Genomic DNA, 144,179 nt, shown 5'->3' with positions numbered 1-144,179 from the left:
TAAAGCAATGTGTGACACTTAGTTGTTGTGTGCCTTCAGGTTATTTCTGACTTATCATGTGAGTCATTCATGGGATTGTAAATTAGGAGGAGTAGCTAATACCTAAGAGGAGAGGAACAAAATTCAAAATGACCTTAATAGATTAAAAAGCTGGGCCAAAACTCAGGGAGAAATGTAGGCAGAAAAAATGAAATGCACAGATATAGGATGGGGGACACCTGCCTTGACAAGACTACATGTGAAAGGGATTTTGGAGTTCTAGTAGACCACAGGTTGAACATGAGTCAACAGTGTCTTCCAATTCAATGATTCCATGTTATCAGAGGAAGTTTGCCATTGCCTTCCCTTGAGGCTGAGAGGATGTGACTTGCCCCAAGTCTCCTATTGAGGTTCATATCCAAGTGGGGGATTGAACCCTGTTCTCCAGGGTCATAGTCTAGTGCTCAAACCACAACTCACATGATATGCAGCCGTTAGGTTCTCCCCAAGAATGATAAAACAGAAAAACAGATTGAAACTATACAATTACATGGAAATAGATAAATTCAAATATACAGTATGTTAAAAGGTCAGTCATGGGAGAAATTCAAACTAGAATGGGATCCACTGATAAGCTACTTAACAAAGGAATGAAGCAAAAAAGCTGTAATTGGCCTGATGTAAGAAGGGAAAGCAGTGTAGTGTGATGAAGTAAAAATAAGTGTGAAGAAGTATTAGATATATAGATTTAACAGACTGAAAGAGTCTAGGAAGACATAATTTGTCTTTATTTGTTGTAGATGTTGGTTTTTATTATTATTATTATTATTATTATTATTCTTTGATTGTATAGTATTGTCTGATATTATGTTGGGATAGTCTTGTGTGGTGTATTTATAGTATATGTTTTCTGTATAAATGTTTAAAAGGAAGATTAATGAAATGTAATCTTCATCCTCATCCCGGTTATAAAACCAATCCCAGACCAATATTTCATGTTCTGGCTTCTTTTGAATTTAGTTGCCATTGTTCATGGTACAGAAAACCATGCTTAATTGGAGGCATCATGGTTCGTTTTTAGCTTATGCAAATGATTGGAGTAGGTTGCATGTGCACTCAAGAGTATTACTTGTCTCTCAGTTGAAATAGGTAAAATATAATTCATGTAATAAGAACTTTAAATTAAACTTTTTTCATTGCCTGATTAAGCAAAATAATGTAAATATTCCTTTTTCTAAAGGAGGAAATGGTTGGATTAAGGAAACAAGCCATTAAAAGAGATTTAGGGGAAGGAAACTGTTTCAGGAAATGATGCAGCCTCATCTCTGGTGCAGAAGCCCCTTTAAACCACATCAGAGGAAGAGACATTTGCTAGTTGAACGTTGTAGTCCTATTGTAACTCCCATTGAACAACATGGCATGAGTCTCTGAGTTAACATACCAAGTATGAGGCTGTGATTCCGCCTGTCCCTGCTTAGAAATATCCAGCCATACCTTGGCTGTGGGGATAGAACAGGAATGGAAATCAGCTTTGGATAGCATTTGTTGTTGTGTGCCTTCAAGTCATTTCTGACTTACGACGACCCTAAGGCAAACCTATCATGGGATTTTCCTGGCAAGATTTGTTCAGACAAGAGTTGCCATTGCCTTCCCTCACCTGGAATACTGTTTCCAGTTCAAAATGGTGAAGGGTCTGGAAACCATGCCTTATGAGCAGCAACTTAGGGAGATAGGTATGTTTTGCCTGGAGAAGAGAAGATTAAAAGGTGGTATGTTTCAATATTTGAAGGTGTGTCACATTGAGGATAAAGCAAGCATGTTTTCTGCTGTGCCAGAGAATAGGGCATGGAGCAATGGAAGCAAACTTCAGGAAAAGAGATTCCACCTCAACATTGGGAGGAATACACTCCCTCGGAAAGTGATGGAGTCTCCTTTGGTGGTCTTTCAATAGAGGCTAGATGGCCATCAGTCAGGCGTGCTTTGATTTTATACTTCAGCATGGCAGAGGGGTTGGGCTGGATAGTCCTTGAGGTCTCTTCCAACTCTGTGATTCTATGATTCTATAGTTGCCTTGTTGAAAAATCAACATGTGCCACAAGGGAGAGAATAATAGTCACAGTAGTGCCTGTTTACTGCTGCAGAGAATAACCCAGAGCAATGGATTCAAACTACAGGGTCCCCCCACCACCACCACCATCTTTTATTATTTATTTAATAAATAAAATCCACCTAAACATTAGGAGGAACATCTTGACAGCAAGAGTTGTTTGACAGTTTCCACTTTGGAGATCTGTCAGAAGTGCTTTGATCGTGTGTTCCTGCATGGCAGGGGATTGGACTGTATGGTCCTTATGGTCTCTTCCAACTCTATGATTCTACGGCTCTGTGATTTCCCTGAGGCTGAGAGCACGTGACTTGCCCAAGATCACCCAATGGGTTTCATGGTCAGGCTGGGAATTGATTGTCTCCAGAGTCGTTGTCCAACACTTAAACCACTCTGGCTTTCCTTTGGTAGCATTGCTGATCACAATGAATACTGGGAGCTTAGTCTGGAGCGGTGCATGATTCTCACCTTGCAACAGAGCAATGCAGTCTGATAGGGAGGATAAAGCAGATGTGTGTCTCCCATTTTACTTCTTGCTCTCTGCACTTGGAGCAAGACTGTGATAGCTGTAATCTGAAAGCAGACCAGGTATGCCTGACCTCAGCTACAGATACTGGTCCTTGACTTTGCCACTTTAGCCACTCTTGGTATGCGTGTTCCCTTTCAAAACTATCATCGACATACTTGTGTAAAGTGGCTTAAGTGTTTGTACAGGTTGGTATGCAAGTTTGAAATTAAAGCCCTTGAATTTAGTGCTGGGTTAATATATACATCTCTATCTATTTGAAAACCCTGTTCTTGCCAACAAAAATGAATCCACCCAAGCTGTTCTTTTTGCCTGTGCTATGTGATTTATTGCCTGTGAACTGCAGAGGTTTCTTTCTAGACTTTTATGTCCATTGCAAAGTAACACTTGAGTACCACCAGTTTAAACTTCAGAGAGTGTGAATACTCAGTAGTTTGGCACATTATACCCACCAGGTGTATTTTTTTAAACAATGCATCTATGAATACACCCATTTATAGTGAAGGCACCAGATCACATCTGATCATGGAAGCTAAGCAGAGTCAGGCCTGGTTAGTACTTGGATGGGAGGCCACCAAGGAATACTAGATGCTGTATAATATATTTCGGAAGACAGCTATGGCAAATCACCTCTGAGTATTCCTTACCTAAGAAAGTTCTGTGAAATTATTGGAGTTGCAATAAGTCAGCAGGTGACTTGAAAGCACATGCATACGCATACATGCATGTATGAACCACTAAGCTGAATATAGACATTCAATTATAGCAGCAGCTTCTCCTCCTCTTCCTTCAATTATATTCATTTATATCAGCTCTTTCCTGCAAAATTGGGACTCAAGGAAGCTAACACAAATTAAAACGAGAGATAAAAGCACATGCAAAGAATCATCATTAAAATGCATTTAAACTATCTATAGAATCAAAACCATTTAAAGCAAACCCATTAAAAAGATAAAAATAACTAAAGACAGCATCACACTCCACTGTTACAGCGCTGTTATTCCACTTTAACTGCTATGGCTGCCTCCTATAAAATCCTGGGACTTGCAGTTTAAGGAGGAACATTTAGATTCTCAGCCAGAGAGCTATTGTTGGTGTTAGCTGCCCTCGAGTTGCTACCCACTCATAGTGACCCTGTGGATGAGTTATCTCCAAAACTCCCTATCTTCCACTGTTCTGCTGAGGTCCTGCAAATCCATGCCTGTGACCTCCCTGATCTGGCATGGGGTCTTCCTCTCTTTCTATTTCCCTTTACCTTTCCTGGTATTATATGTCTTTTCTAGTGATTCGTACCTTTTCTAGCATTATTTGTCTTTCCTAGTGATCCGTGCCTTCTCATGATTGGCCAAAGTACGACAGCCTCAATTTGATCATCTTGGGCGCTTTATAGACCGCCCAAAAAGGCGGTCTGCCGGCGCCCGTGTTTGCTGCGCAAGGGAACCGCAGCGGGCAAACCGCATGGTTCCCCCGCACAGCAAGAAGAACCTGCAAAAAGAGGGTTCTTCTTACGGTGCTGTTGTGACGTTGCAAGGCACCAATGGCGCCCTTGCAGCATCACAAGTGCACCAAGACGTGCGGACGCTAGGCGTCCACCACGTCAAAATGGCAGTGCCCATCTGTATAGGGTGCCGCCATTTTGATGCTCTCGTTACGTGCAAGGGGCAAGGCGCATCAAGAAGTGCCGCCCCTCACGCGTAATGATGGCGCCCAATAGGGCCTGTCCGGAACGCGCCTTGGTTTCCAAAGAGAGTTCTGGTTTGATCTGTTCCAGGACCCATTTGTTTGCCTTTTTGGCTGTCCATGGTATCCTCAGCACTCTTCTCCAGTGTCACATCTCAAATGGATTGATTTTCTTTCTGTCTGCTTTCCTTACTGTCCAGCTATTGCATCCGTATATGGGAATGTGGGATACAATTCTAACTTTCATGCTTAGTTGTATATCTTTACTCTTTAGGATCTTGTCTAGTTCGTTCATAGCTGCCTTCCCCATTCCTAGTCTTCTTCCTATTTCTTGATTGCCGCTTGGCCATGTAAACGCACTGGGTGACCTTGGGCAAGTCATACTCTCTCAGACTCGGAGGATGGCAATGGCAACCTCCTGTGAAGAAACTTGCCGAGAAAACCCTGTGATTGGCAGATGCCTTAGAGTTGCCTTAATTTAGAAACAACTTGAAGGCACACAACAACAAACAATAAAATACCAGATTGAGATGGCAGGGAGATGGAAGGGGAGGACAAATTGTCCATACAGGAGGAACAGAAAGAAATTTGCTAGAATGGCTGCATGGAGGGAGTACAGATTAAATCTTACGGGGATGTAAGAATATAAAAATACATCTGGTGAGTAAGTGCCCTACTAGTTTACTAAACAGAATTTATCAGAGCTGGCTGCTGTGAACCAAAAGATAGGATGTACATGTAACAAACTATAAGAGGAATGTAAAGGCATGAGGTTTTTGTGGATTCCCAGGGTTGTTCCTTCACTATAAAAGCTGGGCCGAAAGCAGTCCACTCTTCACCACTCTTGTGCATATTTTATCCCTTCTGGTGGCTTTGTTGTTTCTTCTGGTTAATATGTGTTGATCTGGAAGTAATATTTCTGTTCACCACATTTTAAAAATAGCTATGTACATAGTCTTCTTAGTGATCAAAAGGAACAAGTTGAAAAGCAAAGATAAAAGAAGTGTTCATTGCAGCCCGGACCTCAGTATTCTCTGGCTACTGGAATTCTCTTCCTAATTCTTCTGCTTCAACTAAGCTTTGCGGAGTTTCTTTGCTATGCTTCTCTGCCCTTTTGAGTAAATATCCAATATCAGTGCTTTCTCAAATATGCTTTCTTCAAGGAACAGTGCAACTGTAGCAGTTTCTTTTTGGGTTCTAAGAGCGTATGACATTTTAAAGATGAGAATCTACTTGTAGCTTTTGTCGCTGTATTCTAGGTTTGAAAAGTCAGTGCAGGTTTAGTAAGTGTTCCTTATCCAGAATTCCAAAATATGAAGTACTCCAAAATTGTCTTACATGCGTGACTGAGATAGCAACACCTTTGCTTTCTGATAGTTCAGTGTACACAAACTTTGTTTCATACACACATCATTATTAAAAATATTATGTATACAATTACCTCCAGACTATGTTTTTAAGGTTCTCCCTAATCTAACACAATAAAAGTGTTTACCAAAGGAAATTTGGGATGGTGGTGGTGGAATCAGGTGGCAGATCTAAAGCCAGAAATAAAGCAGGCATCTTCGTTGAAGTCACCTGTCACCCTTTATATCTCAAAATCCGCATGGACCATCCTGAAAATAACCTCTGCTATATTTCCCAAAAGCTGACAAAGTGGGCAACAGTATTCTGAGTGTAAGCCCTTGAATTTATTCCCAATTTCCATTTACAATCTTCATCTTAGAATTTTTTTTTGTTCTTATTATACAGTGGGCCCTTGGTATATGCTGGGGTTTGGTTCCAGGACCCCCTGTGGATACCAAAATCCATGGATGCTCCAGTCCCATTAAATATAAGGGATAGTAGAATGTTCTTCTTATATAAAATGACAAAATCAAGGTTTGCTTTTTGGAATTTATATATTTTTGGAATATTTTCAAGTAATGATGCTTGAATGTGGATGAAAAGTCCAAGGATACAGAGGGCCGACGGTATAAAGCAGTGTTTCCCAAACTTTGGTCTTCCAAATGTTTGGACTTCAGCCCCCAGACGTCCAGACTATTGGACAAGCTGTCTGGGGCTTCTAGGAGTTGAAGTCCAAAACATCTGGAGGACTCTGTTTCTTTTTCTCAATGAGTGTCAAAGATACAGATTCTTTAATATTTCTTTTTGTCTGATGTCAAACTAGACCCTGGTTCCTCTTAGTTCTTCCTTTTCCCCTTGCAACTTTTCCTTTCCAGAGCTGTAACTTTTGGGATTTCTATGTGTTCATTAATGATCTTTCTCAAACGAAAGTGCATTTATAATGCTGTTTCATTCTTTCTACAAAACCATTTCCCATGGAGGAAACTGTATTGTATTGAAGTCCCATTCAGTACAATAGTACAGTGAAATGGGTGTCCCTTATATAAAAGGCAAAATCAAGATTTGCCTATGGGAATTTGTATATTTTTAAAAGTATTTTGAAACGGTGGATGCTTGAATCTGTGGATAAAAAATCAGCGGATAAGGAGGACTGAGTATATGCTGTTAAATTATAGTGACCCTATGGGAGACCTCCAAGGGACCCTGTTGTTATCAGCTGTGCTCAGGTCTTGCAAACTCAGGGCCATGGTTTCCTTGTTTGAGTTAATCCATCTGCAGTGCAATCTTCCTCTTTTCCTATATCCTTTGAATTTACCAAGCATTATCTTTTCCCCCCCAGCATATGATGTCTTGTGACATGTCCCAAGTATGAAAGCTCCAATTTAGTCATTTTGGCTTCTAGGAGAGGTTCAGGCTTAAATTGCTCTCTGACCTATTTATTTGTCTTTTTGAAATACATATGTTTCTAAACTTTCTTCAGTGTCTGTCTTTCATATCCATCCATAGCCATTATCAGTCCTGCTTACCTCTAATGTTGGGAACCAGCATGGTGTGGTGGTCTGAGCATTGGACAATGACTCTGGAAACCAGAGTTTGAATCCTTGCTTGGCCATGGATACTCACTTGGTAACCTTGGACAAATCACACACTCTCAGCCCCAGAAAACCCTGTGATAAGTTCACATTAAGAGTTGCTATAAGCTGGAAATGACTTGAAGGCAACCAACAACGAAGGACTACAGACCTCCAAAATTTCCTGAGTTGAGTCTCTAATAGCTATACTTATCTAAACCCAGCTCAACAGTTTATAACAGCGTTTACACGCGCAGGTGATAGCATTGTACAAAATTGATTGAGCTTTATTTTGTGTTACATATCTTGGGAATTCTGCCTGTGATGATAATGAGGATTTTAAATCAGATCCTTGGCTCTCCCTCAAACCCCCCAGCATTCCTAAATTCCTTTGGGGATAAAACATTTTAAAAAACATTTAAAACTGTGCTGTAGATATTACCTCAATGTGAATAAGTAAACTGCACATTAGAAATCAAGGGGCTCATGAGGAATAATTTTGTGTAGCTTGAAATTCAGGTGTTTCCTATGGTCTCTCATCCTGTAGCCTTTTGAATAAGATCAAAAGTAATCATTGGTGGAATTCACCAAACCACCTTGGGTCTTATGCAAGGAAAAAGTGGGCATATAAATAAAATAAAATAAAATAAAATAAAATACAGTCACCCCCCCCCCCCCCCCGGTCATTTTCACTGCATCTGAAGCCCTCTAAGGAAAAAAGTTTTCTGCTTCCTCCAGTTACTGAATTCTCCATGAAAACATGAAAGAATATTTGTTTATAGGAGACACAGGGCCAAAACACACTGCAGAAATAATCCAGTTCAAGACTGCTTTAACTGCCCTGGCTCAGTGCTAGGGAATTCTGGGAACTGTAGTTTGTTGTAGCACCAGACCTCTCTGAGAGAGAAGGCTAAATGTTCCCAGAATATACTAGCATTGAGCCAGGTCAGTTAAAGTGATCTCAAACTGGGTTGTTTCTGCAGTGTGTTTTGGCTCACAGTTTCCTATGTACCTCCACAATTTATTCTAGCCCAACAATTCTTTTTTAAAAGTGCTTTTTGAAAGAAGGGAGGAAGGAAAGAAAGAAAACACAGGTGCCCCTCTAGTCACTTTCAGCTTCGTTTCAGGGGTTGGAGTCACCCTTAGAGGATCCTGTGGTTAGAAAAATGACCCTTGGAGCTGGCTCATCCCTGGAGTAGTGGGTATTTTACTCTAGTGTAAATTGCTTCTTAAAAAGGGTTGGAATCATGCAGTCCTCCAGATGTTATTGTACTACAGCAACCAGCACTTGTCATCAGTTAGGCTTGCTAACTCTGGGAGTTGCAGTTCAATAACATCACTGCAATTCTCACCTCTGCTTAAAGGGATAGGAGTTGACCTTTATTGCCCTTGTATGCATCTGCCTGCACTACATGCTATAGCTTCTCTTTTACCTACCCAGCTCGCCTTTGTGGTATTTAGTTGCACATTAAACAAGTTTCCAGTACAGTAGAGCTCGTTGCTTAGTCAAATAAGCACTGGTCCCAGTGGGATTTTTCTTGAATATGTGACCAGTTTGCTGGCTTTCTGGAAGTAAACATGGAGAAAGAAAGTTTTCCCTCCACTTAGACAGAGTGGAGGTGGAAAGTCATTTAAGCTATTAAACCTTTTGCGTTGATTATATTGTCACCAAACAGTTCTGCAATATTTTTTGTCTTCCATCCCGTGCTCCCTCAGCAAATAAACAATGAGATGTTGGGTGCTAAATTATACGTGCTTTATTGTGCTTGTATGAAAATAAGGCTTGATTGTACTTGTATGAAAACTGTTTATCACTGTAACTGGGGTGAGTAGGAGGTGCACTTAGGTGTCATCTAAAATGTTTTTTAGTTTTGGAATGGCCTCGCTTGTATTTTCCGCTTCTCCAAACATCAAAGAGGGATTACATCATATTAAAAATACAGTACAATACAAATATAAACTATAAAATGCTAACACTGAATTAAACATTCCTATTAATTCCTTAAAATATATAAGCAACTGTAGTCCTATGAGCTACATTGCGAGTGGAACATTAATTATGGTTTTATATAGAATCAGGTGGATATGCCCGCCGGAAGAGGTCCGTCTTAAGTGCCTTCTTGAAGGCATCTATGGTGGTAATAAGATGGATCTCTTCCAGTAGGCTATTCCATAATGTGGGGGCTGCGGCTGTGAATGCTCTATGGGAATTACCATGTGCTCAAACATTTAAAACATGATCTGTAGTGGATTCCTCTTAGGATCCTGTTTGATATCTCTTTGGAGATGGCAATAATTGACGCAGCAAGGGGTCAGTGCAGTTACCTGTCTGTAGCATCTGAGAGCCTTTCTGCTGTCACTGAACATAGGCAGTCATTTTTAGGAGCGATTGCGAGAATCTGTGAAACTGTTTTAAAGCAACCTCTACGATTTTCACCCTTTAATCCTGCAGAAAAGTGAGAATTCCCTTTCTTTTTAACTGAGAAATTATTTTGCTATGAAGTATAATCTAGAGGTATCCTTCATATCTGCTAATAGTGCTAGACTACAATGGCATCACTAGGGTTGGTGCCAACCCAGTGCGAAAACTCATGCTGTCATCCTCAGGCTGCATGGCACCCCGCTGCCCACAGCAAGCCAGTGGTCCCACAGAAGTAGATCAGGCCAATGTGGAAGGAAAAGGATAGCTCCTAAGGCATGTATAAGCAGGCAGGTGTGAGCCCAAGCAGCAAGTAAAGGGGACCCGTGGTCTTCGATGTCTCTACACTAATGCACAGAGCATGGGAAATAAGCAAGATGAACTTGAACTCCTAGTACAACAAAGCAAATATGATATAATAGGCCTCACTGAAACCTGGTGGGATGAGTCTCATGATTGGAATGTGGAAATAGAGGGGTATAACCTTTTTAAGAGAAATAGGCCAAACAGGAAAGGAGGAGGAATAGCACTATATGTCAGAGATATTTACACCAGTGAAGAGATCCAGGACAGCAATCCTGGAAGCCAGGTGGAGAGCATCTGGATAAACATTAAAGGCGAGAGAAACAACAAGGATGTTATGGTGGGAGTCTACTACAGACGCCCAAGTCAGACTGAGGAATTGGATGATATCTTTCTAGAACAGATGACCACACAGTCAGAAAAGAGAGATGTAGTAGTGATGGGCGACTTCAACTATCCTGATATTTGCTGGAAGTCAAACTCAGCAAAATCCTCAAGGTCTAGCAAATTCCTCACTTGCCTGGAAGACTATTTCATGGTCCAAAAGGTGGAAGAGGCAACAAGGGGATCAGCTATTTTGGATCTGATCCTAACCAACAAGGATGACTTGGTTAATGGGGTGCAAGTGGTGGGATCATTAGGTGGAAGTGACCATGTTCTCCTGGAGTTTGTTATACAATGGAAAGGAGAAGCCAGGCATAGTCAGACACACATTCTAGACTTTAGGAGAGCGGATTTCAGTAAACTTAGAGAAGAATTGAGGGTGATTCCATGGTCAGAAATACTAAAAGGGAAGGGAGTTCAGGACGGATGGGAGTTTCTCAAAAGAGAGATACTGAAGGCACAATTTCAAACAGTTCCAGTGAGAAAGAAAAATGGGAGAAGTCTCAAGAAACCAGGATGGATGACTAAGAAACTTTCAACCGAGTTAAGTTTGAAACAGAACATGTATAAGAAATGGAAAAAGGGGGAAATTACAAAAAAGGAATTCAAAGAAATAGCAGGCAGTGTAGGGCCAAAGTCAGAAAAGCTAAAGCGCAGAATGAACAGCTTGCTAGAGAGGTTAAAAAGAATAAAAAGGGATTTTTTGGATATGTCCGCAGCAAAAGGAAGAAGAAGGAAATGGTAGGGCCACTGCGTGGAGAAGATGGCAAAATGCTAATAGGGGACAGAGAAAAGGCAGAATTACTCAACACCTTCTTTGCCTCAGTCTTCTCAGAAAAGGCAAAGGGTGCTCAACCTGAGGATAATGGAGCAGAGGACAGAATAGGGGAATTTCAGCACAGAATAAGTAAAGAGATAGTAGAGGAATACCTTGTTAATCTAAATCACTTTTAAGTCTCCAGGACCAGATGAACTGGATGGCTGCACAACTCTCAACGCTAAGTAGGATAAATCAGAAAAAACTAGTGGTAGGTGTAGTGATTTGAACAGACTACAACTCTGGAGACCAGGCTTCGAATCTCGGCCTGACCATGTAAACCCACTGCGGGACTTCCGGCACATCATACTCTCTCAGCCTCAGAGGAGGACAATGACAAACCCCCTTTGAAGAAACCTGCCAAGAAAACACCATGACCTTAGGGTCGCCATAATTCGGAAACAACTCAAAGACACACAGCATCAACAAGTGCTTGGAAAAGTCCACATTTTGGACTACAACTCCCAGAATGGCTGGCTGAGGGATTCTGGGAGCTGTAGTCCAAAACAGAGACATTTCCAAGCTCAGAGAAAAACAACAAAGATTAAATAAATAAAGCATTGTAGTTGTAAACTGACTTACTAAACTGTCATTCTCACTTGAGCTTATGGGTCTTATTGTTGAGTCATTGTTGCGTGCCTTCTGACTTATGGCAACCCATGATATTCTTGCAAACAAGCTTGTAAAATGTGGGCTAGACAAAGTAACTGTTAAATGGATCTGTAATTGGTTGACCGGCCGAACCCAAAGGGTGCTCAACAATGGCTCTTTTTCAGCCTGGAGAGAAGTGACCAGTGGGGTCCCACAGGGCTCTGTCCTAGGGCCAGTGTTATTCAACATCTTTATCAATGACCTGGATGACAGAATTGGGAGCATAGTTATCGAATTTGCAGATGACACCAAATTAGGAGGAATAGCTAATACTCCAGAGGACAGGATCAACATTCAAAATGATCTGAATAGACTAGAAAGCTGGGCCAAAGCTAACAAAATGAAATTCAACACTGAGAAATGTAAGGTACTGCACTTAGGGCAGAAAAATGAAATGCACAGATATAGGATGGGGGACACCTGGCTGAATGAAACTACATGTGAAAGGGATCGGGGAGTCCAGGTAGACCACAAGTTGAACATGAGTCAACAGTGCAATGCGGCAGCTAAAAAGGCCAATGCAATTTTAGGCTGCATCAATAAAAGTATAGTGTCTAGATCAAGAGAAGTAATAGTGCCACTGTATTCTGCTCTGGTCAGGCCCCACCTGGAATATTGTGTCCAGTTCTGGGCACCACAATTCAAAAAGGACATTGAGAAACTGGAGCGTGTCCAGAGGAGGGCGACTAAAATGGTGAAAGGTCTGGAAACCTTGCCCTATGAGGAACGACTCAGGGAGCTGGGGATGTTTAGCCTGGAGAAGAGAAGGCTAAGAGGTGATATGGTAGCCCTGTTTAAATATTTAAAAGGAAGTCATATTGAGGAGGGAGCAAGCTTGTTTTCTGCTGCTCCAGAGAACAGGACCCGTAACAATGGATGCAAGCTACAGGAAAAGAGATTCCACCTCAACATTAGGAAGAACTTCCTGAGAGTAAGGGCTGTTCGACAGTGGAACACACTCCCTCGGAGTGTAGTGGAGTCTCCTTCCTTGGAGGTCTTTAAGCAGAGCCTAGATGGCCATCTATTGGGAATGCTTTGATTTGGATTTCCTGCATGGCAGGGGGTTGGACTGGATGGCCTGTGCAGTCTCTTCCAACTCTATGATTCTATCTCCTTGCTGCCAACACCTGATAGATCAGGGCACCCGAAGGGACTCTCCATGTTGTCTTGGTCTGCCTTGCTCACAAGTCTCAAAGGGGTCCAGGTGCCATTCAGCAAAAGGAGAGGCCCCCAGGAGTTTACTCTGGCATGCCAACAATATTATTACTGTTATTGTTATTATTATTATTATTATTATTATTATTAACCTTTATTTATAAAGCACTGTAAATTTACACAGCGCTGTACATACAATCTTTTTAATTGGACAGTTCCCTGCCCTCAAGCTTACAATCTAAAAATCCTGGCCCTCATTCTTTCCACCGCTGGGTGGGTGGACCAGGTTCTTCCCAGGACCTTCAGTCTCCAAGGGTCCTGGTCTACCTACAGAGAGGCAAGACAGAACACTCTACACTGGAAGGCAGACATCCTTCCAATGACTGTCTCCTTCCTTGGAGAGCTATAAGCAGAGGCTGGATGGCCATCTGTTGGGTATGCTTTGATTGAGAGTTCCTGCATGGCAGGGGGTTGGACTGGATGACCCTTCTGGTCTCTTCCAACTCTATGATTCTATGATCCCCCTCTAAGGTACGCAACATCCCCATGCCCCCTAGAAACACCCTTGCTAGACTGCAGAAATTGAACAGTGTTTGATAGTTGTTTTGACTATTTAACTATTGTCCAACCGTATGAAAAGGGAAGGAGTTTTTTTCCTTGTTAAAGAGAGCAATGCAGCTAGGAATAACCTCACTTGTTTTCCTCCCAGAAAGGTCTCATTTTGTGAAGAAATTTTAAATCATCTAAAGGTTGCTTGGTCATTCCTAATCCCATTTTTCTTTGGCATCTTTCTTCCAGGGAACACTGTTAGTAACCTGATTTTCATTCTACCTCCAATCTATGGTGCAATTCAGAGCTATAGAGATGGCCTTGAAAAACGGTACATCATTGCTTATTTGTGTGTCACAGGTAAGTGATTTTCTGGGGAGCTCAGACAACTCTGCAATTGTCAACGGCTGGGATTTTTAATTCTGTGCTTATCATTCCAAACATCAAGGCCAAGTAGCAAAGGCAGACTAACATGAAATTCCTGTAATTCAGTGGGGTTTTTAATGGCTAAAACAATTTACCATTGCCTGCTTAAAACATTTTATATGTGTGTGTTGACATGTCTCAACAATGAATCCCTGTAATTGTGAGACATTGTTAATTACTCTCCCTGCAAGGCAATGGGTGCTGTTTATGATGCCCATTAGCTTTTCATTCAACATTTCCACGCAGTTTGTTAACAAATCCATACACATAGAAAACCTCACTTCAGAGTATTCCTATAAGTATTAGGAGTCTGTTAGAAATTCATTACATATATTCCTTTGATCATTGCTTTTGATGCTAGAGGGAGACCTAACAGCTGCTGTTCTCCCCAATTTATCTCTCCCCAAGGCCATGATCAAGGCTTTTAATAAGCATAGTCTAATGTGCTAGAGACACCTTTGAGGTAAGGTATGCTGCTTTTGAATTACTGCAGAGAAAGAAAAGCTTTTATAGTGGTGGTGGTGGTATTTTTGTGTGCCTTCAAGTCATTTCTGACTCATAGCAACCCTAAGGTGAACCTATCACAGGTTTTTCTGGGGCTGGGAGTGTGTCACATGCCCATGGTCCCCCCAGGAGGTTTCCATGGCAGAGCAGGGAACAGAACACTAATTTCCAGTTGTAGTGCTCAAACCAGTACACCACACTGGGGCTGTGCAGACAGCTATAATTATTCTCTGAATGAGAGCTTAGTAGATTCCCAAATGAATTATTCCCAGGCTAAAATAAAGCTAATTGTAGAATCATTGAATTGGAAGAAACCACAAAGATCATCATATCCAACCCCCTACCATGCAGGACCCAGAATCAAAGCAGGAGATTCCACCACACTCCAAGGGAGTGTGTTCCACTGTCGAACAGCTCTTACTGTCAGGAAGTTTCTCCTAATGTTTAGGTGAAATCTCTTTTCCTGTAGTTTGAATCCATTGCCCCAGGTCCTATTCTCTGGGGCAGCAGAAAACAAGCTTGTGCCATCCTCAGTATGACTTCCCTTCAGATAATTAAACAGGGCTGTCATATTACCTCTTACCCTTCTCCACGCTAAACATACCCAGCTCCCATTTCACCATTTTGGTTATGTCCTCTAGACAACTCCAGCTTCTCAACTTCCTTTTTTTTTTTGGGGGGGGGGGGTAGTTTTATTTTTCTAGAAAATGACAATTAGGGGCAGGAACATAAACAGGGGATGCTATTTAATGGCAAAAGTAATTAACTTAAGCCTTAAACACACCAGCACCTTGTGCCAGCCTGGGGCTGAAAGTAGGGCTAGATAGGGCTGGGCGTCCACACACCCAGCCCTACCTTCACCACACGTGCGCCATGGCCCAGCATGTCAAGTGTAATTGCTGGTGCCCAGTTACATCTCTCTTCTTGCTCACACCTGCCTGCTTATACACTTTTGCCCTACACTTTCTCCAAAGAACTGGGAGCCTCTGGGTTCCTAGGCACTTTGCTAGCCCAGCAGCTTCCAAGGCCAGACTTGCTTGGCCTTAATAGCAGAACTATGTCGAGTACCACTGTATCACTCTGAACACAGTTAATTTCATCTGATTTTTGGCAGCTAAGCTGTGTCAAGGATGGTGGTAGTACTTGGCATGCCTTAGGAGCCATTGAAAGGAAACATGGTAATGGTAGATCCCTGAGCACAGATTCAGAATGTAGTCTGGTCTTGTACAGAGTAATGATATTATTGTAACACAGTGTAGTGTACAGGAGGGACTAGTTTATTGTTGTCCCATAATGAGGCTTTCCCATCTAACGCTTTCTTCTTTGTTTTCAGCTGTGGGATTGGGCTCATGGTGCTTTCACATGACTCTAAAATATGAAATGCAGGTCAGTAATGTGGGTTCATGTGTGCAAAGAGCTTTTCTGTGTGCCCTTTCCTTGGGTGTCTTGTTCCTGGAATTCCTTTCGGTGGTAGTGTATATGTATTTACTGTATATAAATCTAAGCAAGTATCTGTGTTACAGTATAAAAAATAAAAAATAAAACTGATGGTAAAAGGTGTTTGGTATAAAGGACATTCAGGAGTCCTGGAAATAATACAGGAAGCCTGACAAGCCGGGGGGGGAATGCATTACTAAGGGCAAGCGGGTCTTCAGCTGGAACTAGGACTGCCTTAGCTACAGATACTTTCCAGGTCTTGCGTGCCACAGAGACCAGGAAAATGAGCTATGAGGAAAACTCCAGCTTGGATCTATCCTCTGGCTTGTTGGTAAGCTTACAGTTTCACCATGGGCATGTCCTTCCACAGTGTGGGAATAAAATTAATTCCTTTTGAAACACTGTTGTAACAAAGTCTCTTTTTTGCACCTGGCAAAGACGTTTTCATTTTTTTTCATTAGTTTTTTACCATCTGAAGGTTTTATTACTACAGCTTTTATCCTCACTATTTTATTGTATTTTTAGTCTTATTGCAACAGCTGTAAGCCACTCCAAGAACTATATATTAAACAACAGGATAAAAATCTGATTGACTAAATTGAAGTCAGGTCATGTATGTAATGCACTCTAATCAAGCTACTATTACATCATAGTAATCACAATTTAGCATTTATACTAGGATAATGCTAGGTGCTTAGTACAGTTAATCATGGGATGCACTGTTTGCTCCTCTGGGCTGTATATTATATAGCCAGGTTCTGTCATCCTGCATAGGGTGAGGCCCGTATATTCTTTTATTCCAGGAAGTGAGTGCTTACTACTTAATCAGTGAGTAACTGTTCATTATTTTCAGCTGCTGTAGGGTCCAGCCTTTTGTCAGACCTGGGAATGTCTTGACAAATGCTGAGAATTAATCCTTTCCTCTCTGTTTGCTTCACATGGCAACTCTTAACTAAGGGCTGCCACCCTGATTCCATTTCTTTACTGTTTTGTAGTCATGTGTGTAAGAACACACATGTGTAAGAACTTATTTTTTTCTTCTTTTTTGTAGCTATTGGATGAGCTGCCCATGATCTACAGTTGCTGCATGTTTGTCTACTGCCTGTAAGTAATCATTACTAGTCTGTCTGTACCATCTGATAATGTTTAATACATCTCCACAGACATTATTTTATCTTGCTTACATGGCAGAAATCATGCTGACATCACCACTGGGCTCATAAACACTGCGGCTGTGATGTTTGATAACAACAACACCTAGCTGCAGGCCATTTCCTGTTACTATACCTATTCTGAAAGACTTCTTTCTAGGAACCATTGGCCTTCCACCCTTATTTCTTCATAAGATGAATGCAGAGAGAACTGATGGACATTATGGTCACTTCACCCTTCCCTGCTTGTTGTCTTTCCTCTATAGTATAGTCTCACTTCAACACCACCACCATCCCAGAACAGTTTTGAAAGTACATCAAGCAGAGCACAAAATGGCTTGGAGGGACATTTGCAGAGGATATATGGGTATGCAGCATGGTTCAACCATCCAGAGACTACATCTGAAAGTGATCTAGGAGTCCTAGTAGAGTAAGGCCTGTTACAGACAGCCAAAATAAAGCTGCTTCGAGTCACAGTGGAGGCATGGTGTTTCAATGACGCATGCATCCTAAGAGTCCAGAAGTCGCACCAAAGCCATGCTCCAGCCCTAAGGACTGGAGCGTGACTTTGGTGCGGCTTCTGGACTCTTAAGATGATGCATCATTGAAACACCATACCTCCACTGTGACTCAAAGCAGCTTTATTTTGGCTGGTTGTAACAGGCCTTAGTTTTTTGTGGGTTTTTTGGGCTATGTGGCCATGTTCTAGCAGAGTTTCTTTCTGATGTTTCGCCAGCATCTGTGGTTGGCATCTTCAGAGAATCTTCTCTGAAGATGCCAGCCACAGATGCTGGCGAAACATCAGAAAGAAACTCTGCTAGAACATGGCCACATAGCCCAAAAAACCCACAAAAAACTATGGATGCCAGCCGTGAAAGCCTTCGACTCCTAGTAGATTGCAAGTTAAACATAAGTCAACAGTGTGATACGGCAGCTAAAAAGGCCAATACTATTTTAGGCTACATCAAAAGACGTATAGTGCCTAGATCAAGTGAAGTAAGAGTGCCACTCTCTTCTGCTTGATCAGGCTACACCTGGAATACTATGTCCAGTTCTGGGTACTACAGTTCAAAAAAGATGTTGACAAGTTGGAGCGTGTCCAAAGGAGGGCTACCTAAATGGTGAAGGGTCTGGAAACCATGCCTTATGAAGAAAGACTTAGAGAGCTGGGTGTCTTTAGCCTGGAAAAGGGACGGTTAAGAGGTGATGCGATAGCCCTGTTTAAGTATTTGAAGGGGTGTCACATTGAAGATAGAGCAAGCCTGTTTCCTGCTGCTCCATAGACTAGAGCACAGAACAATGGATGGAAGCTACAGGAAAAGAAATTCCAGCTCAACATTAGGAGGACCTTCCTGACAGTAAGAGCTGTTCAACAGTGGAACACATTCCCTCAGAGAGTAGTGGAGTCTCCTTCTTTCGAGGTCTTTAAGCAGAGGCTGGATGGCCATCTGTAGGGGATGCTTAGATTTTGAGTTCCTGCATGGCAGGGTGTTGGTTTGGATGGCCCTTGTGGTCTCTTCCAACTGTATAATTCTATGATTCTATCCCTGATTTCATGGATTTTCTTTCTTTATACATAAGTCTGTCACTCACAATTAGTCATGCTGGGCAAACTGAACCTCAGGAGGCAGTTACCTCTGAACACCATGTGCTAAGAAGACTCAGCAAGAGAGGCCTGTTGCCTTCATGTTGTATTCCTTCCTTTGTTGAGGCATTTGGGTTGGTCATTATGGGGAAACAGAGGCTGGGCCAGGTGGGTCAGTTAATGTTCCCTCCTCAATTGGTAAATGCAGATTGATGAGTGCTTCCTTTGGCTTGCTTTTAGTAAGCACAGCTTTGGCCTGACACTACTTGGCATCTTTTAAACCTCATAATATGGGATGGGGTTGCTTTCACATCTCCCCAGCATGAGTGAGAAACTGGGTGGGTGGGCAAGGGAGCTTTAATTTTCCAGGCTTTTTACTAGAAGCTCAGTTTGCTGAAATGAAGCCTGCCTATTATCAGAATTGTGCCTATTGTGCAATTTTGCCAGAGCACAGATTGGCATTGGCTCAGAATGGTTCTGTGGAGTTTGCTGCCAGTTCTCTGATTCATACAGTTAGGATCCAAGGAGCAGCTGCAAATTCGGGAAGCTCCTCCAGTCGTCACTTCTGTCCCCTGGATAAGCCTTTATATACACAAGCCTTAGAAGACTAAGCATTTAATGAATTTCTTTTGTCATTTCTGTGCCTCATCCCCATTCATGTTTGCCTCTCTTCCAGGTATGAATGCTTCAAGTACAAGAAAACTATCAATTACCCTCTCTTGTTTCTACTATTAGCCTACAGCATTGGCGTCACCATAGTAAGCAGTGTTCCACTGTGTTAATTTTTTTAAAAAAAAAAATAAGTAGTGGAGTAAACCCCCATTTGTAAATAGCATTCTTTCTTTAGTCTACCCATGGTCTCTCTTTCTCGTGTAAATCCAAACACTCCCACACAAGACTCAAGATGACTCAAGATCACTGTCACCATTAAAAGCAGAGAATGATACTCCTGACCTTCAAATAAATAGCTAGAAGAGAAAAGATGCTACTATAGAACCCACTTTAATGTAAACTGGCTCACTCACAAGCAGAATATAGATAGCAGAAGTTTCACCAGATAAATTGCAGTTGGCATTCCAGCCTAAGATGGTAGAATATTTTTTGCAGCTGCCACAGCTTGAGCTCCTCCAGTTAGTCCAAATCCAGAGAACACTCAGTTTGCATACTTGAAGTCTCAGGAGGAGTGCAACCCCCATCTAGGACTGATTGCAAACTTCCATCTAGATTTGTCAGTTTCCCCACTCATAGTACCTCTGTCATAGTGGAAAGAAATCAGATCAGTAAACTTTTCCCTAAGGTGTGTTAGTTGTCACTTCAAACATATTCAGTTTATTGCTAATGAATATGATAAACATTCACACCAGGGGTACAAGCCTTTTTCTACAAGCATGCCACAAATCTGGCTCAGAGTGTTATTCTACTGCCCTCTACTGCAAATACACAGCCATCCTTGTTTCCACTCTCTTAAGGTGATTTTGGGAAGCAAGAAGTAGTGCAAGGCTGGTGGAGAAAATTGGAAACTTGACTTTATGCCTATATCCAGGCTTATAGTTCTCATGCCACACCTTGGCCGCTCATGATAAAAGCCAGGATGAGCCAGGAGAAGTGCCAGTGCTCAATGTGAAAGCATCTACTTTGCATGTTGAGGATTGCAGTTTCCATCCCTAACATCTTCAAGTAAGGCTAGAAAAGAAACTGCAGAACCACTGCTGATCAGTGGAACTAGTACTGAGCTGGATGGACCAGTGACATGCCACTATATGGGGCAATTTCCATTTTTAATAGCTGTTTTACATGTGGCACTTTGTGTTTACTTTTTGCAGGTATATTTGAATTGGAAACAGCCTGTGTTTCATCAGGTAACTTGGTCATTTTTATTTTTAGTTGGTAAACATGTGGAATGTAATAACATGGGTCAAGGAACTGTTAAATGCATTCCTTAGGCATCATTGATGGAAATAGTATTTCTTGAGGACAGAAGCTAATTTGGCTATGCCACCAGGTCTCCTTGTAGGTGGTGTTTTGCTAAAATGGATTTTGCAGTTATAAAGCATATGCTCTAGGCACAGTTTATTTATTTATTTAAGTTTGATGCTACATTTCTCTCAGAAAGGGACCCAAGATGGCTCACTAATATAACCATCTAAAAACTTTACAATAAAATATGCAATATAATAAAGTGTGTAAAATAAAATAAATTGTATTACATACAACAAAGTATATAAAATAGTTTTAAATACAATTACAGATATTAATATTTTATGGTGTGCACAAAATCAAATACACTGAGCCTTTGATATCCACAGGGGTTTGGTTCAGGACCCCTGCCCCCATGCATACAAAAACATTTGCGGATGCTCAGGTCCTATTAAATACAATGGCACAGGGAAATTGTGTTCCTTATCTAAAATAGTAAATTCAGGGTTTGTATTTGGAATTTATTTTATTTTTGAATATTTTCAAGCCATGAATGGTTGAATCTGTGGATAAAAAATTCATGGATAAGGAGGGTTGACTGTATTAACATTCTCATGTGCAATACCTGTTCTAGTTTATTAGTTTATTTATAGCCTGCCTTTCCCTCAAGACTGGAACTTAAGATGGCTAGAATAACTTTATTTCAACATACTTCTTTTCTTGCAAACCTCTTTGTAATCTACAGCACTATATAAATGAATAATAATAATAATAATAATAATAATAAACGTTTTGTGTAAAAATTTAGTAAGGCTGCAAGGAATTAGCTAAAATACTTTTGGGGGGAACTGAGCTTGCAGGCCACCAATTAATTGATCATCCCTGTCTTGAAGTAGAGCAACCCAATTCCTATGCAGGTGTCAGGAAAAGTGGCTTAAAGTTTGTGTTTTTTAACATTGCTTTTTATTGCTAAAACGTTGTAAGCAAGCTTTCTCCCACCCAACTGTACATCTTCTCAGAACTCATTTGCTATTCATTCTCCCTTCCTTTAACAGTAGGATTGCCAAGAGTCCCTTATAAGCAATGCCCTTTATTTGAGGGCTGGAAAGCTTTTTGTTTTGTTTAGATTGAACAAGATGCCTAAAGAAATCCCATATTTTGGAGTGTGGGCCCTTTATAAAGACAAAAATGTAGTATTCTGTAATTTATATGTGGATGTGGTGATTTGTTCCCTTTTGAAGGTGTTAAATTGGATTTTGTTGAGTAAAACATTCTGTTAATGGCAGAAACTGCTCTTCTTGCATTCAGTTCTTAAGAAAATTAGAGGGTTTATGGCAGGGAGACATAATGTCTAATTAATGTCTAACATAATTAAGCACTAGTAAGCCTTAAGCTTGCAGCATTGTGTCTTTGTTCTAAATGCCAAGATAAATAACTTACCTTGATAGAGCAAGAGTAGAAAAACTCCTCTGTTTCCCCCGTGTAGAGCATATTCAGCCAAGACTGTGTTCAAGTGTGTTTGAGGCTCTGAATATTTAATACAGATTTCCCAACCTGGCACCCTCCAGATGTGTTGGACTAAAACTCCACTCACCTGCAAACAGAATGGCTAATGAAGGGAACCATTTTAAGGAAGGCTGGTGTAATGTAATCCACAAATCAGCCTGGACAGTTGTGGACTTCCAGATGTTATTCACTTAAATTCTCATCAGCTCTAGCCAGCATAGTCACTGGTGAAGGATACTGAAAGTTGCAGTTCAGGGAAACTGACTCCCCCCGCCACTGCCACTTCGTAGTAGGGAAAGGGTGCACACTAACTTTGTGAAATTTGAGGAAACTGAATGAGGGTGGTATGTATGGGAGGAGGAGGGCGTGTTAAGGAAAAAGTGTGCATTGGGTCAGAAGTGATTGTCCTTCAGATGTTTTGAAACATGAGCTCCTGTAGTATTTCACCACTGGCTAGGTGAATAGGATTGATAGGTAAAAAAACATGAGGTTTACAGATGTCCACTCTTGGTGCTGCGGGGGTGTTCTCATGTACATATGTGTGCACATGAGAGAAAGGGAGGCAATGGGATTGCCATACATCAAGGATGAGCAACTGTCAAACATCAGGAGGCCATATTGCTCCCCAGGGGACCTTGGAAGGCCACATACCCACCCAAAAATGTATTTATTCCTTTATTTGTTTATTTTATTTTACAGTATTTTTTATTTATTTCCCCCCCTCAGATGCCTCCTCATGTACCGTGGAGGGCATGGGGCAATTCTGGACATTTTTGGCCCAGGAAGTGCCCTTTTTCCAGCAGGAAGTGACATGCAAGTCAGTCTAGAACTAGGAAGGATTTGGTAGAATTTATTTGTTTACTTACTTAATTTAGTACAGCCTTTCCCAACCTGCCATTATCCAGATTTGATGTACTACTGTGACCATTACAGTCCTAGCTTGGGCTGTTTGGAGCTTTTGTCCCACTGAAAGAGCATCAAGTTAGGGAACAGTAAATATACCACTGAATATATCATCAAGGTATTAGCAAGATGCTTGCATTCTTTGTGGTAATCTATATGTCTGGACTAATTTACATGCATCAGTAGTTCTGGTTGTACAGGGTATGTTGCATTGTTGTGAAAGTGGAACTATAAGGATGTTATCAGCCTTCGATGATTCTTCAATCTTTTTTTATAGCACTGAGGAACAAAGAGGGAAGAAATACAGTGGGGGGATAAAAGCTGAAAGTGAGCTTGGCAAATCAAAGAGCATATAAACAGCTGCTTTTGTAGTGAATGTAATGTTGAAGGAAGAAGATAAAAGAGGTAGTAGTACAAACAAAAGAGTTATTGTGGAAAATATTTTATCTGGCCCTATGGCAGATATTGAAGCATTATCTTAGCAGCCTGCTCCAGGGACTCCATAGACTCTGTCTAGAAGAACTTGAAGACTTTGGGGTTTCTTGCATTAATGAATTTTTCTAAGCAAAATTCATCACATTAGATACACATGGTTTCAGAGGCCACAGAGAAGAATGTGCATCAATACATTTTATCTTTTTCTGTTCTTCTAAACTTGGTTTGTCCTTCAGTTTATTCCAGTGTGAAGTTTCAAAGCAACTTTAAACTAAATCGTAAATAGTCTTGTCTATGTTCAGTGGTGGCTTCCAATGTCCCTGGGGCAAGATATCCATTCTTTAGTCCAATCTTGTAAAGAGCTATCCAAAATAGGTCCCCAAAATAGATTGCCCCCAAAATAGGCACAGCATTTTGGGTAACTTGAAGTTTAGACTAAAACCCAGACTGGATTCACTACCTTACTGATAAGACAGCCATCAGCTGCTCATATATATGTTAAGCTGATGTGGAATACCTTTTACACAAGGAAACATACCATTGAACCAACTTGGAAGAAGAGAGCATGATGTTTTGCACAATGTGGTATAGATTAAAATTAACAGTTCTTTTTCTTTCATTTGCACCACAGGTTATGTATGGGACACTAGTGGCTGTTCTAGTGCTACGCTCAGTATATATAGTGTTATGGTAAGTAACAATGAACCAGCAACCTAGGCTTGCATCCCATCAGAAAACAGAATTGCTGAGTCTTTCCCAAAGACCTTGTAAACTAAGTATTTCCAGTCCTCATTAAACTGCTGGAGAGGAAATGCATCAGGGATCAGTAATTGTATGACCATGCACTGATTTCCTTGTTAACAATAGTTACTCCTGTGGTTTGCGCCAGAACTTTTTAAAAAGTATTTTACAACTCCCAGTGGTAAACTACTGTCAGGATGCAGTTACCACTGGAATTGCTCTCACTGTGCTGTTGATCTCTATTAAGAGCTCACTCTCATATGGTCAAGAAATGAATATATCTCTGCATGTTTCTAAATTCTATGAGGAATAGCATTGCTGCTTTAATGTTACGTATTTTGGCCATACCTATCTTGAATATGTTTGCTCAGATGTAATTTCCACTCTGAATTTGGATTCAGCTTGCTCATGCATGAGGGCACTTTAAAACAAAGATGAGTATCCTTTTGCCCCTCAAATGTTTTGGTCCACAAGTCCCAGAAATTTCCACATGGCACTGCCAGTGGTAAGAAATTGAGGGAATTGTAGTGCCAAATATTTTTCAGGGTCAAAACGTCCTCACCCCTGATTTAAAGTGGAGATGACATCTTTTTTGGTCTAGGAGATAGTCCCTGCTCTCCCAAAACCCTTCATGGGTTGCCTATATCCAGCTCTGCCATCACACACTTCTGCCATCACAATGCCATAATTTGACGACAAACTATAGAAACTTGCATGGGTTCAGAGACCACAAAAATGGCTGGAGATTTCCTGTTATCCACCCCTACTTTAGATTAAGCAGAGTACAGTGGTGTAAATTCAAATCACCAGAAATTGCATTATGATTGGAGAGGATGCATGATGACACAAGTTACTTAACCAATAACTACTGAACCAGCCACTAAAATGTAGGGTAAATAAGCTGGCCTCTAGTATGATCAGAAATTAAGCAAAATTACTTTTGTAAATTGTAGCTGCCAAACTTCCAAGCCAGCATGGCCAGTGGCATTATGGGAACTCTAGTCCAAACAAATAACTTTTCCATGTACTGTACAGAACCACCATTATACTCTCCCACCTCCCATAATGAACAAAGTCTATAAATATAGAACAACATGTGGCTGAAAGTCATTTAAGGTACTTAAGATTTTATCCTGCCTATCACCTTTCTCTCTAGGGTATACCCATGGCTCAGAGGACTGGGTTATACATCTCTGACTGTTTTTTTGCTGGGCTTTTTCCTTTGGAATGTAGACAATATTTTCTGCGATAAACTGAGGTAAGTAAGTAGATAGATAGATAGATAGATAGATAGATAGATAGATAGATAGATAGATAGATAGATCTTCTTCCCCTGCAACAATGACAGTTAAATCTTTTGATCATCTGGGTGAGTCAAGGAGCCACCAAACAGCCTTACTGCTCCCTTTTCTGAAAGGTGTGTTCACTTTCCCCCTAAGCATACTGCTAGCTGAAGGCTGCCTTTTGCTCACAGAGCTTGGCCTTCAGTGGTAGAATTCAAAGTCATAGCCATGTTAGTCAGGATCTATATATGAAGGTAACTAACTGAGAAAAAGAAGTCTGGAGCATAAGTTTTCATAGACTGAGACTACTTCATCAGATGCGTGGACTGAAGCAGAGTATGTGTGTGAAAAGTAATGGAAATGCAAAGCCTGCGTATATGGTAGTGTGAGCTAGTGTGGTGTAGTGGTTTTGAGCACTGGACTATGACTCTGGGGACCAGGGTTCAATTCCTACTCTGCCATAAAACCCACTTGGGCAAGTCACATGCTCTCAGCCTCAGGGGAAGGCAATGGCAAATCTCTGAACAAATCTTGCTAAGAAAATGCTGTGATAGTTTTCCGTTAGGATAGCTATAAGTCAGAAATTATATGAAGGTGCACGCACGCGCGCGCACACACATTTTAGTTTTAACAGCAGTTATTTCAGGACAGCTTTAGGAGGAAAGATATTGCCTAAAGCCAAGTTACCCATATGGCTGAGTCTTGGAATATAGTATGTTGCCGCCTAGGAACCAGTAAGGAGATGTGGTAAAATATACAGGTTAGCCCTCGTGAGACTGGAATATGAACTAGTCTTCTAATATGTGTAGTGTGCCAAGAAAACATGTCCCTCTTCAACTGCTGTTTGTGGACTGAAGTTTGTGGCTATATCCCAACTTTGCTGTTTCTCTTTCCAGTCTCCCTTTGATGTTTTTTAGTTTCAGGACTGCTTTTTTGAGGTCTGAGATGAATGCCCAGGAAGATTGAAGTATTCTGCCACTGGTGTTTGTGTATTCCCATTCCTAATATCTGATTAATGTCCATTTATCTTCTGGCACAGACTGGCCTGTTTGCCCAGTGCAGATTGCTGAAGACCATTGTTTACGAAGGGTGGTATATATCACATTAGTGGATGAGCAAATCAAAATACCTCTAATATTGTGGATGATGCGTGTAGGCCCTGTCATGACATTTCCTGAGTAGATGTGTGGGCAGAGTTGGCATCTGGGTTTGTGGCAAGGTCTTATACCCATCTCACTATCCATGTTGTGGGTCCTCCTGTAGATAAGTACTACTGCAGTTGGACAGCTGTCTGTGGGCAAGTAAAGGTCTTCCTTGCTTTTGAGAGGGCAGAATTATTGTCCAGAATAGGTTGCAATTCATTGATGATTTGTCTCAGGTGGAAGCTGTATGTAACCACAAGTGGAGTTCTGCAATTTCCTGTCTTTGATCTATTCTATAAAAAAGAGCCATTGTAGCTTAGTGGTTTGAATGTTGGGCTACAACTCTGGCGACCAGGGTTAGATTCCCAGCTTAGCCATGAAACCCATTGGATGACCTTGGGCAAGTTACATGCTCTCAGCCTCAGAGGAAGGCAATGGCAAACCGCTTCTGAACAAATCGTGCCAAGAAAATCCCATGATATGCTCGCCTTAGGGTCACTGTAAGTCAGAAGAAAACTTGAAGGCACACAACTACATAATAGATTAGTCCTGGGTATAAACTTTGCCTTCTTGATTTGTTTTTGTTTTTTTACATTACATAGGTACTGTATCTTGATTTAATTGTTATAATGTCATGTTCAGATGTGATACCCACATATGAAGGGGTAAAACAGGGTTGCGTTTTGGCTCCTACCCTATTCAATATCTACATTGATTCACTGGTCAGAGTATTGTCCGGAGAGAACTTTCATCCACCTAAACTGGCAGGGAGATCTATTTCCACACTCCTTTATGCAGATGATGCAGTTCTCTTGTCTTTAACCTGTGTAGGACTGAGAAGCCTCTTAAGAACCCTGGGAACATATTGTAACACAGAACAATTAACAATCAACTATGAAAAACCTAAAGTTCTAATTTTTACTCAGAAAAAATGTAAGCATCGTTGGCAAGTGAATGGCTACCAACTTGAAAAGATTAAATCATACAAATATTTGGGAGTAATTTTTCATTGTTCTGGATATTGGAGAGCCCAAATCTCCTATGTAATTGCAAATATGCAACGGAATTACAATTCACTTATCTCCTTCTTTTATAGCAAAGGCGGCCAATACATTCCCTCAGCTATTCAGGTGTTTAAAGCGAAGCTCCTCCCCCAAATGTTATTTGGTGCACAAATATGTGCGTTTAAAAATATTGCAGCCTTGGAAACTGTTCAGTCAAAATTTCTGAGAACTATTCTCAGCTTGCCAAGCTGTGTACCAAATGTTTTTCTCAGGTTGGAAGCAGGGTTAATTTCTATTGAATCACAAATATGGATATATAAGATTATTGGTTAAAGATGTTATTTACTCCCGAAGGCCTAGTCCCCTTGACTCTTAATGATATATTTCAGTCAAGATGGAAAATGCTGGCTGAGGAAAAAGTGCAATCCTTGGGCTTCTCACAAGCTGTTATTCTAGCCACGGGGCACACAAAAGCCAAAGAGAACATCCGCCAGTGTATACAGGACATTGAACTACAAAATCATATAAGTGCAGCCTCTTTACACTCAGCTTTTAAAGAGCTTTGTCCTTGCTGCATATTTGAAAAATCTAACAAATCCAAAGTATAGGAAAGCCTTTTTCCCTGGCCAAATTTAATGTACTTCCATAGGCCACACTTGCGGGAAGATATAATAACAAACCATTCTGTGAACATTTATGTCCCTGTGGGGTCTGGGGAGGTAGAAACAGTGGGACATGTTTTATTGTAGTGCACCTTTTACTGGGATCTGCAGCATTGTTTTATAGTACCAATTTTACAAAACATACCAGGTAAACCTGATACATTTTACATCGATTACATTCTGGCCGATCAGCAGCCAGGGATTACAACCATGGTGGCAAGTTTTTGCGTTGCTGCAATAGCTTGTAGATGAAAAATGGTGTCTTAATTTTTAATTTTTACTCTATTGATTTCATCTGTATTTGAAGGGATTTCACATATAGTTATTTGAATTTATAACCCCCAAGCTGTATTCCCATTGTATTTGTACTATACCGTTTGCATTGGGTTTTTTTTTTCTTTTCTACTGAGCATTGTATAAGATTGTTATATACAATGGGAAGGGAAGCCATGCCCTATGAGGAACGACTTAGGGAGCTGGGGATGTTTAGCCTGGAGAAGAGAAGGTTAAGAGGTGATATGATAGCCCTGTTTAAATATTTGAAGGGATGTCATATTGAGGAGGGAGCAAGCTTGTATTCTGCTACTCCAGAGACTAGGACCCGGAACAGTGGATGCAAACTGCAGGAAAAGAGATTCCAGCTCAACATTAGGAGGAACTTCCTGACAGTAAGGGCTGTCCAACAGTGAAACAAACTCCCTTGGAGTGTAGTGGAATCTCCCTCCTTGGAGGTCTTTAAACAGTGGGTGGATGGCCATCTGTCGGGAATGCTTTGATATGGATTTCCTGCATAGCAGGGGGTTGGACTGGATGGCCCTTGTGGTCTCTTCCAACTCTATGATTCTATGATTTTATATTGTTTTATGCTGGTCGTTGACCGTAATAAAATTTCGTTTCATGTTTAGCGGATCCAAACTTCAAGAACCAGGACAGCATGGTAGTGATAAAATACTATAGCTTTATTTTGGATTCTTTAGACAGAGATGTGCCAGTGACTTGTTAGCGTCAAATCTGAACTTTCCCTGAAAGTTTTTTAGGCTTTTCCCTCCAGCCCCCCCCCCCCCAATTCCCCGGATCGCAGTCAGCACCCTTTGAACTACATCAAAAGGTGCTTTAAAGTCTCTGCATTTCTCCAGCTACCCATCTCCCGTATCTATCCTAGGGAAAGGGGGGTCTTATCTTATTTGCCATCGAAGTCTTGTCTTAGGAAGTAAAGAGGATCTTAAAACAACCATTTGCCCCTGCTATCGCCCATCTGTCCCTCCCCCTTTTGCATTTTACTCAGATTGCAGCTCCCTTCCGAATTTCCTTTTCTTCTCTATACTGTTATTCCACCCTTTGTTTTTCCTCGTTCCCTTTATCCCTTTATCATGGCAGATCCATAACTTTTGGATATGACATATAATTCCATGTTGCAGTTCCATGAGTTTGGCATCTTGTTGTAATTCCATGAGTTTGACATCTCTGTTTTATGGATCTTGGCCTCCACTATTTTAGCACACAGTCTAGAACAGAAAAGGTGCCTTTCCTACTCAAGAATGTATATTTTAGGATAAAGAGATAGTCTGACAGTAAGGAAGTAACGACTGAGAATATAAACACGACAGATAGTAGTTATGTGTTATGATATATCATGGATGATCGTTAAATGTTGTTTTTCATTTTATATGTTTTTAAAACTTAATAAAAACCATTTATTAAAAAAAGAATGTATATTTTATTAACGCCAACTTCAAGAAGATTTTCAAAATATAGTCATCTTATATTAATATACATGCCTAGCCCATGTTCACATACTACTGTATATACTCGTCTATAAGTCTAGAAGTTTTAGTCAAAAAATTGAAGCCAAAAACCTAGGACGACTTATCCACTGGTCAATGTAAATACTATACTTTGACTCTTACTAAAAAGGGAACCATCCCCTGGTGAAAGGCAAGAGTGCAATCTGTCCTGAAAGCAGTGACCTCCCTCTACTCTCTCGCCCAGCCAGCCTTTTGTGTGAGCCAAAACGGTTATGTCTGCCTTAATATTGTAGGATCTTTGGCATTGTTTTCCTTTTCTTCATCATTTAGATCCTTTGTTGTATGTCCCTAAGTTTTACCCTCAACTTATCCAAGGGTCATATCAATATCCATAATTTTGTCCCCAAAACCTGCCCATAATTTATTCATGAGATCGACTTATAGTTGAGTATATACGGTATGTACTATCCTCACTTTATGCTTTTTTCCCCCCTTCTCTTTCTTAGTAGTGAAATTCATATTGCTTGTACTTCACAGCTGGAAAAAGTAATTTCAGCCTTATAATTGGCTGGCCTAGAGCATCCTTCCCTCAGCTTAGTATCTTCAAATTGTATTTAACTAAACCTTCCATAATCCCCATACTGTTGAGGAAAGATTATGGGCATTGTAGTCGGATAATCTGGAGGGCACTACATTGGGGGAAAATGGCATAAATGAAGCCTGTGCAACTGTGTTCTTGTTTTTTCCTCTTTCCACAGGGGGTTTCGTGCCAGGCTACCTCCACTTGTCAGTGTTGTGACACAGTTTCACGCTTGGTGGCACATCTTTACAGGCCTCGGCTCCTACCTTCATATCCTGTTCAGGTATGATCATCTCCCCTTCTTGTGTGTGTGTGGAGTGGTTCCTAGTCTATGCCATGCCAGTTGTCTAGATGTTGTTATTTTCCTTCTAGAAAGTTAAAAAATATTTGCTTGGTACAAAGTTTTGTTCAGCCAGTGTGGTGTAGTGATTTCGGTGTGGGACTAGGACTCCAGGGGACCGGGGTTCAAGTCCCTGCTCAGTCATAGCAACCCACTGGGTGACCTTGGGCAAGTCAAGCCCTGTCTGAAGAGATCTTGCTAAGAAACTCCAGAATAGGTTCCCCTTATGTTTGCCATTATATGGAAATGACTTGAAGGCACACAACAACATGATTTGAAGTTGCATTCTAGGGTGCCTCCCTGCCACACAACCCTCCAAAAGACAGCAGCAGTGAGCAAGGAAACCAAGGAGGTGGCAGTGAAGACTAGGTGGGGCTGTTTGGCTATTCACCCTCTCCACCAGGGGCCAGTACAGAATGTGGGCTAGTTGCAAACAGCACTTCCTGCTGAGCTGCCATCTCCATCTTAGCACTACTACCCATGAGGTCTGGTGTATGATATCATTATAATTATATATGTATGTATGTATGTATGTACAGTCGCCCCTCTGTTTTCGTGGGGGATCCGTTGTGGATTTTCAACTGAGCTATTGTGTATCCATCTTCCTGCTTTCTCAACTTTCTTTGGAAAGATGGTGAGATTAAGATTTCTTTTCTACCTGAACTATTCACTAGCTAGATTAGATGATAGCTTCTATGTGAATATAGAGTAAAGCCATTAGTAAGCTTTTGTTCTTAAACTACAAACTGCGTATTTTTTATTTTTGAGTCAGTTCTTAGGGAAGTATAGTTAGACAAAAGCACATTTCTGCTACTCTGCTGTTTTAAAGCTGGGCTCTAACAGGCTTGGTTTTGATATTTTGATATTTAAATATTTTTGTTTCCTTAAAAAAGGCTGAAGCCTTAGGAAACTTAAATTACCCACAAAACTAAAGGCAGCTTATAATATTTAAAACAAACATAGCTAACAATTCACAACATGAAAAAGTTAAAAATGAAATTAAACTGTCAAAAGGAAAAACCTTTTAACAAACAGCAAATATCTGGCGCATTATGCAAAAATTTAGCACATTATGCAAGGGGCTTTTCTCATGAGCAGTCAGGCTTCCAAAACCCGGCAAGGAAAAAGTCTACCTGCTTGTGGAAAGATAGCAAGGATGAATGCCAGTCTAAACTCCCAGTGAAGGGGGTTCCAGAGGCTAGACCAGCCGCCAACAAGCCCCTTTACTGTTTTCCCACCAAATGTATCTGTGGGGGTGATGGAAAAGAGACAAGGGGCTCCCTAGAAAATCGCAGAACACAGACATGACCTAGCTATACATGAGAATATTGCCTGTTTAGACTGGCCATTAAGGGGTGTATGGGGGTGGAGTCGGGGCGTTGCATCAACATGACGCACGACCTGACTCCACCCTCAGGGCGCCACGAAGCTGCCTACCACTCCACACAGCATGCGGCATCATGGCACTCCTCCGGCGCTGTGTTCTTATGCTTTTTGTGGCTCCTTTTTGCGCCATGGAAAGGCCAGACCATCAGCGTATTGATAACACCCCACCCCATGTCTCCAAATGATCTCACCCAGTGGCTTCATGTAAATGTGAAACAGCATGGGGGACAGAATGGCGCCCTGAGGGACGCCAGATGTCAGCTCTCTCATAGAGGAGCAGCTGTCCCCCAGCATCACCATCTGGAATCTGCCCAAGAGGTTGGAACTCGTGTATAAGTCTAGCAATTTTAATCAAAATATGAACCAAGAAAACCTGGATTGACTCATCCATGGATCAATGTAAGTAGTGTAACTGATAAAAAAAAAAAGGAACCATCCCCTTCTCTGAGCAGAGTGATGAAAGGCAGGAGCTTAATCCATCCTGGGACAACCTAAAAGAAGCACCAACCTCCTCTGCTGTCTCTGCCATGGCCTTCTGGCCTTTTTGAATGCCTGGTCAGGAAAATGGTGACAGTGGCAGTTCTTTGGCACTTCCCTTCAAAGGAGTGCCAAGAGAGTTGAGGGGTCCCCCAGGGCAGACTACACTCTTGCCTTTCATCACTCTGCTCAGAGAAGAGGATTCCAGCAGTGTTATTCCAGAGATGAGGAATCAGATTTTCAAGGATTTGACTATGACACCTTGTGTTTGTAAGATTTTCTTGGTTAGAATCAGACAAGATGATCACATTAAAACTAAAAGATGTAATCGCTGCTAATGCAGTCACTGTTTTCTTTACCTTTTTATCCTTTTTGACATGTTTTGACATTTTTCTTGGCCCCATCTGCACCTGGTTGTCTCACCCACACATCACACAGTCACCATTACCGTAGTTCCCTCCTCATTCATCCAGCTTTTAGAGTGAGCACAAACAAGTATGCCTGACAGATTTTTGTAAGTTCTTTGCTTTGTCCTTTACATTCTTTGTTACATGCTCCTAGGTTTTACTTTTGACCTATCCACAGGTTATATCAAAATCCATAATTTTGGTCCCAAAACCTGTCCTCAACTTATACATGAGATCAACTTATACTTTAGTATATGTAGTTAATAACTTCTTGTAACCCACCAGCAATGCAGTGTCCTGCCAAGTTCTTGTGATGGCTTAGCATCCAAGAGGCTTTGCTTCATTGTGTTGGGTGGTTCGCAAAGTACTTGACCCTAAGCCAAGATACCCAAAATGCTTCTTTTAACTGTGTTGCTTTTTTACTTCCCCTGCTTCTAGCTTATATTCAAGGACACTTTACCTGAAGTACAGACCGAAGGTCAAGGTAAGCACTCTGAACTTGTAGAATAATTTTGAGAATTATATGGCAGAGGAAGGCCTTTCTTATGTCTGGGGCTTGTTAAAACAAACCATGTAATAGTAGTGATACCTTTTTTTCTTTTTGATTTTTTTGTTATAGAAAAAAACAAAAGCTACAGCATACATAAAATCTGCACTGTCAATATAACACTGAAAAGAAGATATAAGGGTGCATTGGATCCTGAAATCTATTTATTTTATTCAAAGATTTATACATAACATACTATTTATGTTTACCATTCCAGAACATAATAAACAATGTCCATTTTACCCAATAAATTCATGATTCATTTGTGAAATGTATGTGAACCTGCTTGAGTTCTTTTAAATTTTGTCACAAGTACAACTGTCGAATTCTTTCAATCCAAACCTCCCAGAAACAGAGTGAACTATAAGCTTTTCCCCAGGTATTCATTGTATGCAGCTAGGTCAGAAAGTATATTAGAAGTTCTAAATCTTATTTAACAATGGATTAAGGTAGCACAGCTAAACAAATCCATTACCAGACACTGAACTGGTCAATGTTAAAGTACTTCTGCTGAAATGAACTGATTAGTGATGAATTGATATAACAACATTATATGAAAGAGAGCTGCATATTTCGATCCAAAACACCGAGATGGACTTTGCATTTGCTAACGTGGTATTTTGAATGGACTCACTATAGCAGTTTGTCCAAATACATGCATGGACAGTGATCTGCAGCAGGCATCTTTGAAGCATGGTAGTGTTAAGACTGTGTAGCTCTGCTGTTTGAAGATTCAGAAGGAGTACAGACAAGCATGGAACAGGACTTTACCCCTCCTCTCTTATCTTGTTGGGCTACCTCTCTCTTATCTGAAATGCTTGGGACCTGAAGTATTTTGAATTTGGAATTTTTTCACATCTTGGAATATTTGTATATCCATAATAAGGTACCTTGGAGGTGAGACCCAAGTCAAAACATGAAATTCAATTATGTTTCATACACACCTTATACACATAGCATGAAGGTAATTTTATGTGTAATATTTTTAATAATTTTGTGCATAGAATCATAGAGTTGGAAGAGACCCCAAGGGCCATCCAGTCCAACCCCCTACCATGCGGGAACTCTCAATCAAAGCATCCCCGACAAGATGGCCATCCAGCCTCTGTTAAAGACCAAGGAAGGTCTTTAATCAAAGTTAATGTATACTTAGCCATCAGAAAACAAAGATGTCACTATGTCAGCCATCCTTGTAGACAATTTTGGATTTTGGAGTATTTTGAATTTTAGAATTTTGGATAAAGGATACTCAACCTGTAGTTTCATTTCAAGCTAGATGGAATTGGTAATAAAATAGACTGTGCTCATTAGACAGTAAGAACATCATATATCCTAAGATGAACAGCTGTTAAGCCCATTCAGGGAAGCTAACTTACTATCTGCAGTTGAAATCACTGTTTACTCATGTTCTGCATATTTGGAGCAAAATCCCCTCCTTCCCAAATGCAGTTCTGAACTAACACATCAGATGTGTATGAAAGCAGGATTTTAAAGAGACAAAAACTTACTCAGTGCCATAATGATGAAAGGTACTACCAACCCCCCCCCCAAAAAAAAAAAAACATGGCTGGGGAGTAGTGGTGGTTTTGAGGTTACTTCTTGTAAATATTTTTTTCTTAATGTTATTTCTACTCCCACTCCTGTAAAAACCTCTTACTCCTTACTCCTGCTCCTCAGCTTTGGGGGAAATCCCCAGTTGCTTTGCAAGGCTGGTGTTTGTATGTGTGTAAGTGTCTCTCTTTGCCTCCCAGTCCCTTCCCCAGAGCAATATAATAAAATTGTTTTTGGTGTTTGCATGTGAAATATAAAAGCAGGAATAAGGAGTAACAAATATATTTTGTTACTCCTTATTCCTAATCCTACTCCTGTAAAAACCTCTCACTCCTTTATTCCTTACTTCTTATTCCTACTCCTACTCCCCAGCCCTGCAAAAAACAGACCAGCTGCCAAGAGCTTGCTACATTTCACAGCCTTTAGGGTCTACAAAGTAAAAGAACACTTCCCTTGTAGAATAGTTGTATAGATAGGTATGGCAATCCAAGAATACTGTTGAATGGAGCCGCAACAGGACATGGGGCTGTTTCTAGCATACATGATCAAAATTATTATTTGTGTGACACAGGATGAGATGGAAATACATTACAGTGGTCCCTCCAAATTTGTTGGGGTTAGGGATGAAGGACCCCCATGAATGGAAAAACTGCAAATAAAAAAACACCATTCTTTTTATCTGAGAGGACACTGCTCTAGGAATCTTCAGGTTCTCCGGTGCAACTCTGTGATCAGAATCTGCCAGAAGTTGATCGTCGAATCATGCTGGACAACCTACAAAGGCCTAGAGAAGTGTTTTGTCTAGGAACTCTATGGTCAATTTCTGGCAGAGTTGCACTGAAGGACATAGAGATTCCTAAAGAGAACATACTAAGGAAATCTGCAGATAATCAAATATGCAAAAGTCAAAACCGCAGATGTGGTGGGCCAACTGTATAGCCTTGTTTTATTTTAAAGATACCTACCATTTGCTAAAATAAGCTTTCAAGGTCAATTACATTACAAATATGTAAGGTTACAGCCTCCCTTTAACTCTGCAATGTGAGACAAGAAGCAGTTCATGCCAAGCATACTTTATAATAAGTAGCTGGCCTTCCCCTTGCCAATAATGGGTCTTCCTGAGAGGCAGCAATGCGTGTCTCATGCACTGATAGCAGCAGCTAGGCGTATGCTTCAGTTCTTAAGTCCTAGAATTTGAGATCTTGGGATCCAAGTACTTCTGTGGCCGTGAGAATGTGTGATGGTTCATGTGAACTCCTGTCATGTGAATGAAAACTAATGTCAGAATGAGCGTATAAGCAACATGTCAAAACTGGTAGCTGCTTATATCTCTTCCCTGTTTTCTGTTTTAAAATAAACCACCGGCGATCTTAGCCATACATTGTGAAACGGGGTGGGGTGTGTTAGGTCCTTTTGGCAGTTCAGCAGTTATTTGCTAATCTGTGTAGATTTACCAAATACAGAAGGAGAGATGCAAGAGTAATTCTTCTCTGAATACAGAACATCTCCATAGTATAAACACTCAATCATCTTAAGTTGTTTACTATTATTGCCAAGTGTTGTTTTGTTTTTTACTGGCTCCTGTGCCTTTAGCAGTAATTTGGTCTCTGGACATTGACACAGGGTGATAAAAACCTGCAGGCACTGAGATGTAGAGAACTCCAGTTCAAGCAGCTTTTAAAGGTACAGGAGCAGAGCAGCTCTGTATGTGATCACCTGGCAACTATACATCTTACTCTTTCTTGCCTTATATGCAAACCTACCAGCCTATTTGGGAAGCATTTAGAAATAAATAATTAGATAACAAGAGGAAGAATGAGATTGTTTATTTTCTCACCCAACAGTCTTAAGAAACATTTTCTTTTTTTCCCCCCATTCCTTTCAATAGTTTCTCTTTGGGATTTGGCCTGTTCTCCTAGTAGAATCAACTAAGAAGCAATGACAAGGAACATCTGGCCAAAACTGAAGAGCTGCCTACCATGGATGCATAAGGAGATTCCGCAACCATTTTGACAGATGTGTTGGAAGTTCTTGGGCGTGCAAACCCCTTCCCCTCACTACTCCTGGAGTCATGGAGAAATCATGTAGAACCAACGTTTCTCTAAAAACAATGATTACAGGTTTTTCCTGTGATTGAAGTGTCAAAACAAGAGTGCAATCTTCTTGTGTACCTGTTGAATAGCTTGAAAAAGTTGGGCCAGCATATTGGGCTGGTCATAGAAAACTGATCACATTTTCTCCTTGAAAGCAGGTTACTGAGGTTTGAGTTTGGCCGATCATCTGTGGTTGAACCTTAAAACACTTGTAACTGAATTGTGAGAAACATTGGAGCCAAATGATGAGGAATGATCCATTTGATTTATAAGGGACTCAGTGTTCTGTAGTGCATTTTACTGTGTCCACTGCTACATTGTAATGGTTTTGGGCGCTGTATTTTGTCATTGTCTTAGAACTGGTGTCTTTAATGACTAGTGCAGATTAAGGACAGCCAAGGTAGATGTGCTGTTCTCCTGACCATCTCTTTTTTTCTTCAGAATGTGGGATATTAATTGTGAGTTTTCTTGATGTGCAAAAGCACAGTGCCCCAAAGTTTTAAAAAACTGTACCATCACCTCTAAGATCCTTCTGCTTTTAGTGGATGACCAGATGTCCTGCCAACCAATTACTTTGTTCTTGATGGAAATAATTATCAGTTGGACATGGAAATAGTTATCAGCTGGAGAAACATAGCCCCAAATGCCTTGTAGGGTGGATGAGGAAACTGGAATAGTTTCTTTTTCCTTGCATCCATTTGAGACTGCAGTACGTTTTGGTTCAGCTTTCAGCAAAAAGTTGGCTATACTCACTCCCTAGGATATGAATCTTGATGGTGAACTTTCCCTCCATTCCAAAACCATGATGTAGATTCAACTCCAATAGCCAGTTCTTCTCTTTTAGAGAAAATAAAACCTTTAGGTCACATGTGCCTGCCAAAGTACAAAATGCACACCTGTCCTTTCAAGAGTGCAGAGTGCTCTCTTGTGGCCTTGAACAGTCACTGTCTCTATGAAACCTGCATCACATTCATGGAAGGCAAGGTTGTCCCTAGTTACTAGCCATAATACCTATGGGTTACCTTCCATAGCAGTGGCAGTATGTCCGTCCATACCAGTTACTGTGTAATATAAGCAGGAGATGTTTTTGTACTTATGAACTGCTTATAGAATTCCCAGGGATGTCTGTGTGGCCACTGTAGGTATAGAATGGTGGACCAGGTAGGCCCTTGATTTGAACCTAACAGGACTCATGTTGTGAGGAGAAGTGTGCATGCCACCATGCACTTCTTTGAGGGCTGGCAAGCAAAAGATGTAATAACATGTTGGGCCTGTGAAATTCTTTAAAAGATGAATAGAAGGAAAAGAGGAAAAGCTTGACCAGATGGCTTGATTTTGTTTTGTCATTTGCGGCTAAGTTATTGCTTTAAAAAGACTTGTCCTCCATTGGAGAGGTCATGTTGATGGGGCACACAGTCTTTGTCACTCAGATATGCTTCCCCAAATATTAAAAAAAAATTGAAGCAAGTGTTCATCCTTGCATATTAGTCTGATAATAAGTGATTTAGAATCATGCTGTTGGGGCTTGCTGCTGGTCTTTAGTCTCACCAAGATGAAAACTTGTTTGTGCACATTGCTTCTCTTTAATGTACTCTTGCTTCTGTGTTCTTCATCCTCAAGTTACTAAGCCCCTCTCTTGAGCTAGGTGGCAGTCTCATTCTTTTGAGGTGCCTGTGGCTTTAAATTCATGAATTGCACTCTTACCCAAAATGGCCACATCCTTTAAAGCACCCTTGCTCAGCCTGGTGCCTTTCATGATGCTGAACAATAATTCTCGTAGTCATGTTGGCTAGGAGCGGATGGGAGTTGTGTATTCATGCAACTAGCAGACACCAGGTTATGTAGAATTCCTTTAAGAAAAATCACTGAGCTATTTCTGATTATGGTACGTGATCCATAATTGACATCAAAATCATGCCATTATTCTTCCCACCACCCACCCCCATTATTTCCCCTTGGAAATGCTTATGTCCTCTATTTCTATATATCTCACTTCATACAACTGCTTAAAAAGAAAGAAACATAAAGATGTGTTCCTCTTCCTGTTCCTTTCTAACTAATGCTAAAAGTGGTCTCCCCCTACAATACTATCTACATGATAAAGGTTAGAAGTTACTTTCTACTTCACGTCTGTAAGGTTGTGACCCCTTGGTTCATTTTCTCCTTACAAAAATGTGAGTTAACCATTTTTTAAGCCATACTTTGTTATGGCAGAATATTTAATGCCTGCACTCAATTACAAATCAAAAGTCAAACCCCCCTGCCCCACTCCACTCCCCACTTTATTTGTAATATTAGAAACACAGAAAGGTGGCTGCTACTGAGTCAGATCATTGGTGGATCCCAGGTCCGTTGTGGCTACACGGCTGGGCAACAACTCTCCAAGATTTTGTGTAGATGTCATTCTTCATCATACCTAGGAGGTGCAGGAGAATGACCCTGGGCCCTTTCCCATGTCAGGAATGGACCCTACTGATTTCTTGCCACACTGAGTGGTTGAGAGAGATAATTCACACAGAGTATACACTGAACCAGCATAGCGTAGTAGTTTGAGCGTCGGATTATGACTCTGGAGACCAGAGTTTGAATCTCTGCTCAGCCATGGAAAGCCACTGAGTGATCTTGGGCAAGTTGCACATTTTCAGCCTCAGTAAACCCCACGATCAGGTTGTCTTTAGAGACATCATAAGTCGGAAATGACTTGAAAGCACACAACAACAACAAAGCCAGTGCTAAAGGCACAGGCTGCTTTATCCTGTGAGCATCTACTGTGTTCCATACTGGAGGCATAAAGCCATGCCCTGTCTATTCAGCACAGGAATGCAGTGTGGTGGTGGCAGAAGAGAGCTGGAGTGACCCATGCTCCACTTGGTTTTTCTGCTGGACATGAGGGACATGCTTTGGCCTCTATACCTAGCAGATAAGAAACACAACAGGCAGCTGCTTGAGAGATTTGTTCTTTGGCCACCCACAACAGAGCTGCTGTGTTGGAGATGCAGGAAAGGGAGGCTGTTCCTTCATGCTCAGAGAAGAGCCCCACATAGGCTAATGGGGATGGATGAAGTACTTCTCTCCAGCCTGTCCCTCAAAAGTACATTTTACTTGTTTATTTTCACCCATTTGAGGAACCAGTTTTCCATTCCTCACCAGGGTCTCTTACAGGTAAGCAGGCAAGTAAAATAATAATAATAATAATAATAATAATAATAATAATAATAATAATAATGCATGGTAAGAGTTTTGAAGGGTAATTTAGGACTAGGTAAAATAAAGATGCTAATCTCAAAACTATTTTTCAGAAATAGAAGAGGGAGTGTGTTCCACTTTCAAACAGCTCTTACTGTCAAGAATTTTCCCCTAATGTTGAGCTGGAATCTCTTTTCCTGTAGACTGCATCCATTGTTTCGGGTCCTGTTCTGTGGAGCAGCAGAAAACAAGCTTGCTCCACCCTCAATGTGACACCCCTTCAAATACTTAAAGAGGGCTATCATATCACCCCTTAACCGTCTCTTCTCCAGGCTCCCTAAGTCTTTCCTCATAAGGCATGGTTTCCAGACCCTTCACCATTTTGGTCACCCTCCTCTGGATGCTCTAACATTTGTAAACATCCTTTTTGAATTGTGCCCAGAACCTGGCAGGCAAATAAAAAGATGTGTTTTCCCCCTCCCTCTGCATGTCTCTCATTCCCTTCGGGTTGTAAAAGTGTGGGAGAATGTTATAAAAGCGTCATTTTTGCCAGACGGATTATTTGTGCTTGGCAAATGGGATACTTTTACAATTCTCCCCGACAGAGAACGAGAGATTGTGCAGAGGGAGAGAAAAAAACACACATATTTTTGTTTGCCTATTCTAATTGCAACTAGCAGTTGGATTTAGACCCATGATTTATGAAATCACTATGAGGGGATAGGAAAGAAGGAGTGGATGCTAAATCCCATTCTACAGGAGTAAGAAATTCAGCACAGGGGATACTCTAGATCTGGGACACTTTTACTTTGATATTATCAAATAAACAAAGACTGCTGTTCCCTTGAGAGACTCTCTGCCATGTCTCTGCTTTATTTACTGTTCTGACCCTATATCCTACCCGCCCTGTTTGCTCGGAGCAAGTAATTTTGCCCCACTTCTCCATTTGGGATACACTGGAGTATTCATTGGCTCCCAGTACAAAGATGGCCCACAATTTCCTGTTGTTTCAAGAAGGGTTTTTGGTTTCATGTAGAATTACAGTGTGTGCTCTGCTCTTAAGGGCAAGAAGTTCTTAAGTGAAAGTAAAACTCTGGAGAGAAGGGACTGTAAGTGTGAAGTTTGTTGGTGTGTAATTGTGAACTTCCACTAGGCAATGAGATTTTTGTGAAGCACCTCCAGCCATCTCTATTCTGAGTCAAAAATCAATGTTTGTTCCATTTTCCTCCCTGGAACCTGCTGTTGTATTGGGGGGGGGGGATGTACATTTCAGATTGTGTGCTTCTTGGCTGCCTTTTTAAAAAAATTGTTGAATTGTGCAATATTGCCGACAGTGTGTCTGTTTTGGAAATGTGCCTGTTCATGAAATCCAGGCTGCTTTGACCCAGAATAAATAAGGAGCAGAAATAAATGCTGGAACTGAGGGGTAAATGACGTGATGTAAAGTCTCATGACTTAAGGCTGCATGTATTTTTAGCTTTATTTTTACAAAAAACTATAAATAGTGGCAGTTTGGATAAGAGAGATTTTTAATCCTTTCTTAAGTGCCCTAAGTTTCCAACAAATTGTCAACCTCTCCTATTGCTATTTGCATTCCTCTAGAGTTTGGAAAAATGACATCTTGAACTTCAGCTCCCAGAATCTCCCACCCATCGTGGCTCCATGTTTGTATCAGTCCAGTACCTCTGATAGCTCCTTTAAATCTAGCAAAAAATGGAATGGATTAATCAACACACTGACACAGGAGCCACCTGCCATCAGTCCCACTGCCATACCAAGTGATAGTTTCTGGAAGATGTAGTCCAAAATAAATAACTTCTCTGGCCCACAGGATAGGGGAAAGGGTTTAAATCCTCCCACTTGACCACCATATTGCCAATCCCATTTTTCTTCTTGCGCTCACTCAGCAGCTACTATAATCTGTTTCTTTTTAAAAGATGCGCATTTAATCTGCTACCACCAAAGGCAGGCACCCCAACTTGCAGCTCCCATTGGATTCAACTGTGACAGCATCTTGACTTCTCAAAATAGCATATATGTGTGTATATGTATGGTTAAGAAAAGATCATAGGACTGCAATATAAATAAGATGCCATCTCCACTCCAGTCAGAACATTTCTAAAACTAGTTTGACCTTTACCTTGTCTATGCTTGTTGAGCTATAATGATGGCATTGAAGGAAAGCACTTAGCAAAGAAATAAATATGCAACTCCAGTGACTAGAATCCATCAGCTTTTCTCCTAAACTGGTCTTGGAACACCTTTTTCATTGCTGCTGTTCAGCATAAAGGTTGCACTTTGTTTTCTACCTATAATATGGCCACCTTTGGTGAGCATGAACCTCCTCCAGGAGACCAGGTGGTGAGATGTTATAAAACGTTGCTCATCTCATGCCACACACATTTTTGAAATTTGTGTCTGGGAAAATCTAGAGAGGAACTCTGGTGGATTTCCTTGAAATTTTGGATTATCAGTCTTGTCTAGTCAATTTTTAAATGTAAAGGAGGACTCTGCAGAGCTGATGGTTTCATTGTTCCATAGCACCAGTGGCCAGAAGGTAATAAGAATTTCTGTCAGTACATCTGTTTGGTGGTTAAAGTTCATCTACAAGAATCTCTTGGCTCCACATTGTTTTAACAGTTATCACTTTCAATCTATATTAGATCAGTAGAGCCCCTGATCTGTAGTAACTCATATGGATGTGTGTATATTCGTAATCCCAGTGAATGAGTAGAACTTGGAAATGTGTTTTGGATGACAATTCTTAGAATTCTTCAACCATCATTGCCACTTTTCCAGGCTCTCATGTGTCCCCAGCCTACCATTTTGTATTTTTCTACAACAGATGGATCTCAGGGTTTTAGTAGGAGACAAGAAATTCACAAACCCTGAAGTCTGTCCTATCCTGGTTTACAATGTCTTGGTCTCTTTCACGCTACACAGTTCAACACAAATGTAAGTGCCATGACTCTATCCTCTGCCATTTTGAGATTTGTGCTTTTATGAAGTGTTCTCTGCCAAAGAGTTCTAGTGCCTTCCCAGACTACAAATCTCAGGATTCTGCCATGGAAGTTAAAGTGGAATTTAAGTGCTATATTGTGCATTGTGAAAGAGACTTTAGTCCATTAGCAGCTTTTTTATGTTGTTTTCAGGTTGTATTTTCAATCCTTTACAAGCTTTTTTGCTTTCAAAAGTTTCCTGATGTGTCTCTAGCAACATCCCAGTGAACTCACAAATCCCACTTGTTTATTTAAAGAAAATTTTAGTTTCCTTAGTAGCAAGATGTGTCATCTTGCAGATTGCAACAACTATGTCATAACTGATGGATGAACATAGGGCACATGGCCAAAGCACACTTGGGCATCTGGCAATTTAAATACCAAACAGTATTTTTTTAAAAGGTCCTGCCTCTTTCTCATTTCTCCGTCTAGACTTCTGCAAGACAGTTGTGCTGCTCCTCATTTAAATATTTTTAATTTTGTTCCACGTTGGCTCCAAAATACCATTGGCATGTTTTCAAAAACCAAACATATGTACTGATGTTTACACAGGGTAAACGTCTGTGTAACATCCATTCTTTAGCAAACATTAAAGTTAGTTTGGCAAAAATCAAGAAGCTGGACTGGATGAAACCATTTGCTCAGAACCAGTTGAAGTCCAAAACATCTGGAGGACTAAAGTTGGGAATCACTGGAGGGAATCCTGTAGAAAAAGAAATTCTACAGGAGCTTTTGAGGACTCTGTTTTTCCCCTCAAATGAGTCTCAGGTCCCATACAGACAGGCCAAAATAAAGCTGCTTCGGGCCACTTTGGAGGTATTTTATTTAAATGATACATACATCCTAAGAGTCCAGAAGCCATGCCAAAGCCACACTCCAGTCCTAAGGCTTGGAGCGCAGCTTTGGTGCATCATTTAAACAGCATACCTTCAAAGTGGCCCAAAGCAGCTTTATTTTGGCCTTTCTGTATGGGGCCAAAGATACTAAGGATTCCTTTATATTTCTTTCTGTCTGATGTCAAACTAGACCCTGATTCCTCTTAGTTCTTCCTATTCCCCTTGCAACTTTTCTTTCCAGAACTGTAACTTTTGGGACTTCTGTGTGTTCATTAGTGATCTTTCTCAAGTGCAAAGTGCATTTATATTGCTGTTTTCCTTCTTTCTACAAAACCATTTCCCATGGAGGGAACTCCTCTCCCCAGAAATCTCTTCCGCATATGCGCCCTTTAGCCGTACTTCATTGGCATCAGATTTTATGACTAACGAAACTTGTAGCTTAAGTATTTTTTCAAACCATCCCTTTTCAAAATTCAAGTTAGTATTTTATTTTTATTTTATTCTGCCATATGAATGTCGATGATGGGGTATACTTCTGATGCACTGGTTTTAATGTTTTCAAGGGGAATGGATCCAGACTGCTGTAAGGGATGTGGAATATCTTTTGTGTAAAGTGACCAAACTTGGTTTTAACACTTTTTATTTGTTTTAGATCTGTGTATTTGGGTTTTGTTTGTTTTTACAAATCCCTTCCAGGTGAACTTAACTGTGGCTGCATCATGAAATAGCAACAAACTGTATATAAAACCATTGTAATAAATATTGTCTAAGCATTTTGATATACTATATTGAAATCTTTTTATGGGATTCTTGTCAACTAATAAGCTTATAATATATATATTATATATATACTATTATTTTGCAGTAAAGTGGCTTTGAGGGATTTAAGTAATGTATTAATCCATTTACCCTTGAAGCATTAATTATGACTTTATTGTTGATGATGATGATGATGATTAAAGAATTTTATTAAATAAGAGTCCATGGTGGATTTTGTTCCTATATGCTCTCAAATTCCATTCCATTGTCTAGTTACACGCTCAAGCCCTCAAACCAAAACGGACACAATGACTAAATGTTATAACTGCAAAGGAGGATAAGGCACCACAAAAGCAGGAGATTCCAGAAAAATGTACCACATTGCAAAATAAAATCTGAAATTATTAATGTAAATATAAATTCATGTCATGTGGTTGATTTACACATACATTACATATACAGTGCTCCCTCCACATTTGCTAAGGTTAGAAGTGAAGTAGCCCCATGATTGTGGAAAAACTGCAAATAAAAGAACACTATTCCTTTTACCTAAGAGAACACCACTTTAGGAGCCTGATCACACTAGACAAATCAGGCTCAAAAACGGGATTTTAAAAGTAGAAAAAACGTGCAAATGCGGGAAGTTTTTCAGACATGTTTGCACCAAACAGCAATAACATGAAAATAAAGTGAACATATAGTCAACAAAAACAACATCTTGTTACTTTTGAGAAGTTCCCAAAAGTAAAAGTGTCATTTTTGTCGATTTTCTGTTCACTTTATTTTCACATTATTGCTGTTTGGAAGAAACGGTATCTGAAAAACATCCCGCATTTGTGGAGGTTTTTTGTACTTTTAAATTCCATTTCTGAGTGGGATTCGTCTAGTGTAATAAAGTCCTAGGAATCCCCAGGTCCTCCAGTGCAACTATGATCAAGATCTACCAAAGGTTGAACATAGAATCATGCTGGAGGACCTACAAATGCCTAGAAAAGAGTTTTCTCTAAGAATGTCTATGTTCTCCAGCACAACTCTATGGTCAACTTCTGGCAGAGTTGCGCTGGAGGACCTAGAGATTCCTAGAGAGAAGATATTAATCAAAACCGCAAATAACCAAATCCGCACATTTGGAGGGCCAACTCTACTGTGCTTTATTATCCTATATTTTATTACCTGTCCTATCCATCCTATCCCCCTGTTTGCAGCAATGACAGGCTGTCAAATAAACACATTTCTCATATGGGAACAGCAAATGTGTTACTCAATGGGCTTCTTAGTCATGCTCCAAATGGAGGACATTTTGGAATTACTCCTAGACAGAAGGTTGAAATGTCGGACATGTTCAGGAAAAGGAGGACATCTGGTCACCCTCACTGCATACAAACTTTTAAAAGACCACCATGAGAGGTTTGCTTTAGAATCTGACTTATGGAAGTCAGAAATGACTTGAAGGCACACAACTATGAGGCATTTCAATATAATCATTCAACGTAGTTGAAAAGGAAAAGGGTCCCATAAAAAGCTCTGGAAAGGGATTCTGAAAGGCACATGAAATGTTTCTTGTAAAAGTGGGCTGGCCCTGTGATCTTGAGATAGGGTTATGATCCTTCCATAATGCAGCTACCATTCCCAGAGTGGTAGACAGTAAATATCAGGAACATTGCAAGATTTCGTTCATAAAAAGGATGCAATGTGAGTGTCTTTTAATGCTATGTGTGGTGCTCTTTTTAAGATGTGTATGTTGTGGCTTGAGTATTGGACTACAGCTCTGGAGACCAAGGTTTGAATGTCTGCTCAGCCATGAAACTCACACTCTCTCAGCCTCAGGGGAAGGCACAGGCATAGTTCCTCTGAACAAATTCTGCCACGAAAAACCTGCGACAGGTTTGCCTTACGTTCACCATGAGGAATGACTTGAAGCCACACAAGAGCAACAACCCAACCTCAGAGCTTGAAAAGTAGGTGGTGAGAGGAGAAAGGATCTCACTTAACATTGTCATAAAGCCCCATGGAACTATAAGCTTTTTAGCAGAGAAAACCACATAGGTAATGGAAGACAGCACAGAATGATAAGAGTTAGAAGAGATCTCAAGGATCTAGGTTTGGCATTGCCTTCCCCTGAGGCTGAGAGCATGTGCCCAGTAGGTTTCGTGGCCGAGCTGGGAATCGAACCCTGAACTCCAGAGTCGTAGTACAAACTCCAGGATTCCATAGGATGGAATCATAGCAGTTGGATGGAGTCCATGAGGCTGACTGGAAAGAAAGGGCAAACGCCTACATCTCTCAGTGGCATGGCACCCTCTGGATCCATCGTGTCTCTACCAGCCTTTTTCAAGCCAGATCCCAAAAGATGTTAGGGCACATAGCACCCATTCTTCATGTTTCACACTATGGGGATGATAGGATTTGTAGTCAAGTGCATGAGAGAGAGACATGGGTTGGGGAAAGACAGAAATTCAGGAGCAGGGATTGTTGGTGGTTTTATCAACTCTTAGGCCAATGATGCCATCTGCAGGTCTGAAAACTACAAAGTATATGCAAAAGGATCTTGTAGCACTATAAAACTTGTATATTATATATTTTATTTTTAATTTTAATTTATGCATTTTTATTTTTATTTCTATATTTATTCATTTTTAATAAAATAAATTGCAGATATACAGTCATAGGGATATGCACACATCCAAATGTGAACATACGAATGGGTTCATATGCAAATTTGATGCATTTAAACGATATTTAAAGAAATGAAATGAAAAAATGATGTCGCCATATGGTCATTCGAAGATTTAATGAATGTAGGAAAGATGGGATTCCTAGATCCCTTTCACAGATATTAGAACTCTCCTGAAGCCAGGGGTCCAACATCCTGGATCTATGCATTAACGTTTTTCGACCTAACTACACTGAAGTTCATTTTGGTCATTTTGCTCCAGGTTTCGAAGCTCTTCAGGTCATTTGGAATAGGACTCTATGTATTCCTGGAAGGCAGAAGAAGGGGCTGGACTGGATGCCCCTTGGGGATCCCTTCCATCTCTGGGACTGTATGTATTCCTGCATGTCAGTAGAAGGGGCTGGACTGGATGGCCCTTGGGGTCCCTTCCTTCTCTAGCACTCTATTCCTGCATGGCAGAAGAAGGGGCTGGACTGGATGCCCCCTGGGGGTCCCTTCCTTCTCTAGGACTCAATGTATTCCTGCATGGCAGAAGAAGGGGCTGGATTGGATGCCCCTTGGGGGTCACTTCCGTCTCCAGCACTCTATGTATTCCTGAATGACAGAAGAAGGGGCTGGATTGGATGCCCCTTGGGGGTCCCTTCCATCTCTAGGACTCTATGTATTCCTGAATGGCAGAAGAAGGGGCTGGATTGGATGCCCCTTGGGGGTCTCTTCCATCTCTAGGACTCTATGTATTCCTGAAAGGCAGAGGAAGGGGCTGGATTGGATGCCCCTTGGGGGTCCCTTCCGTCTCCAGCACTCTATGTATTCCTGAATGGCAGAAGAAGGGACTGGACTGGATGCCCCTTGGTGGTCCCTTCCATCTCTAGGACTCTATGTATTCCTGAATGGCAGAAGAAGGGGCTGGATTGGATGCCCCTTGGGGGGTCCCTTCCGTCTCTAAAACTTTATGTATTCCTGCATGGCAGAAGAAGGGGTTGGACTGGATGCCCCTTGGGGGTCCCTTCCATCTCTAGGACTCTATGTATTCCTGCATGGCAGAAGAAGGGGCTGGACTGGATGCCCCTTGGGGATCCCTTCCGTCTCTAGGACTTTAGCTACTCCTACATGGTAGAAAAAGGGCCTGGACTGGATGGCCCATGGGGCCCCTTCCATCTCTAGGACTCTATGTATTGCGGTATGGCAGAAGAAGAGGCTGGAATGGATGGCCCTTGGGCGTCCCTTCCGTCTCTAGGACTTCTTGTATTCCTGTATGGGAGAAGAAGGGGCTGGACTGGATGGCCCTTGGGTCCCCTTCCATCTGTAGGACATTAGCTATTCTCGAATGGCAGGAGAAGGGGCTGGACTGGATGGCCCTTGTGATTCCCTTCCGTCTCTAGGACTCTTTGTATTCCTGCATGGCAGAAGAAAGGGCTGGATTGGATGGCCCTTGGGCGTCCCGTCTCTAGGACTCTATGTATTCCTGCATGGCAGAAGAAGGGGCTGGACTGGATGGCCCATGGGGTCCCTTCCATCTCTGGGACTCTATTTATAACTGTATGGCAGAAGAAGAGGCTTGAGTGGATGGCCCTTGTGGGTCCCTTCAGTCTCTCGGACTCTATGTATTCCTGTATGGCAGAAGAAGGGGCTGGAGTGGATGGCCCTTGGGGTCCCTTCCATCTCTAGCCCTCTATGTATTCCTGCATGGAAGAAGAAGGGGCTGGACTGGATGGCCCTTGGGGTTCAATGCTGGTAAAGCAGCCACAAGGTTGTGAGTTCAATCCCACAGAGCTCCAAGGTTGCCTCAGCCTTCCATCCTTTCGTAGGTCAGTAAAATGAGGACCCAACTTGGTGGGGGCATTTGGCTTACAGACTGCAAACCGGGTAGGGAGTTCTGACTTCACTATTACACAGTATAGAAATGTAAATGCTATTGCTAATGCTTCTGCTGATGATAGAAATAGGCACCTGAAGATGTGATCAGCAAGGAGTCCTTTTTCTTAGCTGAATGCTTAGGCTGTAGATGCACCCTAATGGAGAGAAAGACTCAATAAAGGTATCCTTGTTTGGTGGGGTTTTAATGTTATTGGATTTACTATGTGGCCAACATGATGTAGCAGCTGAAAAAAGCCATTGCGACTCTGGCTGCATCAATAGGAATATAGTATCTAGATTGCGGGAAGTAATAGTACTAATCTATTCTGCTTTGGTCAGGCCTCACCTGGAATACTGTGTCCAGTTCTGGGCAGCACAATTCAAAAAGGATGTGGAGAAACTGGAATGTGTCCAGAAGAGGGCCACCAAAATGGGGAAGGGTCTGGAAAACATGCCTCATGAGGAGAAACTTAGGGAGCTGGGGATGTTTAGCCTGGAGAAGAGAAGGTTAAGAGGTGGTATGATAGCTCTGTTTAAGTATTTAAAGGGGTGCCATACTTAGGATGGAGTAAGCTTGTTTTCTTCTGCTCCAGAGACTGGGACCTGGAGCAATGGATACAAGCTACAGGAAAGGAGATTCCACCTCAACATTAGGAAGACCCTTCTGACAGTAAGAGCTGTTTGACAGTGGAAGACACTGTCTTGGAGTGTGATGAAGTCTCCTTCTTTGGAGGTCTTTAAACAGAGGCTGGATGGCCATCTTTCGGGGATGCTTTCATTATGAGTTCCTACATCGCAAGGGGTTGGATTTTATGACCCTTGAGGTCTCTTCCAACTCTATGGCTCTATGATTCTATGAGTGAGCAAGTGAGTGAATGCAACCATAGGTATGCCCAGCCACCCTGCCGGTTAGATTTCCTCCCAGCATCACCAGTGTTATGGAAGCCTCTGTTCAAAATGGCACAGGGCAGCAGCAGCAGGGAAGTGCAGTAATCTGCAAATAATCAAATCTGTGAATGCTTAACCTGCAAATGTAGCCATACCAATGTTGAGCATCAATCCAGGCCTCAGAGTTGGCAAACAAATCAGCTTGGTCTGCAACTCAGTAATGTCCCAGTTACTAAAGTTCCTCGGCATTCTTTCTTTAACAGAAAATGGAATCTTGGGATTTGTAGTTTCACAAGGTCTTTAGCTTTCTCTGCCAAAGCGTACTGGTGCCTCACAAAACTACACATCTCAAAATTCTGTAGGATGGAGCCATGGCAGTTAAAGTGGGATCAAACTGCATTATTTCTACAGTGTAGATACATCCAGAGTGAAGTATGAGCAGAAAGAAAACCAGCTCTCCATGCTTTCCAGTGGCCACCAGGAGGAGCTATATCTCCAGTTGCCTATATTGCTGTAAATGGCTTTGCAATCTACCCCTTTCCCCAAGTTGATATTTGATTTGCATGTGTTTGAAATACTCCCAAATTCTAAAAAATCGAAGTGGAAACTGCAGTAAGAGAGACTGGAAAAAATAAATGTCCAGGAGCATGATATTCCAACTAAGCTGATACAATTCTCACAGACAGAACTATGGTGCTATCTAACATATGTCAACAAATATAGAAGACTAAATGGCGTCCTACAGACTGGAAACGATCAATATACATCCCAATCCACAAAAAAGGAGACATAAAAGACTGCAGCAGCTATAGGGCTATAGCATTAATCTCCCACACAAACAAAATTATGTTCAGATTCTGCTAAAAAGACAAATAAAAGGATCCTAGAGCAAGTCAAGTCTGACCTTTTCCTAGAAGCCAAAATGATTAGATTGAAACTGTTATACTTTGGACACATCAGGAGAAGACAGGATTCCCTAGAAAAGACAATAATGTTAGGTAAAGAGGGAGACTTCATTCCAGATGGATTGACTCATTCAGGACAGCCTCAACTGAGAATCTTGGAGATCCCTAATTCAGTAGCAACAACAACAAAAATCCAAATGAAACAACATAGTTCCAATTGTAGTTGAAAACAGAAGTCTTTCAGTAACTGGAAAAGACATGTATAACCAAGTTAATATCCAAAATCCACCTAACAGTAATACCTTTATTGGGCCAACCAAAATGCAAAAAATGCAGGATGCATGATGCATTTTTCGTTAACCCAATAAAAAATATTGCTGTTTGGTGGATTTTGGATGTTGGCCTGATTCCCACTACCTTTTAAAGTGGATTGCAAATTGTTTTGAACCAGTTCAAATGACCCTGGTTCCCACTTGAACCAATTCGCTGAAGCGATTCGGAGAAGGAGGCACGCGCTAGACCCATTTAACCCATGTCTTTTTGATGCTGATGTTTTCCATATCTTTTTGGATAAACTGATTCTGCGCAAGTGTGAACCAGATATAGATCGAAATTGATTTAAATTTGCCCTTTGGCCAGCTGGAATTGGTCCATTTTGAACCAATTCATTTGTGAATGTGAACCACAAATGGGTTATTTTACAGGGAAAAAATGCTATTAGGGCAAATCTAGTGGGAACCACGCTCTGCTGTCGAATTGATCCATCGATTCAGATCGCAAACCGCTTTTTTAGTAAGTGGGAATAAGACCGTTATTGTATTTTGCTGTATGGACAACATAGCCAGCCCTGGATATGTTTACATGTGCAACAGTTGAAGTGTTTTTGTTGTCGTTTTTGTTGTGTGCCTTCAAGTTGTTTCTGACTAATAGTGAACAGGGTTTTCCTGGCTGAATTTGTTCAGAGGAGGTTTGCCATTGCCTTCCCCTAAGACTGAGAGCAATGTGACTTATCCAAGGTTGCAAAACTACAAATCCCAGAATTCCAAAGTACTGAGCCATGGCAGTCAAAAAAGTGTCAAATGGCATTATCTCTATAGTGCTGATGTAGCTTCACTTAACCCAGCAGGGAGGAGAGGAGAGGAAGGGGCAGTTTCTTTCCCTTCCCTGTATGTTTAGGCAAAAGCAAACTGTTACATCCTCTCCTAGCTTGTTTGCTCTTCCTCATTTATAACCTCTGCCATCTTGACCCCACTCTGATATCGCTTGGCCGCACATGTCCAGGCTTTCATTTTGGAAGGTTGGAGGGTGTGCGAGAATTGGAGCCCCAGGCCCCTCTGCATCTGGTGCCCCATGCTGGAAGGAAGGGCATGGACTGGTATGTCAGCAATGCCCCTGCCCACGGCTGCCCCTTACAATGAGGTGGCTTTAGTCCTGGCTCTGCTCAGCTAATGGGATCTTAATAGATCTTCTCAGCTGCAGCCAGGACTAAAGCTGGCCAGTAAACTGTGTGAGGGTGAGCTTAATTGCTTTTTCTGCTTTGCAAAGCGGAAAGCTCTCTGGTGTCACATTTATAATCAAAGTAGGACTGCTGAATGCAAAGGCAATTTATTTGGTTTACATTGCCTCCGGGCATCGCTCAGTGTCGCCTGCCTTGTAGTGTTGGGATTGACTGGAGCTGTGAGCAACTATTCCTCCTGGAGCCCTTGCTGAAATATGTTGCATCCATTGCTCCCTCCATATGCAAGCATCAAGCTTTGCCAGTTGAATTTCAGCCTGCTCTCCAGATAAAGAAAGGCTGATGTGCCCTGCCAAGGTTTGAGGGTGGGATCACAGCAGGCAACTTGACACAGTTATTTGTATTAGCCGCCCTCTGTTTTGAAAAGTTACTCTTTTGGACTGCAACTCCCAGAATCCCCCAGCCAGCTTGGCTGGCAGTCATCTTCCTTTAAATATGTATGGCCAGACTTTTAAACCAATTCACAATTGTGCAAGCACTCTCTCTTTGTAGGCCCGATCCAAGGGGTGTCCACGCCACCTTTTACGCAGAAGGAAATCCCATGACCTGATTCCTTGCTTGTCATCATTTTTGCATCTTTATAATGGGAGTAAAATAACTGGCATTTCACCAGGACATTGCTGAAATGAGGGAGCTTGCTTTGTAATCTGGCGCCTTCCAGATGGTGGGCTGCAGTTTCCATAATCCCTTATCACTGGATATGCTGACTAATGGGAGTTGCAGCCCAGCAACACCAGGACAGCCATACCTTCCCCAGCCATAGTTTTCCTTGCCTAAGAAAAATCTGTGGAATTCATGGAATTGCCATGTCAGTAGGCAAATCATCTCTCAACCTTCACTTCCCCAGGCTAAACATCCCAATCTCTCCCAGTCGCTCCTCACAGGTCTTGGTTTCCAGACCTTCACTCATCTTGGTCACCTTCCTCTGGACACGCTGTCAACATCCTTCTTGAATTGTGGTACCCAGAACTGGACACAAGATTCCAGCTAAGGTTTGACCAAAGCAGAACAGGGTGGTACTATGACTTCCATTGTGCTGAACATTTTTGTCTTGTTGATGCAGTTATATACTGGAGAATGTCCAAAGGAGCACAACCAAAATGGTGAAAGGTCTGGAAACCATGCCCTATGAGGAGTGGCTTTGAAAGCTGGGTATGTTTAGCTTGTGGGAGAGAAGGCTAAGAGGGGACATGATAGTTATGTTTCAGTATCTGATGTGATGTTATATTGAAGATGGAGCATTCAGCTCCTGAGCAATGGATTCAAGCTATAAGGAAAGGGATCCCACCTAAATATCAGGAAGAACCTATGCTGCCTCAGAGAGTGGTGAAGTCTCCTTCTTTGGAGGTTTTGGAGTCTGGATGGCCATCTCTCCAGAGTGATTTGATGGTGTCTTCCTGCACGGCAGAGGGTTGGACTGAATAGCCATTGGGGTCTCTTCCAACCATGTGATTCTGTGATTGTGCTACATGACCTTTGTCTTCAGTGGCAACTTTGCCCAACAAGATGGGAACCAAGCATGCCACAGAAGGAGAAGTAGGTACTTCCACTTTCAGCAGGGCAGATGGACACACAACAGCTGGGAATGTACAACACAATGGCATAGCCTAGAGCAGTGATTCTCAACCTGTGGGTTGTAACCACTTTGGGGGGGTCGAACGACCCTTTCACAGGGATCGCCAAAGACCATAGAAAAACACATATTTCCAATGGTCTTAGGAACCAAGACCATCGGTTGGGGGTCACCACAACATGATGAATTGTATTAAAGGGTCACAGCATTAGGAAGGTTGAGAACCAGTGGTCTAGAGGTGGCTGGGCCACATCTCCCAGCAGCATATCCAATGGTGAAGAACACTGGGAGTTGCATTCCAACAACATTGGGATGGCTGCAAGATCCTTGTCCCTGCGATCATACAGAATGTTGCATGAGAAGCCACCAGTTCTTCTAGTCATAGAATCATAGACTCATAGAGTTGGGAAAGACCCCAAGGGCCATCAAGTCCAACCCCATTCTGGCATGCAGGAACTCACAATCAAACCATCCCCAACAGATGGCCACCCAGCCTCTGCTTAAAGACCTCCAAAGGAGACTCCACCACTCTCCAAGGCAGTAGCATCTTCCAAGGGAGTGTGTCCCACTGTCAACAGCTCTTACTGTCATGAAGGTCTTCCTAATATTGAGGTGGAATCTCTTTTCCTCTAGTTTGAATCCACTGTTCCAGATCCTGTTGTCTGGAGCAGCAGAAAACAAGCTTGCTCCATCCTCAATGTGACACACCTTCAAATACTTACACAGGGCTATCATATCACCTCTTAACCATCTTTTCCCCAGCTCCATTGACTCTGGAATGTCAATACAGTGGGCACTCCACATTCACAGGGGTTACAAGCACAAGACCTCCGTGAAAGTGGAAAACCCACAAATAAAAAGCCATTAATTTTTTTTACCGGAGAGAACACTGCTCTAAGAATCTCTAGGTCCTCCAGTGCATCTCTGTCATCAACGTCTGCCAGACATCGACCATAGAATTCCACTGGAGGATCTACAAATGCCTAGAGAAGTGTTCTCACTTGTCTGGTGGATGTTGACATAAAGTCACACTAGAGAACCTAAAGATTCCTAGGGAGAACGTATTTGTCAAATCCATGAAAACTCAAAGACGCAGATGTCAAACCCACAAATTTGAAGGGTGACTGTACCTTGGTTAGATTTGAGGCAATCCCTTAATTCTGGGGCAGGAAGGATGTGAGGAACCTTTGTCACAAGGTGGAGAAAAGGTGTGGTCCCCCAAAAAAAGTCATCCTGGGTTGCATTTTGGAAATGATTTCCATGGGGGTTTAGAGTCCTTTCTGGTTGGAATATGCACAACTGTAGTTTGATAGTAAAATGTGGGCTAGACAATGCAACTGTTAGGTGGGTTTGTAATTGGTTGACCTGCCGAAGGGTGGTCAGCAACGGCTCCTCTTCATCCTGGAGAGAAGTGACCAGTGGGGTCCCACAGGGCTCTGTCCTGGGCCCAGGGCTATTCAACATCTTTATCAATGACTTGGAGGACAAAATTGGGGACATACTTATCAAATTTTCAGATGACACCAAATTAGGAGGAATAGCTAATATTCCAGAGGACAGGGTCAAAATTCAAAATGACCTGAATAGACTAGAAAGCTGGGCCAAAGGTAACAAAATGAAAGAGAACTGTAAGGTACTGCACTTAGGGCAGAAAAAAGAAATTCACAGATATAGGATTGGGGACACCTGGCTTAAGGAGACTATGGTGGGTTACATACCACCATTTGGGAGTCCCAGTTTAAAAAACGGGTGTCTCTTCTAGATGCCCCTACTCCTGTTACGGACTCTGTCCGTAACAAATGGTGGCATCCGCACGGCGCACGGCGCTTATGTCGCGAGGGCGCCATTGGCCTCGCGGCGTCATAACTGCGACGTGAGAAGAAGCTCAATTTTGGAGCTTCTTTTTTGCTCCGCGTGGGAGCCTCGCGGTTTGGCTGCTGCAGGAGTCCAAGTAGACCACAAGTTGAACATGAGTCAACAGTGTGATGCGGCAGCTAACAAGGCCAATGCAATTTTAGGGTTGCATCAATAACCGTGTCTAGATCAAGAGAAGTAATAGTCCCACTCTCTTCTGCTCTGGTCAGGCCCCACCTGGAATATTGTGTCCAGTTCTGGGCAACACAATTCACAAAGGATGTTGAGAAACTGGAGCATTTCCAAAGGAGGGCGACTAAAATGGTGAAAGGTCTGGAAGCCATGCCCTACGAGGAACAACTGAGGGAGCTGGGGATGTTCAGCCTGAAGAAGAGAAGGTTAAGAGGTGATATGATAGCCCTGTTTAAGTATTTGAAGGGGTGTCATAATGAGGAGGGAGCAAGCTTGTTTTCTGCTGCTCCAGGAAACAGGACCTGGAACAACAGATACAAACTACAGGAAAAGAGATTCCACCTCAACATTAGGAGGAACTTCCTGACAGTAAGGGCTGTTTGACAGTGGAACACACTCTTTCCTCGGAGTGTAGTGGAGCCTCCTTCCTTAGAGGTCTTCAAACAGAGGCTGGATGTCCACCTCTTGGGGATGCTTTGATTGAGAGTTCCTGCATGGCAGAATGGGGTTGGACTGGATGGCCCTTGGGGTATCTTCCAACTCTATGATTCAATGATTCTATGATATCCTGCCAAGAAAACCCCTTTTGCTTTGGGGTCACCATAAGTCGGTAATAACATGAAGACACACAACTCTGGGCACATCTGTTGTTATTGTTGTTGTGTGCCTTCAAGTCACTTTTGACTTATGGGAACCCTATGGCAAACTTATCATGGGGTTTTCTTGGCAAGATTGGTTCAGAGGTTTTCCATTGCGTTCCCTGAGGCTGAGAGTGTGTGACTTGCCCAAGGTCATCCAGTGGGTTTCATGGCTGATAGCGGAACTGAACTTGGATCTCCAGAATCATAGTCCAGCACTCAAACCACGCTGTCTGTCTGGGTGCATCTAGACCAGTGTTTCCCAAACTTTGGTCCTCCAGATGTTTTGGATGTCAGCTCCCAGAATTCCTGGCTGCTGGTCAAGCTGTTTGGGAATGACTGGTCTACACAGTAGAAATAATGTTGTTTGGCACCCCTTTAAACAACTTTGCACAATCCTACGCCATCCTGGGATTGTAGCTTTACAAGGTCTTTACTTGATGCCACTTAAAGTGCTGTAGCACCATCCTATGGCATTATGGGATTTGTAGTTTTACAAATTCTTTAAATTACACCACGGAAAGTGCTGTAGTACCATCCTATGTCATCCTGGGATTTGCAGTTATACAAGGTCTTTACTTGACACCACTTAAAGTGCTGGGGCACCATCCTATGCCATCCTGGGATTTGTAGTTGTACAAGGACTTTAGCTGACACCACTTAAAAGCGCTGTAACACCAGCCTATGCCATCCTGGGGTTTGTAGTTTGGCAAGGTCTTTGGCCAAAGAGGGCTGACGGCTCTCAAAACTGCAAATCCCAGGATCCTGTAGAGTAGAGCCATGGCAATTAAACTAGTATCAATCTGCATTATTCCTACAGTGCAGATGCACCCAAAGGCTCAGCCAGTCCAGTTGGACATCACTGCATCATCTGAACCTTCTGTTCCTCTAAATCAGAAGGAATGGATTTTTATTCAGGCTTATGTCCCTTCCTACCTCGTGCGCATGCGCGGGATCGGCCCGCCCCCTGAGCACAGGCCCCTCCCCTATGTCGTAGCCCCGCCCATTAAACACAAGCCCCTCCCATCCAAGTGCCCAGGAGAGGTTTGAAGACTAAGAGGCTGAGAAGGCAAGAGGAGCAGAAGGTGCCTTGCTGGGAAGGTGAGGAGGGGGTCTGTGTCAATCTGGATTTGGGGATTTCAGGAAATGCCAGAAGGAGGGGAGCAGAGGATTGGCTCCAGGGAAAAGGATCTTGCATGCCTTGCAGCTGGAAATCTAGCCCTGTCCTCCTTGGCAGACTTCCCTCTTGTGTGCCAAACCTGGTGCATGTGTGTGTGTGCAGGTTATTTAGAAATGCAGGTTTTGCATGGGGCTGTGCAAAAACAGGGGCTGGTTCTGGTGGATCGCCCTTTGCAAGGAGAGAAAGAGGGAACATGGAGAGGTTTCTCTGCCTCCAAAGACCCAGCAGGCAGGAAAAAACCCTCTTCTGATTTCTCTTCCTGGCATGTTTATGTTGTGCATGTCTCTGTTACATTTCTGTCCTTTTTTGTAGCAAACTGGGATCGCAAGGCAGGACTACAAGTCCCAGTCGGGCTTTACCCGGAAATAAATCATAATAATGACTATCAGTCCTCTCGCATTCAGTAGGGCTTCCTCTTGAGTAACTCGGTGCAATAGGATCTGCAGGCTGCCATGGCTTTTTGCTGAGTGAGAGAAGGAAACCAGAGGGGAGGATATTTGGACTGGGTTTTTGTCTCTCTGTGTGTGGTTTGCTTTTTGTGCCCAGATTGTCTCTTGGACGCTGGCGTTTCCCTTTATTAGCTTGCATGTTAAAAAGCCCTGCTGAATCCCTCCAGGATGCACTTCCAAGTGTAGTGCCTTCTCAGCAAGGAGAGTGTTGTCCCAATCTGGTGCTTTCCAGCTGGGTTGGACTACAACTACAACTCCCATCATTCCACGGACACCATGTGAGTTGTAATTCAACTACACCTGGGGTTGCTTCAGTTTAAGAAGGGGAGGATGTTTTTGTCCTAAGGCTTTATTATGAAAAAATGCAAAAAGATCTTAGGGTCAGCATAAGCCAGAAATTACTTGGTGGCACACAAACAGCAAAAACAACCGATTGGATTGGTTGCCTTCCGCATATGTGGAAAAAAGGGTGGGTGAGTTGTTAAATGTTTGGATAATATGGGTGCAAGGGAAAAGCAACCATGTTTAACCCAGTTTCCTGTTGTTGTTATCTTCAGCAGATGGCAACCTTATGAATGAGACCTCCAAGTCACCCCATCATCAACCACCCTGCTCCGGTTTTGCAAATTCAGGTCATTGGCTTTCTCCATTGAGTTTCCCCATCTGGAATGCATCTTCCTCTTTTCCCACTGCCTTCCACCTTACTGAGCATCATTGTCTTTTCTTGTGAGTCAAGTCTTCCCCTGATACTGTCCAGAGTATGACAGCCTCAGTTTGGTCAACTTGGAGGGAGAGGTCAGGCTTGATTTGCTCTGTTGTTGTTGTTGTTGTTGTTGTTGTTAGGGCCGACTCCGACTCATGGCGACATCTCCAAGCATCCTCATCCTCCGCTGCAGTCTTGCCCAGATCCTGCAAGCCTATGTCCATAACCTCCCCCCCCCCCCGACATCAAGTCTATCCATCTGATCTGTTACTCTTCCTCCCTTTCTTGTACCCTCTACCTTTCCTAGCATTATTGTTTTTCTAGTGATCCATGCCTTCTCATGATGTGGCCAAAGTACGACAGTCTCAACTTGATCATCTTTGTTTCCAAGCAGAGCCCTAGTCTGATCTGTTCAAGGACCCATTTATTTGTCTTCTTGGCTGTCCATGGGATCCTAAGTACTCTTCTCCAGCACCACATTAAGAAGGAATTGGCTTTCTTTCTGTCTGCTTCCTTCATTGTCTAGCTCTCGCATTCGTACCTGGTACAGTAATTGGGAATTACTGAATGATTCTGACTCTAGTGCTCACTTGTATGTCTTTGCTCTTCAGTATCTTTTCCAGCCCTTTCATAGCTGTCCTTCCCATTCCTAGTCTTCTTTTTATTTCTTGATTGCCATCTGCACTCGGTTTGATCGTAGATATGGGAATTCTTGAACTATTTCAATTTCCTCATTAAATTTGAATTTGTGTATTTCTTCTAGATTTGCTCTAGGACGCATTTATTTGTCATTTGAGCAGTAGACTGCATCTACAGAACTCTCCTCCAGCACCGTATGTCAAATCAGTTGACTTTTTTTCCTATCCGCTTTTTTAATATTATTTTTTTACCACACAAATGATTTTGAAGGACATTATCCTGTACAGTTTGTAGAGAGATCTTGTAGCACCTTTGAGACTCACGGGAAGAAAAAGTTGGCAGCATGAGCCTTCATAGACTGATCTACGAAAGCTCATGCTGCCAACTTCTTTCTTTCAGTCCGTCTCAGAGGTGCTACAAGATCTGTCTACGTACTGATTCTCCAGACTAGCACAGCTATATCTTTGAATATTACCTTATACATTTAAACATAAAAAGAAAAACCTAGTAGACAACTATCAGCTTTTTTCACTGTCTACCTTTCACAGCCATACATAGAAATCAGAAATACGATGGCATGGGCAATCCTAAATTTAGTTTTCAGTCATATATCCAGATCCTGTTGTTTCCTCTCAAGTTCTAATATGTACAGTAATCTGAATTAGAACATGTGGCTTTCCAGATGTGACTGGACTGCAAATCTCAGTGTTCCTCCACCTTGACTCTGCTGGCTAAAGTCACTGAGTTGTAATCATACAACATCTGGAGGCCTTCGTGGTTTTCACCCCTGATATAGGAGGAGTAGATCTCTTTTAGCACAATCGGAAGAGCTTGTTTTGATGAAAAGAGTGTCGGGAAGGGAACTGAAGGTGTTGACTTCATCTTCTGCAGCACTGAAATATGATCTGTGCTGCCTGCATGGTAGAGATTATATGGAATCTAGATTTTCCTTTTATGTCATGTCTTTTTAGATTGTAAACCCAAGGGCAGGGAACTGTCAAATTAGCAATTTGTAAGACGCTCTGAGAACCTTTGTGGCTGAAGAGCCAGGGTATAAATACTCTAAATAAATAAATAGATTAGCCCACAGAAGACTCTTTTTTTTAAGCTGTGGTTAAGCATGTCTGTTCTCAAATTTCTAGTTCTCATGATAAAAATGACCATTTACTACCCTGACAATTGTTTTCAGCTGGAGAGAATATTAATACTGAATTCTGGAACCTGTTCTTGAACTTGAATACTAGAATTCAGTTGCTGGATATGGAGAGAAATAAGGAAGAATACCTCTAAGCATTAATGGAGTAATCCTTACCCTTTTGTACATGAGCAATGAAGTCAAATGACCACATCAGGTGGAAGGATAGGAACACAAGAAATTGCCTTACACTGAGTCAATTCCTGGGTTTCTCTAGTCCACTACAGTCAACTCTTTGATTGGCAGCAACACTCCAGGGATTCAGGTAGGAGAGCTGAAAACCCATAGCAAAAGGTGAGATATTTAAATGTGAGTTAGAGGGGGGAAGCCCTGAATCGGATGTAGGTGTCGTGAAGACAGTCCCTACCAGATTTGGGGTTTTGCAGTGAACTCAGGGATAATTTGTCCATGTAGAAAAGGCCTTCATCTACTTCCAACCTGTTTGTTCAGGATTCAGCAGATTTTGCTTGTTTGTGTCGTCTTCTCTACTGAACTCGAGTTTTCCAATCGCTCGTTCTTCCTTCTTGGCTTGTATTGAATACAGGCTGTAAATCTTAGGGTAGAAACTCCCAATGCTTTTAAGGAGAGCTCAGAAGTGTTCCACTTTTGGACTACAACTCCCAGAATCCATGGCCACTGGGTTCTAGATGTTGTTTTCCAAAAGGAGAATTTTTTCCCCCAATCTCTTATTTTAAGAAATATGTGCTGCGACTTGATGGTTGCATCAAGCAAAGGGACACACACACATAGTCATGGAATCACAGAACTGTAAAGGTGGAAGGGGACACCCAAGGATGCTCTAGTCCAGTGGTTCTCAAACTTTGGGACTTTGACTCCCAGAACCCTCAGCCAGCTTGACCAATGCTCAGGGATTCTGGGAAACTGAAGTCTAAAGCACATGAAGGAGCAAAGTTTTGGAATCACTGTTGTGAACCAGACACATAAAGCAATACTAGCAGGTGGCCACTGAACCTTTATTTAACAGCTGGCAATGAACAAAAGTTGACCAGGTAGTCTACTCAATTAGCATCAGGAAGTGTTTTTATTGTTCAGCTGGAATTACCTTTCTTGTACCGTGGGCCCTTGGTATCAGCTGAGATTTGGTTCAAAGACACCTGGTGGATACCACAATCCATGCTCAAGTCCCATTATATATCCAATATTCAGTGTCCCTTATATAAAATACAAAGTCAAGGTTTGCTTTTTGGAATTCATTTTTTTGGGGAGTCAATATTTTCAAGACGTGGATCGTTGGATGCATGGATGCAGAATTTGTAGATACACAGGGCCAACTGTAGTGAGAAGCTGTTAGCTTGGGTCTTGCTCTCTAGAGTAGCAAAACAAAACAAAAAAAACCCCAACAATCCCAAAATAAAATTAAAAAAACAGGATTGCCCATATGATACCCCTTCAGATATTTGGAGATGGTTATCTCATTGCTTCTCTCCTGTGTCCAAACACTGCCCATCTCCAGTCCTCATAGGGCTTGGATTCCAGACCTTTTACCATCTCAGCCACTCTCCTATGGACACATTCCAGGTTGTTGCTGTCCTTCTGAAATTGCTTATTACCAGTTGAGTATCTCCCATAAATACTCCAATATTATCCTCAGGGGTGGCTGAGATAATGACACCTTTGCTTTTGGATACTTCAATGTACACAATGTACACAAACCTGCTTTTGTGCACAAAATTATTAAAAATATTGTGTATAAAATGACCTCCCAGCTATGTGTATAAGGTAGATATGAAACATAAATGATTTTTATCCTTAGACATGGGTCTGATCTCCAAGATATCTCATTATGTATATGCAGATATCCCAAAATCTGGGGGGGGGGGGGATCCAAAATACTTCTGGTCTCAAGCATTCTGGAAGAGCTGTAGTGTTATATTTCAGGGGAATAGACCAGAGCTCATGGAATACTAAATATGTCACTAAACTACAAACCCCAGGATTCCATAGGGTGAGACCTTAACAGTTAAAGTGGAAATTGGTGTGGATTTGTTATTGCTGTTTGTCTTCAAGTCATTTCTTGCTTAGCACACTGTCCTAGGGTTTTCTGGGCAAGGTTTAGTCAGAGGAGGCTTGCCATTTCTTTAATCTAAGACTGTGAGAATATGACTTGATCAAGGTCTCCCAGGCTGCATTTGCATTGCAGAAGTAATGCCATTTGACACCACTTCAACTTTGGAATGTTGGGATGTGTAGTTTTGTGAAATATTTAACCCTCTCTGTTAGAAAGCTCTGGTGCCATGACAAACTACAAATCCCAGGATTTTATAACATGGAGCCATGGCAGTTAAAGTGGTCTCAAACTGCATTAATTCTGCAATGCAAATGCAGCCGCTTTGAGTTTCTTTGTCTGAGTAGGGATTATTCAAATCCTGTTCTTCCAGATTCCTAGTCCAATGTTTGCACCACTACACCATGCTGGCTCACATTGTGCAGATGCATCCCTGATAAAAAGGCAGCTTTCTGCATTTGGAGGCTTGGTGTTTAGTGTATGTTCCCTTGGAAAGTAGACCAGGAAAGTGATGTCCTGATTGGTACCCATTGCAGAACATTTAATGTGAATTTATGTCTGTTCTGTTATTGTGAGTGTACTTGCTCTGTGATCTCCCCATCTTCTTTTTTTAGTTTTGGTGATGGATGGAAGCTGTTAGCAGGGATCTCCTCTTGAATAAACGTATATAGGGAAGTCAGTGTTTGGAGGGTTTTTGACATAGGCCTGGGCCTTCCTCAGTGCTTGCTTGCTTGCTTATTTATTTATAAAGCACAGCAAAATGGTGAAGGGTCTGGAAACCATGAATCCCTATGAGGAATGACTTAGGGAGCTGGGGATGTTTAGCCTAAAGAAGAGAAGGTTAAGAGGTGATATGATAGCCCTGTTTAAATATTTGAAGGGATGTCATATTGAAGATGGAGCAAGCTTGTTTTCTGCTGCTCCAGAAGCTAGAACACGGAGTAGGGATTATTCAAATCCTGTTCCAGGAAAGCTCCAGGAAAAAAGATTCCACCTCAACGTTAGGAGGAACTTCCTGACAGTAAGGGCTGTTCGACAGTGGAACACATTCATTCCTCGGAGAGTGGTGGAGTCTCCTTCCTTGGAGGCCTTTAAACAGAGGCTAGATGGCCATCTGTCAGTGATGCTTTGATTGAGAGTTCCTGCATGGCAGAATGGGGTTAGATTGAATGGCCTTTGGGGTCTCTTCCAACTCTATGATTATATGAAAATTAACAGGGTAAAATAGAAAAACAATTATAATCATCACTATTCTATTATTATTATTATTATTAGAATAATAGAATTGTAGAGTTGGAAGAGACCGCAAGGGCCATCCAGTCCAACATCATTCTGCCATGCAGGAAATATAAATCAAAGCATCCCTGACAGATGGCCATCCAGCCTCTGTTTGAAGACCTCCAAGGAGGGAGACTCCACTACACTCCGAGGGAGTTTGTTTATTTGCACCCCCTTTACTCAAAGTGACTTACAGTCTAAAAACACAGTACAATTAAAAACTTCCCAAAGTGTATAAGACATGTGAGTCAGTTTATAAAAATCATTTTTTATTTTTATTTTCCTGAATAAGCAAGAGATAAGTAACATTGAGTTTGCACTTGATACTGTAGAAGAATTGACTCTTGGGTCCTTAATTTTTTTTGTTTTCTTTTGCTTTTAAGATTATTTTATTTATTAGTTTTCGTATATTAGTTTGCATATGATATGGAATAAGATATGTTGTGGGTGGTTTGTTTAAATCATTTGGTTTAAACAGTTTGTTTGAATTCCTGTTATGAATATACTCTTGTGTATAGTTGTAAGACAAAAGAGATGAAAAGACTATGTGATGTATCACATAATGCATAGATTCTGTATTTGCATAGTGTAGAAATATCAATAAAACTGTTGAAAGGGGGAAAAACTTACAAAAGTGACAAATAAAATGGAATCAAACTATGATAATATTAAAGCAGATTAGAAGAGTTCTGCTTTTGGATTATGTCTCCCAGATTTTCCCAGTCATGTGGCTGAGGTACGTGGTTTGAACAAAAGAGATACAGTGACCCCTCCACATTTGCTGGGGCAAGGGGCACAGGACCCCCGTGAAAGTGGGAAAAGGGCAAAAAAAAACCCCAACAACAACCCCTACAATTTTTTTTAACCCAGAAGAACACCTCTCCAGGAATGTTTAGGTCCTCCAGGGGAACTCTGTGGTCAACATCTGCCAGACATTCACCATAGAATTGCAGCTGAGGACCTACAAATGCCTAGAGAATTGTTCTCTCTAGGAATCTCTAGGTCCCCCAGTATGACTTTTGGCCAAGGTTGGCCATAGAGTTGCGCAGGAGGACTTATAAATAATAAAAAAAATAAAAACTTTATTTATATACCACCTTTCCTATAGATCAAAGCGGTTTACAATATAGTGGGTATGTGACACATGTCACAATACAGAACAATAAAATACCTCACTAGTTAAAAATTCACAGTTTCATAAAATCTAAGCCATATCACAATCATTAAAGCCAACAGTTATGGGGGAAGTTTCTAATCTAAACAGAATTGGGAGGGTATGCTACTTGAAAAAGGTGAGTTTTTAATGCCTTCTTAAAGGCTACTAATGTGGGACAAAGTCGGATCTTTTCTGGGAGAGAGTTCCAGAGGGTAGGGGCTGTTGTCGTAAAGCCCTCTGGTGAGTGGTTACTAGTTTTACCCTGGGGCAATCAAGTAAAAATTTCCCTGTTGTTCTGAGGGTGCGGGGCGGATTATGTAGGGAGAGGCACTCCCTCAAGTAACTCGGGCCCAAGCCATATAGGGCTTTATAGGTAATGACCAACACTTTGTATTGCGCCCGGAAGCTAATAGGCAGCTAGATTCCTAGAGAGAGCATATTAATCAAAGCCACAAAATTCAAAGCAGCAAATGTGGAGGGCCAAATGTATTGCGACTGGGCATTTGTGGTGTGTACAGCTGATGCTAGAGCAAAGGATCTGGCTATTCTGGGAAGGCAGGGAATCAAGTAGGGAAGGAGCGGTTGCTGATCCATTCTTGTCTCTGCTAAATGGTGGCTCTTAGCTGCCTTCTGAAACCTGAACCACTCTTCCCCATGTATATTTGGATACTTTTATATTTAATAGCCCTTCTTTCTATTTTGGAATTCGAAGGGATTCCAGTTACTCAGCAGTGGTTGCATGGCCCAATAGCTGCACAATGTGTTGCCATTAGACTACATGCTGATGCATAGGAACATTTCTCTGGACTCATAAGAAATACAAATTCACTTCAGTGGTGGTTGTAGAGAAATCACAAAGATTATCAACATGCCAGATTGCATATCTTGCGATGTGAGAATTCTGTTTTTCTCTGGCTGTGTCAGTAAGAAAATGCACCATCTGTTGTCGGAGTAGATAAAAATTATACAATTACTTTTACAGGCATACATCAGTTAGCAAAGCCTCTGACAGTGAAGCTCCTTTTTGCAAAGCCCTTGTATTTCTGCACTGCCTCACTTTCCACCTCATCTCCTGTTTAGCTGGATGCTTTTCAGCAGCATCAGCTTTGGGAGGATGGTGAAAGAAGGCTGGAGAAACACAGGTTTTTGGTGTCAGGTTGCAGCAGTGTGTCTGCACTGCAATAAAGCGTTTGCTGGAAAGGATTGGGAGTCTCCTTCAGCTGATCCTGAACATGGGGGGGGGGGGCAAAATTTGCCTGAAAATCACCCTCAAAATTCTTTCAAAATTTTGGAGGTTGAGGAGCTTTGGGAGATTGTGGGTCATTAGGGCCCCACATAAAAGTGGGGGTCCAACAGCCACACTCATTCTATGGGCCACACTAGGTTATTGAGTGAAGAAGGTATTTTAAAATCATTTTTAAAATTTATTTTAGTGATTAATAATAATAATAATAATAATTTTATTGCTATCTCCAGCCTCTCCCATTGGATCAAAGTGGGATCACAACAAGGTTGAAATTACAATTACAGCATTAAAACCACAGTTAAAATAAAAGCATAGAAACATAAAAACATACATAAAAATATGAAAACCTTTTCTCCAGACATGAAAAGGAAGGCAGCTTACCATAAGCTTAAAACAAGTTCAGCACTGAGGATAGCTCCCTTAGAATTCAGACTAAAACTAAAACCTGGCACAGATTCATTGCTCCTCTGACATGGAAGCCATCAGATGATGATGGGCTTTGCAGGGAGGAAAGCTGTTGTGGATGGAGACGGTAGGTTAGACCTGAGCTATACTTTTCAAAGATGTAGCCATGTTAGCCTAGATCAGTATGCAAAGGGGTATTGTAGCACCTTTGAAACTATGACTGTGTCTGCACTGCAGAAATATTCCAGTTTGACACCACTTTAAGTTGCTGTTGCTAAGTCTGGGATTTGCAGTTTTGTGAGGCACCAGCATTCCTTGGCAGAGAGGGTTACTGTAAATGTCTCACATTGGAGCCGTGGCAGCTAAAGTGGTGTCAAACTGAATTATTTCTGCACTGCAAATGCAGCATAGAGAGAAAGAGACATGGGTGACACAAGCTTTAGTAGACTTCAGTCTGTTGCTCAGATGCATGGAGTCTGTCCAGGAACAGACCTTTATAAGCAGGGTATATTGCAATAGCAACTGGAGATCTTAGGGTTCTGTATATTGTTGTCATGGCAAATAAAGAGGAATCATAGTGCTGCGATTGTGCAATGTGAAAGGTTGCAGAGTCTCTTTAAAAAGGGGTAAGTAGTGTCCAAAGCACACTGCAGAAATAATCCAGTTTGAGACCGCTCTAACTGCTCTGGCTTAATGCTAGGGAATTCTGGGATCTGTAGTTTTATGAGACGTTCAGCCTTCTCTGTCAGAGAGCTCTAGTGCCATAGTAAACTACAATTTCCAAGATTCCCTAACATTGAGCCAGGGCAGTTAAAGTGGTCTCGAACTGGATTATTTCTGCAGTGTGTTTGGGACCTAGGATACAGAATTTCTTTCACCTTAGTCATTGCACTGCTGTTGCTAATATGCAAGAGCCACTGAACATAACAGGTTGGGATAACAAGTGCTTCTATCCCAGCTGGGATGGACTTTGACTCTTCTTTTGTTTGTAGTGTAATTATTTGATACTTGGAGACCAGCGGCCTACTTCATACCATCTGCCAAGGCAGTATATTTAACCTCCCTTGAGGCAAAGCTCTGAAACCAAGCCAGAAAATGCCAGGCTGGAAAAAAATGTAGCATTCTACATGTTGCCAGACCGTGCAAGCCCACTGAGTTACCCAACAAATCCTTTCCCCATGTCCTTCAGTACCTACATGAAGCTGCTGGGTCAGGTTATTGCAAGTTGGAGGATGAGATGCCATCAGTATGTTGGTGATGCTTTGCTTCTTGACATCAGTCATCTAGGGCTGTGCAAGTACCAGTCAAGTGTCTGGATGCTGTAATGGGGTGGATGAGGACCAATAAACAGAATCTGAATCCTGATAAGACAATAGGATTTTCGGTGGACTTTGTTATAACCAGACATGGAAGCATATGGAGAATCCATCATTCAAAGAATAAATAGTGAAGATGTTTGACTTATCCAAAATACTTGGAACCAAAAGTGATTTGATTTATTCATTCACATTTGGCCCTCCACATCTGCAGCTTTGACTTTTGCGGATTTAACTATTTGCAGTTTTGATTCATATGTTCTCTCTAGGAATCTCTAGGTCCTCCAGCACAACTCTGCCATACAGTTGTGCTGGAGAACCTAGAATTCCTAGAGAAAACACTTCTCTATGCATTTGTAAGTCTTTCAGGATGATTCTTGGATCAATTTCTGGCAAATGTTGACCATAGAATTGTATTGGAGGACCTGGAGATTCCTAGAGCGGTGTTCTGTTAGGTAAAAAGAATAGTGCTTTTTTATTTGTGGTTATTCCACATTCATGGGGGTCCTTCACTCCTAACCCCAGTGAATGTGGAGGGACCAATGTACACTGTACAATGGATTGTTGGTATCTTTTGGGATTTGGTTCCAGGACCCATGGATGCCCAAGTACCATTCAATGCTTCACTTGCTGCAAACTGAGTTCAGTGGGCAAAAGTAATTTGCACTCAATACAGGGAGGAAGAGGAGATGGAATTTGACCCTTCCCAGTAGACTCAGGCAAAAGCAAACTGCTTTAGTGTCTCATAGCTTGTGTGTTTTTTCTCATTAAAACAACTGACATCTTGACCACACTCTGATGACACATGTCCTAGTTTTCATCTGTGAACTGTAGGAGAAGGCTGTGGTATTGATGTGATGCTAAGCCAGGGGAAGGAACCATCATGTAGCCCTTCATATATTTTTGGACTGCAGTTCTCAAAAACCTTTACCAGAATGGTCCATAAATGAAGAACAAGATGTGGAGCAATGCATAATTTCTATTCCTGGGCTTACTTATCTTGGCAAGTTTCTTCAGAGGAGGGTTGCCACTGCCATCCTCTGAGGCTGAGAGTGTGACTTGCCCAAGGTCATCCAGCGGGTTTTCATGGCTGAGCCGGGATTCAAACTCTGCTCTCCAGAGTCATCCCAAGGGATCAGAGACCCCCAAGAGCCCCATGATCATCCACAGCTCTTGCAAACTCAGGGTAGCCGTGACTGAATGTATCACCTGTAATGCAGTCTACCTCTTCTCCTCCTGCCTTTTGTGTTACTGAGCATTATTGTCTTTTCCAAAGTTTAACAGCTTGCAAGTCAGATAATGTGTCCAAAGTATGACAGCTTCAATTTAGTCATCTTTCCTAGTCAAGATTTCAGGCTTGATTTTTCTTCAATTAATTTTTTTGTCTTTTTAGCCATCCGTAGTACCTGTAGTATTTGCCTCCAACATCACATTTCAAATGAGTTGATTCCCTTTCTTCACTGCCATGGTTAAGTGATTACATACTTGGAAAATAATAAAGTGATGTGGCAAAGGTGTTGGCCACCCTGGAGTTATTTCCTCTTCTGGACGATCAATAACACATTTATTTTGGCTGATTTCTTTGAAATCATGTACACTGATCTCTGGTCAAAGGTGAGCTTCTTCAGTGAAGAATTTACACTTAATTTTGCTCTGGTATTCTGAAGGAGAAGGCTAAATAGCTCACAAGACTACACATCCCAGAATTCCATAGCATTGAAGCATTTAAATCAGACTGCATTAATTCTGTAGTGTAGATGCAGCCATTGTCTCTTAATGAATTTTAAATAGTTGAATTGTATTTTAAATAACTTTTATATTTATACTGTTTATTGAAGATTTTGTATAGTTTTTATTCTGTATTTTTAAATATGTTGTAAGAATACCTCCAAGGGTTGCCATAATTGTCCACTATATGGGGTTTGCTTGGCAAGACATGTTCAGAAGAGGTTTGCCATTGCCTTCCTCTGAGGCTGAGAGAGTGTGACTTGCCCAAAGTCACCCAGTGAGTTTCTATGACTGAACAGGAATTCAAACCCTCCAGAGTCTTAGTCCAACACTCAAACCACTATGCCATGCTAGTTCTATAATAAAATAAAGTAATACTACTATAAAATAACGCAGTAGTGAAGAAATCATGCCAAAAACCCTGGTCAAAAACGCTATGATAATTTCACTTTACAATCACCGTAAGTTGGAAATGACTTGAAGACACACAACAACAAAGGAGTAGTAGCAGTAGTAGTTATAATGAAGATGATGATGATAAGATAAAGCAAGCTTGCTCTGTCTTCAGCCTAACATCCCTTCAGAAATGGGATACTTCTGACAAAGCACTCCTCCGCTATTGCTTTTTGCATAATGTTTTATCAACGACCAGAAAGCCTCTGCTGTTTGGTTTTTGAGCTCCCAAGGATTACTTTCCTTGAGTGTGCTTCATCCAGTTTGGAAACAAAGAGGTAATGAATGTGCAAAAGGATGTTGTAGCAACACCTTTGTGACACACTGGAAGAAAAAAGTTGGTAGCATGAGCTTTCATAGACTTGAGTCTACTTTCTCAGAGGCATTTGGTCAAGCCTACAAAAGCTCATGCTCCTGATTTCTTTAGTGAGTCTCAAAGGTGCTACAAGATCCCTTTGCAGACTGATTTTCCCAACTAGCGAGGCTGTACCTTGGAAAGTGGTAATGACTTTGTTTAATGGTGGTTTTACTGATCTGGAACCTCCCTGAATTTTTAAAACTTTCCCATGAACAGGTGGAAGAATGCAGTGAGTCATGGCTTTTTCATTATCTTGTGTTGTAAAGGAGGTGGAGAGAGGAGAGAAAACATGCCTAGAGAGAAAGATCTTCTCTGTGTACACAATACACCCCAGCCTTTGTTGGTTTGTGTTTGATTAGAAGGAGGGAACAGAGCCATGTGGTTTGGGCAATCCTGAGTAACAGATGAAAGGAAAGATATTGGAAGCCATGGCTAAGCATTTATTTATTTATTTTGCAGTTCTTTTAACAGTGTGTCTCAGGTTGCATGACATTTACATTTGTTGAACTATAGTTCTGGATCCAGAGTTAGGGGCTGTGCAGACTGGAGATAAAGGTTAGTGTCGAGGCATGGCATCACAATGCACACCCGGGCTCTGTCCCATGCTGGCGTGACACTGCATGCCCCACAGCATGGCAGACAGTGTCATGGCGCTCCTATGGCGTGTCATCCAGATGACACAGCACCAAGGGAGCACCAAAAAGCTGTGACATAGTAGCCATGCCACCTGCAAATCTGAGGTGCAGAAATCAAAGCTGAAGTGCCTTCCATCTTGAAGCACCCATAGTCCAAAGGAATAATTTTAAAAAGTATATTTGTGGCCTCCAGACAGCAAAGAGGACTTGGTAAGGAGTGGGCAAGCAGACAGAATCCAAAAAGCATATATTGGTCTAAGACAAACTTCATGCACTGGCTGTGAATATGTCATCTAAGAATTAGATCTCCTTTATAAAGCATTGATTGTATGGTGCATAATCCACCCTTTCCACCCGTTTTCATAGAAATAAGCTGCCGTTTTCATTAGCCTTCCATTTCCAGCCCCTAAAAAGCACTTACTGCATGGCTTGGCATTTTTACAAAGAGAAGAAAGAAATGTGAATTGCAGATTTGGAAAGAGGAGAAAGAGATGTCGGAGTCCCGCAGCTAATCCAAGAGAGCACAAAACATGAAAGGGAGAAAGGAGGGGAGCATGAGTGAACAAAAAGACTTAACAGCAGGTGGATGCAGTTACACAAGAGCTCTAGAAAAGTCTCTGGGAGATTTTTTGTTTTTTAAAGTTGTACTTTGCACAGGGTTTAAACGAACAGAGATTTTACCAGAGGAAATGGCCATCATCTTGATCAAATTTGCCTCTCACTCTATTAAAGTAATTAATCATAAGGAAACAAAATTGGCCAAGTAGGATATGTAGGAAAAAATCTCAATGTGTACAATGGTTCCTCAACATTTGCTGGGGTTAGGGGTGAAGGACCCCCATGAATGTGGAAAACCAGCAAATAAAAGAACACAATTATTTGTACCTAAGACAACACCTCTCTAGGAATTTCCAGGTTGTCCAGTGCAACTCTATGGTCAACGTTTGCCAGAGGTTGATCATAGAATCATGCTGTAGGACCTACAATGGCTAGAGCAGTGTTTTCTCTAGGAACCTCTAAGTTCTCCAGCACAACTATCTGGTCAACTTCTGGCAGAGTTGTGGTGGAGAACCTGGAAATTCCTAAAGAGAACATATGAATCAAAACCGCAAATAATCAAAGCTACAAAAGTCAAAGCTGCAAATGTGGAGGGGCAACTGTATTTCAACCTGAGGTGGACAAAGTGTGTTCTGGAGACCGCAGCACTGTATTGGTAGTCCTCAGAGCACCCGAGGGAGTCAAAAAGTTATTTCTTTCCCCCGCAACAAAACAGAGTGTCCTCTAAGGGAAGCAGGGAGGCATTTTCACCACATTTGGACTCAGAACATGGGCATCATTAGGGTTGGTGTCACTGGTGCAGGTGCCCAGGGGATAGCAGTGGACTGGTCCACCCACCTTCCCACTGCCTCAACCCCCTGCCCCATGGCTGGCCATCCTGTCAAATTGCAAATGGGGAATGGTGTTGTGGTCTCCCGAGGGCCCGTTCCGGATCTAGCATGGTGGCTGGGGAAGCGTAAAAGGGAGGCCAGCTCTGCCCATCCCACCAGGTATACTGCCTTACCAGGTGTAACCCCCTGGGTACAATTTGCACCCCACCAGCAATGCCCCCAGGAAGGAAGGTCCAGGAAATAGCCTTTTAAAAAGTGATCTTCCAGTCATTTCCTATTTTGAAAAAAAAACAAAACAGGACAGAAATGATCCCCAACTCTCCTAGAGTGCAATGGGTATCATTTCAGGGCAAAATATTTAGGGGTTTTGTAGCTCCCAAACAAATAATAATAATAGTAATATTCCTCCAAATTAGGAGGAATAGCTAATACTCCAGAGGACAGGATCAAAATTCAAAATGACCTGAATAGACTAGAAAGCTGGGCCACAGCTAACAGAATGAACTTCAACAGGGAGAAATGTAAGGTACTGCACTTAGGGAGAAAAAATGAAATGCACAGATATAGGATGGGGGACACCTGGCTTAAGGAGACAACATGTGAAAGGGATCTAGGAGTCCAAGTAGACCACAAGTTGAACATGAGTCAACAGTGCGATGCGGCAGCTAACAAGGCCAATGCGATTTTAGGCTGCATCAATAGAAGTATAGTGTCTAGATCAAGGGAAGTAATAGTGCCACTATATTCTGCTCTGGTCAGGCCCCACCTGGAATATTGTGTCCAGTTCTGGGCGCCACAATTCAAAAAGGACATTGAGAAATTGGAGCGTGTCCAAAGTAGGGCGACTAAAATGGTGAAGGGTCTGGAAACCATGTCCTATGAGGAATGCCTTAGGGAGCTGGGTATGTTTAGCCTGGAGAAAAGAAGGTTAAGAGGTGATATGATAGCCCTGTTTAAATATTTGAAGGGATGTCATATTGAGGAGGCAGCAAGCTTGTTTTCTGCTGCTCCAGAGACTAGAACACGGAACAATGGATGCAAGCTGCAGGAAAAGAGATTCCACCTCAACATTAGGAGGAATTTCCTGACAGTAAGGGCTGTTGGACAGTGGAACACACTTCCTAGGAGTGTAGTGGAGTCTCCCTCCTTGGAGGTCTTCAAACGGAGGCTGGATGGCCATCTGTCGGGGATGCTTTGATCTGGATTTCCTGCATGGCAGGGGGCTGGACTGGATGGCCCTTGCGGTCTCTTCCAACTCTATGATTCTATGATTCTACTACTACTACTAATACTAATAAAAATAATAATAATAAATGTTTACTTATTTATTTCCCACCTCTCTCCAAGGCTTGTGGTGGGATACAACATTTATGTACAGTTAGCCCTCTATATCCGTGGATTTTTTTAATTCACAGACTCATGCATCCACGGCTTGAAAATATTTTAAAAATATATAAATTCCAAAAGGAAAGCTTGATTTTGCCTTTTTATATAAGGGGTGTCATTTTACTGTTTTCAGTGCGAGTTGAGCATCCACATATTTTGGTATCCACAGAGGATCATGGAACCAAACCCCAGCAGATTCCAAGGGCCCCACTGTACAAAGTTAATACAAACAAGCAACTCCACTAGCATTAATTCTGAAGTATTCCCAAAGCACATGAGTAAATATATTTAAACCTATTCCAGGGGTGGGCAGCTATGGAAAGCTAGACGGTGGCACTAACATCCCAGATCATGGAAGGCTTCCAAATACCCACTAAAGGGTGCATCTAAACTATAAAAATGATGCAGATTGGTATCACTTTACGTGCAATGTGGATTCAGCCTGAGATATACCTGAAATGCACTGCCTACCTGTGTGCCGTCCCACATTTACACTTGAGGCAAAACTTCACTTTGTGTAAATATAGAAAAGTTGCAAAAAGAGCAGAAGAGGAGAGGAGGAATAAGCCATATACTGCAGTTCCCAGAATCCTCTAGCCAGTTTGGCTGGGGAGGGGATTTTGGGAATTGTTGTCCAAAAAGATCACATTTCCATGTTCTGAACAAACGGAGGCTATAAGAGACTTGGTACTGATGGGGAAATGGCAGTGCACAACCAAGCACCTTCCCTCTCTTCCACTCCCACGGTTTTCCCGGTTGTGTTGGTGGGGAATTATGATTTTCTCCAGGCAGGATCTAGTCCTGTCTGCACCTGCAAAGCCAGCTGCTATTCAAATAAAGTAATTAATCAGGAAGTCCTTGGCATGGGTCCAGGAAGTCTTTTTTAATTAATTATTTTTTTTTTAAAAAAAAAGCCAGCAACCTCAGCAATTGCTACTAAATCCCATCATCATCATCATCTGGACCATTATGAAAGGCAGAACGCTTGCATGTGGGCAGAGAGGCTGCAAAAGCTGCTCCTTTGAACTACAGCCCCCAGCGCCCCCCAAGCAGTGTGGCCAGTAGTTCTTCAGGAGGAGCCTTCCTCTGTGTCCCTGGTCAATCTATTGTGGGAGGAAAGGGTCTTCTTTGCTGTGGCACTGTAGTTGTAGAATACCCTCCACTTTGAGGGCCAATTGGCATTTTAGTGCCAAGTAAAAACATGGCTTTTGATGCCAGCCTTTGGGATCTAATTGATTTTGCCTGCATCTACCTATACATTACGGCTTTAAATTGTTCTGACTGGCTTCTTGTCAAATTGTTGAATATGATTTTAGTCTATTTAAATGCTTTTCTACCGTTTTGTATTGTTTGGATTGATTAAACTGATTCTGTTGATTGCTGCCTTCATATCCTGTTAGATAGTGTGGGACATAATATTTGGATTAATACATTTAAAAATATACATACAAGGGTTCCGGATTCTCCTCCAGGTTCTTCTGCTGTCATCCGTTGGACCAGATTTTATCTATAGGGGCTCTTGTCTGGGTTCTTCTGTCATGAGTGGGTCCCTTATTGGTTAGTCTGATGCCACCAGTGGGCCAGATATGGCCTACAGGGTTTCTTACTGGTTAATCTGATGCCATCAATGGGCCAGATTTGCTCTACAGAGGCTCCTGTCTGTTTTTTCCCACTGGTTCTTCTGTCATGAGTGGGGCAGATTTTTGACAGGTTTCCTTATTGGTTAGTCTCATGGTGCCAGTGGGCCAGATATGGCCTACAGTATTCCCTATGGGTTATTCTGATGTCACTAGTATGCCAGATTTGGCTTACCAGGCCTCCTGGTTTATAGGGCCTTCTTCTGGCACCAGTGGGCCAGATATGGCCTACAAAGTTCCATAAGGGTTAGTCTAATGCCATTAGTGGGTCAGATTTAGCCTATAGGGATTCCTGTCTGGCCCACAACATGCTTCTAATGTTATCTCTGATCTGGCACTGAAAGTAATGGTTAACAGGCTGTTCTGTAAGCCTGGGGAAGCTATTACAGAAGACTGTTTTGGTTCGTAGTCCTGGAAATCAGGATCTTAGTCCTGAGTCTTGTTTGTTGTTGCTGTGTGCCTTCAAGTCATTTCTGACTTATGGTGATCCTATCATGTTTTTTTCTTGTACACACATCTAAAAAGGCAGCTTTGCATTGTATGCTTGAGGGGGGAAATGGCCAAATTGACAGGAATTATGTCAGGCACCATCTGTTGCTAGTATATGACCCCTATCCTTCTCCAAGGCACTACCTGAATTAGCATTTGGCTCCTAGGCTAGAAAGAGTTCACACTCCCTCCTTTGGGCAGATGCATGGTTTTTTCTGACCTTGCTATTGCTTTTTAATTCCAGCTGCCAGGATTGCACCTTTGGTATGCAAAGCATGTCCTCTATCCTTGTTTCCTGGCAAGATGCCATGTGCTTCTGTCCCATAGTGATGGGTGGCCTCCCTTTTGCTTCTGTCTTTCTAGAGGTCAGCGGGAAGGATGTTCTCCTCGGCAAAGCCCTACGAAAACCAGCGGTACTCTGCCTTGAAGAAGGACTGCCAGCGGAGGAAAGTGCTCTTTGAGGACCCGCTGTTCCCAGCCAATGATGACTCCCTGTTCTACAAGTCGCGGATTCAAGGTGTCCAGTGGAAACGGCCCAAGGTGAGAGGAACATCTGGGGAAGGGTTGCAAACAGGGATGATCACTCTTTTCTTTTAAGATTGCTGGAGACAAATTTGGAAATTGGAAGCATGATGGCTATCAAACTGGCAGTGCCCTCTGAATGTATTGGACTAGAGCTTCCATGGAGAGCTAGCATGGTGTAGTGGTTGAACATTGGACTACAACTATGAAGATTCAGGGTTTGAATCTCAGCTCAGCCATTTAAATCCATTTGGGTGACCTTGGGAAAGTCACATTCTGTGAACCTCAGACGATGGCAATGGCAACTCCCCTCTGAAGAAACTGACCAAGAAAACCCTGTGATAGGTTTGCCTTAGGGTCTCCATAACTCAAAAATGATTTGCGGGCACATAACAACAATGACAGAGCTCCCACCATCACCAATTAGGAACGAGCTTTTAGGAAGGCCCATCAACCTTAAGATTGCCAGCGGTGAAGTGGTTTGAGTATTGAATTATGACTCTGGAGACTAGGGTTCGAACCTGCTTGTCCATAGAAACCCACTGGCTGATCTTGGGCAAGTCATCCTCTCTCAGCCTCAGAGGATGGCAAAGGCAGACCCCTTCTGAACAAATCTTAAATAGGAAACACAAAGAGCAACTTGAGCCATAGAATGAAATCTCTGGTGCGTGGTCATATATCAGAACTCGGAAAAAAGTACTTTTGGATTATAGCTCCCAGAATCCCTAGACAGCATGGCTGGGGATTCTGGGAGTTACGCTCCCCAAAAGTAGCTTTTCAAAATTCTGGTTTACATGAGTAGTAAAGAACTAGGTCTTATTTTATGGCCATGCAGTGTGTTCTGAATTCTATGGAAAGGTTGCTTGCTTTGCTTGGTAGGTGATCAGAAAGTATTGTGGGGGGGGGGGGGGATATGCCTACGAAAGTTGGTTTTTTTCCTGTCCAGTTGGCAAACCTGGGTGTTATTGTTTCTGCTTCAGTTGGAGTTTCATCAATTCCCTTCCTGATATGTGAGGTTGGGCATCCTGCTTTTTGTTGCATGCCACAGTGACAGGTTTTATGATTCTCTGCTCTGCACCTTCTGTTGTGTGAGTCTTGGTTGTGGAGTTGCACCTTGTTCTATCAAGACGTTCTGTGACTAGCAAAAATGGGATCGTTGTGATCCTTCAGCTCTTGTCTCCACTGGCATTCAGCTGTAATACAGTTGACCCTCCACATTCGCTGGGATTTAGGAGCACAGGACCCTCGTGAAAGTAGAAACACTGCAAATAAAAAACATTTAAAAAATACTTGGGAGAACACCTCTCTAGGTTTCTCTAGGCCCTCCAATGTCAGGGATGATGGGAGTTGTAGCTCTTCACCTCTGGCTCGAACTCACCACCTTGTTGCGCACCGACGCTGACCAGTTTTGGCCAGTGGATAAAGCTTTGCTCTAAAGCAGCAGAGTTACAGAGAATAGGCTGAAGACCCTGACAAACTCTCCAAGCCTTCTCACTCTTGCTTCCACAGAAGTCTTCCCACTTCTTCAGGATCCAGCTGGCTCTTGTATCTTCACCCAAGACACCAGACAACTCAGTAGTCTTATATCAAAGATCTACTTTATTCTACTATATACAGCTCCAATACAACAATACTCCTCACTATTACTACCCACTGCTACTACCCACAAAATACATTGGGATTCATAGCCATTATTATAGTCCTTGGATCATACCACCCACTCTTGTCAGTATCCACCCAGTGGGCGTGTACATCTATTCTCATTGGTTCTCTTGTTTCTACCCAGAATTAATGATTTCATCATCTCAGCCTTGACCACTTAACAATTCTCAGGTGTGTTCAATTATCCACTTTACATTTCTGTCCTTGGCATTCAGGACTTGTTAATTCCATTACCTTTTACACCTGTGTGGCTCTTAATTGCTTCTGCTGAGTCACCCTGACTCTCACATACATGTTTTATTTTTTTCACTGTATATCCCATGTTGCTTTTTCCTTAACAATCCCCTCCGAAATAAAATATTGTATGTGGCTTACAATGTCATTCCAACCATTTGTGTCAACCTTTCATGTTTTTCCACCGTTAAAGCTTTAGTAAACAAATCTGCTATGTTATTTTGTGTTTCTATGTACCTCAACTCTATTTCTCCTTTTTGAACCATGTCTCTTACATTTTGGTACCTTACACCCACATATTTGGTTCTGTTCTTCAAACTTTCTGTTTCAGCCATTGCTATGCATGATTGCGAATCTTCTAGAATTTCAACAGGTACTTTGAAATTTTCGTTTAAGTCAATTAACAATTGTTCAATCCATTGTACCTCGTTCACAATTTCGTTCAAAGCTGCAAATTCTGCTTCAGATGTGCTCAACGCTACGTTTGTTTGTTTTCTGCTTCTCCATACAATTGGACTTTCACTATATTTGATTATCATTCCTGTCACTGACTTCTTGTCTCCTGATTCTGACGCAAACGAACTGTCTACAAAACATTCTAAATCTGCATTACTGCTTCTGATGATTAACTTTTTGTCTATAGTCCCTTTCAAATATCTTAATAAGTGTTTCACAGCTGTCCAATCCTCAACTTTAGGATCAGAAAGTCTTCTTGATAAAACGTTAACGGAATACGAAATGTCTGGTCTAGTGTGGCAAGAAATGAACTGTAGAGATCCTATTATGCTCCTGAAAAAAGTCTTGTCCTCAAAATCTCTGGTTGTTGGTTCAGAAACGAAACCAGTTGTCATTGGAGCTTTAACTATCTTAGCATTCTGTAGTCCACACTTTTCAATCAAATTCTCTATCTTCTTTCTCTGGCTTAGCAAACAATGACCTTCTTGTGTCCATTCAACATTAATGCCTAAATAAGACTTCAACAAACCTAGATCTTTCAAAACAAACTTTTCTGACAACTCTCTCTTAACTGTTTCTATTTCCTGTTTAGACTTTGCTGCCACGCACAAGTCATCCACATAAATCACTAACACTATGTCTCCTTTTGTATAAACACAAGCATCTGCCACGCTTCTTTTGTATCCTAGCTTAACCAACTTATCATTAATGCACAAATTCCAAGCTCTGGCACTCTGTTTTAAACCATACAATGCCTTCTTCAATCTGTAAACTTTCTGACTTCCATTCTCTTCAAAACCTTGTGGCTGTTCCATAAAGATTTCTTCATCCAAATTTGCATTTAAATAAGCTGTTTCAAAATCAAAATGTTCCACAACTAGATTCCTTCTTGCTGCTACAGCTAACACCATTCTCAAACTTTCTGGCTTTGCTGTTGGAGAATAAGTCTTATCAAAATTCTCATACTGCTGTTGTGCAAAACCCTTAGCTACCAATCTTGCTTTGTACTTAATACTTCCGTCAGGCATTTCCTTTCTTTTATACACCCATTTACAACCAATCACTTTCTTATCTCTGGGTCTATCAACAACTTCAAAAACATTTTTGTTCACCAAGCAACTAAACTCACTATCCATTGCTTCACGCCATCTTTCTTGTTCTTCCCTAGAAAAGGTTTCTATCTCTTCAAAACTCTCAGGCTCTTCTATTACTGTACAAGCACTTGCCTGTGTCACAACAAACCTATCTGGTGACTTCCTAACTCTGTGACTACGCCTGGGTATGAATTCTGTCGATCTGCCTCTTTCCTCATCACTGTCTGCACTAGAAGATGTTGTCTTTCGGCTAAATCTCTTGTCTTCTGTCATTCTAGTGGTTACTGGTCTTGTTTGTGACTCCCCATCAGAGGTACTACCACTACTGCTAGTAGAGGCTTCTGGTTTGACTGAAACCCCTCCGTTTCCTGAAGTTGGTTCAGTCTGGGCTTCCTGCTCACTTGAGCTACCTAACCTCAAGAACACTTCTTTATTGGCATGCAGCTTGTCCCAGCCAGCATGTCTCTCAAAATTTGCAGACCTGGAGTACTGCACTTCTCTTCCTCCCAAAAGAAACTTATAGCTGTTCCCTGAATATCCTAAGAACATAAGCCTTTTGCTTTTTGGTTCTCCTTTTCTCCTAAAACAGGCAGGTATATATACATGTGCATATTGACCAAAAACTCTTAAGTACTTGAAATTTGGCACTCTCCCATACAAGACCCTGTAGGGAATGTCTTCAATCTCAGAATGAAACAATCTATTACTTATGTGTATAGCAGTCAGCGTAGCTTCACCACAGAAGCTATCCCCAACTCCGGCATCTGCCATCAAACAAGCAGAAATCCTTTTAATGTCTTGGATTTTTCTTTCTGCTAAACCATCCTCACTTGGACAAGCAGGATTGGTGGTTTCATGCCTTATCCCCACCTTCTGAAACCAATTATACAGTTGGTTGTTTAAAAATTCGCCCCCTCTATCTGTAACAATAGTCCCAACTTGGCTATCAAACTGTCTCTCTACCATTCTTACCCATGCTTTCAAACTTTGCCCAGCGTCAGACTTATTTTTCAATATTCTTACAAAAGCATACCTTGAAAATCTATCCACAATTACTAGGAAATATTTGCTTCCTCCTAAAGACAAACAATTTGCTTGGGCTACATCAGCATGTACAAATTGAAATGGTCTTTGAGCAATTCTCTTGGATTTCTTAGCTACTGGAAAAGCTCTGACCTTTACTTGATTACAAACTGTACAGTCTAAATGATTTTTGCATTCTGCTATTTTTAGATCTGGACACATGCTTATTAAATTCTTTAAACACTTAAAACTTGCATGGCCAAATTTTCTATGGAGCTCATGTATGCAGTCTTTGTGCATTGGCACATTATCAGTATTGTTAGCATTCTCTACCTTGTAACTATCAACATTTTCTTCCAAGAAATAAAGCTTATCCTTTTTCAAACCTATGCCACGCAGTTCCCCATTCAATGTTATTTTACACAAGTTCTTTTCAAATGTGACTATGTAGTCTCTGTCTGTTAATCTGCTCACTGATAACAAGTTGTTTTCTAATTCTTTCACATGCAAAACATCATTAAAGTTTTCTTTTAGCCCTGGAATGTAAACTGTCCCCATTTGATTCACAGTACTAAGCTCATTCCCATCAGCCAAAACTACAGCATTTACATTGGCTGGCTTTCTCTCACTAATTAAGTTAATATTGTTACACATGGAGGATGAAGCTCCAGAATCTACAAGCCACTTAGAGTTTGCATTTTGTTTTTCTTTTATCATGGTGGCAAACACCTTATTATTATTTCTATTGTCCTTCAAAAATGGCGGCTTGGACTGCTTCTGCCTCTGGCCGTGCCGTGGTTGCCATCTGCTCTCTTGCTTGCTTCTATCAGCAGCCAAAAGATTACAGTGCTTCTGCAGGTGTCCAGTCTTCTTACAGTAAAAACATCTCCGTTGCTCCCTCGAAGAAGCTGCCTGCTCCAGCCCACGCACATCAGGCTTGGCTTGCTCACTTGGCACAGTCTTAGAAGTTGCTGCGTCATTTCTCTCAGACTGTCTCCTGGTTTTCTTCCAGAATCCTGGCCACAATTAAGTCTCTAGTCAACTCTGCTTCCGGTAAGTTTTGAAGGCTGTTAGTAATGTTTCCCCAAGAAGGGTCTAGGGATTCAATTAATATGTAACACTGTTGTTCTCTACTTATTTTAACACCTCTTAGCTCAGCCTGCACAAATAGATCTTGCATCTTTTTCAAATGCTTCACTACACACTGGCCATTTTCCATCTTTTGCCTATATATTCTCTTGGACCATAGCATTTTTGCAAAGGCAGTTGAAGGAGTGTGTAGTCTCTGCAGAGTGTCCCACACATCTTTGGCGGTTTCCTTATCTCTAACATCATTAATCAAGTCTTCTTCCAGCATTAGGAAAAGACAAGCCTTGGCTTTATTATCTCTCTCTTTAATAGCTGCAGTAGGGTCTGCTGGCAGCCCGGTTTGAACAGTGTCCCACAAACTTTCTTTTACAAGCAGAGACTGGGCATAAATCTTCCAGGTGGAGTAGTTGCTTCTATTCAATTTGCTAAACTTCAAAGTCTCCATTTTAATTTGTGCAGTGACTCAATTGACACAGTCCTTCTGAGTATGCACAGCTGACCCCTTTCGGGCTTAAACAAAACACAGGAGGAGTTACTCACGGAGCTTATCAGTGCAGCGCAAACAGCTTGCTCTGATCTGTCTTCCACAAAACTGTCTTCCACTCTCTGGAACTTTCAGCTTCTGTGGATGCTGGGTGCTGCAGTAACTGGGCCCATAACCCTTGTCAGGGATGATGGGAGTTGTAGCTCTTCACCTCTGGCTCGAACTCACCACCTTGTTACGCACCGGCGCTGACCAGTTTTGGCCAGTGGATAAAGCTTTGCTCTAAAGCAGCAGAGTTACAGAGAATAGGCTGAAGACCCTGACAAACTCTCCAAGCCTTCTCACTCTTGCTTCCACAGAAGTCTTCCCACTTCTTCAGGATCCAGCTGGCTCTTGTATCTACACCAAAGACACCAGACAACTCAGTAGTCTTATATAAAAGATCTACTTTATTCTACTATATACAGCTCCAAAACTATCCAATACAACAATACTCCTCACTACTACTATCCACTGCTACTACCCACAAAATACATTAGGAATCATAACCATTAATATAGTCATTTGGATAATACCACCCACTCTTGTCAGTTTCCACCCAGTGGGCGTGTACATCCATTCTCATTGGCTCTCTTGTTTCTACCCAGAATTAATGATTTCATCATTTCAGCCTTGACCACTTAACAATTCTCAGGTGTGTTCAATTATCCACTTTACATTTCTGTCCTTGGCATTCAGGACTTTTTAATTCCATTACCTTCTACACCTGTGTGGCTCTTAATTGCTTCTGCTGAGTCACCCTGACTCTCACATACAAGTTTTATTTCAATCACTGTATATCCCATGTTGCTTTTTCCTTAACATCCAAGGGAACTCTGTGATCAACATCTGCCAGAAGTTGGCCATAGAATTGCACTGGAGGACCTACAAATGCCTAGAGAATGGTTCTCTCTAGGAATCTCTAGGTCCTCCAATGTGACTTTTGGCAGAGGTTGACCATAGAGATTCCTTGGGAGTTAATCAAATCCATGAATAATCAAATCTGCAAAAGGCGAAGGGACAATTGTACATTGTACGTAGGACATCAAGATAAGGCAAGAGTAAGAGTTCATGTCTTAATTTGCCATGCCTTATGGTAGCCTCTCACAACAGTCTGGGAATGATGGGAGTTGTAGCCCAGTGCATCTGGAGGGCTTCTGGTTGGTGGCAGAAGAGTTGTTCTTTTAATGGCAAAGCTGTCTGTTTTTTCAGATGAAACTTTTAAACCCTAAAGGGAGGAGAGAAAACTTCATGAGTCTGATTTCTAGCTGTTGGTCTAAGTTCTTTCTTAGTCTTAGCTTTGCAGTCTGCAATATAGATGTAAGTAACAATCTACCATGCAAGACTGTTGTAAGGATGATTAAGAAGGCCTGTAAACCTCTCCAATACTTCTATCATTAAGATTCCCAGGACAGGACTTTCTCGGGCCCTGAGATTTCAGGGTCAACATCTGGAATCTAGAGATGACTCCTAGGGAACTTGACAGGAGGTGGACCCTGGTGACATTACATATGACAGCCCCTGATACGTTAAGCAACTGATCTGTTACGCATTGAGCACTGTTGCAAAGAGAGAGACAACATGGTGTAGTGATTTGAGCACTGGACTATGACCCTGGAGACCATGGTGTGAATCCCTGCTCAGCCACAGAAACCCACTTGGGCAAGTCTTTTGGCCTCAGGGGAAGGCAAGAGTAAACCTCCTCTAAAGAAATCTTGCCAAGAAAACCCGATTTGTCTCAGGTGCACCATAGGTCTGAAACAATTTAAAAGCAACAAGAACAAGAACAGCAGTTGCAAAGAGGATGCTATTCAAATAAAAATATAAAATCTTTTCAGGATAGTGCTCTCACCCTGAGATTCTTCCTTTCCCCTCTGAGGTTGTTCTACTGGGGACTTTTTTCATGCTCATTCAATCTCTGGGTATCAACAATATCACAGTTCCCAGATTTGCCATTTCAGACCTAACTGCTAAACATACCTTGTTTCTGCATTCCATCCTCTTAGGAGCATCCCTCTGAGTGTCTCCAAAGAGTTTTAATGGCTTCAGTTTAATCCCTGAGTCATTGCTTTTTTGGAGAACTATACATGTGTGCATTTTGGAAGAACATCCTCTTCTTTGCACTTCTCCCTCCAACCCAGACAGAAGACAGTGGTTTTGCCTAGACAGAAAGCACTTGAATTTGAAAGAGGACAATAATGCAGTTGTCTGGCTTGGTCATGCGCGGGAGGAGGACGGAATGAGAAGCAGCCTGGACTGAATGAATTCTTTTTTGCATCTGTTATAACTGGAGGGTCTTAGTCTGTCTTCGCAGCTGTTGATGCCCTGTTCTCCCTCTTTTCTATTCTTCTGGAGAAGTTCAAATGAGCCTATGAGAATAAATCTTGCCAAGAAAACCTTGTGATTGGGTCACCATAAATCGGAAACAACTTGAAGGCACACAACAACAGCAACAACCTAAGCAGTTTATTTTTGGCCATTTACAGTTTCATTATACTGTGTCACCATCTCCTTTGTGGTTTGGTTTTGGTCACCAATAGTCGACAAGCAACTTCAAGGCACGTAACCACAACACACAGATGGCGCCACTTTTTAGAAGGCCAAAATTGGTTCCTGGACTCCCAAAGCTGGATGCATCCCTGCATGAAAATGGAGATAAATATGGACATAAAAAGAACTGTGTGTTTGCCAAAAGAAGAGAACATTGACCATTCTCAGAGACTTAACAAGGCCATCTGAAAGGATTGGGAGGCAAAATGAAGCCACATCGGTTAAGAGAAACCCTCCACCGAGTCTCCTGACTGCAACTCAGGGGAACAGTTCTCTCTGTCTTTCCGATTTAATCTTCAGTAATGGTTTTTGCAACTTGAGAATCTCTGAACAAAGGAAGTTAATGTGGGTGGAGGCAGTTGACCAGGGAACAGGGGATAGATTGGGATCTCCTAGCTAGATTATTGCAAAATGTCTGGACTTAAGAAATTGCTCACCTAAATTATAGTACTGAGTTGAAAAGACAGCAACTGCTAATGGAGAAGGAAATTCTTCTGCATTTCTTTTATTTCCTTTGTTTCAGTCCCTTGAAAACTGGGAAGGGTTGCATCCCCTTCCCCAAGTGTTTTGCCAGTGAAAACTGGAATCTTAGAATGTGGTTGAGATGGCAAAAGTTTTAAAGAGAAACAACAGACAAGCTAGGAGATGCTGCAACAGTTTGCTTTTGCCTGAGCTGACTGGGAAGGGCAAGCTTCCATCCCATCCTCTCCATCTTGCTATGTTAATTGAGTAAAAGCTGCATTTGCACTTTGAATTCAAATTGGATTCAACAGGATTGATCCAATTGGGAGGCAGGAGACTGGGACCAGTATGGTGGTGATTCTTTCTTAAGATCATTTTAAACCTTAAACAGACATCTCATCAAGCAAGATGCAGCTCTGTGACTCTGACATTATCACAGTTTGTCCTCCCAATATGACTTTTAACATCTTTGCCTGTTGAAAAAGCCTGTGAAGTTTCAAAAGTCAGCATGATGTACTTTGCAGAGTACAGTCATCACCATGATCTGCATTGTGAATTTTGCTGCGTTTTGTTGCATGGTGAATATGGCTATCCTTAAAACAGGAATGGTCCAAATATATCCTACACTAAGTGTTGTTTTTGTGGGCCCTGGGATCAATTTCCTTCCAAAATAATCTGAAATGCCCTCTATGGAGTGGGGTGGGATATTTTAAATACATTTTTGCCCTCTCCCAGGCCATTTCAGGCCCCAAAGAGGCCTTCTTTTAAAACACGAGGTAAACAGGTAATGCCTCTTGGTCACTTTTGGTTATTAAGAGTCTAAAATGGCCCTGGGGAGCCCAAATGTGGCAGAAATTAATCACATGCCCCATAGAGGCAGTTTGGAGATGAAAGTTTATATTTAGTTTTTCTCAAGGGGAATACAATGAGGAAGGTATGGCCCTCTAAAGTCACCTGTGGGGCTAATGAGGCAGTGGCATCATTAGGGTTGGCATCACCCGATGTGGTAACTCATAGTGTCACATACCCCCCATTGACTTCCTTCTATACCACACTCTACAGAATTCTTAGTAATGTTTTTGGTACTAACATTACTCATAAATCATAATTCCCAAATATCACAGAATGTAAGGCCAGAGTTGTGACATAAACAGCTAGCAAAATTAAAAGTATATCTTTAAATTACACAATTATACACACAGCCTGGATGTATTTACATGTGCTTAGTTTCACGTGGTTAAAGTGAAAACTTGGTAAGATATGATGTTTTTAAAGAAAATTTAATAATAATTTTTTAATATTTTAAAAATCTTACATTTTAAATTTTATTTAAAAAACAAAAGACCTGGGGTCTCTCCTTTCTCCTCCCCCTCAGCCTTGCCCTACTCATATCATCTCTTCAGCATTTTAAAGGGATGCAGGCAAATGCCAAAAGGCAGATGTTTGGGGAGCAGGGGTGTCACCCCCCCCTGAGAATGTCACCCGATGCTCTTCCTACTCCCTGCACACCCCTAGTGACACCCCTGCTCCTGCCCTGTAGCTTAACAGACTTGCCCATCCCTGCCTTAGAAGAACATTTTTTGCAGAACTGAAGAAAGCTTTCTATGAAGAGATACATGTTTGTGTGTGAGCAGAACAATGTGCTTAGTTTAGAATACAAACATATAGCTATGTTGGGGCCTTTACAGACCGGCCTGAAAGGCCAGCCTGGGGGCAGAGTTGGGGTGTTGCACCCTGATGATGCCTGCCCAGCCCCACCCCTTTGGCACTCTGATGCTGCGTGCTGCTCCAGACAGCGCATGGCATCATGGCACACCCCCGGTGCTGTGTCCAGATGATGCCAAAGGAGCACCATACAGCCGTGCCACAGCACCCATTTGAGGGCACAAAAAGGAGCCGCTTTTTGCAGCTCCTTTTTGGGCCCTAGAAAGGCCAGATTGGGGCTGCAGCGTGAGGTTGCCACGGCCCCAATCTGGCACAAAAAGAAGTGGTCTGTAGAGCCGCTCTCAGTCTGTAAAATCAGTATGTAAAGAGATGTTTTAGCACCTTAGAGATGAACTGAAAGAAAGAAATTTGGCAACATGAGCTTTCACAGTCTTCAGTCTGTGCATTTGCTCTGAGAAGTGTGCTTAGTTTAGTTCTATTATTCAAAATGGATTCCTGCACTGAGATATAAAAAGTAAAATCTAGATGTATGCCATGGATGAGGAAAGTGGCACTCCAAAAACGACTTTTGTATTATTGGTGCTGTTTGTTGTGTGCTTTCAAGTCGTGTTGCCACATCATGGGGTTTTCTGGGGCTGGGAGTGTGTGGCTTGCCCAAGGTCTGTTGGTGGGAGTGAATTTTTGTGCCAAGCAGGGAATCGAACCCAGCTCTCCAGGGTTGTAGTCTCAATGCTCAAACTACTACAGCATGCTGGTTCTCACTTTTGTATGGACCTGTGTGTAATCCCCTGAGTTCCTATTTTTTAAAAATCAGAAGACGTTTTGCACAATGTGCCTCTGATTTTCTATGTGAAACGTGCATCAAACCACTTGGAAAATTTCCTTTTTTGTACGGCCAAGTGCCTTCCTCCAAAGCCTTTATTTCAGTGATAAGTTGGATGAAAAAGCCTGTGAGGGATAACCGTTGGCCCCAACCTTGGCATGGTTGTCCAGCTGTGTTGTATGCTTTGTGCACCATATTGCACTTGGTAGATCTCAGAGTTCTAGTCAAAAGTCCTCAAGTCTGCCAGAACTGCTGCTCTTCCTCCCACCGCAGTAGAAACTGGAACTATTGCACTGTTTTTGTTCCTTGCCGCAGGCTGAAAGCCAGTAGGTCTTAAGGGGGTTTGTTCCTGTTGTGTTTTGTCAGCTGAATTTCCTAGGATTTGGGTATGTTGCAAATCCAGTTAGACCTGCAACAAAGTTACAGGACAAACAAAGCGTGGGTGAATGAAACTGACCATGCTATTTTACAGGTGACATAAATGTGGTTTCTTCTGGGGGTTGCGTTCTTCTGTGTTTGCATATGATAGTATCAACAAAGAACTGCTTGATACAAGCTCAGGAAATTTGTCCATCTAGTTCAGCCTTGCATACTTTGACTGGCAAAGTGGTTCTCCCCATTGTCTGTTGTTGCTGCGTGCCTTCAAATCGTTTCTGACTTATGGCAACCCTATCATGGGAATTTCTTGGCACGTTTCTTCAGAGGTGGTTTGCCCTATGGTTAGGGTTTTCCTATTAAAGATATAGGGCCATCTACAGTTTTCATTCTAGCAATCCTAGGGAACACCCAGGCCAAAGAAGGAAGAACTCAGTACATGAGCTGACAGTTAAAATAGTTAAAATAAGTGTCCTGTGGCATGCAAAGTTCTCATATACCTTTAACAGTTGTGTAGGAGAGGAAAGGCCCTAAAGAACTAAGCCACTTAATTCTACACATACTATCCTGGGCTGGCAATCCAGTTCTCCATGTCTCAGTGGGGATCCCCTAGGATGGGGTGTATACAACACACACACACACACACACACACACACACACACACACACACACACACCTTCATGAGGCCAATGGAAGATGGGCTCCCAAGGGTTGTGTAGTACAGAAACAAAAATCAAAGTGCACAAGCACACCTTATCTCCCCGCTCTTGTTGCTGTTGTGTGCCTTCAAGTCATTTCCGACTTATGGCGACCCTAAGACGATCCTATCATGGGGTCGTCTTGGCCAGATTTGTTCAGAGGAGGTTTGTCATTGCCTTCCTCTGAGGCTGAGAGCATGTGAGTTGAGGATGAAAGTGGAGGAGACACAAGCTGTGTGGCCCAAAATGCTGCAAAGTATAGGACACGTGATAATCGTAGGATTACCCTTTCCCACTGATGTGAGTTCGCCTAAGAGAAATGTGTGGTGGGTTACTCCGTTCTTACCAAAGTGAGTGTGACATTAACAGGGATGCTGCAGAACAGAAAAATGTGTTGCTACTGAGGAGATTATTAGACGGGAGATGAAATGTCCTTGTCCTGCCCTTGTCTCAGTCTTATAGCATGAGAAGATTTTCATATGACGTCGCACTTATCCCGTCCAGAAAGCACGAGAAAGTAGTCTCACAAAAGGCATTCAAACAACGTCACAAAGATCCCATCATTGTTCCATCATTGAAGTGGCATTGCCCGGCATTTTGCATTAATGGGAATTTGTGTTAATGCAATGCCGCTTCAATGATGGGAGAATAGTGCTGCAATCTGAAAATCTTTTGTGGGATTGCAGTCAAAGACGGGATAAGGACGGGGGTGCGATCCCGTCATCCTGTCTGTGTGTGATAACCTCCTATGAGGTTTGTACAAGATTTCCCATCAGTGTAGATGTGGTCGTTTGTATCCTGGCCTGTGACTCTTAACATCATCTCTTTTTTTTTTACTTCTCCTGTATCATTTTTAGCACCTTTGCCTGATGAAGAAGCCAGTGGCATTTCAGATGATTGCATGATGTGCTTGATGCTTTCTGATTTGTTGGGCAAAGGTGTTGCTATTTTGTGGATTTGGGGATTTGTTGCAGGTATCCTTTATATCAGTGCTACTCACAGTGATGGTTCCTGGACCATTGGCTGCTGGTCTCTGGTGAGTTTCCAGGAAAGAAACAGTTGTAGCCAGCCATCACAAATACAGTGCTGGTCCCTGGCACATTGGAAAATAATAATTGCCAGTCCCTCACATCAGGTAGCCTGAAAAGCACTGTTTTATATAATGACAGATGGCCCCCAATGTCTTCTGTTTGTTGTTCAGCTAAGCCAGGGGTAGGCAACCTTTTTGAGCCGGGGGCCGGGTTGGTGTCCCTCAGGCGACTGGGGGGCCGAAGCCGGGGGTGGAGCTTCCACCCTCCGGGGTGGGGCTGCGTGCCGGGGGTGGAGCTTCCACCCTCCGGGGCGGGGCTGCGTGCCGGGGGCGGAGCTTCCACCCTCCAGGGGCCACGCCTCCCCATCTTTGCTGGCCCCTGACGGGGCCCCAGGCCCCGTCAGAGACCGGCAAAAAAGCTGGTGGGGGCCACCAGCGCTGGAGGGCCCCCTGGAGGGCCCCAGCGATGGCACCGGGCCTCCCAGAGGCCCCCTGCCGCCGTCGGAGCCCTCCTGGAGGGCCCCAGCGATGGCAAAGGGCCCCCCAGAGGCCCCCTGCCACCCTCGGAGCCCTACTGGAGGGCCCCAGGGATGGCAAAGGGCCCCCCAGAGGCCCCCTGCCGCCCTCGGAGCCCTCCTGGAGGGCCCAGGGACGGCAGCAGGCCCCCCAGAGGCCCCCTGCCGCCCTCGGAGCCCTACTGGAGGGCCCCAGGGATGGCAGCGGGCCCCCCAGAGGCTCCCTGCCGCCCCCGGAGCCCTGATGAAGGGCCCCAGGGACGGCATCGGGCCCCCCAGAGGCCCCCTGCCGCCCCCGGAGCCCTCCTGGAGGGCCCCAGAGATGGCAGCGGGCCTCTTAAAGGCCCGCCGCCGCTGCCGCCGCGGCCACCCATCAGGGCTTTTCGCCGCTCTGGGCACCGCCATTTTGGGCGGCAAAATGGCGGCGCCCATAGCCCCAGAGGCCGCTCTGGGCGCTGCCATTTTTTCACGTAAAATGGCGGCGAAGTCTCGCGCGACCTCGCTGCCATTTTGCCGACCAAAATGGCGGCGCCCAGAGCGGCGAAAAGCCGCGACGGGCGGCTGCGGCGGTGGTGGCGGCGGCAACAGGAGGCAGGGGCCGGCCGCCAGGCCTCCGCGGGCCGCATCCGGCCTGCGGGCCGGAGGTTGCCGACCCCTGAGCTAAGCTATAAATGTTTGCCTCTCCTTGTCTTAACAAACCTAGATTTATTGCCCAATACATATATAATGCCACAAGCAATTAAAACCTGCTCATTACTTCTGCTGTTAAGCAGTCTGAAAAGCTTTGGATGACTGTGCAAGACATGACTCAACCTAGGCATGAGGTCAATCATATCTTCATATCTTATTTAGAGGATTTCCTCTTAAAAGGAGGAAAAAACCAGCCCAATTTCTAACAGTCACAAGTGTTTCCCAATCCCAATCTAAATTAGTTTGCTAGAATGGCAAAGGTTCTAATCTTCTCCTTGTACCGGTTTCCTGATACAATAATATGCAAAATCCACAAAACCGTGATACTTTTATGAGGTCAACAAAAATGCACAAAATACATGTTGCAAGCTTTCAAAGCTGCTAGCATGGATCCAGAAATATATTTTTGTGTTACTAATGGAGTTTAAATTTCCTGGGCTGTACAAGTGTAAAGATATTATGGAATGCCATCTGATAGTATTTCTGATTTCTGTGTATGGTTGTGAAAGCTGGACAGTGAAGAAAGAGAATCAACCCATTTGAAAAGAGGTGCTGGAGGAGAGTTCTACAGATACCAAGGACTGCCAAAAAGACAAACGAATGGGTCCAAGAGGACATCAAGCTTGAACTCTTCCTAGAAACTGAAATAATTAAACCTAGTCTGTCATACTGTGGACAAATCATGACACAATATACTTCTTTAGAAAAGACAGTAATGCTGAGCAAAACAGTAGGAAAAGAAGATGATTACAGGTGGATAGAATGGTGTGAGTGTTGGACTATGATTCTGGAGACCAGGGTTTGATTCCCAGCTCAGTCATGAAACCCACTGGATGACCTTGGGCAAATCACACTCTCTTGGCTTCAAGAAGACAAAGGCAACCTTGCCCCGAGCAAATGTTGCTAAGAAAACCCCATTATAGGACAGCCTTTTGCGAGCAAGTGTGGTGTAGTGATTTGTGTGTGTTCCATCTGGAGATGGAAAAGGGTTGATTCTCCACCCAAACGTAAAAACTCACTGGGTGACCTTAGACAAGTCACACTCTCTCAGCCTCAGAGGATGTCAATGGCAACCCCCTCTCTGAAGAAACTTGCCAAAAAAACCCCCTGTGATAGGTTCACCTTAGGGTCGCCAAAAGTCAAAAATGACTTGGCCTTCCCAGGGCACAAAAAGCGTCTCCTTTTTGCACTCTGGAAAGGGCACAAGAGCTGTGGCACCATGCCACAACAAACTACAAAGCCCATACTTTTGTAGAATTGAGCCATGGCTGTGGTGTCAGGTTGGATTTTTCTGCAGTTGAAGTGGTGTCTGATTGTATTATTTCTGCAGTGCAGATACAACCTAAATTTCTTTGGTTTCATTAGTTTGTGATTGGCTTTGTGCTCTGCCTGAGAGTACATGCATGCACATGGATCCCTGAGCAGGAGTCCTGCTTCCCTTCCCTTTCTGGCTTATCCCTGCAGTTCACACTATAAAAGTGCATTTTATAGTTGCAGCTGCTCTAGAGGTTCCATTGAGAGGTTTAATATGCTCTTTAAATACTTTTCTCCCCCCCCCCCCGATACAGGAAATGTTTAATGGTCAGTTTACTCTAAAAAGCCAGTACAGTACAAACTGTTGCCAAATAAATAGGTACAGCATACACAGTGAGGATAGAGCCTTTTGTGATGTTGTTCTAATAGCAATATTTGGAAGAAGTACAGAATGTGGTACAGAATATCTTGAAAAAGCTTTTAGTTGACTTTTTAAAGCTTCTCGTCCTTCTTGTTGTTGAACAGGTTCAAAATACACTGCAGAAATAATCCAGTTTGAGGCCACTTTAATTACCCTGAGTCAGTGCTAGGGAATCCTGGGAATTGGAGTTTATTGTGGCATTAGAGCTCTCTGACAGAGAAGGCTAAATATTGCACAAAACTACTGTTCCCAGAATTCCCTAGCAATGATCCAGGGCAGTTAAAGCAGTCTCAAACTGGATTATTTCTGCAGTGTGTTTTGGATCTCAGAGGTGCTCGAAAGTATGTGTTCAGTGTCTGTTGAAATCTCTGGGATACAGGCTGGACAACACTATGGAGTTTATCACACGAAAGAGATTGGGAGTTTATTCCGTGAATAGCCTGGAGAAATTATGTAATTATGCGTCAAGGAGAGATTAACACGCATTTAATGCATCCCCCAAACAAAGCGAAAATGGCGAGTAATTGCACAAATAAAGTGATATTGGAAATGCATTGTCACAGAAATATCAAAAGTAAAAAGATGTGCGTTACTGCTTCTTTGAACACTTTAATGATGGGTTTTGTGTGACGTCGTGTGAAATTGTTTTGCGTAATTACGTGATTTTTCCAGGAGATTCACGGGATAAACTCCTAATCTCTTTCATGTGATAAACTCCTATGTCTTTGACTACAACATCAGGATGAAAAGGAGGAAGGGAGGAGGGGAAAAAAGGAATGTAGCAGTACTTTTAAGGCCAACTGGTTTTTATTTTTGCATGAACTTTCATGGATATAAACCCACCAGATCTCATTTGATCTTGGCAGGGTCAGCTTTAATTGGATGAGAGATCACCAATGAATCCCAGGTGCTGTAGGCTAGATTTCATAGGAAGGAACTAGCAAAACCACTTCTGAGTATTCCTTGCCTAAGAAAACCCTAGGAAAGCCATGGGGTCTCCATAAATTGATAGGCAACTTGAAGGCACATGCTCTCTCTCACACATGCCATGATTTGCATCCATCTAAATCCTATTACATGCCATCCCACTCCCACAGCTGTGTATATATGCTTTATACTCAAGCATTTATTAACATTCTGTAAGCATCCAAAGAAGTGGGTTTATATCCATGAAAGCTCAAGCAGAAATAAAAACCAGTTAGTCTTAAATGTGCTGCTGTGTTCTTTTCCTTCCTCCCTTTCTCCTGTTTATTCTGCAAGAGATTAACACTTTTACTTCTCTGAAAATATGAGAACGAGTTAGGAAAAGTGCCACCACTCCGGACAACTTGATTCCAGGTCACAGTTTGATCTAATTCAACATTTTCCAGCACATGTTCTGAAGTGCATATATGCAAAATTCTTTGTCCATAAGGCTGGCCTCTACTTTTCCACTTTTAAGTATGCCAAGCATGTGTCAACCCGTCTGTTTGAACTTGCTCTGAACCAGGTCAACACCAGTTTAACTGCCACAGCTGGAGCTGCATTTCTGGTAAGATAAATTCCTTATCCTGAGCATTAAGGTCACTGTGACACCCCACCACCGCCACCAGTGCAGAGATGTTGTGGCTAATCTGCAGTGTGTATCTGTGTGGGTGTGTTGAACATCCTTCTGCTATTTGCCTGGCTGCGCTTTGCCTGCCAGGGAGAAGCCAAGGTTAGCTCTGTGGGCACGAAAGCAAAGCGGTGTTATCAGCAAAGCCTTATGGCTCAGCTGAGCAGTGGCGGAGCCTTGCAGGGTGTTAATTTGAGTGGTTTCATGCATGGATGAAAATGAATAAGAGGATCAGAGGCTGGAAAGAAAATTAAGTTTCTGCATTCACACCTGCAGTGGTGTTTGATTTGGTAGCAGGCAGAAAAGCAGAACTGGGAAGCTGCTTTATACTGAGTCATCGGACCTTGGGGCAATCTAGACAGTTTTGGCAACTCTGACAAGTATTGGAAAGCAAAAGACCTTTAAAAAAATAGTTATGAGTGTGTGTGTTGTGTGCCTTTATGTCACTTCTGACTTATGTTCGCTCTAAGGCTATGGTCAGACTTATGGTTACTCTGTCATGGGGTTTTCTTGGCAAGATTTGTTCAGAGGAGGTGTGCCATTGCCTTCCCCTGAGGCTGAGAGCATGTGACTTACCCAGTGGGTTTCGTGGCCAAGCTTAGAATCGAACACTAGTCTCCAAATTTGTAGTGTAACACTTAAACCACTATGCCACCTGGCTGGCCATTTTCCTATTCAAAAGGGTCACTTGTGGAAGCTTCTCCAATACATTACTGTCTTGACATATTCATGAGCTGCAGCCATAGGATCATACAGTCGGAGGGCCATCTAATCTAATCCTTTGCCATGCAGGAATACACAACAAAGGCGCTCCTGAAAGATACCCACCCAAACTCTGTTTAAGGACCTCCAAAGATGGAGAGTCCACCACCCTCCGAGGTGATCTAAAAATTGGGACATATTAAAAACAACTGAAAAAGTAGGATGGCAAGAGTTGAATATGGTAGGAACTGCCCCTGTTAAACTGGAACAGTTGGAGGATTGAAAATCGGATTGGTCTGGTTCTATGCAAAGCTTGAATATCAGGGCAAGATATAGGGAACTTTTGGGGAAGGCCTTATTCCATGCAGGGAGAGGTTCTGCAATTTACCAGTCTCTTGGCCCTGAGGGTCTGGAACACAGATTTTTGTAAGAATTATCCCCTCCCCCCACCCTTATTGCAACTCTCCCTTTGCTTTTGTATACATTCAAACTATGTGGTCACAGATGAGGTTTGTGCACCCTTCAAGCATTTTTCTGCATGCAGTTACTCGAAAGGATATTTCTGATTTACACACAGGAACATGACCTTTCTTTATGCTGATTACATTATGGAGCTTGAATGCTGGTTTTTATAGTCTCTGGAAAAACTCTTGCCTTGTTGCTGAATGCATTTGCATGCTCTCGCATACGGATGTTTGTGGGTGTATGAACTTTTTGCATCTTTTAGTTGTGAGAGCTTTGTATTTCAGGGAGGATAAAGCTATCTTGCTCATGATCAGAGCTTGAAAAGGTTTGGTTTGGAGATTATAGCTACCCAAGTCCCCCATCTTGCATAACTGGTGTTCACAATAGCTATTATACACTTCCTCCAGGATTCAAATAACATGCCTCTGAATCAGAGCCTTGGAATTTTTTTTTTTTTTGGTTAGCTATTAGTTAACCTGCTGTTTTTAGCCTACTGTTCTTGACGTGTGGTTCTTAGCCATTAGTAGTGTATGTAGAGGCTGGGGAAGTTACTTTTTTGGGTAATAAACCCTCAAATGGCTTTGCTGTCCACTTTGAATAACAAACAACGTTAGGAGAGATTTATCCATTTATTGAATAAATTTATTCATTTATCGTTTGGAAAGTGCCTTTGTTTTTTGGACAGTGACTCCCAAAATCCCCCAGTCACCATTGCTACAGGGAGTTCTACTCCAAAAAAATGAACTATCCCAGCTCTGGAAGGATGATGCTCTACTAGATTGGCCTTTGGTCTGATCCAGGAAGGTTCTTCTTAAACGCTTATGTTAAGCAAAACTGCTGATTTAATTTGTAAAAATATTCAGTGTTGTGTGCCTTGAAGTCATTTCCAATTAATGGCAACTCTAAGGTGAACTTATCACAATGTTTTCTTGGCAAGATTTTTTTCCAAGGAGGCTTGCCATTGCCTTCCTCAGAGGATGAGAGCCAGTAGGTTTCCATGGCAAAGTGGGGATGTGAACCCTACTCTCCCCAAGTCCTTTTTGCAAGTACCATATATTCTCAACTATAAGTTGAGAAATTTATGCCCCAAAATTGACCCTAAAATTCTGGGTAGACTCATATGCGAGTCAAGCCTGGTGCCCCAATCTCCATTTAACACCAATTCCTTCCCTCTCCAGTCTGTTTTGCAAGACATTGCTTCCTATGGAAAAAGCTCTCCAATTAAAACCATCTCTCCAGTCCATTTTGCAAGACCTTGCTTCCTATGGGAAAAAACTCCCCGTTTAAAAACACTTGCTTCTCTCTCTGGTCCATTTTGCAATACCTTGTTTCATATGGGGGGAGGGATTCTCCATTTACGTCTGCTTGCTTCCCTTCTCAATCCGATATTAAAACCTCTCCTCCAGCACCTGGGAATCAGTTGGGAGAGGTCCAGAGAAGGAGAAGGAGGGTTGAAAGTGGTATTTCCCCCTTTCTATCTTTCCTTATAGCCCCCTAGGTTTTACCCTTGACTTACCCATGGACCATATCAAAACCCAAGATTTTAACCCTGAAACTTTCCCTCAGCTTATACATGACATTGGCTTGTACACGAGTATATACGGTAGTAGTGGGGAGGTACCACTAGATCCCTAAAATGGATTTCTTACATACTAGTGGATGAAAAGGCAAAAAACAACCCTACATTTTTTTTCTCCAATGGCACTGAACTGCCTGGCTTAGGAAATTCAGCTGCTGTGAGACTGTAATATCTTCTACTTGGATCAACATCATCTAGAGACCTAGAAGTCTATCGCACGGTCCCTAAAACGGGCCTTTGCATTTCAAAATGGACGCGCACAGGCGTGCATGGAATGGGATGGGGGCTAAGAACTGGAGTTTACAGCACACTGGAAAGTCGCCACTGTGCCAGGCGTTCCAATCATGTCCTACATCTGTTCCAGAGGGTGCAATTTCTGAGAACGCTTTGGAACAGTTCTCAGAAATCGCTCCCTCTGGAATGGATGTAGGACGCAATTGGAATGCCTGCGGCAGCAGCGACTTTCCAGTATCCGGTAAACTCCATTTCTTAGCCCTATCCCAGTGGTAGAGAACCTTTTAGAGACCGAGTGCCCAAACTGCAACCCAAACCCCATTTATTTATTGCAAAGTGCCACATCTCTCTAGATTTCTAATGACAAACTCTAGTGAAGTCTGTGTTGGGATGATGGTGCGTGTGCCCACAGAGAGGGCTCTGAGTGCCACCTCTAGCACATGTGCCACAGGTTCGCCATCACTGCCCTATCCTGTTCCATGTGCGCCCCTGTTTTGAAATGCAGCGGGCCTGTTTAGGGCCCGTGCGATAAACCTCCTAATCTGTACTGTGGAATTAATGCAGTTTTACACCATTTTAGCTGCCATGGCTATTTTCTATGCAATCCTGGGATTTGTAGTTTGTGGTTGCACCAGAACTCTGTGATAGAGAAGGTTAAATATCTCACAAAATTACAAATCCCAGGATTCTGTAGCATTGAGCCATGGCAGTTAAAGCAGTGTCAAACTGCATCAATTCTGCAGTGCAGATTAGACCATTGTTTAGTTCCTGGAGCCTCAGGGGCTGGAAGTAGAAATGTCTCTCTGGGACCTTGTCCAATGCAGCCATCATGTCGATCAAGGTGAGAATGGTAGGTGGGGCAATGATAGAAGGCTCTCATTGACTGGCAGCCCAGGAAGGTGGTGTCCTACTAAATCAATGGCAGCAATACAATGGCAGTTCTAATGGTCTTATTGCTGCTCCAAAGTACAGTAAATCCAAGTTGGTGGCAGCACTAGTCAAGCCTGCTTACTGCAAATCATCCTTAATGAAAAACAGACCTGCCTTGCTGAGCGTCCCAAATGTAATATAATATCTATGCTTTCAGTCAGGGCTTTTCATAAACAAGGAAGTATCTGATTGACCAAAGAGGGGAGGTAGCTGGGTGCTTTTCTGCTTGACAGAAATCTTCCTGGGCCTACAGAGAGGTAATCTCTTTTCTGTGTTTTATTTTCCATTTGAACATTTTAAGATATCATAAATAGGTTTGATTAGTTTTCTGTGGGTTTTTCGGGCCATGTGGCCATGTTCTAGAAGAGTTTGTTCCTGATGTTTCACCAGCATTCTCTGAAGATGCCAGCCACAGATACTGGTGAAACATCAGGAACAAACTCTTCTAGAACATGGCCACATGGCCCGAAAAACCCACAGAAAAGTATGGATGCCGGCCTTGAAAGCCTTCGACTTCACAGTTTTGATTTCATAATACTTTCCTTGATCCATTTGGAGGCTATTGTGTTCTGTATTTCCCATTTGACCATTTAGGCCATCAAGTTTGGATCTCGGAAGCTGCTAACCAAGAATCAGAATGACACCCAACGCTTTTGAAGTTGGAGTCAGTATCATTTGGGCTAGGACTGAATTATTTGTTTTCTTGCTCTGGATTGCAGACAGTCCAATGTCTCTTTGTTTTCCTATTTGTGTGACGGATAAAGGCACAGCTTGGAAATAACCAACTTACACACACACACAGACACACATACTTGCCCAAGGACTGAGATCTGCTTTGTTTCCCATAAGAGAGGCCATGTGTGTGTGTGTTGTGTGTATTTCTGACTTAACGATATCCCTAAGGTTACACTATCATGGTTTTCTTGGCACGTTTCTTCAGAGCAGGTTTGCCATTGCCATCCTCTGAGGCTGAGAGAGTGTGACATGCCTAAGGTCACTCTGTGGATTTTCATGCCCACTCAGAGATTCAATCTATACATTGTGTAAAGAAAGGAAGGACCTTCCCTATTATGGCACCCCAGCTATAGAATGCCTTCCCCTTCGGAGCCACTTTTGCATCAATGTTGACTTCGGTTGGCACCAAGTTTAAACACACACACACACACACACACGCGCGAATGCTTTTACCATACCTCCCAAATTGTCCCAGTTTGTCAGGGGCAGTCCCAATTAATTCTCTGCCATCCCACTTTTCTCATGTCCTTTAAAATGTCTTGGTTTCTCTTTCTGCTTCCCTCTTTGTCCTCAGCTTCATTCAACTGCTGTAAACTAGTAGAAGAGGCAGAATCTTGCCATTCCCACACATGAACATGCAGACACTGAATCCGCACTACAGAAATAATCCAGTTTGACACCACTTTGATTGCCATGGCTCAGTGCTGTGGAATTCTGGGATATGTAATTGTGTGGGATATTTAGCTTTTTTCTCTCAGAGAGCTCTGGTGCTACAACAAACTACAGTTGCTAGCATTGAGCCATGGCAATTAAAGTAGTGTCAAACTGGATCATTTCTGCAGTGCGGATGCAGCCTAAGAGTGAACTTGAAGCTAAATAACAACAGCAGCAGCTGTCTTACATCGGGACAGTAAAGTAAAGAGAAAGGACCACATTCCTTTTCTAGTACAGAATCCTGCTTTTAATGTTCAAGAGCTAACACAGTTTTAGTTTTGAAACCGATCTCTTTATTGCCAAAGTGGCTATAAAATCTCCAGAGGAAGAAAGGTCAAACAGTGTTTTGCGGTTCTGTGCAGATGTTTTTCCTAAGCAGATGTTCCTTGCTGTGGGCCAAGATGATGTTTCCTTACTGGGCCAAAATCTGACTTTTGGCACAGGCCGTTTTGGGGTCTTCCAGAGATTTCTGGATTATCGCTTACATTGCAGCAGTGCTGAGACAATTTGTGTGTCAGAGGCAAGGAGGAGCTGCTTTCTCGTCCATCGCTCCCGGGAGGAGGTTGACGATCTGCAGACCATGCGATCTGAACACAGGCATCAGCACCATCCATTGTTTGTCTTGTTTTATTCGCGTTCCTCATTGTTTGCTTTTTTAAATACAGCAAAAGTATGTTGACTAAGAATGGTTCATACCTTGCCAGCATTATACTTCCTCACTCTCTTTGGTAACCTTATTTTTATACACACAACTATGATTAATTAATTTGACAGTGGACACAAATAAAGGAGGTATAGAGAAACTAAGACTATTTTACAGATGTAGCATTTAGTCTAACATGAGTTGATTGGGACCAACCAAAATGCCCAAAATACATGTTGCAAGTTTCCAAAGTTCCACTGGCTTCTTCATCAGGCAAAGATGTTAAACATCACACAGGAGAGAAAAAAAATGCAGGTTTGTGACGAACATCACCCCCCCCCCAACAAAACCAGTATGATTTTTAACATTTTTGTCTGATGAAGAAGCCAGTGAAGCTTTGAAAGCTTGCAACATGTATTTTGTGCATTTTGGTTGGCCAATAAAGCTATCGCTGTTTTGTGGATTTTGGATGCTTTAAACATTGCAACAACTAACAATAGTGCATTACTTTATAAGCCTTATAACAAGTAGAGGGAACAAATTGTTTTTTCAAAAGTGATTTTTCAAGTTTGCTCATCTTGACCAAGCGGTTTTCTTTTCTGTCTCCTCTTGCAGGAAATCTGTGAGGATCCCCATCTCTTTGTGGATGGAATCAGCTGCCATGATTTGCACCAGGGACAGGTGGGGAACTGCTGGTTCGTGGCTGCCTGCTCCTCACTGGCGTCCAGAGAGTCTTTGTGGCAAAAGGTAAGACCAAAAATTGGGAAATTCAGCTTCCCTTGCTCTCCATCATGGGACAGATACTTCATTGGGCAATTGGAGATACCTAGCTTCTTGCAAAACTGTGTTACAAACCCAAGCAGAACAAAGACTTACCTTTGCTTCCTGTAAATCACTGAATTTTGTTGGTTTCCTTTTAAAAGTAAGTCCCTAGCTCTCACGACTATGGGATTCCTGTAAATCTTTGAATGTTTTTTTCATTGTTTCCTTTTAAAAATAAGTCCCTTGCTCTCATGATCTTTGGCTTCCTGCCTCCAGTCTTAGCTCCGTTAATTTTCATTGCTCTTGTGTTTAGAGGAAATGTTTTAAAAAACTGTCTTCAGTTTATTTTTATTGAAAAATAAATGGCATTTCTGTCCATCCAGCATTCAGAGCTCCGTTAATTTCACCAAAAATATGGTTCCCCCCAGCTCCATGCATTCTAAAGACAGCATTTTTTGTGTGGGGGTGTGTGTAAAACCATTATTTTTGCGTTCAGTTTCTGCCTTTTGTCTTCACTTATCCCCCTGCCTGGACAACCCCATCAGAGTATTAATTTGTTGGCCGACTTCGGTTGGGTTTTTTGGGGGGGGGTTTGTCTGCTAAGTGTTAGATTCATTTATTCTGCATTGATGTATCCTAGACTGGGTTCTGAAGCCACATAAGGATGACGTAACTGGCCATAAAAAGTTCTCCTAAAAGCAGAGTTGAACAACTTGAGAACATAAAATGCTGTTTTATATTGAATCAGTATAAGGCAGCCACTGTGGGTGTAGTGGTCTGAGTAAGTGTAAATGCTTGGTGGACCAGGACTCTGGGAAACCAGGGTTCAAATCCCCAGTCAGCCACAGAAACTCATGGGGTGGCCTTGGACAAGTTACACTCTCTCAGCCTTATTGTTATTTGCTGTCAATTTGGCTTGGACTTGTGGTAACCCTGTGAATTAGAGATCTTCAGTCACCTCAGTCATATAATCACAGGGTCAGGAGAGACCCCAAAGGCCATCCAATCCGACCCCATTCTGCCATGGAAGAAGACACAATCAAAGCACTCCCAACAGATGGCCATCCAGCCTCTGTTTAGAAACCTCCGAAGAAGGGGACTCCACCACTCTCTCAAGTCAGCATCTTCCACTGTCGAACAGCTCTTACCATCAGGAAGTTTCTCCTAATGTTGAGGTGGAATCTCTTTTCCTGTAGCTTGCATCCATTGTTCTGGGTCCTGTTCCCTGGAGCAGCAGAAAACAAGCTTGATCCATGCTCAATATGACATCCCTTCAAATATTTAAACAGAGCAATCATATCAGCTCCAGACTGAACATACCCAGCTCCCTAAGTCGCTTCTCATAAGGCACTCTCCTCTGGGCATGCTCCAGTTTGTCATCAACTGTCATGCTCAGATCTTGCAAACTCAGAGCAGCCATGGCTTCCTTGTTTGATTGAATCCATCTGTAATGTGGCCTTCCACTTTTCTCACTGACTTCCTTTTTATCATGCATTATTGTCTTTTCCAGTGAGTCATGTCACATCACAGTATGTCCAAAGTAGAACAGCCTCAGTTTAGTCATCTTCAGAAGGCAATTGCAAACCATTTCTGAGTAAATTTTGCCAAGGAAACAGTGTGAGAAGTTTGTGGCATAGTGGTGTGAGTGTTGGACTACAACTCTGGAGAACAAGGTTCAATTCCCAGCTCAGTCATGAAAACCACTGGATGAATTCTCTTATGCTCAACGTCACACTCTCATGTTCAGGTGAAGGCAATGGCAAATCTCCTCTGAACAAAGCTTGCCAAGAAAACCCCCTGATAGCTTCACCATAATGTTGCCATATGTCAGAGGTGACTTGAAGGCACACAAAAACAAAGGGTCAGCTTAGGGTCTCCATATGTCAGAATTACTTGAAGGCACTGAATCAGGCCATTGGCTCATCTATATCAGTGTTTTCAATAATCAGCACCCATGTATTATGCTATTATTTCTTAGATTGTACGGCATGGGCAGGTTTACTTTATCTATTTTATAGTTTCTCTGTATGGTGCTGTGTAAATCTACAGCGCTATATAAATAAAGCATAATAATAATAATAATAATAATAATAATAACAACAACAACAACAACAATAACAATAATAATGGATTCTTTCTTAGCCCTACCTGAGGTCCCTCGGATTCCTTTCAGGGAGTCTTCCATGCACCTATTAACATTTGATTAGATCAAATGTGTTCAAGGTGGTGTGGTGGCACTCCAGATGATGTTGGACTATACCTCCCATCATCCTTCCCATCATTGCCTTGGGTGTGAAGGGGAAATCTAACATGACTTTGCTTGAAGTTTTGATGAAGGTGCTACAAGCTTCAACATAAGATTATTTGTTGTTTCTAACAGGGAATTCTACCAGAAATTGTAAAGATAGCAAGTGAAGGTTACATCCGGAATATCTAGTTCTTCCCTGGAACAGAAGGACACAGGCCCTTGCTGATAAAATAAATTGCTCACTCCAAAGTAAAGTGTAGTCGGCCAGTTTGATGTCTGGGCCGCTTGATAGATAACCAAAACATTATTCTGAAATGCATAGCTTTGTAGAAAATGACTTCAGCATATGTGCAATGTAGCAGGGTCTTTGCAGATTTTCTGGAAATAATATTATGAGTGTATGACCCACAGGTTCAGGGTTGTTGTTGTTGTTATATTTATTTTTCTCCCAAAGTGGCTTACAGTCTAAAAAACACAGTACAGTTAAAGACTTACAAAACTGACAGCTGGGATTCCCATTCTGTACAGCAGCCTGCATATCTGAGTAAAAAACAGAATCTATTTATTCTGTTCATTTATATTTATATCCCACCTTTCTCCCATTGATGGGACTCAAGGCAACTAATATTTAAAACATCATATTTAAAACAATACAAATTAAAAACAGTACAAAAGCATTAAATACAAGTATAAATATAAAATTAACCCCCCCCAATAAAAAACATTAAAAATACTAAGATTCATTAAAATACTCTATTATTGTTGTTGTTAATCTGCCTTCAAGTTGTTTCAGACTTTTGGCGATCCAAAAGCAAACTTAGCATGGAGTTTTCTGGGACTGAGAGTGTGTAACTCACCCAGATTCACCCAGTGGGTTTCCATGGCTAAGCAGAGATTCGAACCCTGATCTCCAGAGTCGTAGTCTGACACTATACTACAAAGACTATATGCCAATGGTTCCCAAACTTTGGTCCTCCAGGTATTTTGAACTTCAACTCCCAGAAGCCCCAGCCAGCTTGGCCAACAGTCAGGAATTCTGGGAGCTGAAGTCCAAAACTTCTGGAAGTTGGGAATCACTGCTATATGCAGACCTTAAAAACAGCACCACACAGTACTAAAAGCCCAACCTTGATCAATTTGTAAATGCTTGGTGGCACAAAAATGTTTTGACCAGCTGAGTGAAGGAGAGCAAGGATGGGTCATTCTGGCCTCTCTAAGGAGAGAGTTCCAAAGTCTGGGAGCAATCATCAGGAAGGCCCTTGAGAATGTACTTCTTCCAGTAAAGCAACATCCTTGATTCACTAACTTGATCTCTTCATTGGGCTAAAGGTGACACAGGGCATTGCAGTCCAACAATATCAGAAAGGCTTGTACTTTAAGCACCTCCTTTGTCTTAGTTTGATGCCACACTGCAAAATTAATGCTGTTTGACACCACTTTACCTGTTGCAGCTCCATCCTATGTAACCTTGTGAATTGCCATTTGTTGTGGCACTGGAGCTCTCTGACAGAGAAGGCTAAATATCTCACCAACTACAAATCCCAGAATCCCATAGCATTAAGCCACAGCTGTTAAAGCAGTGACAAACTGCATTAGTTCTACAGCGCAGATGCAGCCTTAGACTCTCTCCAGTCAACATGGGCAGTTTTTAACAGACTGTTCATTGTTGCAGAAGGTCTTTTAATGGGGGTGTGCTGTGTTTTTATCACCTTGTTATAACTGCTTTTTAAAACGGGTTTAAATTAATGTTTTCATTCTAATTTTTTAAAATGTATTGTCTGTTGTTCTAACTGTGTTTTAATTTAATCCTTATTGTGAACTGCTGGGTCCTATAGAAGGAGAAAGGCAGGAGAGAAAGGATATAATATGTTTTTAAAGGGAAACTTGCAGGCAGATTGGCATCTCCATTTGGCTGGGCAAAGTTCTTTAAACAAAAGTTGGATGGGCATCTTTCAGGAGTGCTTTAGTTGTGCATTCTAACACAGCAGAGGGTTGGATTAGATGGCCCTTGGGGTCCAGTTCAACTTTGAGATTCTGTGAAAGGTCAGCTGTCCAGCTGTTGTTGAATTGTAGCCGAGATAGACAACAGTATGGTATTGTGGGAAGCTGCAGTTCACCAGGCCACAGAAGTATTTCTCCTGATCTACATTTTAAATTAATTTTTAATTGGATTTAATATTGTAAATGAAAGCCAGCATGGCATAGCGGTTTGAGCATCGAACTATGACTCTGGAGACCAGGGTTCGATTCCTGGCTTGGGCATGAAACCCACTAGGTGACCTTGGGCAAGTCACATGCTCTCAGCCTGTATGCCACAATGACTTTCATTGTGGTCCCCAAACTATGTCCTTTAAGAGATTTTGGACTTCATCTCCCAGAAGCCTCAGCCATGATGGCCAGTAGTCTGATATTCTGGGAGCAGAAGTCCAAAATCCCTTAAAAAGCACAGTTTGGGCACTATTGACATATAGGCTGCTAGATTTTGACAAACAAATAAATATCCATGGCAGTTTAAGTGGCGTCAAACTGCTTTATATCTGCAGTGCAGATACACCCAAGGTTTACATGTGCAAAGAATACATGTATCCTAGTTTCCTAGTTCATCAACAGAAGCCCTCAAGGCAGTGAAAAATTAACAAGCTGACATTCATTAACAGGAGCAATTTTTCTGCCTTCCAGCTCTGCTCCCTGGCAGAGATGCTAGTCAGGAGCAGCAGGCCCTGCACTCTAGCGGAGGCCAGCTGAATTGCTACCTTCCCACTTTAAAAATTAAGGATATTTACCTGTTTGTCAAAATCTAGCAGCTTATATGTGCTTTGAAAGGCAGCGTGGTATAGTGGTTTGAGTGTTAACTAGGACTCTGGAGACCAGGGCTTAATTTCTCGCTCGGCCACGGAAACCTATTGGGTGACCCTAAGCAAGTCACACTCTCTCAGCCTCAAAGGACGGCAAGCGCAAACCCCCTCGGAACACATCTTGCTATGAAAACCCTATGATCGGTTCACCTTAGGATTGCCGTAAATTGGAAGCGACCCTAGAGACCAGGGTTCTCTTTCTAGTTTGGACTATAACTCTTAGCATCCCCCTAGCTAGAGGATTCCAGGAATACAGTATAGCCCAAACAGTTACTTTGCTTTGACTGAGGACAGTATACTTTTTCTACTGTTGGTAGCCATCTGTTTTCTAAGGAGAGCTTGCCATAAGTTGGAAACAACAGAACAACACCAACGTTATATATTCTGTCCAAGCTGGGAGGAATTAACAATCCCAGTCCCACCACTTACTTACTGTATATATTCATGTTAAAGTCTAGAAATTTGAGTCAAAAATTAACACACACACACACACATGGCGAAAAAAAAATCTGGGTCGATTTATCCTGTTGTACTCCTGTTGTAACCCGCTTTGATCTCTTTGGAAAAGCAGGCTATAAATAAACAGTATTATTATTATTAATTATTATCTACAGGTTAATGTAAGAAGTGTACTCTAACTCTCATTTTTTAAAAAATGAATGAGCCATCTCCTTTCTGTGAGCAGAGCAGCAAAAGGTGAGAGCTCCGTCCATCCTGAGAGCACCTAAAAAAAGCACTGGCCACTTCTACTCTCTTATCCATCCAGCCTTTAGGATGAGCACAAACATTTATGCCTGCCAGAATTTTATAAGATCTTTGACATTGTGTTCCTTTACTTCATTCTTTACATCCTTCATTGTACGTCCCTATGTTTTTCCCTTGAGGGGTCATCAAAATCCATAATTTGTTCCCAAAACCTGCCCTTAACTTATACATGAGTTCGACTTATAGTTGAGTATATACGGTACTTTCTTCCCCCCATGAACCTTCAAGAGTCCTAAGATCTACAGGGGAAAGCTTTCCCTTGGTCCCACCACCATCACAGCCTCACTTGATGTATGCTATGGGATGTATGCTTTATTTATTTTTTAACTTTTGTATGCTTTTTTATGAAAGCCAGGGTGGTGTAGTGGTTTGAGCATTGGACTGCGAGTGGAGGCAAGGTTTCGAATCCGTGCTGAGCCATAGAAACTCACTGAGTGACCTTGGGGAAGTCACTATCTCTCAGCTTTAGAGGAAGGCAAAGGCAACACACACACCCAACAATTCTTGCCAAGAAAACCTCCAACCATAAGTCAGAAACAACTTGAAGGCACAGAACAGCAAGAAGGTTATTTAAGGACAAAGGCAGTCCTATTCCCTTGTGCTAGTCAGTGCCAACCTGCTCCACCTTATCCCCTTAATGATTTAATAGTTACTTTAGAAGTTATATTTATACCCTTTATTCAGTTGCAAAAATTGGTGTACAATTGGTCCTTGGTATCCACTGGAGTTTGGTTCTAGGACTCCCTGTGGATACCAAAATCCATGGATGTTCAAGTCCCATTAAATATAATGGAAAGTAAAATGATGTCCCTTATTTAAAATGGCAGAATCAAGCTCTGCTATTTGCAACTTGTATATATTTATTTTAATATTTTCAAGCCGTGGATGCTTGAATCGGTGGATAATGGATAAGGAGGGCTTACTGTACTTGGCTCTTTTTCTTCATAACTATCTTGCAAACTGAGTGAGAATACCTGCCCCAGGGTCGTCCAGTGGGTTTCACAACTCCATGGATTAGAAGCTGGATCTCCTAAGTCCCCGATGAATGTTCTAACCACTACACTGCAATGTCCTCCCTGGAAACATTTAGTGCAGCTACAAAAACTGCCTCCCTCTTGGCTCCTGGTTTTTGGTCCTGGGAGGAACCATTCAAGCTCTCAAGAGCGTCATTATCTCAGCTCTTGGTCCTCTTCCCTTGGCAACCTGTACTTCTTTGGTGTGTTTGTTTGAGACAATTTTTCCAGGCTTTGCCTTCATGTTGGAAGTAAAGCAAGCAAGCATGTTTACAAGGATAGGATCAAAGCTGATGACTTTGTTAATTCCGGATGAAAGGATCAATTTTGCACAGAACCTGCTTTACCAGCAGAACTATAAGGTCTCGGTGGGTCGGTGAATCAAGGGATCTAACCACCTTTCATTGCTAGAGATGCACTGCAATTCAGGTAGTATCTGCACTGCAGAATTAATGCAGTTTCACACTGCTTGAACTGCCATGGCTCAATGCTATGGAATTCTGGGATTTGTAGTTTTGTGAGATATTTTGCCTTCTGTGTCAGAGCTCTGGTGACACAAAAACAACCTACAAATCCCAGGATTCCATAGGAAGGAGTCATGCCAGTTAAAGCAATGTCAAACTGGATTATTTCTGCTGTACAGATGCAGCTTCTGTGGTGGAGTGTATGTTTTACATGGAGTATATAATAAATTTAATCCCAGGCATTTCCAGTTAAGGGAATGAAGGAAGGTGATAGGAAGAGACTAAAGAGAGTTCTACAGATGCCATGGACTTTCCCCCTAGTCTGCTACCTTCCAAATATTTTGGATTACACCTCCCATCACCTCCTTGATGACTGGCCATGCTGCCTGAGATTGATGGGAGTTGTAATCTAAACTTCTGGAGAGCAGGAATTTGAGGGCGTTTTATAGATGACAGAATTATCCCTCTAAATCAGGAATGGGCACATGCCCACCAACATTTCACAGATAAAACCAGGGCCCATGCAGGCAAGCAATGTGGGAGTGCGCTCAAGATGACAAAAGTTGTTAATGAGGAAGAACACACAGGCTGTAAGAGAGGCTGCAGCTGTTTGCTATTGCCTGAGCCTACAGGGAAGGGCAGGACGCATGTCCTCCTGTCCAGTTCAAACTAGTTTTATATTTTGAACTGAGTTTGCAACAGTTGAAGTAAGCTCAGGACAAAAGGAGAGAGTAGGAGAGAGAAACTGGAACCTTTCAAAAACAGCTGAAAAAGTGGGATAGTGGATTAATCAGGGCTGTCCCTTCCAAAGTGAGGCTGTTGGTGGTTATGTAGATATAGTACAGCCTGATGGCCACATGCAACCTCTAGAGTCTGCTTTTGTGGCCTCTGAAGCCCTCCATTAGTCCTCACAAAACCCCAGCCCCAAAAGTTTTTCAAAATTGATATGATTTCCAGGCGGTTTTTGCCCCAAAACTACAGTGAAAGCCCCCCAAACATGTAAAAACACACAAAAATACTCCCAACTCCAGCTGCCCAGAAGTATCTTTGGTTTGCACAGCTGTCCCTGTCGAAAGGGATTGATTCAATCAAGGAATCCATGGCATTGAATTGCTAAGACCTAACTAAATTATCCATCTTGAATGTGGTCTTCCTCTTTCCCTTCTGCCTTCCACTTCTGCCAGTATTATCATCCTTTCCAGTAAATCATATAATCTCATGATGGGTCCAAAATACATTATTGTGTTGCCTTCCGTGGAGAGTTCAGGACTAATTTGCTCCAGACTCATTTATTTACTTTTCTGGCAGTTGACTGTAGCTGTAAAATGGCAGCAACAGTAGTTGTTATTATAATTGATGTATATCCTGCCTTTCTCCCCAAAACCTCCACTCTGGGTGGCTAATGGCAATTAAAAACAATACAATTTAAAAATAATTCAAAAACCTCTCATCTGCCTAAAAACATGGGCATGCCAACACATCTGATAATCCTGATGAGGAATCTGTACTCGGGACAAGAGAAACAGAATGGTTCCCAATTGGCAAAGTCATGAGAAAAGGCTGCATCCTTTCACCCAATCTGATCACCTTGTATGCAGAATATATTATATGAAAAGTAGCCTTGGGCATAGAAGAAGGAGGAGTGAAAATAGGAGAAAGGGATATCAACAATCTGAGATACGCAGATGACACCATAATACTAGCAGAAAACATCACAGATCCTGGAACAGCTATTAAGAAAGATCAAGGTAGAAAGTGCAAAGACAGGCTTGTTGCTGAAAATAAAGAAATCAAAACCAAGGACCACGAAGGACCTACACAATTCAACCTAGACAGTGAGGAAATAGAAATATTAAAAGAATTTCTGTACCTGGGATCAAACATTGATAGAAACAAGGACTGCAGCCAGGAAATCACAAGAAGATTAAGAATGAGGACGGCAGCTATGAAAGAACTAGAAAAAGTCATAACATGCAAAGATATACAACTGTACAATCGTACAAGCCATTATGTTCCCTATTACCAAGTATGGATGTGAGAGCTGGATAATTAAAATAGAAGATAGGAAGAAAATCAATTCATTTGAGATGTGGTGCTGGAGAAGAGTGCTGAGGATCCCATGGACAGCCAAGAAGTCAAACAAATGGGTCCTACAGCAGATCTAGCCAGAGATCTCCCTTGAAACCAAGATGGCAAAACTGAGGCTGTTGTCTTTTGAACACAGCATGAGAAGAGAGAACTCATTAGAAAAAAACAATAATGCTAGGAAAGTAGAAAGCGAGGAAGGCCATATGCTAGTTGGATGGACTCTATTAAAGATATCTGTTAAAGGATCTTGATGATGTCTCATCCATGGGGTCTCTGTGGGTCAAGATTGACTCCAGGGAGATTAACAACAACAAAGCATCATGTTTTAAATACATTGATTCTCTTCCTACGTTTAATATTGTCTCACTTCTTGTCACCATTTTGAGAGGGGAGGCAGAGGAAAATGGAGGTATTTGGGCTTGGTGTAGCGTCTTTAAGACTAACCCACAGATGGTCTGATTGGAGGAAGAGTTGGGCCCTGGTCCCCATGCAATCACCCATCTCTACTCTAAAGCCAGAGTGAAAATCATGTGACTTTAAAGAGGTTGTTGGATTGCAGCTCCCACCGTTTCTCAGTCCAAATCTGTGTGTGTGTGTGCATGTATGTGAGTCTGCATTTCAGGGTAGGGAATCTTGTGGTCCTGCTGAAATTGTTGGACTGCAGTTGAGAGCAAGGTTGCATTCAAGACCATTTCCTCCACCACTACCTTGAAAGCTGTGTGATTTACATCGTGTCCCACAAGAGAAAGCAAGTTTCCTTACTGTTATAGCCATTACCTGAGACTCCATGGGGGAATGTATGATGGATGTAATCAAGAAGCAATTTCCACTTGAGAGTTGCGGCCTTCTGTACCAACCTCCATGCGACTTGGCAATGCTGGCTAGGCATGATGAGGACTGTCATCCAACATATTTCAAAGGTGCCAGTGTTAAAATAATTTATACTGAGGTCATTTTGAATAATGAAGTAATATCTACCTCTCCTAATTTGGTGTCATTTGCAAGTTTGATAAGCCAGCCCTTTATCCCATCAGCCAAGTCATTGGTATGCCAGTGCCAGTGCTGCTTTAAAAAACCCAAAACTTCCAGGTACACAGGGGACAGTGAGAAAAATGTGGAGGGTTTAGTTGAGCACCAAAAGACTTTGTAAAAAGTGGGTTTTTTATTAGAGGCTTTGTTAATTCAGGGTACAGTTCTGTTGATATAGTGTGGTGTAGTGGTTTGAGTGTTGAATTGCAACTCTGGAAATCAGGGTTTGATCCAGGCAGTCATCCCCAGCTCAGCCATGAAACCCACTGGGTGACCTTGGGCAAGTCGCACTCTCTCAGCCTCTGGGGAAGGCCATGGCAAACCTCCTCTGAACAAATCTTGCCAAGAAAACGCCATGATAGGTTTGCCTTAAGGGTCAACATAAGTGGAAATAACTTGAAGGCACACAGCACACACACACACGCGTACACACACACACACACAGCCTACAACTGCACCAGTCTTTTTTTCTCCCTTTGCTGTTGCATCGCACATGTCCACGACTTCAAACACATACACACCGGAAAGAGCATCCTCACTCTTTGGAGATCTCATTTACTTGCTCAGGAACGGTTGTCAAGCGGTTGTTGTCAGGGAGGCTGACATCAGAGATCACATCCCTATAGATTATAGCATGCGGATGTGTTCCTCATCTGCAAATGAGATGGAGGACACCCAAAGGAAACCCCCCTCGGGGTGCTCAGCGTCAATGACCCAGGTTGCCTAGCATTGGCTGGGATGGATGAGAGGGAGAGAGAGTTTGCAAGGTTTTTTTTCCCCCCTCTCTTGCTTGAACTGGCTGCCTGGAAAACCAAACAGCTCTGTGCCACTTTGCTGCAGAGGAGGCAGAGCAAGAAGCAAAAGTGTGAGGTGTCAGAATGGCTTCGGAGAGGTCTGAACTAGAGCTTCACCTGGTGCAAGATGTCCAGCTGACCAAGTGCATGAGGCTCCGAGTGCAAAGCCTCCAGCAGAAGAACGAGAAGCCGCAGGATGGTGAGAAACTCCTACAGGCCAATGAGTTTGTCTACCGGGTGGACTTCTCCCGCCAACATGGCCTCCGTTTCATGCGTTGGAAGGTCACGTTGGAGAAGCCAGGCCAGGTGACAGTCATTGGCACCTCTCAGCACTGGACTCCGGACCTCACCAACCTCATGCGGAGGCAGCTGCTGGAGCCGGTGGGAGTTTTCTGGAAGAAGCCAGGCTCCCAGGAAGTGGAATGCAATGAAGCCGATGCTCTGGAGTTTGGAGAAAGGCTGGTGGAATTAGCCAAAATTCGAAAGGTCATGTATTTCCTCCTGGCCTATACTGACGGTCTCGAACCAGCTCACCTGAAGTGCTCGGTGATGTTTGAAACCTGAATTTGGACCTGTCTTGGTTTCCTTGCCTCTTCCTCCTACTCAAGCCACCTGAGTTATCTGCTTCCGTTTTCTGCTTTTTGGCTCTGCAGCTCCTAGGTTTGTTCTGAAGCTAGCCTACAGGTGCCAGTGTCCACAGGAAATCTGGTTTAGGTTTTAGTCTGAATCATAAAGGAGTTATCCAAGGAAGTAATTTGAACTTTTGTAACTTTGAGATTTCCGTTTCTTTGAAGTTTGTAATAATTCCCAGACCAGATTAGAGTTACCAGGCAAGCTGAACTGCATGGCTTAAATACACATCTATTTCCACACTTCTCCTTCCTGGGTACCTAGCTTAATTCCAACAACAGCTCAGAGGAATGAAGATGAAGCCTCCTTTATGTCACAGGACAGAGAAAGGTGATTTTTTAAAAAGTGCTTTATCTTTTATGGCTTCAAAGGCAGCCTGGCAGTTTTAGGGATGCTTAAATGCACTTAGCCATAGCGTTCGGTATTCTGAAGAAGAGGGAGACATGTTTCATTTTGAAGTTTTACAACAGCCGTCCCCTGCCTCACATTCCAGATTTCTGTAATGCTGAAGGAAAAGATCATGGGGAAATCATGGAAGCCTATCCAGCTGGACTGGATGCAAAGAAAATGTCTACAACAATAAAAATTTCTCCAACCATTTTTTTTCCTCCTGGGATCTGGGAATCTACACAGCTTCAGGTATCCTAGAAGGCATAGAGTGCACCCTGGATGATGGAATCCAGGACCTTTTGTGGAACCCCGGGGGTTTTTGGTTCCATTCAAACAAGTTTCTAATCCTTGTGGATAACAAGGGAAACCTGGGAATAAATAATAATTAATGTAAGGAGCAAAAGGAAAACTTGGCTGGCAGAATTTGTTGAGTCTGTTACCCATATTCACTCTATCTGTATGCTCTCAGATTTTGTCTCCCTGTCCACTCCTAACTGGAGCACTTTATTTGATCAAAGTATTAAAATATGTCCCCTGTCCCACCTTTTATAATCCTTATGAAGTTACCACTGTTCTGCTAGCTGGGAATTGTACAAAAACTGCTCAGTCTCCTGATGGATCTGTGACTGGGGTTGGATTTGAACTCGGGTCCCACACAAAATCTCTTTCCCTCTCCTGTTTCCTCCAGGATAAATTATTTTCCCACATTATTAAAACAAAAGAATTGCAAAAGTTGAACCAAAGCCCAATAAATGTGAAGCTTTTTTGTGTGTAAAGTGGAGTTCTCTGCAGAAGACGTTTATTCTCCTTGCTGAGTAGAATGGAAAATGACTGCTTGAAAAGTCTGGATGTGATATTTTATTTATTTATTTATTTATTTTGCATATGTCTCAGCAATCCTTCCAGGGTTTTGTCTATATCTACATCTTATTTCACATGAGCCTTGGCTATGTAATCTTCTGCACTGTGGATCTTCCAGTACTACTACTCTGACTGATTCAAATGCACATTAGTATGAGTTCATCTATACTACAAAGTTATAACTGTTTCATACCGGTTTAACTGCCATGGGTCCGTCATCCAAAATTCTGGGATTAACAATTAACAAAACCTTTGACAGTGAACATTTTGCTAGCCTTCCTTTAAAATATTCTGCATGCTGATACTGCTAAAAAGTTGCAACTAGACAAAAGGACAGAAGCAAATAAAGGGGGGGGGGGGAACAGGCACACACACACACACACACATGGTTTTCATTTTTCAGATCACAGCAGTATCTCTGCAGAAAGCAAGTACAGGCGGTCCTCTCCATTTGCAGCTTTAACTTTGGCGGATTTGATTATTTACGAAATTAATATGTTCTCTCTAGGAATCTCTGGGTCCTCCAGCTCAACTGTGCCCGAAGTTGACATAGAGTTACATTGGAAGACCTTGAGATTCCTAGAGAAAACACTTTTCTAGGCATTTGTACATCCTTCGGTGTGGTTCTGTAGTCAGCCTCCGCCGGATATTGACCACAGAGTTTCAGTGGAAGACTTAAGAGATTCCTAGAGAGAGGTTCTAGAATCATAGAATAGAATCATATAATCATAGAGTTGGAAGAGACCCCAAGGGCCACCCAGTCCAACCCCCTGCCATGCAGGAAATCCAGATCAAAGCATCCCCGACAGATGGCCATCCAGCCTCTGCTTAAAGACCTCCAAGGAGGAAGATTCCACAACACTCCGAGGGAGTTTGTTCCACTGTCGAACAGCCCTTACTGTCAGGAAATTCCTCCTAATGTTGAGGTGGAATCTCTTTTCCTGCAGCTTGCATTCATTGCTCCGGGTCCTAGTCTCGGGAGCAGCAGAAAACAAGCTTGCTCCCTCCTCAATATGACATCCCTTCAAATATTTAAATAGAGCTATCATATCACCTCTTAACCTTCTTTTCTCCAGGCTAAACATACCCAGCTCCCTAAGGTGTTCCTCATAGGGCATGGTTTCCAGACCTTTCACCATCTTAGTCACCCTCCTTTGGACATGCTCCAGTTTCTCAATGTCCTTTTTGAATTGTGGCGCCCAGAACTGGACACAATATTCCAGGTGTGGCCTGACCAGAGCAGAATATAGTGGCACTATTACTCCCCTTGATCTAGACACTATACTTCTATTGATGCAGCCTAAAATCGCTTTGGCCTTGTTAGCTGCTGCATTGCACTGTTGACTCATGTTCAACTTGTGGTCTACTTGGACTCCTAGATCCCTTTCACATGTTGTCTCCTTAAGCCAGGTGTCCCCCATCCTATATCTGTGCATTTCATTTTTTCTCCCTAAGTGCAGTACCTTACATTTCTCCCTGTTGAAGTTCATTCTGTTAGCTGTGGCCCAGCTTTCTAGTCTATTCAGGTCATTTTGAATTTTGATCCTGTCCTCTGGAGTATTAGCTATTCCTCCTAATTTGGTGTCATCTGCAAATTTGATAAGTATTCCCCCAATTTTTTCATCCAAGTCATTGATAAAGATGTTGAACAGTACTGGGCCCAGGACAGAGCCCTGTGGGACTCTACTGGTCACTTCTCTCCAGGATGAAAAAGTGCCATTGTTGAGCACCCTTTGGATTCGTCCGGTCAACCAGTTACAAATCCACTTAACCGTTGCCTTGTCTAGCCCACATTTTACAAGCTTGTTTGCAAGAATGTCATGGGGAACTTTGTCAAAGGCCTTACTGCAGGGGTAGGCAACCTGCGGCCCGCGGGCCAGATGCGGCCCGGCGAGGCCTTGGGACCGGCCCCAGCCTGGTCCTGCCGCCGATTGCTGCTGGGGCCTTTGGGGGGCAATTGTCTATAGAAGCCTCAGAAACATGCATTTATATTAACATTTTTTTAAAAATCAGCAAATTTTTTCGCGTGTCCTCCATTTTTTTAAAAAAAGTGTGTTCCATTTGAAAATTTTGTCCTACATTTGTCCTGGTTTATTTATATATTTAATTTTTTTAAAAAATTATTTAATTATTTATTTTTTGGCATCGGCCCCCCAGTTGTCTGAGGGACAGCAACCCGGCCCCCGACTCAAAAAGATTGCCTACCCCTCCCTTACTGAAATCAAGATATACTATATCCACAGCATTCCCTTCATCTAACAAGCTGGTAATTTTATCAAAGAAAGAGATCAGATTTGTCTGGCATGACTTGTTTCTCTGAAACCCATGTTGACTTTTTGTGATTATGGCATTGCCTTCTAGAGGTTCACAGACTCTCTGTTTAATGATCTGCTCCAGAATCTTTCCTGGTATTGATGTCAGACTAACTGGACGATAATTGTTGGGATCCTCTTTCCCCCCCCTTTTTGAAGATGGGAACAACGTTTGCACTCCTCCAGTCTGCTGGGACTTCTCCTGTTCTCCAGGAGTTTTCAAAGATTATTGCCAATGGCTCCGATATTACATTTGCCAGTTCTTATAATACCCTTGGATGTAGCTCATCTGGTCCTGGAGACTTAAATTCATTTAGGTTTAAAAAATGTTTATTATTATTATTATTTGCAGGTTTTTCACTTTCATGGGGGTCTCAAGCCCCTAACCCCAGCAAATGTGGAGGGTCCACTGAAATAGACTAAGATTTAATTTGGAAAGGATTTTATGCTAACCAGTCTTATTTAGCTGCCTCTGCCTGTCTGCAACAAGGTACCCTGACATATTTTTAAAAAGCATAAATCAAAATAAGTTTAGCCTCCAGAGCAGAACTAATATGAAAATTGGGGGCCGATGCAAGAAAAAATAATCTTTGGAGCATTTTAGAAGTCTTCAAGTGATTCCTAGAATATTCAAAAAATTATAGTTTATTTATGCAAGGCTTACCTGACCTGGTTGTTTCATTTCACATGTACATTATGGAGTTTATCACACGAAGGAGATTGAGAGTTTATCCTGTGGATATCCCGGGAAAATCGCGTAATTATGCGAAACAATTTCACATGTCGTTGCACAAAACCCATAATTAAACCGGTCACAAAGAAGCATTAGCATTCATCTTTTTTACTTGTGGGATTTCAGGCACAACGTATTTCCAATATCACTTTATTGGCACAGTTGTGTGTGATAACCATTCGCACAATTACTCATCATTTTCGCTTTATTTGCGGGATGCTTTAAATGCGCTTTAGTCTCTCTTTAATGCCAAAATTAGCCCCAGTGTGATAAACTTGATGGCTAGTTTTGAATAAAAGGTTTGCTGAAACAGGTTGACCTTCTCTTCTTTTTTGCGGAGTAGAAACCTCTCCCTCGTCTTTCCATGTCCTTTCTGCCTCTGGCACCAAAGCTTCTGTTAAAGGTCTAATATCACATTGACTTTTTCAACTGAGTTATACACGGACTTCGCTTTTCAATGCAACAAACTCTTGTCAGGCTGAGATTTGGGTTTATGCATTCATCTGTAACGGAAAATAAAAATGAATATACTTGCAGACCTTCATACAGTAATCCATTTGAAAAGAAAAATAAATAATAGAGAGTAAGAGAATATACAATAAAAGTCTGCTTACAATGAGTTTTCTGGCCTGCAGTCTTTTTTTGTAACAATGGTGGAGATTTATTTTCATGTATGTTTGGTTTAAAATGTTTGTCATTGCTCTTTTTGTCTAAGTAAAATGCCCCCAAACAGCTAGGATCACAGTTTGATGACAACCTTGCTCCTCTTGTAGCAAATATCCGATCATGCAGGGCAAGGTTGGGAACACCAAATGTTGGACTACAAATCCCAACAGCCCATGCTGGAAGCAAGAGAATGTTGGGCATTGCAATCCAACATTTGGAGAACCACACAATTCCCATCCTACTTGCAGTGGAAATGGTCACCCTCTCAGTGGTTAATGAGTTACTAGTCTTGTTATCCCAGGCTGGATGGGGCTGATGGGAACTGGAGTCCAACAAACACCTGGAGGTCCACAGCTGGAATTGTGGATTGTCACTCAACCCCACGGTTCCTGTCCATCAGAAGAGTTCTGCAGGATTGGCCCATAGGCTGACATTTCCCAGCCCTGCGATCCACCAATGCAGAGCCTAAACTTTCCTCTGGCTGCATCTGCACTGCAGAAGTAATCCAGTTTGACACCACTTTAATTGCCATGGCTCAGTGCTATGGAATGCTGGGATTTGTAGCCTTGTGAGCTATTTAGCCTTCTCTGTCAGAGAGCTCTGGTGCTGCAACAGATGACAAATCCCAGGATTCCATAGCATGGATCCATGCCTGTTAAAGCGGTGTCAAGCTGCATTAATTCTGTAGTGCAGATGTAGCCTTCGTAGCATCCCACGGACCATACCAGCTGGGGGACCTGCAAAAGTAACTTTCTCAACTGTAGGTGCTTACTTACCATTCTTCGGTAGTGAAAGAATGGGATGATTATTGAACTGAGTTGGAGGGCATGGAAATATAACCTGACCTCTGGCCCTTCCATACTGTAATGCTTCTATGAGGGCTTTCTACATGATTCTTTATCGGAAGGCAATTTCTTTAAAATCTCAGAGCCTTATTTCTGTGCAAACATGGTTAGATTTGGGTTGCAGGAGAGAGCTAGGACGGGAACTTCATTGAGCTGCCAGTGTTGTGCCAATTCATCACTTAGCGCTCTCTGTGGCTCTTGAAACAAGAACGGGGAACCTTTCCTTTTCTGACTTAAATTCAATTTCAATTTCACAAGGCCAAAGGCTAATGGGATAATGCAGAGCCAAAGTAAAGTGCCCAGGGCCAGATCGTAATTCTTAGCAATGCTGATATTTCCCCGAAGCTGTTGTATGGGTTCAAGCCGTTTCCGACTTACGGCGACCCAAAGGCAGATTTTATGGGGCTGAGAGTGTGTGACTTGCCCAAGGTCATCCAGTGGGTTTCTAAGCAGGGAATCAAACCTTGGTCTTCAGAGTCACAGTCAAATACTCTACCAGCCTGAATTGTATATATGTCTGCTCAGGAGTAAAGCCTGGTATGGCAGCTGTCAATCATGCTGAGTAGAGCTCAGTTATGCATCTATTGTTATTTTGTGCCTTCAAGTCATTTCTGACTTACGGCGACCCTATTATGGGGGTTTCTTGTCAAGCGTCTTCAGTGAGGGTTTGCCATTGCCATCCTCTGAGGCTGAGAGAGTGTGACTTGCCCAAGGTCACCCAGTGGGTTGGCATGGCCGAGCTGGAATTCGAATCCTGGTCTCCAGAGTCCTAGTCCAATGCTCATACCACTATGCCAGGCCGGCTCTGGGTCTGTCCTGAAGTCAAACACCAAAAGAAAACCCAAGGAGGAAAAATCTTCTGACCAGATAATTTAAAAAGTATTAACAGGACATTAAATAAGACTGCAGCAACATGGGGAAGGCAAACAACAGAAGCCTATAATATAACAACCTATGAGGGCATGTCATACAAGCAAACTACAACTATATAACTGTTTCAACAGCAAATATACAAATGACAACCGTATAATTGTTTCAGCAACAAAGTGTTAGCAAGTCAGTATGTCATAAAGAACAGTAGCACCCTACAAGCAATACAATATGGCAAGGTGTAACAACTTGTAAAGACATGTACAGCCAGATAAAAACTATGTTGCAAAAGCAGCTGCATTGTCAAGAAATAGTCCTAAAACCAGATATGGAATTTCACAATTAAAGCTAAAGCAATGGAAATATCCAAGTCTATCCAAAGATCCATGTGAGCTGGACATGGGAGCAAAAATAAAATCCCAAAGCTGAAAGGTAAGATTCGTCACAAACAGAATATATTAGGATCCGGAGATCTGAAGTAATGTAGGAATTTACCCTATGAACCTAGAAGACAAAAATCAAACAAAAATGATGCAAGCTTACTACTTCAGAAACAAAAGAGGAATAAAAGAGAAATGTGAGGCAATAATAAAGGGGGGGAAACAGACAAAATAGTAAGAATGTAATAACTCAAAGAGGTGGAATAAAGAAGACTATGACTTTTTTATGTATTTATTTCTGTTTGTTAAATGCTTTACTCAATGATAGCTCATCGCGAGAGTACAAGCAATAAAAGGCAATACAAGAGGAATAATATATAGGAGCTAGCAGTGTATTAATTATTGCATATAAAACGGCTTTTAATACTTACGTTGTTTGCACGTTTGTTGTCTGTATTTGAGTAATGTAGGATTACTTGTTTTTTTTATATACACAGTGGAGAAAATGAATAAAAATGAAAGTACAAAAAAAGAAAAGAGTGAATATCAAGACTTGATAGTATATATATGCAAGCAGTGTTAATGAGTTAGATCGAACCAGTGGCTTGATAACAGAACTGCCAAACTTTAAAGTATCTAATTCCTTTAGATAAGGATAACAAGATTTACACCATATTAGGAATCAAAAAGTGTTAATGAACAGAAAGAAGAATGACCACCAAAAGAAAATAAAATAGAACTGGGCCACATAACAACAGATATGTGTTTTTTTCCCTTTGGTGATTTGCCATGTTTGGAGACCCTCTCTTGTTAACTCTTATTCAGGAGTTGAAGCTCGGTTCCATGGTGCAGATTCCTGGGCTGCAAAGAGAAGCTTTGTTCCATGCAGTGCCTTTTTGCATCTACATTGCAGAATTAATGCAGTTTGACACCGCTTTAACTCCCATGGCTCCATCTGGTGGAATCCTGGGATTTGTAGTGGTACCAGAACTTTCTGACAGAAGGCTAAATATCTCACCAAACTAGACATCCCAGAATTCCATAGCATTGAACTATGGCAGTTAAAGCAGTATGAAACTGCATTAATTCTGCAGTGCAGATGCAGCCAGGAGTCCTTGCCAGGTCAGGACCTGACAATGCTGCAGAGCCTTTCTTTTAGGCCACACCATAGCACCAGGGCTGGGAATCATGTGGCCCTCCAGATATTGATGGATTGTAGTTCCCAGCATTCCTCACCTCTATCTATGTTGGCTAGGATAGCTGGGACTTGCAGTCAACCACACCTGGAGGGTTGCATGATTCCCATTCCAGAAATGCACTGTAGATTCTTGGTTGTTGTTATTTGCCGCCAAGTTGAGGATGACTTATGGCAACCCTTTTAGTGAGAAACCTCCAAGGTCCTTGGTCATCAACTGCTCAAGTCTTGCAAACTCAGGGCTGTGGGTTCCTCAATTGATTCAATCTATTTGTAGTATGGTCTTCCTCTTTTCCTGCTGTAGATTCTACAACCTTATATTCTCTTGAGTTGCAGGGTGCATCTACACTATAGAAATAATGCAGTTGACAACACTTTAAATGCTGTTGCTCCATCTTATGGAATCATGGGATGTGCAGTTTTGCAAAGTCCTTAGCCTTCTCTGCCAAAGAGTGCTGGTGCCTCACAAAACTATCATTCCCAGGATTCTGTAAGCTGAAGCCATGCCAGTTAAACTGCATTATTTCTACAGTGTAGATGCTCCCACAGACAAGGTTCTGGGAGGTCTTGCTTGCTCTGTCAATTTAGAAAGACATTTAAAAAAAAAGTCCCCTTGAACCTCTGCCTGCCAATGACACTGAACTCAGAATTGGTGCTTTGGCAGTTATATTGTCCACAATATATTGGCTTTGAGAAGTTTATATTAAATTCAAATTTCATTTTTAATGGGGTTACCGGAAGATGTAACCTTTCCACACTCCATTATTTCTTTTAGATTAAAAATCTGCTTTAAACGGTTGGGAAAAGGTAATGGAATATCTGGAAAAGACTTGGGGCTTCAAATATTGAGGAAATTATCTGACATAAGCAAAATGACAAAATTGGCTTTGTTTTATCTAGATTTGTAAGCCTGTACGTCAAACCTTGTAAGGGAATCATTTAAACAAAACCAGATGATAGGGAAAATTAGAAGGAAAATGGAGAAGTAAAGAAATAAGAAAGAATGCTTTTAGTTAAAGGGTAAACCTTTAAGCTTTTGAGTTGATAATGTTACAATAAATATAGAAGGACATTAGGAAAGAGGGAAAAAACAATAATAATCAGATTATTGTAACATAAAATAAAGGTGGGAGGAAGGTAATGATAATGTACAATATTTACAGAAGTGTCACAAGAACTGTACTGTGTAATAATGGTTAAGTTGAATTCTAGAAGTTTGGGGAAGGGAAGTGGGATAACAATAGTAGCTAAGCTTGTTGATGAAAAGAACTCTTATAATGTAAAAATTAAGAGAATATGTGTAAACTTTGGTTTATGTTATTGTGGCAACAGATGGAAAACTCAATAAAATGTTATGGGGGAAAAATCTGCTTTAAACCATCGTTTCAAATATTTGTGTTTTAAGGATCATCTCAAATTCTCCCTGCCGGAATGCCCTTTCGCCCATCTCTCTGATTTCTGTATCTTACAAGCGAAGATTGCCAGAGTATGTCTGTATTACAAGGAGAAATGGAGTCTTTTCTCCTTGACCCATTACTTGAGGGACTATGAAATGATAAGAGCAAATCTTAATAGTTCCAATTTGACATTAGGGGGTGCAGGTTTGCATTTTCAACTTACTCTTTGCTTCCCTTTCTAAAGATTTGGCTCCAAGAGGCAGGGAGTAGCATAAATATTAAATGATTATTTTAAAACAATGTGCCACTCTCTAGCATTGAGTGGATCTATTTTATCTGTGTTTATGGTGTGTCAGTTGCTAATGGACTTTTAGGGTGATGTTTGTGATGAGTTTGCCCACTTTCTCAGACCACCCAAAGCAATTACGGATGCTGCATTTGCTTTTATTTCTAGAATGAGCAAATGGTCCATGCTATTATGTCCAGCAGTAACCAAGGGCAAAGATGCTCTTCCACTGCAGCCTTTCCGCCCACCATAATAGAGTTCTCTTGGGCAACTCTCTTCTCATTCACCCTGGCATCCTTTCACATTATAGTATTACAGCACTATATTTCCACTTGAACACACACAATTCCATACTATGGAATTCTGGCATTTGCAGTGTAGGAAGGAGGACTTACAATTCCCCAAACTAGAATTCCCTAAAATACTAATCCCAGGACCCCATTGGATGCAGCCACGCCAGTTAAAGTAGATTCATTATTTAGATTCCAGTAAGTTTTCTTTCTCAGTCATAGGTTGTAGTTGGTTTGCTGCTGATGTGGGCCACACTGTCACAGATCTACTGCCTTGCTTTGTATATTTTACCATCATCGTTTTGTGCCTTCAAGTCATTTCCAACTTATGGTGACCCTAAGGTGAACCTATAATGGGGATTTCTTTGCAAGTTTCTTCAGAGGCAGTTTGCTGTTGCCGTTCCCTGAGGTTGAGAGAGTGTGACTTGCCAAGGTCACCAGTGAGTTTACATGGCTGAGCTGGGATTTGAATCCTGGAGTCCTCGTCCAGTGTTCAAACCACGTGCTCCATTGGCTCTCATAAATGCTCTGCTCTACAAGATATATGAAGACTTTTTTTGCCTATAAATTCCAAACAAAGCCAGTGAGACATAAACTGCCTGCATCTGCTCTGCAGAAATAATGCAGTTTGACACCGCTTTAACTGCCACAACTTTATGGTTTGGAATCCTGGCATTTGCCAGTTTATGAGGCATCAGTACTCTTTGACAGAGACGTCTAAAGGCTATGGGAAACTACAAATCCATAGCATTGAACTGCAGCAGTTGAAGTGATGTCAGACCTCATTATTTCTGCAGTGCAGATGCAGCCCAAGTCATTAAAAAATCTTTAAAGTTATATTCTCAGGTCACAAAGGTGGTAACTAAATAATCTGGACGGTGACAGTGGCTACAAACAACAGGAGATGATAAGATTTAATGATAGGGTGGGTCCATGCTGCTTATATTCTGGCAAAATGAAAAACAAATCAAACCAGAAGAAGATTTAGCTCCAGAGTAGATTTGGCACAAAGAAAAGAAAATCCGTCCTCACTCACCACATGATTGACTTATGTAATCCACTCTTCCAAGACGTGGCAGCGATGGCTCCTAATTAAATAGGCTTGTTAAAAGCATTAGACTAATGGATGAGTGGATCGATGGATGGAGGGATAAGATGCCAAGGGGGGAGTTGAGCCATCTCTCTTGGCAGGTTGATCCACTCAAGGAGGCCAGAAAAAGGAACCCTTTAGATTTTAGATGCTTCCACCACAGCTTGTCAGAATGTGGTTGTGCGGATTCTTAATTCAAGTGATGGAGATGGATAACAAAGTGCCCACCTTTTACTATAAACCTTTGCAAACTAGCCTGACTCTTCACCCTCCAACCTAGTGCCCACATTATGTTGCAGGTCCCATTTTTCATATTTCAGAAGCTCGGTTAGAAACTTGTCCTTGAGAGCTAGTGTGATGGCTTAAGTGTTAGACTAGGATTCTGGGAAACCAGAGTTCGAATCCCTGCAGTTCATTCATTCATTCATCGTATTTCTATCCCACTCTTCAGCCACAAAGATTAAGATCGCCCTTAATAAGGCACACAACAAGCAGGAAATCTATCAATTTCCCAAATGTGGGAAAGTTTAAGAATGTATAAGGATAAGGAAATCAGAAGAGGGAATATCATATATATTGAAAGGATGGATAGGATGCATATTAAATAAGAAAAATAATTAAAGTAGAATAGATTAAAAAGTATTAATAGAAGAGAAATAAGAAAATCAGAGTATAAGTATTAGAGAGAAAAGCAATGGATAGAGAGGTATGCAATAGTTGTATATAAAGATAAGATAAAGAAATGATAATTGAGATAAATAATGGAAGAAAAAATAACATATTGGTATATGATTATTATGTTTTGAAGAAAACTGGATTGTGAAGATTATTGAGATATTTGAGCTATTGTGATATTTGGGCATTATGACATTCAAACACTGATGATATGAAGATAACGTTTATTGATATTGTGTTTGGAAAATGAATAAAAATTATTGAAATCTATCAATTCCCCATTGAACACTAAATGGTGCCCTTTGGTGCCATCTGCAGTCAACATTTGTAGTGGTAGGAATAATAGCAAATTCAAGATGTGATATTTGGAATAAGAAGATGGAAAATATAAGCGGGTTTGAAACATTGTAGTGCCTTAGTCAAAGTGATAGGTGCAAATAGCTTTGCAGGAGAGGGATCACAGTGTGCTATGTAAGATCATCCCAAGCCACAGAGGGAAGCAAAACATATTTTCCTGTCATGCTATGGAATTCTGGGAATTGTAGTTGTGTGAGACATTTAGCCTTCTCTAGCAGAAGGCTCTGGTGCTACAACAAACTACAGTTCCTAGAATTCCATAGCATTGACCTGTGGCAGTTCAAGTGGTATGAACATAGATTATTTTTCAGTATGGATACAGCCCTTGTATCTCTAGGTAGGAAAAAAGGCAAAAATATTGATGACGATGGTGGTGGTGGTGTTGATGGTTATGTCATCTCTGTTCCTCTTCCATCAACAATGCAGGTCATCCCAGATTGGAAAGAGCAAGAGTGGTCAGCTGAGAAACCAGAGAACTATGCTGGGATTTTCCATTTCCATTTCTGGCGCTTTGGTGAATGGGTGGATGTGGTGATCGACGACCGCCTGCCCACACTTCACAACCAGCTCATCTACTGCCACTCCAACTCCAAGAATGAACTGTGGTGTGCGCTGGTGGAAAAAGCCTATGCCAAGTGAGTAAACCCATCAGACATCAGGGCAAAACAGGACAGGGAATATGGGGTTTCCATAGAGTCCTATGGCCAATAAGGATCACTTTTCCCTTAGGGGACTACAGTTCTCAGGTTTCATTGGGGATGAGTCCCACTCTAGTGTGGTACCCTGTGAGTGGCATATGCAGGTGGAAATCAAGCTTACATTTACATATGGCTTTTATTTTTTGGTTGATACAAGGGTTGGTATTGCCTTCCTTCCTCTGACAAAGGTCTCCCCCAGACTTCTGTGGAGAGCAGCAGGGAGGGCCCTGTTTATAACTCCAGTTCTGCTGGCGCTTACTGGGTAAAGTTGCTATTACAGGTTGAATCTCCCTTATTCAAAATGCTTGGGACCAGAAGCATTTTGGACTTTGGTGTTTTCCAGATTTTGGAATATTTGCAAATACATAATGAGATATCATGGAGATAGGCCCGAAGTCTAAACATAAAATTCATTCATGTTTTGTGAATGCTCAAGTCCCATTTGTATGTACCTTATACACATACTCTGAAGGTATGTGAAATCACAATATTCATAATAATTTTGTTCATGAAACAAAGTGCATGTAGATTGAGTACACAACCATCAAAAAGTTGGTGTACATTGAACCATCAAAAAGCAAAAGTGTCATTATCTCAGCCACCCATGTGGGCAATTTTGGATTTCAGAATTTCGAATAAGGGAGGCTTAACCTGTAGCAGGAATTATCCTTGTAATAGCTAGAGGGCTAGTAGTCATAGTACTGGTATTACTCCGTGTGTTATTTTGCTTGTAGTAGTGGCACACATCACTCCTCAAACGGAGGATAGGATCGGTAATATTTGCTCTGGAGTAAATACATCTCTTTCCCCACATTCAGACTCTCAGGATGTTACGAAGCCTTAGACGGAGGCAACACAGCTGATGCCTTAGTGGATTTCACTGGCGGTGTGTCAGAGCCCATTGATCTCTTGGAAGGAGGCTATGCAAATGATGAAGCCAAACAAAGCCTTCTTTTTGAGCGGGTCCTCAAGGTCCATAATCGAGGCGGTCTCATCAGCAGCTCTATCAAAGTAAGTAACCTAATTAAGGTGTTGCTTATGTGGGGAGAGAGATTTCCAGATGTTACAATCCAATAGAAAAGAGAAATTGATTGGAGCGAGGAACATTGAACCTGCAGTCAGTAGGCCATAGAGCAGCAGTTCTCAACCTGTGGGTCGCAATCCCTTTGGAGGTTGAATGACCCTTTCACAGGGGTCGTCTAAGACCATCAGAAAACACATATTTCTGATGGTCTTAGGAACCAAGACACCACAACATGAGAAACTGTATTAAAGGTTCACGGCATTAGGAAGGTTGAGAATAAATACCATAGAAGATCAACTTATAGCCCACCAGCTCATAGCTATGAAAAAAGCTGTCTCTCTCTGCAACACCTGAATCCTAAATCCAATGACGGTTGTTGTCCATCACATCTGGAAGACATCCTGTTGGGGAAGATTGCTCCAGAGTAGGAAGCCATATTTCTTTTCCTGAAATACAGCAGACAATTGGAAGTATCTCCCCGGAAAACAAATCTTTAGATTCCACAGAATGGAAACATAACAGGTAAAGAAATAATGCAGTTTGACACCACTTCAACTGCCATGGCTCAATGCTGTGGAATTCTGGGATTTGTTCCAAAGTCTGGGAGCAGCCACAAAGAAGGCCCTGTCCACTTGTTCCCACCAATTAAACCTGAGAAGGTGATGAGACAGAGAGAAGGGCCTCTCCAGAAGATCTTAGTTCTCTGGTGGGGTCAAATAGGGAAATACGGTCCTTTAAACAGCCTGAGCCTATGCTTATCTTGCTTCAGAGACTTTGACTGCATCTACACTGTAGAATTGATACAGTTCGACACTACTTTAACTCCCATGGGTCAGTGCTATGGAATTGTGGTATTTATAATTTGGTGAGCAGTTTAGCCTTCTGTCTCAGAGAGCTCTGATGCCACAACAAACTGCAAATCTCAGGATTCCATAGCATTGAGCAATGATAATTAAAGTGGTGTCACACGGCATTAATTCTGCAGTGCAGATTCAGCCCAAGAGGTTGTATGATGCCCCAGGACATTTAATTCTGGCACCTTAATTTCCTTCCATCTTGGGCACCCTTGCCCAGCGTTCCCAGGCCAGCTTCCTTTCAGCAAAATTTCTATTAAAAATGTAAAAAGTTGTCCTAATAAATATTTTGTATGCTTCATTTCTTCCCTTGGCAAGGCCACCTCAGCTGCTGACATGGAGGCACGCCTGGATTGCGGACTGGTCAAAGGACATGCCTACGCAGTGACAGATGTGAGGAAAGTTCGTCTGGGCCACGGACTCTTGGCCTTTTTCAAGTCAGAGAAGCTCGAAATGATCAGGCTGAGGAATCCCTGGGGGGAAAGGGAATGGAACGGACCATGGAGCGACACGTGAGTTAAAGCCAAAGGAATGGGTGCAAGGATCATGGCGAGTATCCAACCTGCTTCTAACCGTAAGCCTTGGTACACAAAAGAGCTTAGGAACTTGAGCCAGGCTGGACAATGACTAGAGTGCCACTGGCAAAAAACTCAACTCTCATGTGACAAGACACACCAATCCGAAAAAGACATACCACTCCTGAAAGTAAAAAGTGACTGATTTTGTCCACTTTCTGTGAGGGTTAATGTTGGATTAATGCTCAGTGCCCCCAACAGTCTGAAAATGATCCCGCTTTTGCAGGATTTGTCCACTTTCTATGTGGGATGCTCCCCGATGTCATCTGAAAAAGATCCCGCTTTTGTGGGATTTTCCCAATTTAAATTCCATTTTGCACAAGATAAACTGTGTCATAAACTCCACATACACTTAGCCCCAGAAAACTCCATGATCAGTTTCCTTTAGAGTCATCATAAGCTGGAAACGACTTGAAGGCACACAACAACAACAGTGCATTCTTCTTTTCATCTTGTAGCTCTGAGGAATGGAAGAAGGTCAGCAACAGTGAGAGAGAAAAGTTGGGGATGACTGTGCAAGACGATGGAGAATTCTGGTATGTCATGCCAATAAAATATTTATTTTTATATTGATTAATTTAATCTCTGTCCTGCCTTTCTGACTCCCCCCTGCAAAAAAAAAAAGGTATTTAAGGCAGCCAAAGGTAATAAAAACTGATTAAAAACAAAGTCTTGATAAAAACAAAGCACAAATGTAAAGAAATTCAAAGGTATTGGCTTGGAAAAGTTACTTTTCAGACAACATCTCCCTGGGGGATTGTTGGGATCCAAAAAGTAACTTTTTGACTCTCTTAAAAAGGCAGGCAAAAACACAACAATAAATTTGCAACATATCAATGAAAGTCTCCATATGCTGTCAGGTGGCTATCAGGGATATTTTATTCATGTTTTTAACATTGTGGGGGCATTTTTGACCTAAGAGAAACCTTTTTTTTTCTTTTTAATAAAACAAAATGAATGGAAGTCGATTCCTATTTCAAAAAAGGCACCTCTTCGACATAAACTGGTGGAGGGGATGTGTCAGAGGTGCCTCCTCCCCATGCTCCTGAGGACATCTGAGGTGGACATTTATTATTATTATTATTATTATTATTATTATTATTAACCCGATCTTTTCCCAGAACTGGGACTCAGAATGGCTTCTCAATATAAAAAAAACAATATAATTAAAAACATAGAAAAGAGGTACATTAAAAAAAGAATTCAATTATTACAGTGTTAAAATAGATAACTATTAAAAGAATCTATTAAAGGATAACTATTAAAGGAAATTTTAAACCCATGGGACTTGTCCACCATTAAAACCGCTCTGGAGGGACTACACTTTGCCCATCTCTGTTACAGGGGAAGGTGGCTTACACATGGAAAGGTTTACACACTAAAAAGTGTGCCCAAGTAGTGGGGCAGGATGGAGGAAAATGTTGATGAAACGATTAGCAAAATGGCACCTGCTAACCTGTTCCACCACACACCTAAAAGAATACACGGAACTTGGAAAAAACTGCATTTTGAGCTCCAATCCCCAGCATCCTGCTGGCTGGGGAATTTGGGGAGTTCGGGTTCAAAGTTCTGTTTCCATTTTCTATGTATGGCTGTGAAAGCGAGCCAGTGAAGAAAGCTGATAGAAAGAAATCAACTCATTTGAGATGCAAGACCAATAAATGGGTCCAAGAGTAAATCAAGTCTTCCTAGAAGCCAAGATGACAAAATTGAGACTGTCGTACTTTGGACATACAGATCGAGTACCACTAATCTGGAAATCAAAAGCCCTCAAAAACCCAAACTGTTTTGCCATCATCTGCTTGCTTCTTCCTTCGAGGCAGTGGCTGTGATGCTCCTGCTCAGATCTTCCATTTCTCTCCAGCCTTGCATCTCATACACAGCATAATAGCAAATAAATGAGATACAAAGCTGGAGCAAGATGAATGAGCAGAAGTACCACAACCACCACTGCCTCGAAGCTGGAAGAAGGTGGCTGGTGGCCAAAAGATATGAGGCTAGAGAAAAACTGAGGATCTGTGAAATAGTGAGAATCCAAATGTAGTGCTCAGTGTGATTCCACACCTCCTGCCATTTCACAGATCCTTGCATCCCTTTCCAGTCTTGCAAATACAAATATGTACTACACTACTTGTTTATTTCAAAATCCCAAAAAAAAAGCCCAGCTCTGAAATGTTTCTGGTCCCAAGCATTTAGAATAAGGGATATTCGACCTGTATCATGAAAAGTCATAACTCCTTAGAAGAGATAATAATGCTCAGTAAGATAAAAGGCAGTAGGAAAAGAGGAACGCCCTCTTTCAGGGGGACTTGGAGGTCTCTCATTCATATGATTACCATAGGTTAAAGTCAACTTGATGGCAGTTAGCAGCAACAAAGTTCGAAAAGCATCATTTCCAAACTCCGCTTTATTTGAATGTGAGAAACGGATGCCGGGAGAAATGAGTACCATAGTTTCTCCAAAATGCCCTCCCCATATTGAAACATCTCAGTATGTTCTGTGGGAATTTTTCTGCAAAGAGATACATATGAGATGGTGAAAAAAACTATGTTTTTCTGCACAGAAAGTATGTTTTCTTGCATAGAGAAGGCCACAGTATTTCTCCTTTGACGAATTTTCTCATTTTGGGATGTTTGAATACAGAGTGAAAACTGTGCAGAAGTCTTCCTGACCGAGATTCCCAACTGTTGAGAAAACCATTCAACTGGGAAACAAATAATTAGGAATGTTCTTTCTGTCTCTGATAGGAGGTACAAGACTCATGAAATCTGGTCAAGCCATGAATCAAAATTTCTTTTTCCTGCCCTAGGATGGCGTTCGATGACTTCTGCAAATACTTCACTGACATTATCAAATGCCGTCTCATTAACACATCTTACCTGAGTATCCATAAGACTTGGGAGGAGGCAGTCTTGCGGGGAGCGTGGACAAGGCATGAAGACCCCTTGAAGAACCGATGTGGAGGTTGCATCAATAACAGGGAGACTTTCTTGCAAAACCCTCAGGTGAGAAGACTTGGGGGTGCATCTACGCTGTCAAAAGAATGCAGTTTGACACCACTTTAAGTTCCATGGCTCCATCCTGCAGAATCCTGGGATCTGTGGGGAGCCAGCACTCTTTGGCAGAGAATGCCAATGACCAAGTAAAACCAAATCCCAGGATCCCAGAGGATGGATCTACAGCCCTTAAAGTGGTGTCAAATTGCATTATTTCTACAATGTAGATGCACCCAAGAAAGGTGGAGTGGTAGATAATTCATTACAGCCCAAGGGGTGTAAGTGGTCTGCCAAAGTCCATGTGTGTGTCTTTGTATTTGTGTGAACAATGTGCAACAAAGAATGCACATGAGTTCTTTCTGCAGCTCAACTGAAGAAAGTAGTACATTAAGGGTATTGACAAATAATTACACCATCCAAGAATGGGCCATTACCTGGCTAGCATTCTTTTGGTGAATTCCAACAAAAGAAGACAAATTGGATTGTTGCATGGAGAGTTGATACGTAGGTAAATCCAACTGGGTTAATTGATCTTCTTTAGTTGCTATGGTAACCCTAACATTTGGGCCTATGGGAAATAATTGCATGTGTGGAAGTCTGCCTACATAATCATGAACTAAATATACTCATGGCACAGTGGTCAAACAAGTACAGCCACAGCTGTAAGGGAACTTATACAAGTGTATGATACCAACAGGATTGTGACCAGTGTGTATTTGGAGTGACTAGTGTGTACATTTCAAATGAGTTGTGTGGATCATTATTATACCCCCACATCACAAATAGACGTGCTGAGGCTGAGTGGTTGAGACTATAGCTGCATCTCCACTGCAAAAATAATCCAGTTGGTCACCTTTTTAACTGTCATGGCTCAATGCTATGGAATTCTGGGATTTGTAATTTGTTGTGGCACCAGAGCTCTCTGATAGAGAAGGCAAAATATCTCACAAGCAACAAACCCCAGAATTCTGTAGCATTGAGCCATGGCAGTTAAAAGTGGTGACAAACTGGATTATTTCTGCAGTATGGATGCAACCACTGTCACATCTAAGTGGTGGGAAAAGACAAAGAAATCCCTTAATTGAAGTTCAGTTGAGCATGGTGTCCATTCACATTACACAAATATAGCAGTGTTGTTCTACTTTAACTGCCGTGAGTCTGTCCTGTGGAATCCTGGGATTTGTAATTTTGAGGATGCACTGGAGCTCTCTGGCTGAAAATTCTAAATTCCCCTCTTATAAACCCTAGAATTCCATAAGAAGCAGGCATGGCAGTTAAAGTGGAATGCTAGTGATATAATTCTGTAGTGTGAATGGGCCCCAGGAATTTCCTTATTTGTAGCTTGGCTACATAGTCTTTCTGTTGCAGCCCAGTTACTCTGCTCCCCACAACTTCCCCTTTTTCTGTCTTTTTTCTTTTTATGGCAGTATGTTTTTGATGTGAAGAAAACAGAGGATGAAGTGCTCATCTGCATCCAACAGAAGCCCAAACGAACCAGTCGAAAGGAAGGCAAAGGGGAGAACCTGGCCATTGGGTTTGACGTCTTCAAGGTAAGCAGAGTAGACGACAAAGCTGGTATGTGTTTGTGTGGACTACAACTCCCAGATTTCTTCAGCCAGCATTGCAACTCCCAGTATCCCTGGCCAACATGGCCATACTGGCTGGAGGAACCTGGGTGTCGTAGTCCAAAAAGTAATTGTTCAAATTTCACTAAAAGGTCTGTAAGCTGAGGCTGCAGAAACTGTGAAGTGCAGAAGCCTCCCTGACTCTTTACTTTTCTGAAAAAAAGAAGCCTTTATTTTTAATCCAGTCATTCCTCCAAGAAGCTCAGTACCATGTTTTTAAGGGCAATCCCATTTTGTCCTCACAGCAATCCTGTGAGTTAGGTTAGGCCAGTGATTCCCAAATTTTGGTCCTCCAACTCCCAGAAACTGCAGCCAGCTTGGCCAACAGTCGGAAATCATGGCAGAGGAAGTTCAAAACATTTAGAGGACCAAAGTTTGGGAACCACTGGATTAGTCTGAAAGATAGTGCCTGTGTCAAGATCACACAATGAATTTCATTCATGTCATAGTTGGTGATTTGAATGCAAGTCCAACATCCTATATGAGTGTTAGAATCATAGAATCTTAGAGTTGGAAGGGGTCGCAAGGGCCCACAGATCCAACCTGTTGTGCAAGAAAACACAACTAAAACACTTCTAAAAGATGGCCATGCCAGTGTGAAAAATGGCCATCAACCTCTGTTTAAAGAACTCCAGAGAGGGAGAGTCCACCACCACTGCTACAAAGAAGTCTGTTCTGCTAGTAAAGCTGTAGTACAGTCAAGAATTCTTCCTAATGGAAGAATATGTTTTCATGTAATTCAACTCCATCATTTCATTCCCTAGTCCCTGAAGCAATAGAAAACAAGCTTGCTCCATCTTCTACATTTTCTGTCTCTTCAAGTACAGTCTGCCGTTGCCATATGAGGAGGATCCATTCTGGACCCCCTCCCCGCATAAGGCTAATTTCATGTATGCTCGAGTCCCATTTATATGAATGGTGGAGTGCTCCAGTGCATGCATTATTTTGTCCCGCACCACTTGCCATCAGCGTGAGCTTAAAGCCATGTACAGTGAGGGCACGTATGCCAAGGGCAGACTGTATTTAAATATGGCTATCATATCTCCAAGATAAACATGCTCGGCTCCCCAAGCCATTCCTCCACTGAGTGTGGAGTGGGATGATAGATTTATTGTAGGAGTGGGATGATAGATTTAGTTTTAGAGCACATCAATGGGACGTCTGACAAAAAGCTTTAGTATAACTTCATACCCTGAGAGGAACGCTTAAATGGAGGGAGCCAGCCATAGCCACCTGACAATTTTATTATATAATTCAGTCTCCATTCCTCTTGGATTTGTAATTTTCTCTTCCAACTGATGCTCATCACCCCATAGCCCTCTCTCTCAGAGCTTGGAAATGTTTTTTATTTTATTTTATTTTATTTTGGAACTACAGTTCTAAGAGTGGCTTAGCCAGAATCCTCCTGATGATACAGACTGGGTAATAATGGGTGATGTAGTTCGAAAAATAATTGCCCTCATCTCCGGGATGTTTTGCTCGATTTAAAAGAAAAATCCTGCTTTTTCACACTCCATTTTTCCACTGAGCATGCCTCTCTAGGTTCCATTTTTGAAACATTCTTGTTCAATCAAAATGTACCCTCCTGTAACTTAAAACAATTAAACCTGGCCCTTCCTTTTGGGGCAGTGGAGAACAAACCTGGACCTCCCTTTTGGAAGAGAGGGTCAGTGTTTGCACTTCCCCAGTCCTCTCACAATTCATTTGTTCTCCAAGATATCTCCAAGTCCCCTCATGACCACACTCTGATGTTGCTTGGCCACATATGTCATGGTTTACCCATCCCACAAGTTGCATTATTCCCACCCCTGCTATGCATAAACTTTCTTTTGTGCTTCTTCCCACTCAGGTGGAGCTGAATCGGACATACCGGATGCACACCTTGCAACCCAAGGTAGCCAGTTCCATTTACATCAATTCCCGCAGCATCTTCCTGAGGACAGACCTGAAGGAAGGCCGCTATGTCGTCATTCCAACCACGTTCGAGCCTGGACATGTTGCTGAGTTTCTTCTCAGGCAGTTCACAGATGTGCCTTCGGATTTTCAGTAAGGCTCTTTCCTCCCTCTCTCCCTCCCTGGTGTGAAGATGTCTCGTTGGGGGTTTGGGAAGACAAAAGAGATTTGAGAGAAAAAAGGATGTGGCCATGCTGGCTGGGGGATTCTGGAAGCCGTAGTCCATAAGATTTGTAGTCCACAAAAGCACTTGAGGGAACCTGGTATTGTTCAGCTGAAAGCTGTGCCACCAGCAGTCTTGGCGGATTGTATTCTGATTACTTTTATTAGATATACATATTCAACTTTTCTGCCTAATGGGACTCAAAGTGGTTTGCAATATTACTTAAAACAGAACTGCTGAAACAACATGGCGTACAAAAGTTTTAAAAGCATTAAACCATAGATCCAGTTAAAACACTACTTTTAAAACACCAACTTAAAAATAAATTCTTGTGTGTGATAAGTATTAGGGCGTAACTGTGGGGATGAAAAATGGAAATTCTGCCCTCCCTCAATGAAATTTTCCTTCCGTATAGCATTGCACAGGGGGAGCAACCTTAAAAACAATTCACATCTAGAACTCTTCTGCTTGCTCTGTTGTCCTTCCCTTGGTCATTTTACATTCCCTGCCTCTTAAATTTGGAACATTTGCGGCTTTGACTTGTGGATTTGATTAATATGTTCTTTCTAGGAATTGCTAGGTCCTCCAGAGAAACCTTGCTGGAAGTTGACCATAGAGTTGCACTGGAGGACCTAGAGATTTCAAGAGAAAATACTTCTCTAGACATTTGTAGGTCCTCAAGCATGATTCTGTGGCCAAATTCTGGCAGAATGCTGGAGGACCTAGGGATTCCTAGAGAGGTGTTCTCTTAGGGTAAAAAAGTAGTGGGTTTTTTTATTTGGGTTTTTTCACTTTTACAGGGGTCCTGTGTCCCTAACCCTGGCAAATGTGGAGGTCCTGCTGTATTTATAAAATGCTCCACTGAGGTTTTAAGTTACTGCAATGCTAGAAATCTGGAGGTTGAAGGAAAATTTGCTTTTGAGGGGCAGAACCCTGGTTGAAAGATGCAGTGGCCTCATTTTTCCACCACTGAGGCTACATCCCTGATAGGTCTGATGGCACCTTGTCTATACAGAAGGTGTGTAGAGTTCTGGAGCTGGAGACATGGATGTTCCTTGACTGTTTTGTTTCCTCCTTCCTCTTCCTTTTAGGGAGCTGACCCTGGACGAGCCTCCCCACACTTGCTGGAGTGGAATGTGTGGCTATCCACAGCTGGTGTCCCAAGTCCATGTCATCTCAGCTTCTGGACTGAAGAACCATGGCTCTGAAGAAGGTACCAGATCTTGTGCATGCTGACTTCAGACCATGTTTAGCTAAAGGGCAGTGATATGACAAAGAAACACAATAGTAGTTGTATTAATCTGGGGACTCTGCACCTCAGTGCTTTGGAGCACTTTGGCTTTCAAAAAAATTGACCACCATTTCTTGGATGATTGGCTAGATTGGCATTTCCTAAATACCTGTGGTATAATACAGTACTGGTAAGCCTCAGTAAACAAAAAAGGAACCCTTTCCTGTTAGTATGCTGGCATGGTGTAGTGGACCTGCTCAACCATATAAACCTACTGGGTGACCATGGGCAACTCATACTCTCTAAGCCTCAGAGAATGGCAATTGCAAATGTGAGTGGAGATTCAAAGTTTGGTCTCCAGAGTCATAGTCAAGAGTCATAATTCAAAACACTATACGATGCTGGCTCCTGTAGCATATCTTGGCAAATCCATGGTTTGAATCTCACCTTTGTCATGAACTCACTTAAGTCCTGTTCTCTCAGCCTCACTCCTTCCACTTGCAATACAGAAGAGCTCTTGCTTGTCTAAATCTGCAAGCATGGAAGAGAGGATGGAGATATTATTGAGGACTTACCTTCTGAGGAGTTTATCTCATCCTACACAGAAATTAAATTTAAACTGAGAACAACCCATATTTGCAGGTTGTTTTTCAAATGACGTTCGGGGTTAACCCACAGATAAAGGATGGGGAAAAAACCCATTTGTGGGATGTTTTTCAGACGACGTTTTGCATGAAAGAGAAATAACATGAAAATAATTCGACCGTAACATCGCCAAAACCAGCTCCTTTTTACTTTCGCTAAATTCTGAAAGTACAAAGAAGCTTTCCATTCGGAGTATTTTTGCATTATTTCTCTTTCATGCCAACGCATCTGACAAAGAACACCTGGATTTTAAAATCCCATTTCTGCATGGGTTTTTACCAATTTGCCCTCTGTGTGATACTCATGAGTCTAAATGAGGTAGAAGAGCCACATTCTTGGGCCATGAATACACAGAAAAAGGTACTGAGAATCTTCACCTGAGAGGGTCAACCTGTCTCTTCCTCAGAGTAGTGTGAGGGGCCAGGTTTGGAGTTCATGAAAAGTATCCATGAGGGATTTGAAGGAAGAACCAAAAGTGACACCTTATAAGGTTCCAGCAGAATCATTTTAAGAAAGCAGGGGGGGGGGGATTCAGTGGTCATAACGAACCTTGGGAGTTTCAGCAGCCGCTTTTGTTTTCACCAGGAGTGGATCCCTACGTGATCATAAAGTGCGAAGGGGACAAGATCCGTTCGCCGGTGGTGAAGAATACAACGTCACCAGAATTTGATGTGAAAGCTCTGTTCTACCGGAAGAAGCCAAGGCAGCCAGTCCTTATCCAGGTACCATGGGAGAAGTGGCAGATGGAGTTCACAGTTGTAAATAGTGGCCAACAACCTGTTGAGCAGTTACATGATCAGAAGCTGCACTTAAGATATTGGAGTTGATTGACCAAATATAACACACACACCCCGCAATCCCTACCTTTTCAGCAATATCCCAACCAAAATGTTTCCGAGGCACTGGAGATCAGTATGCCAGGCAGTGAATTCTGTAATATGGTTGCAGGGTGCCTTAAGAGAAGCAGTTGTGGCAGGACTCTGAGGAATCTCTCTGTTCTGGCACACCCTGCAACTAGAGGAACACCCACACAAACAGATAGGATCCAATACTCCCTTGCCATTCATCATGTTGACTAGGGCTTCTGCAGTCCATCAATATCTAGAGGCCCACTTCTGGCCTAAATCCTTGGTTTCTCACCCAGTCAAACATTGTCCCAACAACTGGACTTTGGTCTGGATGTTCATTATATATGAGGTTTCAGCTAGAATGGTCAGGTTGACAATCAGTTCTGCAGAAATGCAGACAAGCTACTCTCACTTGATCATCCACCATTTTATGTTCTTCTTCCTCCAGGTATGGAACCATAACCTCATAACAGATGAGTTTCTGGGCCAGGTAACTCTTGCTGGAGACCCAAATGAGCTTCATCCTCTGCACATCGTCCATCTCCAAGACAGGGGCAACAAACGCACCAACGACCTCCCAGGAACCCTTCAGGTGCAATTGCTTACTAGCAGCATCCTGACGAACATCTGAAGGACACCACTGGGACAATTCTTTTGTGCCATATAAACATGTGTGCATATAATCTTGCAATATGAAGTACAGGGTGTCTGAAAATTACTTTTTCAATTTCAGTTGTACAGGAAGCCACTGCTTATTTGACAGGTTAGGGGCTGGAGTACTGTCAAAAAATGAAATCAGCTGAAAAGTAGAAACCAGTCTTTTTTTAGCTTGCAAATGCAAGACTGAACACTTGCAAATCGATTGCAGGGGGGAAGCCGTATGTGGTCGAAAGTACAGAGGAGGATGCCTGTATATAGAACTGAAATTGTAAAGATAATTTTTGGATTTGCTGTACACATTGGTATACACACACACACACACACATTCATATATATGCTTGCCAGTGTATGATGTGTACTGTGCATGCATTCACTTTTAAAAAGGGGACCAGTTCTTTGAGTTCAAATTTTTTTTTTGTTCTTGTTGTTTTTAAACTTTTATACAATGGTGCCTTTTTTCAAAAAGTGAAAATGATTATGTTTGTGGCTTGGGCTTTTTATTATTATTATTATTATTATTATTATTACTAAACAAATCTGAGAAATTGTTTTGTGGCTCGTGATGGAAAATTGGGTGGTACGGAGAGGCCTCCAAAGCCACCCCCCTCTTTATGAGTGGCTGCAAGTACAGATGCCATAAGGCTGTATGTTTACAAAGATATCTCTTTCGCTCTCTCAGACGCACACATGTGGTTGGGGAGGTATTTTTGTCGCCATCCCAGAAAACCACAATTCCAAGTTCACCAAAGGGCTCTTGATCTTAACTCACATATCCCCAAGGCTGTTGGTAGTATTTGACACCAAAATAGGGAAAAAAGCAGAAGAAAGATTATGGGAGTTTAGAAAGAAATGGTTTAAATGTGTTCCCTGAATGCTCTTTACCTTTACAAAGGATTGGCATCCAGTGTACTTTTGCCCAGGATGGCTGTGATTCCATACCAATGAAGGAAAAGGTTAGAATATTTTATTGGGTACAGAAAGCTCTGCACCACAGCTTGGTTTTGTTGTTTTACCCAGAACAAGCTTCTGGTCCTCATTGTTACAAGGATACATTTGACTATGTGCAAGTTATGCCAACAGAAATCTTAGAAAGTCACATTTCCGGTGGCACAAAAATGGGAATTTAGTGTCCTGCATGCCATGTTTTCATTCCCTTTGCCTAGCAAAACTAAAACTAAATTTCATAGAAGAAAAAAATATTGGCTCATAAATAGGAATGGTTAAGTGGACAGCTGGCTCATTAAATTCTCCACCCACTGGGAAAATCTGTTTTGGACAGCTCTTTTGTCTTGATTTCCGGGGAGGGAGACCTGGCTAGTTGGTTGTAGCAAAAATTTAAAAACGGTTTTGTAGCATCACATCAGATTGGACTGCAATCCACAAAAGCTTATGCTAAATAGAATTTCTTAGCCTTTAACATGCCACAAGACTTTTTTTTTACTTTCATTTCAGAAATTTCAGGATCTGTTTCCCACCATTTCAGACCTAACATTTCAGTTATAATAATGACTAGAAACCTATTCTATTTTGAAAGAGACCTGAGCTCCCCAGGAAGTTGGACTCCATGCCAAATATCTTGCAGAGGTTTAGCATATCCACAGCTCATGATTTCACACTGTTCACCCTGATTCCTAGGAACAGAAAGGAAAATACCTCTTAATAACATTTTTGGTAACAAACAATCTCAGTTAATGAAAGGCCTTTTAAATAAGCAATGTTTGGGCTCACCCTTTACCTTCTCCCTTTTATACGTACAGTAGTGCCACAAAAAACATGCCAAATTTAGGAAGGTTCAAGAGAAGATGCCCTGCAACAGCTCTGTTAATGAATAAGATCTTCAACACTGTCTTCCATGGATCAGAATACATGTGGAGGTCTTTGAGGTGCCATAGGATTCTTCTTTGTTACTGTCTTCCAGAGGGATATTCTGTAAAAAGCGAATAAATAGAAAAAATAGGGGGGGGGGGGGGAGCCTGAGTCTCCTACCCTGTGCTAGGCATTTTTGAGAATCTCTGAGGTTGATGAGTTTCATCCAGAGACCAGTTGACTGAGAGGGGGGAACATGTCTTGTTTTATAAGAAGCAGGTCCCAGGTTCATTTCCTAAGATGTCCATTTCAAAAATCTCATGAACTGTTTATTTTAATACAAGGTACTATTGGGAATCTTGCTTTCTGTGGCCTTCTGGTATCTGTATTACCATACATGCTCAACTATAAGGCGATTTTGTGTATAAGTCGAGGACAGGTTTTGGGGCCAAAATTATGGATTTTGATATGACCTGTGGATAAGCTGAGGGTAAAGGATGAAGCAAAGGAAAACAATGCCAAAGAACTGTTTGTGTTCACCCTGAAGGCTGGATGGATGAAGAGAGAATATGGTAAATGGTGGCTGTGTGATTGTGTAGAGGAGGTGACCAGGCACAAGCGGAGCTAAGGAAACGCATACATGTCAACAAGGATGAAAAGGCAAAGCAAAGAAAATTAGCAGTGATTATAGCCTTTATTATGATACCTTTGCCTGATTTTAACCCTGAAAAGCAGAATGCATTTGGGGGAATCTTTAAAATTCAGAATAACATCCAGTGTAGATTCACCAGACCCCTTCAATGGTCTTACTCACATTCAGCTACAACTGAATGCAATGTGAGGAATAATATTTTTAGCACTTCCCCCATAACTAAATGCCTATGTGCTAGTTTTCTATGTGCAAGAATGATTCATTTTTATTGTTATATTGGAGAGTTAAATTATCATTTTAGATGTTTTAGCACAATGCAGTTCTTTTGCCTGTCCTCTGAAGTTTTTTAGTCCAAAAAGAAATGTACCACTTGATGCTTCTCAGAGCATTGTGGTTCTACTCTCTAGTTCTGAGTCAAGGAAGAGCTTGGCAAAATGCTTTTTATTGGAGTAAAACCCCTGGAATCCCCATGTGAATTCTGGGAGTTGTTTTTCACAACAGTGTGTTTTCCAAGTTTCAAGTACGTACGGCATAAGTAAGAACATAGATGTGAGCACATGAATGTATTTTTAACTCAGGCTTGCTGCCTTCCTTTGCAGTTATATATTTATCCAGTGCTGCAAGGGGCAGAGTTGCATATTCCATATCCTTGTTTGTCTGGGCTACCCTTGGTAGAAAAGGGAACTCATTTTAATGTTCAGCCTAATAGAATGCAAGCATCATTTCAAAGTGACGTTATGTTGAACCTGCTAAGCCAGTCAGTTTCTTTACATGGAATACAGGAAGGGAGAATTACTTTATCCTTTACCGCAGGCAGCCAAATGTCCCAAATATCCCTGTGTGCATGAAAACAAGCCCACATGAAATAAGCCATACCAACAAGAGAAGGACAGCTCTTGATGTCATCATGGTTTACAGGGACCAATCCTCTTTTCCTTGTTTTTTTTAACTCCTCTTTTTCCAAAACGGCAACAGACAACATCACATTCCAGCCATCAGTCTTTTCACTGCTTTTGGGGGAAATATACGGATCAGGGCATTACTAAATTCTTATAGCCATGGTTGATGGTTCTTCACCAACCTGAGATTGGTGGATGGAAGACAGTCTGTAGGTTAAAAGCTATGCTTTAAGGCTCACTGGTAACTGTCAGACATGTTTAATTTTATGAAGTCATATCAATTGCACTTTATCCGATGAATGCTTTATGACCTGTATGAATGCAAATTGGAGGGAAAGTCTTGATAATACCAACTTTTAAATGCATTGAAATAATTGTCTGTATGAGATTTGGAATTAAAAGCCAAAAATCTAAACAAAACAACAAAACAGCTGTCCAGTCTGTCAATAAATATATGATGCCCTGGTCTTCCTTTCCCAGCCCCAGGTGTATATATCTTATTTATATTTATGCACAAGCATGATCTAGAACAGCATTCAGTAAGATTGCTTTTGGGGATACTGTCTGGAATTCCCCAAACAGCTGCCCAGTCTATCAATAAGTATGTGATGCTCTGGTCATCCTTTGCCACCTCTAGATGTTGTACAAATCTTATTTACACTTATACATAAGAGTGATTTAGAACAGAATTCAGAAAGCTTACTTTTGCTAAAACTGTCTGGGATTCAGTATTACAGTTACAGATTCATAACCTAAATTACAGATCTGTAACTGATTTGTATTCATGAAGAATGAATTCATGATGGTGGCATGATTCCCCAGTTTTACGTTAACAGCCACCAGCTGCTGCAAGTGACAGATATCTCTTCTTCTCTCAATTGGGGCTCAGCGGACTGATGTTTCCATCCCACTTCCACAAGCGATCTCCAGTGCCACATGAGAAAAAGGATCGCTGTTGTAATTCTTCCTCACACCAACAATTTCTGATAGGAGAAGGGTGGAAGCATCAGTCTGCTGAACCC

General features: G+C 42.1%; 3 protein-coding genes across 4 annotated transcripts in view; all 3 read left to right on the top strand.

Annotated features, from left to right (window-relative positions):
• ACER3 (alkaline ceramidase 3) overlaps positions 1 to 45,305 on the top strand; it is a 67,066-nt gene extending 21,761 nt beyond the window's left edge. The window contains exons 2-11 of one of the 2 annotated variants that reach the window (XM_089512999.1): positions 13,735 to 13,845; positions 15,749 to 15,801; positions 16,904 to 16,956; positions 19,265 to 19,346; positions 20,412 to 20,447; positions 23,981 to 24,039; positions 25,247 to 25,348; positions 30,685 to 30,789; positions 33,555 to 33,600; positions 37,103 to 45,305. In XM_089512999.1, coding sequence (XP_089369125.1) covers positions 13,735 to 13,845; positions 15,749 to 15,801; positions 16,904 to 16,956; positions 19,265 to 19,346; positions 20,412 to 20,447; positions 23,981 to 24,039; positions 25,247 to 25,348; positions 30,685 to 30,789; positions 33,555 to 33,600; positions 37,103 to 37,156 — 701 coding nt within the window. In that variant the 3' untranslated portion in view covers positions 37,157 to 45,305. Of the gene's footprint in view, positions 1 to 13,734; positions 13,846 to 15,748; positions 15,802 to 16,903; positions 16,957 to 19,264; positions 19,347 to 20,411; positions 20,448 to 23,980; positions 24,040 to 25,246; positions 25,349 to 30,684; positions 30,790 to 33,554; positions 33,601 to 33,735; positions 33,899 to 37,102 lie in introns of those variants that run through there. The other variant, XM_089513000.1, reaches the window with a different exon arrangement.
• Positions 45,306 to 58,211: 12,906 nt separating this feature from the next.
• On the top strand, positions 58,212 to 143,564 carry CAPN5 (calpain 5). The gene is made up of 13 exons (XM_089512996.1): positions 58,212 to 58,285; positions 77,215 to 77,391; positions 102,149 to 102,280; positions 126,955 to 127,163; positions 128,045 to 128,237; positions 129,423 to 129,616; positions 130,138 to 130,215; positions 132,489 to 132,684; positions 134,103 to 134,225; positions 136,150 to 136,346; positions 137,508 to 137,629; positions 138,878 to 139,014; positions 139,589 to 143,564. Exons 2-13 carry the CDS (start codon positions 77,230 to 77,232, stop codon positions 139,769 to 139,771), a joined length of 1,926 nt encoding a protein of 641 aa, XP_089369122.1. The 5' UTR covers positions 58,212 to 58,285; positions 77,215 to 77,229; the 3' UTR covers positions 139,772 to 143,564.
• Positions 113,636 to 114,190, top strand: OMP (olfactory marker protein). Its single transcript, XM_089512998.1, has one exon. The coding sequence runs from the start codon at positions 113,636 to 113,638 to the stop codon at positions 114,113 to 114,115; it is 480 nt and encodes a 159-aa protein (XP_089369124.1). The 3' UTR covers positions 114,116 to 114,190.
• Positions 143,565 to 144,179: the final 615 nt, after the last annotated feature.

This window comes from Sceloporus occidentalis, unplaced genomic scaffold (genome assembly GCF_023333645.1).
Source record: "Sceloporus occidentalis isolate IW3139 unplaced genomic scaffold, rSceOcc1.0.p SCAF_2, whole genome shotgun sequence".
NCBI lineage: Eukaryota > Metazoa > Chordata > Lepidosauria > Squamata > Phrynosomatidae > Sceloporus > Sceloporus occidentalis.
The sequence above is the reverse complement of the archived record's forward strand: the minus strand, read 5'-3'. Positions and strand labels throughout refer to the sequence as shown.

Excerpts from the sequence above, each read along its gene's own strand:
- CAPN5 (XM_089512996.1), top strand. The coding sequence starts at position 77,230 with ATGTTCTCCTCGGCAAAGCCCTACGAAAACCAGCGGTACTCTGCCTTG. Across the intron at positions 127,164-128,044 it reads GTGGAAAAAGCCTATGCCAA|ACTCTCAGGATGTTACGAAG; the intron begins GTGAGTAAACCC and ends CCCCACATTCAG. Across the intron at positions 139,015-139,588 it reads GGCAGCCAGTCCTTATCCAG|GTATGGAACCATAACCTCAT; the intron begins GTACCATGGGAG and ends TTCTTCCTCCAG.
- OMP (XM_089512998.1), top strand. The coding sequence starts at position 113,636 with ATGGCTTCGGAGAGGTCTGAACTAGAGCTTCACCTGGTGCAAGATGTC.